At 45.3% G+C, this 144,179-nt stretch overlaps 4 protein-coding genes across 6 annotated transcripts; 1 reads left to right on the top strand and 3 right to left on the bottom strand.

The window, feature by feature from the left end:
- Window positions 1–43,202: 43,202 nt before the first annotated feature.
- Window positions 43,203–57,622, bottom strand: rasef (RAS and EF-hand domain containing). Its single transcript, XM_048994798.1, has 17 exons — window positions 57,014–57,622; window positions 54,588–54,734; window positions 54,261–54,351; window positions 51,303–51,398; window positions 50,794–50,871; window positions 50,596–50,711; window positions 50,016–50,084; window positions 49,548–49,632; window positions 48,558–48,640; window positions 48,181–48,391; window positions 47,432–47,566; window positions 46,375–46,522; window positions 46,013–46,094; window positions 45,653–45,767; window positions 45,322–45,441; window positions 44,505–44,581; window positions 43,203–44,293 (listed from the first exon to the last, which is right to left on the bottom strand). Exons 1-17 carry the CDS (start codon window positions 57,334–57,336, stop codon window positions 44,188–44,190), a joined length of 2,082 nt encoding a protein of 693 aa, XP_048850755.1. The 5' UTR covers window positions 57,337–57,622; the 3' UTR covers window positions 43,203–44,187.
- Window positions 57,623–58,381: 759 nt separating this feature from the next.
- Window positions 58,382–72,343, bottom strand: LOC125728353 (uncharacterized). Its single transcript, XM_049005337.1, has 13 exons — window positions 72,187–72,343; window positions 70,114–70,196; window positions 68,399–68,467; window positions 68,125–68,186; window positions 67,804–67,948; window positions 63,936–64,099; window positions 62,584–62,738; window positions 62,206–62,283; window positions 61,378–61,567; window positions 60,966–61,093; window positions 60,605–60,721; window positions 59,443–59,550; window positions 58,382–58,940 (listed from the first exon to the last, which is right to left on the bottom strand). The coding sequence occupies exons 1-13, from the start codon at window positions 72,327–72,329 to the stop codon at window positions 58,844–58,846; spliced, it is 1,539 nt and encodes a 512-aa protein (XP_048861294.1). The 5' UTR covers window positions 72,330–72,343; the 3' UTR covers window positions 58,382–58,843.
- Window positions 72,344–80,362: 8,019 nt separating this feature from the next.
- frmd3 (FERM domain containing 3) lies at window positions 80,363–137,362 on the bottom strand. Its single transcript, XM_048998905.1, has 14 exons — window positions 136,934–137,362; window positions 107,669–107,773; window positions 105,294–105,336; window positions 102,711–102,789; window positions 94,269–94,366; window positions 93,187–93,310; window positions 91,906–91,993; window positions 90,608–90,696; window positions 89,943–90,006; window positions 87,840–87,928; window positions 86,841–86,915; window positions 86,325–86,393; window positions 85,779–85,903; window positions 80,363–81,510 (listed from the first exon to the last, which is right to left on the bottom strand). The coding sequence occupies exons 1-14, from the start codon at window positions 137,036–137,038 to the stop codon at window positions 80,861–80,863; spliced, it is 1,803 nt and encodes a 600-aa protein (XP_048854862.1). The 5' UTR covers window positions 137,039–137,362; the 3' UTR covers window positions 80,363–80,860.
- Window positions 137,363–137,979: 617 nt separating this feature from the next.
- LOC125722690 (probable gluconokinase) lies at window positions 137,980–142,484 on the top strand. 3 transcript variants are annotated; one of them, XM_048998893.1, is made up of 5 exons: window positions 137,981–138,103; window positions 138,487–138,517; window positions 138,589–138,675; window positions 138,896–138,939; window positions 141,427–142,484. In XM_048998893.1, the coding sequence occupies exons 1-5, from the start codon at window positions 138,045–138,047 to the stop codon at window positions 141,767–141,769; spliced, it is 564 nt and encodes a 187-aa protein (XP_048854850.1). In that variant the 5' UTR covers window positions 137,981–138,044; the 3' UTR covers window positions 141,770–142,484. The 3 variants fall into 3 exon arrangements, 1 of the variants encoding a protein (XP_048854850.1); XR_007386516.1 differs by having other exon boundaries at window positions 137,980–138,103; window positions 138,589–138,939; window positions 141,518–141,656; XR_007386515.1 differs by lacking the exon at window positions 141,427–142,484 and adding an exon at window positions 140,680–141,420 and having other exon boundaries at window positions 137,980–138,103; window positions 138,589–138,939.
- Window positions 142,485–144,179: the final 1,695 nt, after the last annotated feature.

Raw genomic sequence — 144,179 nt, 5'->3', positions numbered from 1 at the left:
TGTATAAATAATAAAGTGGCCTTCCAATAAAAGCCGGTTCAAATGCTTTTGATTCTGGAAAAACGTGCGGAAAAAATAGGCAAGCAGTTAGCGAACGTGTGCAGCCCCGTTATGTCAGGCTGCTGTTGTGTAATTCAGTTAATTACAGATGTGGATTCGGCCGCCCTGACCACACCGCCTCCCCCACTGAGGCTGTCAGTCGGCCCACTGCAGTCTCCACATGCTTTTGACCTTAGTTTCCAGCAGATTCCTGTCTTTCCATTCTGCGCGACTTTCCGCCGCCATCCTCTGTCTGTAATATGATAGCGCTCTCTTTCCTGGGGGTGTCGGTAGCCGTGTGTGGGGTGGCCTAGCTGGACAAAGAAAAGCTCTAGAAAAGATTGCTTCCCCAATTCAAGCCATGCTGTTGGCTACGTTCTATTCTAACCCATAATAACTTAATTATTTTACATAATTAATTTTCATTAAATTAATTATTTTGTTAAGTTAATATAGGTGACTATATCAAAGCATTCAGTTCAAGGTCAGCGTTATTTTACTGTTTAGGGAAGTGAAGTACATCTTGCCTGAGCTCACTGTAACATGAGCAATGTCAGGAAAAAAAAGAGGTATTGAGAGATTTTCAAGGTGCTTCACTTATATGGTGCATTAAAACTTTTACTAAAGCCTGCGTACCTGACATATTCTCTACCTGAACACAGGGGCATTAAAATACACCACAGCTGACCTAATATCAGGCTGTTTACCTGAAACAGTCCGTACCTGAACACAGGGGCATTAAAATACACCACAGCTGACCTAATATCAGGCTGTTTACCTGAAACAGTCTGTACCTGAACACAGGGGCATTAAAATACACCACAGCGGACCTAATATCAGGCTGTTTACCTGAAACAGTCCGTACCTGAACACAGGGGCATTAAAATACACCACATCTGACCTAATATCAGGCTGTTTACCTGAAACAGCCTGTACCTGAACACAGAGGCATTAAAATACACCACAAATTACCTAGTGTTAGGCTGCTTACCTGAAACAGCCTGTACCTGAACACGGGGGCTGTCACTGCCGCGATCATGTTGTCATCGATGCCTGGCCAGAGACCAGACTATGCCCACCGGGGGCCTGGGCGATGTGACTGATGTTCATCGTGTCTATTTCGGGCCCCCATCTGCGATGGCGATAGACAGTATGCAGTACGACCATGTTAAATTTACCAGCCAATCAAAATGCTAGTTTCCCTCATAATATACCGCACTCTGCCCCCGACAGGCTGCCGCAGGCCTGCCTCTATTTTACGGCGACTGTCACGCCAGCCGCATGTTGCAGGTGCGATGGGAGATGCCATGGCTGTCCTTGTGGTGCAGTGCAGGGAGTGAGGCTGCGGCCATGCGCATGTCTGACCTTGTCCCGACATCGCAATGAAGTATCAAGTTTTATTTTGTTCCATAAAGCCATAGAAATGCATCAGTGTATTGGGGTGTGTGAGGTGCCTTGGAAAAGGTGCTCGCTGTGAATGTAAATAAAAACCGGAGGAGCAGGATCACCCAAAGGAGCAGACAGGAGACCAGCTCCACCCGTGCCCACCGCCCTGGGAGTCCTGTTAGGTGGTACAGATCCCCGGAGCTCCATCACTGCAGGCTCAGCCTGGCCTTTCTGCCATCTATCTGGTTCCCTGCATCCACAGAACGCAGGGAGCCACCACCTTCCGAGCTCGGGAATTCCAGTGGTGGTGTGCAGACAAGCAGGGGATGCAACCTTGGGAGTGTCATCCCCGGGGCCCTAGTCGCGCTGTTGGGGGAGACTTACAGCTGCCTCAGCCTAGGGATTACTGAGGTTCTGCAGTCCGGAAGTATTACAACCTGCCAAAGGAAGTCAGACGAGGCCTAATGACTCAGGCCTGGTGTTATAGAGCTTAGGGCTGCACCAAGTGCAGGGTCCCGCAGTGTCCAGACTGATCTCTTCTTCATGCCACTGCTTACCTTGCGTACAGTGCCAGGTATAAAAAGCCCTCTGAGAATGAGGACAAGCGTGTGCTTCATAGATTTCAGAAGGTAGAGAAATGGGATGGCCAAAGCGAGCACAGAGCGGGCATGGTGTGTATAAGGAGACAGACGGGTAAGAGGTCAGGGCAGCGTGCCGGACAGAGGACAGATCTTTCCACGCCCCACCCACCCACGTGCCCCCACAGCCGGCCACTGGCCCCCACGGCTGGTGCGGAGCATTGGAGACATTTGAGGGGGCGCTTCGGCTGATGTCAGATGATACGCCCCGCAGGGACCAGGCCCAGCCACTCTGGATATGATTATTCGGCTCCGGGCTGGATGCGGAGCTGGAGAAGTCAGCAGACTGTCACCGGCTCGCACACATGTCATGGGACACAGCTGCTCCCAAATCGCATTAAGGAGAAAGCAGAATTCCCCGCCTGAAAACATTAAGGATTTTGGATATAGATTTACGGGTCTTTCGAAATTGCATTACACCAAAAGGCCAGGAGAACATTCTGGAACTACTTTCCAGTCAATCATTAAAATAACTTTGGGCTCATATATAACATCAAAAGAAATCTTTCGATAAAAAATGTTTGCAGAAGGTTGGTATTTGTGTATGGAAAGCATTGGGATTGCTGTTATAACGATTTTATCTTTGGCTGGAACCCAAATGAAGTCAAAAACCAACATGAATGATCGTCTACTCAGCAGGAGACTTGCGCATTAGATAGCTGAATTATTTGGAAATTTTTGTGTCTGACTTTAATGTAAACTATCAAACTTCAAATCTTTTAAGCATTTTGTCAGTTTGTTGCTCACCTAAGTATTCTGCCATGTCAATAACTCACTAAACCTGGGTAACTTCTAAGAAGGATATGGTAATTAATACAACACAGGTATACTTTGTAAGAATATTTCTATGCATCATCTGTGTTAGGAGACAGCCAGGATGGGATGCCAGTCCATCACAGTGCAAACACTGGGGGACACTTCAAAAGGCCAAATCACTCGCTAGAAGGAGAAGAAGACCCAGACAGAAGCTGGGAGATCCTATAAGCTAAAGAGCCAGGAGTGGGATGTAAACACTCAGGCCTCAGGATGTGAGGCTGCTGTGTTACCTAGTGAACAACCATGCGACTCAGGCAAATCCTACTTTGTTCCAGAGAAATTAATTTGATTATCACAAGATAGTTATTCACCTCTAGAAAGGATAATCACAAGCCCACCCTGTGTGATCTAAGTGGAAATTCTGCTGTAAGACAGAGAAACAAACACAACTGTGCAGTGGCATAAAAGCTGAATATTCTTATAAGCCGATGTCTTAGGGCCAACAGCAGTTCACCTCCTCTGATTTCATTGCATTTTCGGTGATAAGACCTGCTCTTAAACAACTATACACGCTACTTCCTGACCCATCCTCGAACTACAGCTTATGAATTTTGTAAAATTGAAGGATTTCCAAGATAAAATGCCTCCTCAGCACGGACAGCCAGCAGAAAGACTCCAGGTCGCTATGGGTCTGTCTTGTGGCAAGACAGAAGTGAAGGCTGTCCTGATATCTAACCCACGGCAAGGGTTGAATTCCCATTAATAGAGCCCGCTTGGCAATATGTGCCGTGTGTACTAACAGCATCAAGGCAGATTCCTCCCTTGATAGCATACTGTGCTCTCAGTCTAATGCATGACCTTCATCGCAACATCAAATAACCTGCATCTCTAAGCTGCAGAGGACCAATCAAATGACCCTTTTGGAGGTTGAGCCCACAGACCTTCTGGGCCTTTAGTGAAAAAGCTTTTACAGCCAACATCCCAGTAGCAGCAGAATCCGCTTCCGGATGCTTCCCATCGCCGGCCTGAGGTTATTTTCTCCCTTAACCAAACATATAATTACAGTCCTCATTAGTGATCCTCAAAGAACAAGCTTCTCCTAAGGCACATCTGGCAGGAGGGCCGTTATTTTGGCTGCCGAGCTCCTCTTTGTCCGTCAACCTTTACTCAAGGGGTCAGAGGTCTTTGTCCCAGCACGCACTCCTGGGCCGCGTACGCACCGGAGGCCTGTGTAAACAGCCACCACACACAGCCAGCGCCTCTGGCCCCACCCCCACTGGGGCCATCCAGGAACAAGAACCTCCGAAAGGCAACAATGACTTTGGTCAATATTTGTCTATAAAGAAGCCACTTTAGTAAGACCTGCTGGCCCCTGTGCAAATAGCGTCCTTCTGTGTACTTTTTAATTCCACAGCTTACGACGAATGACTGTGGGTCCAGCTCGAGGTTGCTTTGTATACCTGTCAGCTCACCACAAGAGGCACTTTGTGCTTTTCCTGACGCCCACCATGTCCCTGAGAAAAGGTCACTCATATCTGACAGCAGACAGCCGCAGCAGACTGCTGAGCAGTTACATCCCTTGCGTATGTATTAGCCCAGCTTTAAAAACAGCTTCACCTCGTATTAAAATACACCACAGGTGATGGATTTAAAAGCCCAACTCCTCACCTATGCACTGGAAAAATAACTTTATAGTAGCACTTAAATATGTGTAAATATGAATAAATATATGTACCCAGGGGTACATACAAATATACAGGATGTATCACAAGTCCTGGTACAGTCTTCCTTATGGTACAAGGTGGTATTGGTTTGGGGGGGGGGGGGGGCAAACAGATCTTCGCAGGGGTGCCAGGCATATCCTATCACCTGTATTGGGTGCCAGTGATACTGCACTTTGTTGGTAATGGATGATTGCAGTGGTGACAAAGGAAGTGAAACTGTTACAGACTGTGTGGAAGAAGGCGACTGTAAACCACTTGCAGGGAAGCCAGAAAGAGCCGGAGAGTGAGTGCGGCTTGTGGAATACGCTGAGCTTCTGTAAGACCCGCGCCATGAGTAACGGAATATCTGCTGAGGGGGAAAGGACATGCAGCATTAGCAGCAAAACAGTGAAATGAGAGCGGAAGGCAGGCTGAAGGACATCGCTTATCCTGCATCGGTGCTCGGCGTCGGGCTAAGGGAGGCTAATCAAATGGAATTACACCGACCCTGTCAGGCTTCCCTGGCCAGAATGTCATTTTTCTGCTGTGGCTCTCATAATTTTCCCTGCTGCTTTGCTGTCCAAGCCCCGGATGTTCTTCTGACATCTTCCCCAGCATGCAGTGGCCTGCAGGTCCCCTCCTGAGCTCTGGAGGGCGCTGAAGGTACCCAGCCGCTCCTAGCTATGGCTATGGTTTTAGTAACACACCCCAGGGCTGGAAATGCACTCTGGAGCTGCTCATCTCCAAGGCCATGATTCTAGGTGTAATTAGTCTTATTTAGGACTTAGTAATGCTTTTAATTAACTTGTAGATAAAATTCATGAATGTGGATCTGCACAATAGCTAGGGGTAGTCTCTTTCAATCGCATATTTTGTAATCTTCCTCTCTGACTCCTTAAAGTTATTCAGGGGGGGCATGGCAGGCGAGGACGTGACAGGAGTGACGACTGCAGTCAAGTGTGATGACCGTCAGAGCCAAACTAGCCCAAGTCCTTTGACATCTCTCAGCCCAGACGAGGGCGTAAGCAGGTACCCATTTGGCCATTTCGAAAAAAAACCTCTGACAAAATCCATCAAGTATGTACTCAGCTTTGGTACTCGCGGCCCTTAGAAAACCTCCTCTTGCTTGCTCTTGTCCTGTCTTAAAAGCTCTGAGTGCACTTGAGAAAGCTTGTCACTGAAGTGACTTCAGATTCGATCCATTTGTACTAGACGACTGTTTTTCACACCTGAGTTTTCCTGCTTCAGGGAACAACAGCCGGATCCCTCCTGAGATCTAAACCCACAACCTTTAGTTTTCACATGCACGTCGCTAACACCGTGGATACGACTTTGCGGAGGATATATCCACACAATCGCCAGCAAAACACACAGACATGGGCATAGCTGGAGGGGGAACAAAAGCCCCAACCATGGAGGTGTGAGGATAAAACACCACCCACTAAGTCGCTGTGCCTCCTGACGTGATTACAGGAAAAAGCTGACGTTATACAAAGTTATACTTCATGAACTGCCTGGCAGATGATGATTCAAAGTGAAGAGACTAAATCAGATCATACTGGCGAGGGGCTACATAATGAGCTGAAAAGTAAATTGTGCATTTTACTGGGTTTTTTTTTCATCTTCATCTTCATTCACTCAAGGGAATTGTTTTTATGCTTTGCTGTAATCTAATTACACTGAGCAGCAGTTGCTGTCGAATTGTTTTGTCCCTCTAATTGGAGCCTCGAAAACAAGCAGCAATTTGCAGCTGGAACAGCTGCTCAGACCTGCATTTCATGCACAAATGAGCTGTGGATGTATTGCGCCGTCAAATAATCCTATTGCATTTGACTGATTGTATCCCACACGACGTTGCTGATAATTTTTCAGCATTTAAAAACAGCGTAGAACTTTGTTTACATTACGTAACTGTTGGGAAATGCCTCAACAAAACCCACAAACCTTTAAGATCTCTGTTACACTTCATTATACGCATAATATAATAATATCGGGGTATGTACATCAAAAGATCGCGGCAGTATAAAGTGTGCGGTGAGTTTCATGCTCAGGTACAAATTAAAAGTGCTTGTCTTGATGACAAACTAATAATTATTCGGCTTGTCAGACGGTTCTAGACAGATGCAGTCAATGCATATTTTCCAGCATAATGTGAGGGGTAAGGTTGAAGATATCATTACAACAAGATTAGAGGGTGGAAGAGCAAAGCAGGCCTGCAGTTGGTGTTAAACATGTGTCCATAACATGCCCTTGGGGCCAAAACACTTTGTAGTCTCAAACCCATCCATCTGTTTAACACAGGGCAGGGGAGCCACAAGCAGAGTATATAAAGCAAAGGGCACTATGGTAGAGGTACCAGTCCAGCATATGGCACATGCATATAATGGGCAATTTACTGTAGGAAGAAACCAGCAACAGGGTGCCAGTGAGTATGACTGCATCTCACCCAACCATGTCTTGCAGCAATGAAGTTGCAGAATGAAAGGAGCCCAGAGCAATTATGCATGAAAAAAATTCATAACAACACTTTCCAAATGCGCCACAGAGCATAAAGTATCAGTGTGTGATGCACACAGTAGCCATAATTCCCCCAAAAAATGCAATAATAACATACAGAATAAATCTTCTAAACTATTGACCCTTAGTAAATATACCACAATTCAAGGACCCGCTGGAGTTATCAAAGGCAGCTAGACCTAATATTTACTGCATTAACTTCCTCCAAAACCAAGATGCCCTGATAGACAGCTTGATAGAGCCCTGCGAAATTAAGGTTAACCAAAATTATAACTGTGAACCAGCCGTATTCCCTCCGGCTGTTCCAAAAACAACAGGAAGACCCAAATGCTATTGGGCCCCATCTAGACATAGCAATTTGGGAAATGGCTGCATCGTACCTCATACCGTCTGATATAATACATAATAAGAAACAACAAAGGGACAAAATACAGATATTATGAGCCTGTATTTCATATCTTGGTCATCAAGGACAGACTCGCTTCCAGACCAGATTATGGTTTCTTATATATGGCAAAGAACGGAGTGAAACACAAAAGAAAAATATGAAGGAATATCCTCCCAGAACAATGCTGATTTATTTTGTTTAATTTATTTAGCTCTTCTACAGTCCTGCCAGAGGACCAGAGGTGTGACATACTACTGTGAAAGTAACTATTGATCATATCCAGAATGGAGAAAGTGACAGAGGAAGGAAACATTGTATTTATAATTGAAAGTGGTGCTGCCATGGTGTAGTTAAGGATTCTTGTGGATTTTGTGTCCTGGGATTCCTTGTGGGGAATGCAAGAGCAAAGTCTGACCAAAAGTGCATCAGATATCCACCGCATCTGTGCAAGGGGTTGGGAAGGAGAGAAGAAGCGTCACGTTCCGGCTCTTTCTGACTAGTGCCGGGGAGCTGCACCACCAGGCAGGGCCATGGAGGTAAATGTTAGTACCTGACACATTTAATCCCTTCAGACATTTTGTTTTAGTGTCGGCTGGTTCTGCTTCCATAGCTGCCTTTCTGTCATACAAGCTGCGGCGTGTATTTTTGTCAGACCAATCAAGTCATCCGAACTGAGAAAGAGAGGGAGAAAAAAAGGGAGAGACAGAGAGAGGGGGGAGAGAGAGAGGACACTGAGACACCACCAGCCCCCACCCCCTCCACATTCCCTCTCTCTTAAACTTGTCACTGGTCCATATCAAATGACAGACTAACAAGTTCACCAGCCGTGGACAGACAAAAACCTCGGTGTCAGGTATAAAGCTGAGGGCAGGCGCTTTACCCCGCCAGCCATATAATTGAACTGTCAGCAGGAAGGTGCGTGACACAAACACGTCGAGTGAGTCTTTGGCCTGGGCTGCTGAGAGACGCCGTTCCCTTCAGAGAGCTCTGACTCCTGGCAGCCTTCGTCGAGGGCCCTCATTACTGCCACGTTCCAGCCGCAGCCCCAACCGCAATCAGCTGCTGCCACCTACAGTCACCCTCCAGTCGTTCATCAATCCAGTCTGAAAGGCAGGATCCGAGACCTACTGTCTCCCAGGAAATATGGCCTCTTCTCCGGAACAGGGGGCACCGTTTTGGCATCAGCTCTGGGTTTTTTTCTCCAAGCAGCGGACAGACCTGCTATGGGCCGGATGGAACAGTCCTGCCTTCTGACACTACGGCACAGAATGATATGCGGTGCAGAGGTGTTAAAATATAGCCCTTCCTGGCACAGGGAACAGAATTACGCAAAATGGGCTTTTTTTAAAAATAGAGCTGTTATGTCGATCCAATATGTAAGGTGTGCGTGGTTATTTTAACTGTGCTGTGTTAAAGGGACTGTATCAGGGGTGGAATATGCCTGAAATGTGTGCAGTGATATCTGAGACATCGGCAGGTTGTTTCTTTTTTGTTGAACAGTCCATTGGGTCGTTTCATCATGGCATAATGGTGGGTGTTTGATGTCACACAGGACATCCTGGGGCTAAATGTCCAAAGCCAGGTGTCTGAGATGCACTATGTCGATATGCAGCCTGCATTTGTGCCCCTGTAAGTGAATCTGCTGGTGTACGTTGCTCGCAGAGATATTACGGAGTGTGTGTGTGTGTATGTGTGTGTGCGGTGTGTGTGTGTGTGTGTGTGTGTGTGTGCGAGCGGGTATACCGATCCTTATGGGGACACAATGTCCCCATAACATGAAAAATATCCGTTTTTTTTCCCTTATGGGGTCCGGTTTATAAAACTCTATTTTATAAAAATCAGTGACTGCTATGAAAAAACTAAAAATGCAAAAACTCTTGTATTTTGCATGGTTACTTATGGTTATGGTTAGGGCAGGGTTGGGGTTAAGGTTGTCACAGTTAATGTTAGCATTTTTCCCATAGAAGTGAATGAGCGGGCCCCATAAGGATAGGTATACCCTACATGTGTGTGTGCGTGTGTGTATATGTGTGTGTGTGTGTGTTTATGCGCGTGTGTATGTGTGTGCGACATGTGCGTGCGTGTGTGTGTGTCTGCATGCATTTGTGTGTGTGTGAGCTTGTGTGTATGTATGCATGTGTGTATGTGTGTGTGTGTGTGAGTGTGTGTGTGTGTGTGTGTATGTGAGTGTGTGTGTATGTGTATGTGTGTGTGTGTGTATGTGTGTGAGTGTGTGTGTATGTAATACATAAACAACATTTTCTCATGCACGCCGTCCTGATCCTGTTTGCGATAGCGCCAAAGCTGTCAGACGCATTCAGTGGTGGTGGCCATGGCTGTCGGGGGATGGGTGCGTGACGTCCCCAGCAGCGGTTAGCGGGGCCTGCAATCAGGCACACTGGCTTCCTGTGAATGGGTGACCATGGGAGTCCAGCGTGTTCTGTGGTGCACTGCCAATGAAAGATTCTCAGAAATGCTTTTCATGGAGCGATGTGCCACCACCCAAGACAAACCCCAAGGCTACAGATCAATTCTAAGAGATACACCTATGTGGAACCTTATGAACCTGAATGTGTTATTAAGGGATAATGTCTGAAATATCTATCAATCAAGCCATTATGCTGTAGGTGTACCAACAAGTCGAGATTACCTGCATCAGTTTCACAGCCGTTTTTTTCCCCTTATTCTTTATAGCATCGATAGTTTTGCTGATCCTAAACAAACAGAAGCTTCCTGTTATGCATGCTTTGACTTTAAATTGCATGGGCAAGCACAAAACAAAAGAGTAGGTTTAATTTTCCAAAAAACTGGCTCATAACCTGTTTCTCACCGGGGAGAACTGGGTGACGTTTGCCCTTGTGAGAAACTGCTTCAGACAATGCTGAGATAAAACCCAGAGAGATTGAGCGTAAGACTGAAATGGCACGTTTTACATTATCAAGCTTAATCACCGGCATGGATTATGACCAGAAAGAAGCGTTTTATTGTCATAACTGCAAATGCAATGTGGCCCAGAAGCAAATATACAGTACAGCACGGGTTGACTTAAACATGCAATAAAAATATATAAAAGGCTGGCTGTTTTTTTAATATGTGTGACATGCTGAACTGGCATTCGTAAAAATCCCCTGAAAGTTAGGATGTAGTTCAAGAAAAAGGAAGTAATTTGACAAACACGTGTATGAATTTGAATTTTTAAGTATGCTTGTTTTTTGCCTCTGCACAAGTTTTGAGCTGCACCGTGCACGTGTGTGTGTGTGTGTGTGTGTGTGTGTGTGTTCTCGCGCTTGCCCGATTGTAACCGTACTTAAAGGTCGAAGTGGTAATTTATGTGCGTCGGTAAACACAGGGTAAAAGCAGGCTGGGGGAGAGAGGAGTGGCCCCGGTAAGCGGGGAGGGGGCCGCAGCAGAGTGGTAAATACTGCATCGATCGCGAGGGCGAGAGAGCGAAGCCATTACTCAACATTGGATAAAGAGTAATTGCCGGCGGAGGGGCGTGGAGATTAAAAACAGCTTCCTGAGGTATTTCTTACAGTGATCAATGGGATATCATCCTAGGTCATTGGCTCCCCGATAACAATTCCTACTTTTGGGAGGAGATCAATAGCCGTAATATGATTCATGAGGCAGCTGGTACTGGCTGCCGCAGCCACCGAAAGGCATTTAGGTGTTAAATTGGTGGAAGGTTTTTTTATGAAGTCGGCTGGGGTGCGGGATTGAGCGTTTCCTCATTCCATCTCAATATATCACCGCTAATACGGAGGGGCCCAATAGGGGCGCGTTTCCCAGTGTTGATGTCTCATTAAGGATCAAGGGGGCTCTCTGTGAATCCATAATGGACCTAAAATAGCCTGCCCACGTACCCTGCTCTTAGCAAATGCCGACTGGGGTATCGCAGTTTAATAGATATGCATGTTTTTAATCTCATACTGAACCTCTATCTGACGGGGGTGTCATCAGTGAAAGAAATATGAGAGCTAAAGATTTAGGAAATAATCGTTTTGATGATCCCGTGCGTGATATAGGATAGAAGCGGAAGATTGCATGGGGGAGATCCAGTTGGCTGGCTGTGTTTTAGTGATAGAGACTATGAGCATGTGTGGTGGGATGTAACAGCGGGCATTGACAAGCAAGGAACCTTAAACAGAAGTATATCCAGAAGTGAATTACAGGCAGAAGTTCATAGATGATGGGAGGTACAGGATTCAAGAAGAGGGGCTGTGACAGGCCTAAAGATTTCAGATATACTATATGGGCCCTTTTCACTGCATAGATTACGGTACCTGTCATCACTCATAATGTTCTTCCGTTGCTTTGTAAATAAGTGGATTGTGTTTCGGGGTTATGAGGATTATGGGATTTATTACCTTAAGAAGGGCACTGAGGTGGAGACTAAGGTGGAGATGGCTGCAAGCTGATGTGGGTGCAAGGTGTGGCTGAATGGTGCTGTTCAGAACCTCCCCCACCAGCAGAGGGAGTGCTACAGTTGCAGCAGCCCCCCCCCGTACTGTCACGGATGTACCTGCCCGTGTTCTCCAGGAAGGACACGCTGAACTCTGAAACTAATTTTAATGCATGATAATATAATTATAAAATGTGATTGGCTGCTATTTTGCTGGTGGAAGCATGGAAATGATGTCATGAGCATCATTGATTGAAAGGCCAATGGTGAAGCTCCCACACCTATACAATGGGAAAGCCGATCTTCCCAAAGCTGACCTTCCCTAAAAAACCGTGCCCAAAGCATTCTTTGTTTAACGTTAATGCCCTTCGTTGTGTTCTAGTTTGTCAAATTAAACTGCCGCTGTATTATATCATTACGTCAGTGTTAGTGTTCTTTCAGCTTGAAGGCCGAACATTAACAACATGTGCACCTGAGCCCCATGAACCAGGGTGAATTTCCTTCACGCAGTAAGTTAATTATACAAATCATACAAAGTAACAATTTTTTTTAATTTCATCTGCTTAATGGCTTGTTTTTACATGCTATTTCCTCCTGTGTAACATTTACCTTTGACAGGCCAATGGACGGTGTAGTGTTTAAGGAACTGGAAGCATGACAAAATAAGTTACAGTTTCCTGGTGGCTCATGTGCCCTTGAACAAAGGACAGAACTTGCGTTACCTCCGTAACTGTACACATCGACAATTTTTTAACACGATGCGATTGGCTTTCAGCAAATCTGTCTGCTAACCCAGCTACTGAATGTGATTTTAATAACAGCCCACGACACAAGGCTATCAAGTCCGGGAAAGGTTACCGCTGCTCCCCCAGCTCTGCCAGGTGTGTTTACCTACGCGGAAAGCGACTGAGCGATTAGGTCGCGGCCCAGTGCGCGTCATAATGTGAAATTTCACGCCGCACGGGCAGGATTGGTGCAGGCGTGCGATGCCACGCGTGACACGTGGAGCGCGAAGCTGCACGGCCGCCATCCTCAGTCCCAATGGTGTGTGCGTGTCACACGGCAATTATTCACATCCTGTGGCCACATACGGCTGCCTCTCCACATCACACCTACTCCAGCAGGTCCATGTGCCGTTAATGACTGCGGTCTCATTCCGGCGTGAACAGGAAATGCTCCCCCATGTCACCTGAGGCCTTCCCTGCTCAACTTAAACAAATTGTCACCAAAGATCCCTCTGTATTAATCACCTAACGAATGGCACTTAATATGTGATTCAGCATTCATTGCAAGAAAGCTGTTTTCTTAATAAAAATCGGAATCGGAACCTTTATATTTGAGGTACTGAAAGATGTCTTTGGTTGTCAGTCACAGTTATCGCATCAGAAATTTTCCGTTTCCTTTCAATAACACGGTTTGCAAAAATGCAGGAAGTCAGAGAGTACATGCTAGTCATATAACTTCCCTAATGCAGAAGCACTAAAGATCTGATGGCCTGAGTGAGTCTAACCCCCCCTGCCACCCTCCTCTGACCCCCTCACAAGAGCACAGATGCACGACATGCTACATTAGCATTTGCACTAGCAGTCACAGAGGAGGGGGACCAGGAGGCGGCCTCTCTGGAAGGGCTCGGCAGTGGGCCGGAGAATCACGGGACTGCCAAAAGCACTGCCACCCCTGCCGGGGAGCGTTGTCAGAGCTAATTGCTATGCGCCGAGGAAAGTGAGGCGTTCTCCCAGCCATGGTAATTTGCGGCAGGAGGTGGGCACAGCCGTTGGCCCATCAAGGTCAATACCCACGACGACATCAACATCCTCCTCTCTGAGGCAAGCCAGCGTGTCCTGAGGCCAGGCCACATCGCCGATCGAAGAGATCGATAATTACAATGACTTCTGTGGCTTTAAAAACAGACAAACAAGGACCGATGTTAATCAGCACGGCTCCATCAGTTTAGCTTCCCAAAAAAAAAAAAAAAAGCTTGTATTTCACTGTAAGCTCACTGTAAGTTATAAATTGGCTGCTTAAGTAATCATTACTCATTGTGATCCCAAGATGATTGGGCTGGGCATGTGCTGGTTATTAACAAGATTAGATCTGTCAGGGATGTCAACGGAGGGTTAATTGTGTGTTTAACTGGCCAAACCCTGCAGAGGAGAGCCAGAGACTGGCAGCCAATCACTCGCAGCCGCAGAATCCCACACACTTAACACTCATTAAATGGGGGAGGGTGAAGGCGGGCGAGGAGGGAGGACGAGGAGTAGGAGGGGGTGTTTGAGAGAGGACGTGTCGGAAAAAGTCTTGCACGTCGATACGCTGTGAGCGGTTCGGGGAGCAGAAATGGAGGAAGCAAAGTACTGGGTGTAAGGCTACCTTCCTGACTGAAGTGCTGACATATTGTTCCCCTGTGGTTAGTAAGGCGTCTTGGAAGCCGTCATCTGGGCAGGGTCCTTCGCAGAATGTGCACCGCAGCACAGTCCTCACCAGGAGCCGAGCTGGCTCCTCTCCAGACCATAACACTATAAACCGTGTCTACACCCCCTGCACCCTAATATATAATATACAACAAAAGGGGCCGGAATTCAGAAATTACCGCCTTCAAAGAGGCATGCCCATATTTGGCATGTGGGGGGGGGGGGGCAAAATCAATTAGTCTAATTATGGTGGAAAATCAACGACAAGCAGAAAGAGGTGGACAGGCCGCTGTGCAGTCCCACAGATCACAACCCAGAAGGGGACCGCTACCTCTATGCTGACGACCACGTCTAGCCCCCTTAGAGACAACGGAGGTAACTAGCACAGCATAGACACATTTTAAATAAAGCTTGAATTCTATCCAAGTATATACAGTGCAAAAGGCACATGGTGTACGGTGCAGCTATGACAATGCAGCATTTAGCGTGGCGCTGCGCTCCCAGCATACCGGTCACCAGGCACGGTGTCTGGTTCCGTCGCCCCCGCAGTATTATCCAGGATCATGTCAATAAGGCCGACAAAAGGTCGAGTGATATTTAAGGCAGGTCACCGGGTGGCTTTTCTCCTTTGTTAATTGCCGCTTTTTTCTTCTCAGTGATTCATCCTCCGCTGGAGTGTCTTCAGTAACTTTAATGGCTTGGGTGTGTCACTTAAGAAGAGCTTTATGGGCCTCATCTCCTACTTCTGTTCCAGCTACTATTATTATTATTTTTTTTTGCTTCTTTAATTTACTGTTGGCACTATTTCTGGATGCGAAGATAAGTGCCTATGGATGATGGACGGATAAATGGATTTGCGTTTGGCTTCAGTTTGACGTGAAGGGATTCTACAAGCCCCAGCCTGTGCCAACACGGCCTGCCGGGGAGCCGGCGATGAAGGGCGGGCCAAGGATCCCGCTGCGTGAGGGAAGACGGCTCTGCAGTGTGCGTGTGCAGGATGGAGAGGGTCCTGGGGTCGGCGTGGGTCTCTGAATGTAACACTATATAGGCATGTGAGCACCCAGCCGCACTGTCCCTCTGCCCCTGACTTCCCAGCCCGTCTCCTCGCGGCAAGGGCTTCTGAATGGAGGGTAATCACAGAGTCACAGCCAATCAAGCGTTGCCTTTTATCACCTATACAACATCAGACAGAGCATGGGTGGGGGGGGGGGGGGGGGTTGTTTATGCATCCCAAGACGCGGCAGGCAGACAGTGATTTATCTGTGCCCAGGTTCGCCGCACTCATGGAGGCACCCGGAGGCAGGCAGGAGAATCTGATGATTCTCATCGAGCCGGAAAGATTTCGGATTTAATAAGTCCTTCCATGTGATGTTATTTTTCAAAGCGAAGGTGACACCATTAAAAGGCTGGGAAACACGGAATGGGAAAGCTAGTCTCTTTATGTCAAAGAAATATTGTCTGCTCCGCTTGTACACTCTTTAGAAATATCTCCGCAAGGGGAATAGTGAATAATGCAGAATGCATAAATAAGTCAAAGTGATGTCAGTTCACATCACGCCTGTGCAGCGACCCCCACCCCCCCCCCCCCCCCCCCCTGCGGTACATATTCTGCTTCAACTTCACAGCTTTCTTTGATGGGTGGGGGGGGGGGGCACAGGGGGGGCCATCTAACCCTGGGGGAGGGTCACCTAGAGTAACCACAGATACATGTTGTGATATTCACATGGTACAAACTGACAGGTCAGTAAGGGGTGGGGGGAGAGGGTGGTGGTATGGGGGGGGCTTGCTTCATAACTTGACCCGTAAGCAACGCGGCTCATATATTCTGGACCCAAGGGCCATGGTGCCAACCTGCAAAGCTTCCAGGCAGGGTTATCTGCGGCTGGCCAGCTGGTGGTCATTCATGGCTTTGGCTGAGTTCTGCCTGGGGCGTCCCACCACGCCAGACCCCCGCTTCTCCAACACGTTTGTCCTCAGACACGCAGACTCATCTTCCTTTAACAGCCTAACGAGACGTGGCTCAGCCGAGCCTACCTCAGTCTGTACCCCCAGGACAATTCCCCTTCTGCCAGAGAAATACTTTTTCATTTCAATTTTATTTTTTTGGGCTCTGCAAGGCTGCCCATAACTCAAAAGCATTTTCTTTCATCCAGTGCTCAATTTAGCCCTATTATTGAGAATAGAGACGGAAATAAGAATTTTCTGATGCTCCAAGTTCCCATTATGGGGGGGGGGGGGCTGGTTCCCCACTGAGGAGGGTATGTATCTATTACAGCCTCTTCTTGGTGATGTGATGGAAATCAGCGATGAGGGTTCCATGGATGGTACCGGTGTGTCACATGTGTAGATGATGACTATAAGATGCAAATCAGCCGCCATAGAAACAAAATAGTACTTGTATCCCAGCGTCCTCCTCAGTCCATAAACATGCAATTAGGAGAACTGGCATGTGTGAATTGGGGCTGCGTGTGCGATGAGAGTGTCCCCCGCTCTCTGCCTTCAGCTTCCTGGGACAGGCTCCAAACTCAGCATTAGCTCGCAACTGATGGATGGACACATGGATGGAGATGCATCACAATTTCATTTACCTTTCTCTTGTATTCTTAAAATTTCAGCTCCTTAACGTGGCCTACTAATCCGAACTGTAACCCCAGAATATGGACAGATTTTTTGGAATGATTTCTGTTTAGTGCATAAATGCTAAATCTATACCAGTGCAATACACCTGGAGTCTGGGGAGGGCACCGGGAGAGGGCACCTGGAGAGGGTAACTGGAGAGGGTAACTGGAGAGGGTAACTGGAATCTGGAATGGGTACCAGGAAAGGCTACTTGGAGAGGGGCACGGGAGAGGGTACCTGGAATCTGAAATGGGTACCAGGAAAGGGTACCTGGAATCTGGAATGGGTACCAGGAGAGGGTACTTGGAGAGGGTTCCTGGAGAGGGTACTTGGACAGGGTACTTGGAGAGAGTACCTGGAATCTGGAATGGATACCAGGAAAGGGTACTTGGAGAGAGTTCCTGGAGAGGGTACTTGGAGATGGTACCTGGACTCTGGAATGGATACCAGGAGAGGGTACTTGGAGAGGGTTCCTGGAGAGGGTACTTGGTGATGGTACCTGGAATCTGGAATGGATACCAGGAGAGGGTACTTGGAGAGGGTACTTGGTGATGGTACCTGGAATCTGGAATGGATACCAGGAGAGGGTACTTGGAGAGGGTTCCTGGAGAGGGTACTTGGTGATGGTACCTGGAATCTGGAATGGATGCCAGGAGAGGGGACTTGGAGAGGGTTCCTGGACAGGGTACTTGGAGATGGTACCTGGAATCTGGAATGGGTACCAGGAGAGGGTTCCTGGAGAGGGTACTTGGAGATGGTACCTGGAATCTGGAATGGGTACCAGGAAAGGGTTCCTGGAGAGGGTTACTGGAGAGGGTTCCTGGAGAGGGTACTTGGAGAGCTCACACAGACAGGAATTGCTGACAACCAATGTTCAGCCTGTACAGATGTTCACAACTGACTAACCGTATGATCTGCCGTGTTGATCATTATGTATTTTTACCTAGGATGCATTGAGCAACACTTACAGTCAGAACAAGGCCTTAGATCTGACAGGAATCAAACTTCTTCAGCCAAGAGATGCTCAAATGAGATGTGTGTGCTCTCCAGCTCCATATAAGAGCTGACGTCCACACTCATACACCCAGTATATATGTATGTATATATATCCTAATGATGGATGGTTGCCAAGGACCTGATTAGTTTCTTGTATTTCCTGCACTACAATGACTTATTGCTCAGTCAATTGAGATACAAGTCATTTATTATAAATAGTCATGTTTAATTTAGCTAAATAGCCCTTTAGTTCATTACATCTTTAATACATATGCCTGCAAGTATTACACTTGGAAGCCAGACAATTTAAAGGATGAGATTTGTGGAAAAAAATCCTTTCATTTCACAGCATGAAACCATTCTGCATGGCATGGTGAGGGTGGGGGGGGGTCTGAAATAGACAAAGTGTAGGAGTATGAGGGCCAGGGGAGCAGGCAGAACAACACAAGCAGTTTTCTTTACAGGCGCTGGAGCTGCACCCCCACATCCCCCCCGCATGTTTGTTTTCATCCGTTGGAGGTGGCGAGCGTGTTTGATATGTGATGGCCCCCCCCAGATCATGCTAGTCGGCTCGCGTCGCTTCCAGAAGCTTTGCGTTGTTTAGCGGTGGAGTTACACAGCGAGGCGCCATTTTCGATCGGGCTGCCTCACAACACCAAGGCAGTCTCTCCCGCACGCGCATCGCCATCAAGTTTGCTTGACAGAGTTGAGGAAGCGTGTTTCTGTTATTACAGGCTACATATGGCAGGTACCGAGGAACGGTCGCGTTCTTGCCCCATATTCCAGTTCGTAAGGTTGCCCCCACCCTCTCTCCCAGGGGATGAGAAATTGATGGGTTGGAGAAATTCATTCTCCACGGAGAAGCTGTTAGGCGTAACACTAGTCGCATACTGATAAGCTGATAAAAGCTAACCGAGAACCGAGGCTTGGTCTCTGGATAGAGAGAGTGTGTGTGTGTGTGTGTGTGTGTGTGTGTGTGTGTGTGCGTGTGTGTGTGAGACTGGTACTGACCCCCCAGATGAGGCTCAGAGCAAATCTACATCAAAGGTACAGCCTCGCATCAGCAAAGCCTTAAGTGGGCGTGCATTGCCAGCAGGGGGGCGGGGCTTAGAGCACGCTTTCGTATGGTGAGCGAGCTGTGCGGCAGGAAGTGACATTTGTGACTGGGGAGGGGGGAGGATGAGAGAGCAGAGGTTACCTGAGATAAAGGAAAACCCTTGAAGCAATTTCCTAATAATTGCGGAGCTTGATCCCGACTGTCATTTCCCTCTTCCTCCCTGTACCTCCTGCTTGTTGGATTAATGGTAATGCGGTAAGTTACCTCAGAAGGAGTTTGCATGGACAGTAAGAGCAAATGGACTGTGGATAATAGATAGCACACATTAGATGCACCCGTGATTATCCATGCTCCCGTGCTCCCCGGCACGTATAATTAGAGCAATTTAAATTAGTAGTAGAAGAAGAAGGCGCTATATGAAACATCATACTCATATCTTCACACCAAATCTTGACTATATACTACATTGTATACAGTAGATAGATAGATAGATAGATAGATAGATAGATAGATAGATAGATAGATAGATAGATAGATAGATAGATAGATAGATAGATAGATAGATAGATAGAATATTAGCTGCAGTATGGCTGAGAGCAGTATTAGAGACTTGTGATGTTAGCATGCTAAATGCAAGGTCTTGAGTCCACTTCAGTTATTCAGATGTATTTAAGAAGCTACAGTATGTCCTGTGGTAGCTTAGTGGGTGGTACTGATGCTTCACTCCTCCAGGGTTAGATGCTTGAATCCTACCTCTGCAGGTCACCAGCTCCCCATGAATCTTCAGTTTCCTCCCACAGTCCAAAGACGTACAGCTGTGCGTCTCAAAATTGTGCGTGAAACTCTCCGAATAACTGGTGTCGCATCCAAAGTGTTTCCTCGTGCCCAGTGCTTGGATGAATGGATGACCTGCGGTTTGGAGCATGCAAAGCTAAAAATGAAACTTGGACACACTTTCCTTATTCCATTTCCTGCTACCAAAGGGCAGGGGATGAACCGTCGACGAGATCTTGACAATTCTCAGTTTGTTTAAGCAAAGCCGAGGTTAAATACATAAGACCTGCTCCGTGAAGAGCCATCGTTTAAAAGGAGGACAAGAGGATGTGTCAAAATTTTGGGGGTAATGGAATGGGGAGGAGACAGGCAGACATGGCTGAGGCCCACCCTAAATCAGCAGGATACGTCAGCCTGCCGCAGCGCTGGAGGGCGACGGGGGGGGCTGCTTTTCCATAGAGTGTGCCAAAGGTAGAATGGATCGCCAGGGTGCTTTAAAATAAAACCGAATCCTAATTCGCCACTCTCCCGAGTGCCGTCATCTCCGTTTAAGTTTAACTGGGCCCAAGAGTTTCATATCAGCACAATTTATGGCTGTAATTGAAGCGCGTGTGCTCAGCTTGGCCCAGGAAGCACCTATGTGTACTTTTGTAATTAGAATATAATGGCCTATTTATCTTTCCTCGTTTCTACGTCCCCGCAGTACTGGAAATTATCTCCGAGGGAACACGCAAGGTGTGTTCAGCGGGGCGGGGGCTTGTATTTTTTTTTTCCTCTCATTTTAAAGAACTGAAGCGATATTACCTGGAGTAATGCCCTGTGGCTGGTTGTCATGGTGACCAAACAGGCCACACACAAGAAGGCAGAGTGAGCCCCGGTGTTTTCTCCCAGATCTCTGGAGCGGCATCGAGAGTGACCACCGTAACACACGCGCAAACTGTCATCTTAGCAAGCGAGACCACTGGCCGGAACGCGGTGGGGTGCAGGAACCCAGACAGGAGGCCAGAACTGTATTGATATTTTAAACGGATGGATTCGACATTATCACCGTCAAAAGAAGGTGCAGGGACAGACTCAGAACACCAGTGTGTGGGGGGCAGCTTTAAGAGCAAGTGAGAACCACTCTGGGTAGATCTGCTTTCCCAGAATGCTCTGGGGTACACCAATCTTCCCTGGGATTAGGTGGATTTAGCTGCAGCTAAAGCCATACACTCCTGCCCTTGCACAGATACTTACTTGTTCGGCCGACGCAGGTCTCTACCCTAATCCTCCTTCATCCTGCCTGCCTCCCTCTCCCGGCTTGCTGCCTTCCTCACAGCCGTTCCCTCCCCAGTACTCCGGATCGCCCGCCTCTCCGGAGTCACCATGGGGGTCAAGCACGGCTAAAGCATGGCAATTACCCAGGGCCTTAGAAACGGGGCTCTGCTCCATCTGGAGAAAGGCCTGTCCGGATCTCTCCCAGCACCAGTGCGTGACGATAAAAACCAGAGCACCCTTACTTCACTAACTGGTTATTGCCATGTGATCCAGACTGGTGCTTCAAACACAGCAAGCTGCCAAGGGTTAAAGCTGAAACCTGTGCTTAGCAAAATGTGTACTGTCCCATCGCTAATAGCCAACACTCAACACACCAAACACTCAACACACCAAAACGCACAAACAATGGTGAAAATACTGGTTTGCATTTGTTGAATAATGTATTGAAAGTGACAAGCATTTACCCATCCTGAAGTCGAAATATTGTACACAGATCATCGTAACCCAGGAATTCATTTATTTAGCAGTTATTTTCATCTAAAGCAATGTACAAAGTGAGGCAGATAGTACACTGCATCTTCCAGGTAATGTGTACAGTACCTAAGAAGTACAGCTGAACAGAGGAGGGCACAGTAGCTGTCCCTACCATGGTCTACCAGCTGGAACAAGCTGCTGGCCTAGTTTGCCACAAGCTCCACTCACTCAAAGGAGATCCAGCACCTGATCTCTGACAGAGGTAAAAATCATGCAGAACATCATGACAGGCACAACCAAATGGTCACTCTTCCCACTTTAGCTTCCGACCTCAGGCACTGCAGACAAGTGAGCGAGCAGTTACCCCCTCAGGCACTGCAGACGGGTGAGCGAGGAGTTACCCCTCAGGCACTGCAGGCGGGTGAGCGAGGAGTTACCCCTCAGGCACTGCAGGCGCGTGAGCGAGGAGTTACCCCTCAGGCACTGCAGACGGGTGAGTGAGGAGTTACCCCTCAGGCACTGCAGGCGGGTGAGCGAGGAGTTAAACCTCAGGCACTGCAGGCGGGTGAGTGAGGACTTACCCCTCAGGCACTGCAGGCGGGTGAGCGAGGACTTACCCCTCAGGCACTGCAGACGGGTGAGCGAGGACTTACCCCTCAGGCACTGCAGACGGGTGAGCGAGGAGTTACCCCTCAGGCACTGCAGACAGGTGAGCGAGTAGTTACCTCCTCAGGCACTGCAGACGGGTGAGCGAGGAGTTACCCCTCAGGCACTGCAGACGGGTGAGCGAGGACTTACCGCTCAGGCACTGCAGATGGGTGAGCGAGGAGTTACCCCTCAGGCACTGCAGACGGGTGAGCGAGGAGTTAAACCTCAGGCACTGCAGACGGGTGAGCGAGGAGTTAAACCTCAGGCACTGCAGACGGGTGAGCGAGGAGTTAAACCTCAGGCACTGCAGACGGGTGAGCGAGGAGTTAAACCTCAGGCACTGCCACTGCGTGACACGTCCTTCCCAGTGTGGCTTCCCAGCTCACCCCAGAATAACGGTCATAAATGGATATACTTTATTAATCTGAATCCAGGTGGAATTCAACTTATAAAACTGAATCTGGATTTATGCAAAAAAAAATAATATCTAAGATACATAGTCTGTCTTTATATTTATTTGGCATATTTTTTGGCTTATTTTGCTATAAGGTGTCTTGTATGTTATTGGGGGGGTGAATCCGACTTACGTAAAATTTTACTTACATAAGAGTTAGTGAGTCTAGAACTGCCTGTACTTAGTCAGCTACATTCCCGAGGGCCAAAGAAAACACTACCCTCTGGAGCTAAAACTAGTCCTTTGATCACTTTTTGATCCAGCATATTTCCCTTATGACTATGCCACCTGCTGGCCAAAGTGTATATCTCACTGATGTGCTTTCTGTCTGTTACTTAGTGTTTAGCCCCCTATATTTTCCTGTTATTGAGCCACTGATATGGTCTGTGCCCCCCGCCAAAGATATACCACCCACCCCCCTCTCCCCACTGATGCCGCCGCTGTGCTTCAGGGACCCCTGCTAACCTTCAGAGCTACTGTGTAATTATTAATTTTAATTACGTGTACTCCTGTTTTTCAGAGTACGATAACAGTTTAAATGGATTGAAGAAGGGAAAAAAAACAGCTCACATTTTAAAGTTTAATTAGTTTGCAGGTCATACTAACTGGCTTTGATCTTGGCCCGAATGCGGCGCGCTTAATGAGCTGTTTCACTCCTGAGTTGCAGCGGCGTTTAATTGGGCCCAATTAAGCTGCAGCTCAAGACTGAAATAGACGGTCATTTATTCCACCAGTCCGGCTGATTTAGGGGCTGCTTAAAAAAAGAAGGGAAAAAAACTACAACAAATGCCATGGTCTCTGGGAACAATCTGCGCGCTGTTCCTCCATCGCTTACCTGCTGTCTAATTGCCTGTGATTACTGTATCTAACGAGGCCTGCGGCAGTATGGCGGCAGAGCACGCCCAGCTCGCCCTGCTCCGCCCCCACACAGACAGAAAGGGACAGCGGTGCTTAGCTCCTCAAGAGTCAATGGCATGGGGCTCAAATGGCCCTGAAAATCAGCTCGGAAAGGAGTAATGGTCCGCTTCAAACGTCTTCCACTAAGAGGGCCAGCCCAGGCTCGGCTCGAACGAGCTAAAGCCGGCTGAAGTTGAGGAGGCAGACTGGACTGGACCAAGCAAGATCGGGAGTCAAATTGGGGCGTGGCCTAAGCCCTATGGGTGGGGCCAGATGTCTGTTACCCTGCCTTCAAGTCACGGGATGATGCGAGCACATGAGCTACTACAATGTTGTATTTATCACTGGGAAACACAGGATTTCCTGTAAGTCCCGAGTTCCTGAGACGGGGGTGTGTCATTACAGCAATGATGGTGGGGTGTGTCATTACAGCAATGATGGTGGGGTGTGTCATTACAGCAATGATGGTGAGGTGTGTCATTACAGCAATCATGGTGAGGTGTGTCATTACAGCAATGATGGTGGGGTGTGTCATTACAGCAATGATGGTGAGGTGTGTCATTACAGCAATCATAGTGGAGTGTGTCATTACAGCAATGATGGTGGGGTGTGTCATTACAGCAATCATGGTGGAGTGTGTCATTACAGCAATGATGGTGGGGTGTGTCATTACAGCAATCATGGTGGAGTGTGTCATTACAGCAATGATGGTGGGGTGTGTCATTACAGCAATCATGGTGAGGTGTGTCATTACAGCAATGATGGTGGGGTGTGTCATTACAGCAATGATGGTGGGGTGTGTCATTACAGCAATGATGGTGGGGTGTGTCATTACAGCAATCATGGTGGGGTGTGTCATTACAATAATCATGGTGGGGTGTGTCATTACAATAATCATGGTGGGGTGTATCATTACAGCAATCATGGTGGGGTGTGTCATTACAATAATCATGGTGGGGTGTGTCATTACAATAATCATGGTGGGGTGTATCATTACAGCAATCATGGTGGGGTGTGTCATTACAGCAATCATGGTGGAGTGTGTCATTACAGCAATGATGGTGAGGTGTGTCATTACAGCAATGATGGTGAGGTGTGTCATTACAGCAATGATGGTGGGGTATGTCATTACAGCAATCATGGTGAGGTGTGTCATTACAGCAATGATGGTGGGGTGTGTCATTACAGCAATGATGGTGGGGTGTGTCATTACAGCAATGATGGTGAGGTGTGTCATTGCAGCAATGATGGTGGGGTGTGTCATTACAGCAATCATGCATAGCCCCACTGTAAAAGGAAAATTATTTTGAAAGCAGTAAATTTTATGTGGCGTGTCATTACAAAACTCTGTTACTTTTAATGTTGAGGAGATTGTTAATAAATGGTGTAGTGTGAAAAAAATTGATAGGTTTTGTCTCAGTATTTGATATGTAGCTTGTCAGCTACCTGCTGCTTGAGCAAGGGATTACAAAAAGGTCAGTTAATGCCACAAATGCATTTTGGCGTAGGAGGAACTAAGAATGCAGCAAAACAAAAAGTAGCTTTCTTATCATGCCAGTTTTGACTTAACCAGTTGAGCACATTTCATGTTGTAATTACGATTTCCTAACTCCCTAGTCAGATCATCCGAGTAGGACTTGAAGGCAGCATTAGTTACATCGATCAGGGCTACAGTTGTTACAGCCCATGTCACACCCTGACCCAGAGAAAGACTGAGAAGTACTCGGAATGCCAAGCTGACGCCCACCAGTGAGGCTCCTGTGAATTTTACTTACACAAAAAATGTTCAGAGGACAGAACTAAAAATGATTGGTTCAGAGACATAACCAATCACATTGTAGAGGAGGTGGGTCCAAGCAACTAGAGGAGGTGGGATCAAGACATCTAATTTGTGGGTCCCAAAGGGTTATCTTTCTGAACCAATCATTTTTTGTTCTGAACATTTTTGTAAATCTTCCATGAGCACCAGTAAACAGTGGATGGGTGCTGGTCCCTAGGAGAAATGCTGGGTCCTTACCTGGTGGTGGTGCATTGTCAGGCAGCCTGTCTAGGAAACCGGCAGGATGGAGGCCTGCGGAACGGTGATTAAAGCCACCTACAGACCACCACGACGCTCCACCTCAGCCTGGCACCTCTGTGCAGTGAGTGATAAAAATTGTTTTATTTTCACGGGCTATTAAAGATCCGTTTTGGAGTGCAGGAATCCAATCATCAACTGGCTCTCGCCAAGCGACGGCGATTACACCGAGCACCAGGTGAGGGAGGGAGGGACTTCGTTGGCTAAAGGCAATTTCAAAATGCTCAAAGAAATCAAATTTGATTCCTGACGTGAACAGCGGTGTTTTCCCCCCAGGCAGCCTGATTGAGGACAGCGACACGTCCTGCAGTCATGGCATGGAGAAGTAGAAACTCATTTGGGAAGACTACACCTTCCGCGTCCTCCCCTTAGTGGAGCGTGTCGTTCCCTCTCAGAGAATCGCACTGAAGGCACATTAGGGGCATTGGGGGAGGGGGGGGGGTATGTGGGGGTGTGTGTGCCCTTGCCAGGTATAATTGAAAGGCAAATCTTGCGTAAAATATTAACCAGCAGCAGACAGGAGATACACGACTGCGCTTGTTTGTCTTGGCATTTCATGGAGTGTTTCCCATTTTGAGGGATTTTTGCACCCCCGCTGACTGACGAAACCATCAAATATTAAAAGCAACCTCTGTGTATCATCTCAGGCCCTCGATATGATTTACTACACAGGGTTATGAATGGAGGGGAGGAGAATGGTCACAGTGTTCTGTTAAATAAAGGACCAAATACTGCCTGTTGTTCTTAAATTTACTATACAAAAAATTACAAAAGACTACACATTTTTTGAACTTCAGCTGTTTTAGGAAGTGTTGATTAAATGAAAGACTAGATGGATTTGTTGATGCCCAGTGAGTGTGAGGTCCCCACCCCAAACACCAGTTGACTTGCAGCAAGTTCAGAGCTGATCTGGGGTCTGGGCCCATCAGTCTGCTGGTCTGGGCACGTGCCCATCAGCACTGGCGTGCTCTGGGATGCTTACAGTGGGGACAGTCACACTTCAGTCAAGCTTCCATGCCCTTTGCCATGGCATCTCCTGAGCCCCAGTGCCATGCCTCACCCTCAGACAGCCAGTGATACATCGTGGCCATACAGCGTCCCTCCACCCCCCTTCTCACCTCAGGCCACATCTACCCACCACAACACCCCGCCCCCAAGCAACTCATTGCCCCTGGAATTTCATGCGGCCCCTGCCCGCCTCCCAATGCCGCCTGTCTCTGCGGGGGTGGCACGGCGGGCGGCCAGTTCATCAATCGAGTTTTCCGCATGGCGGTGCGCGCTTACGCTGTCAATAGATTCCCCCGGAAAGCGCGAGCCGTAATGAAGCTGTTGTGCTCTGGCCGTCCGATCGCTCCCTTTCTCTCTCCCCGCTCGGCTGCTCCGGCCGCTCTCGCCGCATGTGATGGGCGTCCAACCGTTACCGCGCCGAAATTGCTTTGTGCAAAAGGGGAACACGTGAAATTGAACTGAACTTTAGATTCGACTTTACCAGGAGCACTCCATATTTCGCTCTTGTTGTTCGAGAGAGTCTCTTGACATGTTTTTTTCTTGGGTCTTCCCGTTATCTCCTCTTCCTTTGCAGTTACCGCGGGGAATGGCCTGGTGGGGGGTGGGGGGGGGGGGTGGGGGTTAGTTAGCAGGTGCTAGGCTAACTTTACTTCTGGTTTAAGAGAAACAGTCATGGTAACAAAGGCAAACCTAAACATACACACATGCAGAGTGAAAACATAGAACAGGACACACACACATGCAAAGTGTAAAGTTAGAGCAGGACACTCACACACATATGCAAGGTGAAAACACAGAGCAGGACACACACACACACACACACACATGCAGAGTGAAAACATAGAGCAGGACACACATACATACAGACAGACACATGCAAGATGAAAAGACAGAGGAGGACAAACACACACACACACACACGCACACACACTGTCCAGAGCCCATCCATCAGAGCAATGCCAGCCTTGGCTACGGCAGCCAATGGGAAAGGGCCCCACGTGTCAGCAGGTGTCATCCGCTTGTTGTGAAATTCATCAAGCCAACGGCGTGTGAAACACCGGCCGACAGCGCCATTTATTAGCGTGCGAGGTGATTTGTGCTCGCCTCATGGGCAGCCTGCCCCCCCCCCCCCCCCCCCCCACGAGTGACAGCGGCATTGCGGACGGTGGGAGCGCCTCGCTGCTGGGAGGGCTCGTTAAGGCAAAGGAGCGGAAATTATCTGTAACTTCACGCAGGTGCTTCAGGGAGCCCCATCCTAAACGGTGAGGACGTCCCTCAAGTTAAAGTCAGCCCACCCATATAAATTAAAAATACAAGGGGGTCCAGCTGCTTCATGTGAAATGAATTGATATTTATGCTGATAGGCATTACGATACATTCTGGATCAGAATTCATCTTGGGACCAAAGGCTTCCGTATTCTTCAGTGAGGTGATCTTGTTGACAGTAAAAATCCATACAAATATGAAGCAAAAAGTCAAAAAATATTATGCCAATCATTAAATTTGACCAGGGGTTTCACAGCTCTGTGGCTACGGGTTCGATTCCCAGAGCACAGATGTTCCTCTGCCGAACAGGTTTCCCCCTCTGGTCAAAAATACACATCCAGGTGAGGCAGCAACTGTAAAACTGCTGAACGTGTGAAATTTCACGTGTGTGTGCATGTGTGAGCATGTGTCGTGCCCAGGGTGTCTCCTGCCTCGTGCCCTGACCTTACTGGCCCACTGAGACCCTGCATTGGGCAACGGCTCACGGAACACAGATAGATAATGTGGGATAATGTGTAATCCATCTAGAGATGACAAAGGATAAATAAGATATAAAAACTAATCTGTATATTCTTAAAATAATAACAAATAGAAATAATGAATTATTGCTTATTTGTGCATTTATAGGCATAACACAGTAAAGTTGAAACAGGACTGTGGAGATATTGGAGAAACCCCGACCTCCTGACCCCGCAACCCGACGACCTCAGTGTCCAGGTGTGCAGAGTTTTCTCGGCTGCTATGCTCAACCACCCCCCCACCCCCCCCAACACACACGCACACGCAATGACTCTCCTGTAATAGAGGAGAGGGGCGTGATCGATGACCTCTGTCTGCTCAGCCCGCATTTGGAGGGAAACGCATCTGCCAACATAAAGTATGACTGCAATCCCGGGGCGGGGGGGTTGGGGGGGGGGGTAATGAGCAGCCGTTAGCGGCCAGCCATCGCTCACGCCGGACCGGCAGATTGCCCTCCGCTCCACTCCGGCCACCTGCCCACCTGCCGACACGGTAAAAGAGCAGCCCCCTCCCCTCCCTGCACACTAAGACTTTGTGCACCACTAACTGCTGAGGGGAGGAGGAGAAACGGCCCAGTCAAGCCAGCAGAGGGCGATCTCACATCCTCCTTGGCGTTCTAAAAACGGCAGGCCAATCTGGCCCAGCCACAGCTCCTCGTGTCCAAGACCGCCTCCTCGCTGACCTCCTGTCAGATCTTCATGACGGGGGAGGTGCGCTCACGCATTCCAGCCTCTTGAGTCAACAAACACTGCCAAGCGCACATCTGCGGGAATCCTTCACCGCAGTGGACAAAGCAGCCGCTCGCATGCCCCCCAAACGCGTCACCGTGTTCAGGAGCACGTGTGCGATATGCACGTCGGACAGCACGCTCATTTCCTGACACAGCCAGTGACCTGTTATCATTCTCACAACTTTATTCATTTTTAAATAATTATGATTCTCTGGTCTTCAGTGGCAGATCTCCTTATGGTCACACATTTGTCCCCCCAGAAGAAGGGGGCACACTCCACTTTACACGGCATACAAAGGCCTCAGTTTCCCCCCACCCCAGACCTCCCTGCAGCCTCCCCACATGACTTTTCATATCTGCAAACTTCTCTTCAGTCCACTTGTATTCCAATCTAAAGGAGCCCCCCCTCCTTATGTAATCGGACGCAAAGCAAACACGAAAGGGGCCCTGGAAACACCCGGGGAAAGTGGAGACGCGATTTCGATCATGGGGCGTCGACCGCGTCTTGCTCAGGCTGCTCCAGCGGCGTTTATCGCTCCGACCCCGACGTGCCGCACCTTCAAAATTGTCGCCTGTTCGCTTGCGATCTTCAGTCCGCTGTGTCAACATTTCATTAACATTTCATTGCGTGTTCCTGAGCCCCAATATTTGCTCTTCGCACTCTCTTCCAAATGCTATAGGAAGAGGTTAGATAAATATTTAAAAGGAGGAATCTTCCCTTGTGTGGCCATCATCATGTTTGCTCTGAGGCCAGCAAACTGAGGCAACATCCTAAGCAGCACATGAGAGCCAAACACCTAGACAGGTTCGCAATGACAACGGCGATAGACGAGCACCTGAGCCCGACTCAGACGGGCCCCACCCCTAACCGGGAGACAGACATGTGTCTTCATTTACTCATAATCGTTTTGCCACTTCTTGTGTTCATCATCATTATGATTAATTATCCATTTATTCGTCTTCTATCTGATTAGCTAAGCAGGATCACCAGAAACATGACATACACACACTATGAGCGACTGAGAGATGCCAGTCCATCTAATTGAATGTTTTTATACTGCAACATACATTTATATACTGCCTTACAGTCCATAAAATGCAGTTTGATGAGCTAAAATCTCTAAAATGCCAAATTGTGTGTGTGTTGAGAGAGTCTGTGATAGACAAACGTGTCCACTTGTGCTGCTTGGAATGGCCTCCAGGCTTTATACTAATAAGTGCAGCTGGAAGATGGATTATTATTACTATTGTTGATGTCAAATCCAGTTAACCCATTTTACCCATTTGTATAGCTTACACCTTGGTGCAGGGTCCCCTGAGGTGAAGCAGCTGGCAGGTTTTGAATCTCTAAGCACTGAAGAATAAGGACTGCATGTGTCATGCCACCAGCTCTTTCCAGTCTTCAGCGAAGGCCTGCAAGCATCACATCACCAGCACTGTCTGGTCTTCAGCGAAGGCCTGCAAGCATCACAGCACCAGCACTGTCTGGTCTTCAGCGAAGGCCTGCAAGCATCACAGCACCAGCACTGTCTGGTCTTCAGAGAAGGCCTGCAAGCATCACAGCACCAGCACTGTCTGGTCTTCAGAGAAGGCCTGCAAGCATCACGCCACCAGCACTGTCTGGTCTTCAGAGAAGGCCTGCAAGCATCACAGCACCAGCACTGTCCCTGCTCCGAAAAGGCAATTTCCAGCCACATGGCTGACGAACGGCTTCATTAGTAACGAGCCAGACGGCTTTTGCTGTCTTCGGAGGCCCATATTTTATCAGCCCCACCCTAGTAACTTCTTTTGTTTACAAGCCACCCCCCCCCTTGATGGGGGGCAAGCTAACGCCTCCCAGGGGAGCTGTTCAGCAGCTCACAGAACTCTGTGGCAGATGGTGCCTTCTCGGGCAGGGGTAGGGGGCGGGGGACGCAGTTACACCTGGGCGCACGCGGTAAAGTCAGCCCAAGGTCTTAAAGGGTTACAGTCATACCTGCAATGGTGAGGGGAGTGCTGGGGACTCTCTGGGTGGCCATCTGCCAGAAGATTTACTTCCTGGTTGGGGTGACAGACAGGGTCCTGATCTCTCATGTCTGTGGATTCCGTCCTCGTCACCATTCTTTGAAAAGTATGGGAGGCAGGTCAAAGAATAAAGGTCCCAGCCCATCAGCAGGTCCTATCATAAAATGTAAGCCTAACTTCTTTAATAGTGCCTGGTGTTTGTCTACCAGCATGTGCCAAGTGCCATCCTCTGGTCTCCTCTCCATGGTCTCGCTTGGCCACCTCCAAACCACCCAATACTTGACCCATGGGACAAACAGTGGCATTGAATCTTTGCTCCTGCTATCAATTGAGTGGGATCCTGCCATGTCTCTGGATCAGCACCAAGCACTTCACTTTGCCACTAGCCCACTCATATGCAAAATTCTAAATGCATCACACAAATCAAATTCTTTCTCCCCTCCTCCCTTCTTCCTCTCTCCTTCACTCTCTTTTCTCCCTTCATTTCTCTCTTTCTCCTTCACTCTTTCTCCCCTCCTCTCTTTTCCCTCTCTTTCTCCTTCACCCTCTGTTCTCCCCTCCTCCCTTCTCCATCTTTCTCCTTCACTCTTTCTCCCCTCCTCTCTTTTCCCTCTCTTTCTCCTTCACCCTCTTTTCTCCCGTCCTCCCTTCTCCATCTTTCTCCTTCACTCTCTGTTCTCCCCTCCTCCCTTCTCAATTTCTCCTTCAGTGTTTCTTCCCCCTCCCTTTTCCATCTCTTTTTTTCCCTCCTCATTTTGTCCTTCACTCTCTTTTCTAACCCGTCCCTAATCCCTCTTTCTCCTTCACTCTCTCATCCCTCCTCCTTTACTCGCTCCCTCTTCTCTCCTCTTCCCCTCCCTCATTCTTCACCCCCTCCCCTTCACTGATCCTTTTCTCTCCCTCTGTTGCCTCCCCAGCCAAAGAGGACAAATTCCACACGCAGATGTCAAACCAGGCCCCTGTCAGCCTCTGCTGGGGTGGGGTGGGGGTCCCCTTTGTCTGTTGAAGGGACCCAGAGGATGGTCCCCCACAGAGGGGGGTCTGCCTCAGTGGAGCAGGATCTTGTCGGGATTAAAGAGGGCCGAGATACACTTGTCATGGTGGTGAATCGTTTCCTGCCATGCTTTCTCTCTCTCTCTCTCTCTCTCTCTCTCTCTCTCTCTTTCTCTCTCTCTTTCTCTCCCCCCCCCAACCCTCCTCAGTTGTTCCCTCTGGAGGGAGTCTAACGGCAGGGCTGACTCAGGGATTGATTTCCCGTACGTATGCACCTCATCTGGGTGGCCCAGTTACCGCTGAGGCCTATTAGTGGCTCGCTGCACACCACAAAGAGAGAGAGAGAGAGAGAGAGAGAGAGAGAGAGCGGGATGGAACGACAGAGCAGGCAGTGCAAGGAGGGGGGCAGCAGTAGTTTAAAAATGTAAATCAATTGTTCCCTGTGCCGCTGCACTCTATGGCGAGTTTGTCAGAATAGCCTGTTTAATTTGATATGGTGCTTATTCTCAGGGGAGACAAAACAGCAAGGTGAGAGGAAGCAGCATTAGCAGAGCCCCTCGTCGGCTGGCTGTGCTGACGCCGCGTGGATATTTACCCACCCTGGCTGCGTGCAGTAAAGACAGCAGGTCCAATCGCTCCTAGCAGGGCCCCTACGTGAGCAGGCCCACGTGCGTTCCAGAACCTTCCGTCTCACGGCGTACAGGCGCGGGCCCCCACACGGCGCCTTGGGTCCCGGCACGTGGCTCTGCTCAGCTTTGCTGCAGCGCCTCCTCTCAGCCGGTGCGGCGCTATCGCCCTTTCATCATGCCGCAGGTCCCTGTGCCTTCGCGCTACGTGGAGGATCTCCTGCTGAATAACCCCAGCAAACCGGGCCAGATAAAAGGTCCTGTGTCACAGCCGCTACAGTATGGGCTGCTCAAGATAACATCCCCCGTTAATGCGATGTATCTTTTTATTTTTCCGGCGACGATGACATATGTTCCTGTGCTAAATCCACCACAACATCTACCTCTGCCTCACCGGCATTAGCAGGGGCAAGACACCCCTTTATTTTTATAAGGGAACAAAAAGCCATCTGGCAGACATATGCGGTCGGTCACATTAGGGGCCCCAATTATGGTGTAAAATAATAGATGGACAGAGCAATATCTCCGCAGGTTTCATTGAAATTCCATTGTCATAGAAGCCATTAAGGGTGGAGCATTTTAAGAGCGGCGGGTTCCTCCGATGTCATTTCAATGTCAGCGCACGGAGGCCCGGCTCCCATTCCGGAACACTCCACTATATTTTCTCTCACACGAGCTCAGGATGTTCTGCCTTCTCATGATTCTCCTTGATTTCCCCTTCTCAGGAGGGGAGCGGAGAGATATTTTGTTCCCGGGGCAGAAACTAATGATTTGAGGATCTTTGATCAGTGCCTGGGCACAGAACACCCAGGGTAAGGGCGTCAAGCTGCCAGACTGATTACCGCCATATTGAAATTTTCTTGTCAGTTTCGCTCTCTCATGCGCAGAGATGAGTTCGCCGCGGAACCGGCTCTGACACAGCGGGAGAGACGACGTGCGCTGCTCCAGCCGTCCTTCACAGCGGAGGATGAGAGCAGCTCGCTTCCACTCGGCAACATCACCCAGACAAGTCTGTCAGACTGAGTGGCAGTCAAAGGCCCGCCTCCTGCGTGCCCAGCATGGAACACCAGGCAGATAGCTCATTTTGATTGGACCTTCACCTGTCTGTCACTGGGCTCTCAGTTATTTATATGGCTGAATGCTTGGGCTCAGGCAAAGACACGAAACAAAGATCTTTCTTCACTCTCTTTGAATTACCTTTCGAAATGATTTATTATAAATTGACTGCATGTCTTTTAATTTGAAATCAGTTCATTATCAAAGCATTATGGTCTATTGCAATTTGGGAAGTAACAAAAAATTTGCCTGTTCATCAGCTCTTCCTAGATCAGTCTCTCAGACACCTCAGATTACGATCCCAATCCACTCGAATAGTAAAAATTGGAACCCTAACCCATCTCACTGATAGCATATTACTCCCACGTCTTTTAAAATATGGGGAGTAGTTGTCAGTGATTGTAATGAAGATTAAAGTATATCACTATTCATAGCTGTATAAATAGCCTCAGAGTTATACGTCGCTCTACCTGACTCAATAGGCAGTATGAGAGAGGGAGTGCGGACCTGACTGTGCGACAGCACTTCAGGTGCCTGATGATGATGCTTAGCCATTCTTACGAGGTATGACAGTCACATTCACATTATATCATATACCTCCTTTATGGTTTTTCTAATGCTACATGCTTCTAATGCTTCTGTGGCGGGGAACAGAAACGGCACTGTGTGACAATGGCGCCCTCTAGTGTTTCTTTTCTTTCGAAACAATGCATTGCTCCGTCTCTGAATCAGTCACCTACCCAGGGACGGATTACGGACCGGGCCAGCGGGGCCGCTGCCCAGGGGCCCTTGGGATGCAGGGGGCCCGTGGGGCCCCTAGCCCAAAACAATTTGCAACGCTTATCAACAATGTATTTTCGTTTGTCTATTTTAGAGGGCCTACATTCTTTGATCCTTTGCCTACAAGGGCCCCTGACCCTATAGGGAGGGCGTTTGGCTGGCCAAGGGCCCTTGAATTGTGGTGGTGGTGGTGGTGGTGGTGGCTGTGGTGGTGGCGGGCCCTCGCAAACGTTTTGCCCAGGGGTCCACACAACCCATAATCCGTCCCTGCACCTACCTATGAGTAATGTCCAGAACTCTGTTATGCTGATTTATATATTGCTACATATGCGGCTTATTTTATACTCAAATAAGATGGAATAAAATTCTAGAGTTTCTGCAAGGCAGTATTTACTATAATTAGTATAAAACACATAAGTTCTCAAACCAGATCCTGACCTTCTTTAATGATAAAATGGAATGAAGTATTAAAATTACATATACCTCTTCATGATGATAATTAAAATGTTCCTGTACCAGAGAAACCTGATTTACTGTTTTAAAGTGTTATGCTACAGTTTATAAGCTGCATTAATTATTCAAAGCTATTGTAGCTTTCCGGGGCAGAAAACACTTGCCTAACTGACCAACACGACAATCTCCAAAAAGATGTTTTCCCTCCTTTCCGATCCCCCAATTACAAAAATGTCTAACGTCCTCTCCAGCCGAATGATAGGCAGCTCACCGGATTATCCCTGTGGATAATCATGACACCATCTACACATCTGTCAGTTGTACATGAATGATCCATATAACAGTACAAAACAATACAAAATAATGCGGATAATCTAGGGTATAATTATAAGTGACAGTCACAGAGTGCTTTGCAGTGCGCGTTTTAAAGCCGCCACAGTTCTGCTCCTGTTTGACTTGCCCACGTGCTTCAATCAGTCCGTTTCCGTGGGGCGCAAAAAATAATGCTTTTATCTCCTTGACAACACCGCTGACCTCCGGCTCACTTGCCTATTAAAAGGTGATATTTATTCATTACACCCCCTGGTCCCCCTCCCATTTCAAGCCATCGCCTTGGTCTGGTGCGTGGAGCAGTCGTGTCTGGGAGATTTAAAGGATGTTCTGCCTTCCTTACCATCTCCGCTGCTCTGGGAACCTTTTTGGTTCTACAAGTACGGCACCAATGCACTGAGTGAGTCTGTTATCTAAGACCGGAAGAAACACGGAGAAAAGGTGACTGAAAGCCGCATGTCACACGGCGCATTTGTTAATGTGTGTGTGTGTGCGTGTGTGTGCGTGTGTGTGCAGGTGCACCCCAGAAGCAAATAGCAAGCCAAGTAATTGCTCTTCTGGAGTTCATCGACCACTCTTGAAAAGCACTCGAGCCTAACTGCGGCTCTCCTGTTCTGAAGGGCAGCTGTCGGATTAATAAGAACGGTTCTTCGCCATGAAACCTTTAAAAAAAATGACCATTTCGGCTCCACACCTTCCTTGATTCATCAATTATATCGGATTGCACTCGAGTTCCAGCACACAAGAATCCAATTTATTGGTGCGATGCCTTGTGATGAAAGTCCGGAGACTCTGGGATCCTGAACCCACGTGATCCTCTGCTTGGAGGGTGGGGGCGGGGTGTTGCTGTATGAATGATGTACCTACAGACTTAGGGCCCCAACCAGTGTGTTTCCCACCGCGTGGTACGCAGTACCGTAAGGCAAAGGAGTTCCTCAACAACTTTGGGAGAAAAGTCCAAGATGGACTGAATGCAGAACACTATGCATTTCAACTTTCCAATTGCTGTTATATGCTTCTATTTTCCACTTTCCATCTGGACGATCTCTGCCTCAAGGCATAACCCAGCCACTAGATTATCACAACAATATATGACTCAATTCAAGGCAAAACACTCGCAAATCATCATCATAGTAACTATACTAATTTCTGGACAAAGGACTATTGAACCAGGTCAAACCAGAACGCAGACGATCTTTATACCATCATGCATGTTAATAGTGTCATGAGCTTGCAAAACCATCTCTGACGCAGCTCCTTATAAACATAAGTATATGAACGATAACTAAACTTTTACTGAGTCCCGCCAGCACCGTGGCACTCAGACGTAAGAAGCAGATCCGCTTATTCCTCCGCAAAAGGAAATTTCCTGCAGCAGAATCCCCCTCCATAAAACAGTTACGAGAGCGTTGCTGTGCTCCGGGCGGAGCAGCTGGTGCAACGTTCAAAGTGATTGTTTAATTTGTCCTTCTGCATTAGTAAATTTATTACCAACATTAACCTTGCCTGACACAGATTTGGCTTGTATAATTAAAATATCCCACTCCCCCTTGCTTTGCACTGTGACAAATGACTCAATACGGCTCATTAGACACGTGACAATGTAAACAGATGGAGACGTTCGCCAGTGGGAGACTTTCAGCGGCGCATCCTTGAGAGATTAAACGGCATTTACAAGTTCATTTTAATTGCCGCGCAGCGGAAAAAAAAGAAGCTACGCAGCAGTTGGCACAAATACACAAAACTTCTCATCTGGCATTCGTTAACCAAAAAAGGAAGAGTACATTTTTAATTAGAAGCTACCATAACAGCTTAACACTGGGGCTTTATCAGTAATAATAATTCATACAATTTATGATCTATTTAAATCATATATGGAAGAAAGTAATCGTACTGCGTATCTGCACATCACTTATAATGGGTAAAACTTTGTAAATTACGTGTTTCAAGAATTGATATTATAAATAAATGTAATACATTAATGCTTGATTATAATAATGAGTACTGAAATGTATTGTGAAATATTATATATATATTATACATATGAGTGCCTGTACCCAAGACACCCCAGATTATTATTATGAAGTAGCATAACTTCAGTAAGACACATTCTTTTGCACTGGCAAATCTACTGGGCTTTGATGGAACTAGGTCTAGTGAATGGAAGAAAAATCCTACTCAAGTAAATGTACTATTATGTACAAAAAATGTAATCCAGGTAAAATAACAATAGATACATTATGCAAAGAGATCTGCTATTAACCACATATATACAATCCATCCTTGAAAGAGCACAAAAAGTTTAGATGAGTGTAAATTCACACATATATGTTTGTACTCATATCTTCATTCATTTCTATGTGAAAATCCCAAATCCCAAAAATGACGACCTAAACCTCTACCCAGCCCTAATCTAAACCATGTCAGCAAACAAAATAAAACATTTTTGACATTTTTAGTTTACTGATTGCAGTCAGATTTACCGTAATCCTAACCCTAATCCTAACCCTAACCCTCAACCTAATCTTAACCCTAATCCTAACCCTCAACCTAACCCTAATCCTAACCCTAACCATAACCCTAATCCTAACCCTAATCCTAACCCTTTTTTCCCCTGCTAGAGACCAAGAAAAAAAATGTCCCCCACAACATCAAAATACCACACACACACGTGCAAAGCAGCATAAGAGCGGCCTTGTAATTAGCTTACAATTAATGAATCTCTCCAAGCTAGCTAAACTTCTACTGCAAATACAATTAATAGCTAGTCTAAGGGCATGAGATAAAAAGAAGACATACCTCTACATGGTCTTATTTTTTGTAACTGGAGACCGAGTTCCTTAATGCAGGTATCTGAACAGGCTTAGGAAGGCAAGGCTGATTTAACATGATGATGTTTTCACCCTTCAGGGCTTTGACTTTGAAAAGCTCTCAAAGGAACGGCCATGGATGCCCTCTCTCTGAAGCTGAGACAACTCCCACCATGAGCGCTGTGATTATTAGAGGCTGTTAAATGATTCGTGAATCAACCTGCAGTGCTAATGCACCGATTTTAGGTGGAGCATTGATACTGTATGTTTGGCTACAGAGAAGGAACAGCCCAATCCCTGTTGATGGAGTCAAAAGAAACATCAAACAGAGCCAGTAAAATCAGTAGAGGCTAAGAGGGAAGTACAGTAACAGACACACTTGTTGGGTAAATAGTGGGGCAGAAGTACTGTTAACTCACTTTATATGTTCCCACATAGAACTGCACCTATTTCAAACTATTTACATACAAACTCTCAAACGGTTGCAGTAGCGAGAGCATCTGTAGTCCGTTACTTACACCCCTGGGTAACCATAAGCCAATGATTTTTTGATGAGGAGACTCAGCAATCCTCTAGTAACTGTTAGCATGAGGTGGGAACCCACGTGAACATGGGAAGAACATGCAGACTCCGCGTGTAAGCGCTGCGCAACTCTTTGAAGTGTGTTACTGCGCTACCCCACCTTTAACAGAGGAAATGAAATATCTTATAAGATTTCTCAAAAGAAAAACTCATCTCTCTCAGCTCAGACTTCATTCCACAGCTCGGGAAGAGAAACCACTTCCCACCAGGGGAAACTGAAAGCTGAAGTAGCACAGGAGGGTGTAGGCCAGCCTAGGATGGGGACGGTCACATCCTACCACAGAAAGGAGCTTGAGGGTGGTAGACGTTTTGTATGAAATCACTCCCCATATGTCACCCTCATTGTCCCCTTCCTGCAGAGGTCAGTCTACCAATGGTCTTCTGTCTCAGGCATAATCTTAGTATCTGCATCGCAGAAAATTGCCCTGCTAGCGCTACACTAATCATACCCCCCATCTCCTTTAATTGTACATGTCCCACAATATTAAATAGAAGTTACATTATTTTTTAATCACCTTCTGGAACAGAAATGGTCATAGTCCATCGTTTGACAGTTACACATAATGCTATCCGACCTCAAGGTTCTCCTCAGACTGCTTTGTGTCTCTCACATCAGAGAGGATATTTCCTGAGACTTCACACCTCAGAGAGGCTCCTCTACCATGATGGATGCTTGATGTGCTTCAGCCATGACATGACATCGGAGAAGTGCTGTGTGCCGCAGAGAATCCCTCTGTGGGATTCTGTGGGTCACACGGAGGCTGTGGGGACACAGTCGCCAGCTAATGATACTGGGGTACAAGGATAGATTACCACTTCATCTGGGCTGTACATTCCCAAGGTATAGGAGAGCCACAGGACCTGGAGGAGAATATGAAACCACTGCTATACAAAGAGCCGCGTATTGGATTTAAATCTATAACAATACAGACAAACACGCTGAATGGTAAGTCATTTCACGGTCATTTCAGGAGACTTTTCCAACCTATACAAGTAAAGAAATAACAGAAATTATACATACTTTGTTCAAAACTTATAATTATCAACCAAAATAATTTAGTTGTAGCAAAAAAAGGAATACAAAAATTCAAACAAGATGCATTGCGTACTGATACATTTCAGGGATATTAAGAATTCCTCATATGTAACTTTGATGAAAGTGTTTTTGTTCAAAATGTTTCATCCTCTCGATGGCTCTCATCCATTCTTAATTAGTATCCAGCTCCTTTTGTCAAAAACAGAAGAGGTAGGAACAATTTCAGCAATTAAATTAAATGAATGAACAAAGTCATTTTTCTGTAATCGACTGCTGTTTAATTATGTGATTAAAGTATTAATTAAGATGAATCAGTTTGAAATAGCGTGCATTGTGCATACAATAGCTCAAATTCTGTGTTAGGATCAAGTTCTTCTTATCTTTGAGATAATTTCACTCACAACAGGCAACAACATGGTCAGTCAAATGATAGATTTATTAATTGATTTTGATCATGCAAGTCTAGTCTACTGAAAAGTAAGGCCCTTAGATACTAGTGGAATTCAGAGGTAAGTATCAGGCTCAAGTTAATTACTAAGCACATGAATTTTGTCAGCGCATTTAATATAGTGCCGGTCATTAGACCCATTAGATGACACAGGAGGCCACCTAGATCTCCATCTTAACTTAGCAGCCAGCAGCCCCACCCCCATGTGACAGTAATCAGTCATACACAGTATTCTGTGTGTATTAAATAGACAGGTGCAACAATGCAGGTATGAAATGCAATACGAGTAAAGTAATGTGAGTAAAGAGGACACAATGACTCAACAGGTACCAGGAGGACAGCGCTGGGAAGCAAACTGATTTATAAGTGGGGTTCTCTGGTTGGGAGGACTCAGCATCATCAATCTTGCCAACGCACTTCCTTATTCTTGAGTTGCACACAAGTGAATTTGCAGTTGAGGTCATTCTCTGAAGATGTGAATTCTGCAATTTGGAGGGAACAGACAGTAGCCTCAGGGCTGAGTTAAGAGTATGTCAATGTATTTAGTGATTGATTAATTAATAATTTCAGCCAGAGCAGATGCAATGCAATTCTGCAAAGATTATGTGTGTAGGCTCTCCAAATATCCTGTTACAAGGACAGATGCATAAATGATATTCCATGGCAATCATTTGGGTATGGACGATGGGGACGTGTCCTTACCAATATTGTGGGAGGTGAGGGGTTAATTTGGTCCGAACCAGTATTGAAATCAAACCTACACTCTTCATAATATGGTCCAAAAGGACCATATCATTAAGACATGTCATTGAAAAACTCACTAATCTGAACACTCATTTGGCATGCCAAGTAAAGGTCGCCTGATTGCAGCAGCTGGCGAGATAAATGGCACCACTTGTCCAAATAAAACAGCATGACTGAGCCAGCTGATCTCACAGCTCGCGGTGCCTTATGCTCCAGGACGGCTGCAGAAGCTTCTTCCCCGACTGAGCTGCTCATGAAATTGCTTATTGCATTTCCCCACATTACCCTCCTGGTACAGTGTGTCCTAAATGACTATCAGATAAGGAATCTGGTCGTTAAGTCACCCCCGGGAGAGTCATTCCTGCAGAATTTGAGAAAAACTGCCCAAGAACATGTTTAGAGTATGTGATCATACAGAACAGGGATACTGTCTTCATCTGATCATTCTACCTTGAAGAAAGGACTTATTCCAGGAGTCAACAATTCACTCAGTCAATTTTCAGTCAGCGAAGCATTTATACCTGCAAAACACAGGTCATGTAATTTTCTGCCTAAGTGATCATTTTAATGAATCTCTAGACTTGTGAGACAAAGTGTAAACCGACAAAAACTGACACCCCCCAGTCCCCCAGGAATGAGCTCTGTGTTGTGACGGATGACGGCATGTGTTCTTGAAGCTATTAAACATATTATTCTTTATTCATTAAATATTAGCACTTTCAATGAGGTTACAACAAAGAATGAGCTGTTACATGCTTTTAACACCGTAAAGGCCCATTTCACAAGTCAGACTGTAATAGCTATAAATATGCTGAGAAAATAAACAGCAGTCAAACATAGTGTTAAGGTTTAAAGAATTTCTGAACAAAGGTCATTCTAATTCAAATTATAATCTGAATTGGTTGTAAATGCTACATTTTTCCATAAGGAAGGTTAGATAAGCTACACTATTGTACTACACTAATCTAGATCATGGTGGTAACTACTTAATTGCAGGAAACATTTTTAATACAAAGTACCACTTTTTGAGTTTATGCAAACAGGAATTATACAGACAGATAATATGGGAGGAAGGAGGCTCATTCTTAACCCTGCAGGAACAGTTTATGCTGAAATGTGGTAACTCCAAAAAACAGGTAAAACTGACATATAAATCGCAGATATCAGTACAGCTACAACAAATACTGAGCACTTTAGCAGTGAAGGATGACAATCCAGTTTGTATTTGTTTCTGATCTCACTCACTGGTCATAATAACACTTTAAAACACACAATTAATATAAGGTACGATGGTGCATTTTCTAATATCTACAATGACGAACCAGAACACATTTCCTGTTTATAAATGCCAAGTAGGTACTGGGAATGGGCAATATGACAGTATCCATGGGGGGGGGGGGGTCAAAATCCGACACAAAATAAATCATATCTAATGAAAACATGAAAAATGAAACATTTAGAGTCAACAATGGGCTATTTCTTGTATTTGGACAATAAATTTCAGCCTCTGAGTAGCTCTCAGATTAAAAGCCCAGTGCAGGTTACATTCCCACCCATCATGCCTGATTTACAGAGCCCACATAAATGCGCTCTCCTCTCCTCATAGCAATAACGTCCCTGAAATGAGAATTATGAACAATGTCAAAAAGGCCCAAAGATTTCAGCGATTTATTTTGGAGTTCGCAATCTCAATTAAGGGAACGGAGTGCGTATTTTCTGAGTACACTGTGCTAGGAAAGCCTGACCAGGGAGGGCTGTCAATGGGGGGGTGGTTAGGCTGATTCCAAGGGCCCCTGAGTGGCAGCGGCCCTAAACATTTTGAACATAATTGGATTGGTCTGGGTTGGGGGCCCGATACGATATACTTTCATGGGGCCCAAAATGTCTAGCGGCATCCCTGCATGTACCTATTACTGCAGGCTTGAGTATCAAACACATAGTTGCCGTTTCTATTGGACAAAGAAACCCACATCAGTGTCACCTCCACCAGCAGCGTCAGATGGTAGTTTTATTAAATATGCTTAACGTTTTAATAATAGTATTATTGACAATAATAACAATTTAGCATAAAATTCACATATAATTTGACAATGTAAATACACTATTAACAGAACAGAACCACAGTTTACAGTCGAGACGTAACACAATCTACCTTTTTATAGGTTTGTGTAAAAAGCTAGTTGCTGATTTTAATTTTCCCACCACTAGAGGGAGGAAATTTCAACGTTGGTGACTCCAACCACCTCATTTGGGTAGAGAAATATGGAAATGCTCCAGGTGATCCTGAAGCCCCCCACCCCCCATTTTGTCACAGCCCCCTCCAAAGTCAGCTAAACAGGGAAAAAACAGCCCCCATCCCAGTGCCTCATGGTCCCACGGGAGTCAGCGGCAGGTTGGGTGAGCTGAGCTGCTCTTGCGGATTCTCCCTAGGCAATGTGGCTGCGACATTTTTTTCCGCTCGTTTTCCGTACGAGGCCCAGAGGCGCATCTTAAATCTGTCACATCTGCACAACCGAACCCTCGCGGCACACGACAACAAGGACGTTCGCTTTCTGCAGAGCTTACAAACGCAGCATCTCCAAGGTGTTCCTCTGAGCTGACATGTTTATTTTGGAATCCTGTTCCAAGACCTACTCCAGACACGGCCCGCTCTAATCCGCAGACGGCACTGGAGGAACACTGAGTACCCGGGGGGGTGTCCGATGTGGCTGGCAGCCGATTCTTATGTGTGGAAACATGCCAGAGATCCACACCGTGTGTGGACACCAGTGTTTCTCTGAGTTTACAACATGCCAGAGATCTGTGCCATGTGTGGACACTAGTGTTTCTCTGAGTTTACAACAGAACAGAACTGTCCTGTAATATCCAGTTATCCAAATGAGTACTCAGTAATCAGTACTCTTTCAGACAACAGTACTGGGTGCCTCACCTAAGTATCCCTGATGTGACTAAAGGCACAATTGCCATTCTCCAGTACAAACTGCACCCAAACATTCTGACATCATAAGTGACCCCCAGCATATGTAAGACATCATAGTAGAAGTGCATATATGGTAAAATACAGCTGCCGTGGCAAGCTAAGATAAGGAGGAGGTGTCTGGTTGTTTTCATGCTAGTTGGCGAAAACAGTTTTTCTGACTTTGGTTACTTGCCAGTCCCAGGAAATACCTTGTACGCTTTTGTTTGAAAGCATAACAACGCAAACCTTCTTCTCACTCTGCCTGCTTGGAAAGTAAGGAGGTGCAGCGTGGAAATGTGGACGTCTTCAGCTGGAACGGTGATTCGGTTGCAGCCATCTTAGTTGTCGCTCTATGCCGTGCAGCAGTTGATGTTAGACAACTTTTTGTTGTGACTTCCTGTCAGGCTTGTGACAGAAACAAGATCCTTGTCTTTGTGTACTTGCCTTTTCACCTCCCTAAGGGGAAAAAAATAACAGAATATGTCGAGCCAATATTCTGCTTAGCCAAGGAGAGCCACTACTGATTCGCACCTAATATCTGCTCTTATTTTCTTCTTGGGTCAATCACCTAGGACAATGTTTCTCAGCGTGGACCATCTAGTTGCCACCGTGGAGCGGGTTGAGAAACACTGACCTAGGAAATAAATCCCCGTTTGCCGCTCCTTACCGAGCGAGATGCAGCACCGCTTCGATTACATTGGAGCCATCTTTGGCGCTCGTTTCACAGAACAGCGCGCTGTATGTCTGTGGAGAAAACGATGGGTGTCACCTGGCGGCAGCTTGAGGTTTTATCAGGACCATAGCCACGGTTTTTTAAATACCGAGGTCAAAAGTGTTAGCCTTTCCGAGGTGTCTCCCATAATGCATCATGGTTATTGGAGCTGCAGAAAAGATACTGAGGACTTGACCTCGGTGTCCTAAACTGTAGGTACAGGCTTGAGTTTTATGAAAGATCCAGACACACTGCATCCTCTGCCTTTCATCTCTGAATCAGCCAGAGGCCTAAATAAATTTCAAAACTATCAAAGACTCTTCCAATTAGCATTATAACAATATTTCAATCATTTACATACATCCCTCTTCCATAACTCTAGCATAGGACTGTGAGGTGGGTCTGGAGTCTATCCCCGAAAGTATAAGGAGCAGGGCTGCAGAACATCAAGGACGGGATGCCAAGCCAACATGGGGCACCAGCTCACGTAGATGCCTGAATGCATGACTTTGGGATGTGGGGTGAAACGGCAGTACACCTCACCAGGGAGAAGATGCTATCCCCACATTCAAAGACATGGAGACAGGAACCTAACCCCCAACCCAGGGGATATGAGACCCTAAGTCCTTCCCAACAATCCAGCAAACCACCTGAATCATTCAAAAATGACATTGGATGTAGGACAGGACTCAGTGTTCTACAAATGGAACAAGTTTTCAGCAGAGTGTTTCCCAGTTTCTCCTTTACAGGAGCTGCTGCCATAAAGCCTCACCATGGCCAGCTTCTCCCCATAGTTGACTGGAACACAATTGATCCCATCCTCCAGAGTCTGCTTCCGCAGGTCTGCCTTGTTTCCCACAAGCATGATGGGAATGTCCTCCTGAGACACATCCTGGGCCAAAACATGACAGAAGTTTGAATGAGGACAATTACCATGCCACAAAACGACAGAAAGAAAGCTATCAGGTTTCCTTGTGTTAGTGAAGTACAGCTAGGTACTGTGGCGATGACCGGTGATGTCATTCTGGAACCAGCCAATTACGAAGGCTTAAGATCTTTCATAAAACACAAGGTCTTCACAGAGGCCAGAGAGGACACACTACCTCAATCATGTCCACCCACTCTCGCACATTCAGGAAGCTCTTCTCACAAGTGACATCATACAACAGAAGCACACCATCTGCTCTTCTGAAGTAGGACTTGGCAATGCTCCGAAACCTGAAATATACCGTAACAGAAAGATACTTACCACTGAAATGCCTGACTACGATTCGAAGAGTGTTATATATAAAAAACAAGCATCACATTTACTTCTGTTCTCATGTTGACCAAATCTGCTTAATGTGCTCCAAAAATGACATCCTGGAATCAGTTCACTGTGTTTCACCAACAAATCCACACCGAACAAAAGGAATTCACAGCCCCACACAAATTATGCATGTGAGGTTCCTGTAGGTTCAGACCTTTCTTGTCCAGCAGTGTCCCAGAGCTGCAGGACTGTCGGTTCTCCATCCACCACCAAGGTCTTCACCTGGAAGTCCACACCTGAGCAGCCCCAAGCACAGAGGATAGGCTTAAGGATGTGGATGTGGTCATAAAAGTCAGAGCACAAAGTACGTATGTGCTGTGAAGTCATGAAAACATACAGGAGGACTGGAACACGAGAAGGGCCGCATCACATAAAACACAACTCCAGAAGCTGCCATTCGGTTAGATGACCACTTTACAACATGTACAGAAGGAAAATGGGCCCTTTCTACAGGAAGAAATTAGCATGGCCCTCGTTAAAGCTAATGAGTGTGGCGTTGTGCTGACGAGCCTGTACCTAGGGTAGCGCTGGTGTTTCCTCTGAACTCATTCTTGCAGAGTCGGTGGAGGAAGCTGGACTTTCCCACGGCCGCGTCTCCCGCCAGGACGATCTTGTATGTTGTATCTGACACCGTGTACTTTGAGTTGTCCTCCTCCTTGTCACCCTGTAAGAAGAAGAAAGGTCACAGTCGGGAACTCACATACCCCAAGACGCTCCAATGAATGATGCTAAAATGATGACACATTCTCTTCTGGTTACCAAAACAGCAGGGACTGTTTGTAAAAAATTTAATCTAGTGCAGAGGGACACCTTTCACAAAATATGGACTAAGTGGACGGAATTTGTTAAGCCTGTTAGGTCTGATTTTCTATAAATCATGCTGCTCTGTATGTTGGTGCCCGGATTCGAACCCTCATCTCAATGATGTGACTGTAATCTGGCTGCCCCACCACCCACACCCAAGTTCCAACGTTATTATTTTTTCTCTCCAGCAGAAAGGTTAAAATGTGAAAGCAAAAGCAATGTCAACAGTCATGTTACTGTAATATATCATATGATTTCTCAATAAAAGAGTTAATATAAAAAAAATAAATCAAGACCCCAGGCCACTCTGCAACCATGACCAAGGTAAGTGGTTAAAATATCGATGGATAGAGGGATGGACGGACGGACAGACGGCTGACAGATGATGCTTTATCTCATGGCATGTTGGGTTCAGCTCATTTCATCGTGGTTTTAATTTAGTTTGCCTGAGATATATTGTGTTTGCAGCCCTGGAATTCATTTGGAGTAACTGTTGGCTGGTTAATGGTTAGACAGAGTATAAACAGGAGTTCCTCTTTGCACGTCACCTCGCATGTTTAATCTTCAATGTCTATTTCTGAGGGCAAACCATCCTGCCATCTTCTACTCACTTTTCCTGAATATGGACATGAGGAAAACTTGCAAACTCCATTCACACAGAGTAGGGGAAGGAATTCTAACTCCAGCCCTGATTTTATCAGGCAAAGGGGGTACCCACTGCTCTCATTCTGCATTCTCTCCTCCCTCCATCTGCTTCTGCCCCCCGTACCTGGGCGGAAATGGCGGACAGGCACTTCCGCGCTGAGGCTCCGGAGCTGCTCCTGCTGATGGGCTTTGATGGCTTCCAGTCCAGAACCGACGCCTCCCTGGGCCCAAACGCTGAGTCCTCCTGGATGTCCGGCACCTGGAAACATCCGTCAGTGTGACCACCTGTCAGAAACACTGTCAGCCTGACACCTGCATCACCTGGGCGGCAAGGATACCAATTCATGCCAAAAACAGCTGGATACATGCAGGAGGCCGGCAGGGAACAACTGAAAAGGTCCAGATAGTAGCACAGCACAGAGCTGGGGCAGTAAACAGGGTAAATAACCCTGTTGTTTTTGGGGCTGTTTCCTTTAGACCTGCCCTGATTTAGGAGCATACAGAAGAACTTTAAAGGTCATGGGGGGGTGATATATGTGGAGATTTGTGTGCGTGTGTATTAAGGGTGGGGGGAGGCTGAAAGGTCAGAGTGGGGGGGGGGCTCATGGTAATACCTCTGAAAGAAACTAAGCAGCCAAGAGAAGGTCAGACTTCAGACGGACTGGTCTGAACGTGAGCTCAGGGCTGCGGGGGTCTGCCTGGCTCCCGCATCTGTTTGCGTAAAGCACTTGCGTGTGTGCTCGCATTTTTTGGCATGCAGGCACACTGTGCTTATGCAGCGGCCGCATCCTCGCGCTCATGTCCGATCTGCCCAGTTGCATGGAGTCTTTGCATGATTTTGCAGTGCACGTGTGCAGTGGCTGCATTCCTCACATCCATGTCCGATGCGTCCCCCGCCAGGCTATCAGCCATCCCCACCGGCCTGTGTGCGCCTTTCCGGACGTCCGCCTCTGAGTCATAGCCATTGGAGTCACGCAGGGTGGACAGGCCGCTGTCGAAGCAGCTCTCGCAGCTGGGCCGGCGCATGGGGTCACACAGAGCCAGGGAGTCACAGTCCTCGTCCTGGTAGGAGGAGCGAGACAACCTGAGGGGGCAACAGCCAGCACCCAATCAGCCTTTACAGCTGATTCTCAACCTGTGGGTCACAACCCAAATGTTGGGTCGTAACAAGTTCTGAAAGTGTCTGTGTGTGTGTGTGTGTGTGTGTGTGTGTGTGTGTACCCGCTGCCCTCCCAGTTCTTTGCCCCTACCTGTCGAAACAGGGGGAGTGGCAGCCGGCGACGCTGGGACTGGCCCTGGAGATGGTGCCCCCTGGGGAGGTGTTTTGCATCCGCTGTGACAGAAGTTATTTTAAGGATTCTTTGTGAATTTCTGGGTTAAGAATAACTGGTACCCTGCTGGATTGCTGTAGTAAGAGCGGTTAACAAACACTGCTAATTCCTAGTTCCTTCATTCATGCACCTGTCACACACTGCAGTTTTGCATTATAAATTCTTAAACTAACACACGTTATCAATTGATTTTGTGAACTAGTGGAATGCGGTAACACAATGAACACAATGCTGTAACACAGTAAAACCCCGAATACCATGTTTTTAACAGCTTAACTGGAGACACACACACACACACACACCCGTCGACTGTAAATTCCTTGTTTAAGGGTAACATGAAAATGCTCAACAATTTTTCTGAGCAAATTAATGGATTTTTTCTCTGTGGCATGATGCATAGAATGTAAATCACGCCTACAAACAAAAAAATTGTTTCCAGGATAATAGATCATTTAAAAAGTGCATTGTTTCCATTTTACAGGAATCCTTGAATATAAGTCTTTGATTTAATTAAGTACGAAACGGGGAAAGCAAAGCAAAGTTAAAGCAGGCAATTCCATAGTTTGCTCATGGAGTAACATGAACCTGAGATTATTTATTTGCAGTCTTTTGCCATGCCTATTACTGTTAAATTAAACTTATTCACCAGCACACCTTTACCGTGCTGGGGGGGTGGGCAGATGGGCCAGCAACAGGAAGTTATTAAATGAGTTTGACTGATACAATAGTATCACTTCCATTTTCACCAGCCTAAATGAACACGACTGAAAAGCCGAGAGCTGCAGCTACTCATGGTTCTGTAATTGGACTTGGCCTCTAGAGGGCACTGCATCCTCTCAGCCCCCCCCCCCCCCCCCCCGGCAGCAGAAGCACACCGATGCCCTTCGGCACTTTCCATGGCCGCCTTACCAGACTGCGGTTGTACTTGCTGAGGCTGTTCTCCAGGGCGGTCCTCAGCCCGTCGTTGCTATCATGAAGCTTCCTGTTTGACGACCTGAGAAGAGCAGACAGAATACCAACTGAGGATGAAATAAGTAAAAAATCTTTCATCCCATTTTATCAGCAACTCACAAAAAAAACCTAAAAATGTGTCTCCAAATATTGTACGGTAGTAGAGTTGCAACCTTTTTTACAGCGTCAGCTATTTTTACGAAGAAAATATTCTGGAGTGGGGCGAGGGGATCCCTTTTGGTTCATCGGTACCAAAGGCAGGAGGGGGATACCTTAGTTAAGATCTCTCAATCAACTAGGAATGTCTTGGCAATCCAACAAAAATCAATGTCATATTCTACAATTGCAGAGAGAGGTCCTAGACGGGCATTGCAAGTGTGTTTCAGACATAGTTGCGCTTCCTGTTGAACATCCGACCTAACTTACTGGAGTATTTCAATCTGTCGCTCGAGGCTATCCTTCTCCTCAGTGTAGCCTCTCATGAAGGCTTCGTCTCTGAAGAGTGAGAGAAGATCCATCACTTATGGCTCTTTGTCACGCAGGCACCCACCTGTGCAGTGGAATGCAGTCACTGCAAAGACGGCCTCGGCCATCCACATGTAATCAAATCTAGTGACACACTTTAAATCTTGTGTCCCAGGCTGGGTTGCCAGGCAACAACAGGCCAAACTGCCCCCTTCTCGTCAGTTTCTTTGTGCAGCTGAGATCGGTCCAGGATATCCTGTTACCGCCGAGGCGAGCGTGTCAGAAGGACGTCACAGGGGCTGGGCATAATCTGACGGGTCTGCCCCAGAACATGCTGTGACGCGTGCTAAGCCCAGCTGGGTGGACGGGTCACGAGGTGATTCGCTTGTTTGCAATTGGTGTGGTGCAAATTATGTAAACCAGAAGTCGTGACCTTTGACCAGTCCAGCACTGAAACATGAGAGAAATCTCAACACTGTCCTAACACCAGACACAAGAGAAGCTCTCTTATGAGTCATTGGGTAATCAATCATTTAGTAACCTTTGAAAGTTTAGGCTTTGATCGGTGTAGTCGCTCTTCAAACTGTCGAGTTCGCTCTGCAGAAAGGCGATGTTCGTGTGAGATTCCAGCAGGTCCTTCTTCAGCTGCTGATTCTCCTAAAATATCGCAAAAGAAAATCAACGTTCTGCCGTCTCAGGGCTGCGGCTGTGGCAGTGTGGGTGTGCAGGAAGAGCTTACCAGGGTTAATTTACTAATCTTCCTCTTCAGTCCAGGGGCCTCATCTTTCAGACTGATATTCTTATATTGCTCCTCGATCTGAGAAGAAGTGGATATTCTGACACCGTGAACTCATGCCATAGCAACAGTGATTCACAGACACAGAAAAGGCGGTGGCATGCAGTGCCGATGGCTTGCACACTGGGGGATTTGGGCAGGGATAATGTAAAGCACATTGAGACAATGTAACATTTCAAATTTTATTAATATAAAATTTAATTGAATTGAATTGAATTGAATTGAATTGAATTGAATTGAATTGAATTGAATTGAACTGAACTGAATTAGGGATGTTTGCTCGTGTCTGGAAGGTGGTGGGTTAGAATCTCAAGGCCAATAGAGGATGTGTATCATACAGGCATTGGATGCAGGATGACCCTGCACTCTGACTCCGCACTTTCTTCACTTGTACGTCACCCAGGAGACAAAGCATCTGCTAAAAACCCAGCCTGACGCACGCCCGCCAATACCTTCTGCATCTTCTGGATCTTGTGCTGCAGCTCACACACTTCGGACTCGTACTGCCGCTTCAGCTCGCTGAGGGCCGATTCCGTATTCCTTGCCTCCTGTGGGAACCCTTCATCAGTGACAAACCCCGAGAGCCTCCTCCCCTTCATGACCTGACCAGTGAGTTGCACGGTCAAATCTTAGAAATGTCTCTAGGTCTTCCTTTAATAAACACCATCCAAATGTTTCTATAAGCAAAACTACAAAAAATGAATAGCAAAGCTTATTATCCTCTCATGTTACCATAATGTGAATATTACCATAGTCCAACCCCTTAGACGTCCATGAAACCCCACACATAAGCCAAATGCACAAGCTCAGATCCACTGGAATCTAAAAATAAATACAATGAAAGCCACCAAAGGCACCTACAAAGCCTGAAAGGGCTAGAAATGAATTCCTCTCGCAACAGTCTGCTTACAACAATTCTGCAGCCTGTCATTTATTTATACAGCTGACATAGTCCCAGCCGGTCACAGAGCCGGGACACAGGAAAGTCCTCAGGGCCTGCTAGAGCAACGCAGTGTCACGGTAGCTCTCCTGCTAAGCAAACAGCGTTTGCTGATAAGGGGCAGGAATAAAACGCTAAACAAACTGCTGCAAACGTTCCAGGACTCAACACGTGACAAAGGAACGTGGGCGTTTCTATGGAGATGTACTGGAAACAATACACAGGTGTACATTCTATGCTATATCCTGATTTCAACTTATTAACATTCCGTCACATTACATAACATCATTGGGATTTTATTTTCAGCATCTGATCGCTGTGCTTCTAAAATTACCATCATGTATTGCCACGTTTCATTAAAGCATGAATACTTTTTAATACAGATTTGTTGTAATAAAAATTTCGCTTTAATGAACAATTTCACGGTTAACAATGTGACAATTAGACTGACATTTTTATTAATAAAATCTAATTTTTATATTCTTTATAAGATCTACCCAGCGTACGGCACTCAACGTTTATACTGGGTGCTGTCAGCTAAATTCTTAATTAACTAATTAGGCTTGATTAAGCGGTTGATTGAAAGAATCAATTAAAACCAAAAGATTTTAATTAAAGTCATGTTTTACCAAATTCTTAAGCGCCACATTCATACATACATTCATACATTCCCAGCTGGGGAATAATTGAAACAGAAAAAAATGACCAGAGGTTTCTAAATCCTTGATTCTTGCATTCACAATTAATAAGTGTTCATTATTTGCAGTTTTCATTTCATCAATAGTTAGACATTTGTGACCAATTAATTAAAGAATTTAATCATCTACATAATTAATTATTAAAGATATTATCATTAGAAGCTCCAAAATTAAAGGAACATATTCTCAAAGAATTACAACAGATGTTAAAAATGTTAAAATGTTTTACTAATACAAATGACAATAAAGGTTTTTCTTGTTTGAATTCTTGAATAAAAGCAAACTTGTATTAATCAATATTGAGATCACAATTACTTAACATGATTGCTCATGGGCTTATAGAAATATTATGCATTTATTGAACTTAAAAAAAATGAGTCACTTAAACAGTCGAATTCTTTGAACTCATATAATTCAACTGAGAAAAAAGTAAAAAGGCTGGAATGGGGCAGAGCGGATTTATAACAGAAGTGTGTGTGTGTCTGTGTGTGTGGATTATGTTTATATTACATTGTGGTAATATACAATGTAGTAAAAACCTGTTATTTTGACATGGTGGGGACCATTTTTCAGATCCCCACAAATATCTGTGAACGCCAAAAGCCTCATATTTGCTTTGGTTGCTTATGGTTAAGGTTAGGGCTGGGTAGGGGTTATGGTCTTCATGTTGGGATTATAGTTTTTCTCATAAAAATGAATGGACAGTCCCCACAAAGGTATACTTTGTGTGTGTGTGTGTGTGTGTGTGTGTGTGCACCTCTTTGCACCAAGGTTTGCAAGTGTTGGCATATTCGTAGCTAAAACAAACAGCTACTCCAATGTAAATATTCCATGTTACCACCAAGCAGACAGTTACATAACACTAAAAGTGACTTCAGGACTGGTTAGCCAGTGAGAACCTCTTATTAATACTACAGAGGAAGGTCCTTTAATCTATCCATCCATTCATCCATCCATCCATCCATCCATCTTCTAACTGCAACACTGTGCACAAGTCATGATTCAGAAATGTAAACGCTGATACCAAGCTAAAATAATCAAAATAATTAAATAGTAATGGAAAATAAACATAACAACAAACCATTATTCATAAGAAATACAACTAACGTTCTCCGACTTTGTCAGCATTCTGTCAGAAGCACCGTCCTTTGAGACCTGGCAAAACAAAGCGCTAACCCCCACGCCCGGCTTCAAACAGTGCAAATGCAAATGCCCTAGAAACGTAGCTTCATGGTGACAGGATGTAAGGGAGGCATATTCCGTGTTAATAACACATAAGCCTCAGTCAACACATCCCATACGGCGTTCTGCCGTTAGAGGCGAAGGCCGCAAAGCCCCTCTGATGCAGTCAGCTGTTACCGCGAACGGAGATCAGCGGTCACTGCGTCTTTCGGGGGAAAGACTCGTCCCCTTGCCAGAAACATTTTAGTGCGGATCACGGCAGCTCAGTCCCACAAACCGCGAGCATCTTTTAGAATAACTTAGTCAAACACACAGTCAGCTTAGTTAACATCCGGCACCATTATTCCTGCTACAGCATTATCATGCAGTTCTTTTATAGTGATTGATTCATTCCAGCATTATATACTGGGCTGCAAATACTGGCTTGAACACAACACTCCCTTATGACTCAATAAATATGACTCAGCAGAAAGGCTGCACCAATGAGTGTGGTGGATGCAAGCATACATGCAGTAGATAAGGGAGGGATATATACCCCACTAAGCAGAATCACATTGGCCTGAGAGATCAGAGTTTGCTAAGGGTTTCACCTCTTGCCGCACAGCGCTCTCCGCGGCTTGAATGCGCTGCTCCATCTCCTCCTCCATCTCACTGAGCCGCATGATGGCTTTGTCTTGACCCCTGGTGAGAACGCAAACGCGTTTTTTGCTCCTTATATGTTTTCAGCGCTTTTTAAATTGTGTATTTCAAATTATCGCAGTCGTGTACACAGCTGTGACATGAGAAGTGTCCGGCTCTTCTGTGTACACAAATGTGCCATGACAAACTGGGTTTACTGGGTTTACTGGGTTCTCCCGTCCTGGGATTACAGTGCCCTGCAGCCTACACTCCCAGGATAAGGTGATGTGCATGCCCACCTTTTGAGCGCCAAGGCCAGATTGTCCGTCTCCGAGTTCTGCCGTTTGATCTCCCTTATGAAGTTCATGATGACCCGTTCATACTGAGGCAGCATCCTGGGCTCGATCAGGTGAATGTTCTGGTACAGAACGGCAGCCTGTTCATCCCTGTAACACAACAACACGAATCACATTAAATTCAGCCTTAAAAGGAGACTTGCAGTTCATCACCCGCCTTACTCTGTCACTGAACTTGCTAATGTAGCTGAATTATTCCCAGGGAGAACCACTGGTCAATGACGCGCCCATCAACAGCTGCATCTTTTACATGCAGCACGTCATTCACTACTGCAAATATTGTGAGGAATTTGTCCAGAAATTACAGCACTGGGGCAACTAGGTCAAGCTACGGTAAACAGGCAAAGCAAACATACCAATAACCAACTCAACTGTCAAACATTTTTGAGAATTCCCTGAAACACCCTTTACAATAATATTTATATAATAATCACAAAACAGAAAAAAGGGACAAGTACGTGGATTTTGACTTCATGATTCATTTAACAGGCTGAAGTTCTCTGTATCCTTTCTTGTGTTAATATCATGTTATCAAGTATTATCTATTTGTTTAGTGGCCGTTATCGTTTTTTATAAAGCTGCCTCACCACTTAAAAGTACTGAAATGTTGAGTTTTAAAATTATACAAACAGCTCAAACCAGTATTAGCTACTGAGTCAACCGTGGCGAAGCTGGTGTATTCAGCTTTATCACCATGACAACCGTCTGAATAGTAAAGCCTAATAAGAGGAATTTAAGTTATTTTACCAGGCGGGACGTGACTCTAACCATAGGTCTATCTGTAGGTGGAGATGACAGCTTTGCGAAATGACTGAAGGGTATAACTGACTGTTATACTCATCTTATCACAAAGACAGACACGTCCATACTGGAGGAGTATCAGAGTACAGAACAACAGTAACACAAACTGTAATAAGTGATACGAGCAGCAAACTGACTCGGTAGGTCCAGTCATTTTTAAATGACCCCAGACCATTACCCTCTCCAGTCATTAGACTGTTTTGTCAATCTGCAGCCTCCACCCCGCTACACCACAGTCATGACCTACATAAGCGGTTAAAAGTACAATATTTTCAGAGAAAGTTTCCACTAAAATGCAGACGGCCTCCAAGATCATTGTTTTTCATGTCATTTTTCACTTAGCAGGCGCGTTCACCCAACAATACAGCTCACCATTTATAGGGCATTTATAGTAATTAATATTTAGCCTGAAGAAAGGGATGTAGACCTGGAGAAGCAAATTGATTTTATTCCAGAGATCCAAATTCCATTAGCGACACAAAGTTAATTTTGCCAACTGAGGGCATCAAACTCACAATTCAGATTTAAATGTGTTTTGGTTGAGATGCGGAACAGAGTCCGGCATTTGAGTACCTTCACAAACATTCAAGGCATCCTTTCTATAAAGGACATTAAGTACTGCTCTGTTTCATGGGATGAATATGTTAAGTAGTGCATTCAAAGTTAAAGGACAGTCTAGAATTTGACTATGCCATCACCACACAGCCAGTTAACAGGATGTCAGACATGCACTGTTGCTATAAAGGAAACTTGTTTTATTTTACTTATATTTTCATTTATAGCCGTTCGTTCAACTTCCCAATGCTTAACAAGAATAAAAATCTCCAGTTTATGAATAAAAGGAAAAGTGGTAAAAACCTGTGGCGTGTAAAAACTTTTGACCGGTAGTGTATATGGATAATAAATCATTCTGAAATAGGACACACTCGTCCATCATGTTCAGAGGCTCAGAGAGCGTTTATTCTGTTTTATGTGTTCGGTAGCCCTTCTGAGTGTGTGTTTGGTAGCCCTGGACATGTAACCATAATTGGTTCGAATAGTAAGAAATGTATTGGTTTCTAGTACAATATTTGTCCGTATGAAATCGAAAAGTTGGGGTTGTGAAAGTATGATTTGGAACAAACAAGTGTGCAAAAGGATGTCCGTAGGTTTAAAGGTCTTGTGGATGTTTTTTCCTTTATCTTATTTCCCAGAAGAAACATTCATAAAATGTTGCAAGCATCACGTCTGATTTGGTTAATTTTTATAACAAACGTTTTTTCAAAAGTTCCCCTAAAAACTACCTGTGAAAAAAAAAATTAGACTGTAAATCATCATCTCTTTGATTCGAGGTGGAAACAAAATATTTAATATGTAATTAAACCTTTATACGACAATTAAATATAAGCTAAATTGTTTAGCTTTTTCTATTGGCTTAATTTTATATTATTCAAAGAGCCCAAATCTGTGGCAAGTTAAAACATTAAAAAGCATTAAAAAATTTTACCAATTAACAAAAGCATAACGAGCAGCGTTATACTGTATGGATGAGAAGTGCGCTAATAGTCATGTCTGGGGGGGCATTTCACCTGGGAATGAGCTCGGCTTGCTTTCCTAGCCGGCGCCGGAACGCCTCCCACGCCAGGGCGTAGCTGTCCCCGCTGCCGCTCTCCATGCCCCCGAAGCAGACCAACTCCGATACCCCCCGGAAGCCGCTGCTAAACTCCTCGAAGTTTATGCTTCCGTCTCGGTCGGCGTCCAGTTTGGAGAATATCGCATCCACCTCGATGGGCTGGACGGGGAGCTCCGAACAGACCTTGAGGAAGTCCTCTTTCTCAATGCGCCCCGAATTATTCACATCGCAGGCGTGGAAAAGCATCCGCAGCTTCTCCCTGTCTTCCTCTATCTCCATGAGGAAAGTGATGCAAGCAGGAAAAAAAACACGATGCCGAATTTTCGCCTTAGAAGTTCACCAGGGTTTCAACAAAATTCAAAACTGCCAATATTGCAGTTCCCCCAAAAAACAGCTCCACGGTCTAAAATCCAGGTTTGAAAATACATCAGGAATTTACAACTGAGTTAATCGTTCTAGCAAAAATTAAAAAGAGAGATTTTACATCTTACGAAACACTCAAGTTGATCGCAGGTTAGGCGGCGATGGCTTTGCTGTCCCTGCGGGACCGTAGGGGACCGGACGCCCTGTGACCGCCGGCTGGCTTGTAGCGGCGCTTTACTGTGAAGATGGATAAGGCGTGTGTGCCTTTTACCGAGGCTATACTTCCCGCTCTGCCTTGTTTAACTTTTAAAATAGCACGAACTAAGTAAACATTACACTGGCATCCAGCCGGAATTAACACGCAACTACTTTCTGACAGTATTATGTTGTGTGTGATACCATATTACAATCATTTTCTAACTAATACATGGAGAATTAATAATGTGACGTTTTCTGTCAATAATATTTCTTTTTAATGTGGACGTAGCTAAAGGAATTACTTTGGAATAATATTCTTGCGTGTCCAATTTAGGATGAGACTAGCATCTCGATCCTGCTCGACTACATGTTTTGCAACTGGTAAACGTATAAGCTATTTATCAATTAACATCCCAGTGCTGTTTAAAAATAAGAATACAGTGTTTGAGGTATGTATGTATGTATGTATGAGATACAAGGGACAGATTCATCTTCATTAGATTTAAGTGTTTATTTACATTTCGCAGGCAGGACAGCTTGGGGAGGGAGGGGCAGCTGGGTTAAGGGTTTTTCTCACGAGCTCAGCAATGACATGATTACTCTGGTAAAAGGAACCCTGGATCGTAGCTGATGAGCTACACAGTACACCCAAATGAGACAGCATGGGCCCCATAAATTGGTGAAAAATCAGTATGAAGCACAGTTCAATGAGCAAATTTTTTAACTTTTAAAAGTTAAAATCAGCAGGGTTCATTTTCACACACACACACACGTGTTGGCCTACCTATCTAAATGGGGATCTTCCATTCATTTCTATGGGAAAAACTCTATTCACAACAATGACAACCTTAACCCCTACCCAGCCCTAACCTTGACCATAAGTAACCTAACAAAATATGACATTTGGCTAATTTAGTTTTTTTTTGTTCGCAGTCACAGATTTGCATAAAACTGAGGACAGAAAAAATGTTTCTTTCTTTAGATGCAAAAAAAAGTGTCCCCACAAGGTCAAAATATCAGGTTTTTATGACATCGTAGGAACATTTGGTCTCCACAATGTAATAATTAAAAACATAAATACACACACACACACACACACACACACACAATCATCCTGCATGCAGCTATACTGCAGTATTTCAGTGGAAACCGTGAAGCACCATTTTCAGCCGGGGAATGAAATTTAAATTGTCTTCTGTTGATGCACCCTGCTGTCCGGGTGGTCTCAGCGATCACACTGCACTTCAGTGTTCCTGTTAATCTCCTTTAACTCTTTAATATTGCGGACGTCATGGCAGCCAAAGAGATGCAGCAGCCTCAGTCTGGGGAAATTATGAGAACATGGTGAATTATATCTGTCCAATTACACCTTAAGTTCTTGGTCATTCTCTGTATATTTCACACCTTAAAGATTCTGTTAATGATTCAACAAATCATGTACTTTTGTTAAATCCATCTGTAAAGCCAGTTCTCGCAGTGCAGGTTGTGGCTCAAATGTTACAGTTTAAATCAATGTTTCCCATACCAGTCCTCAGAGGACACTGGACAGATTCACATTTTTGTTTTGTCCCAGTTCTCAGCACAACTGTAAGGTATTCAGAGCTCCGGATCAGGTGTTCTGGGAACTGGGATAAAACAAAAATGTGTGTGTGTCCAGTGTGCCCCGAAGACTGGTTTGGGAAACGCAGGCTTAGACAATTGAAGTTGCTGATAATTCTATACATAACTTCATAAATTCTGATTAAGGTCAGCATCTAGAACCCTGTTTCCTTTACTTTTTGTGTCACATGTGTTCTAGTCCCAGCCTGTCTGTCGTTTGCTCACCCTTTGCAGTGTCTGCAGAGTTTCCTGACTGCATCCTGAGATACGCAGCAAAAGCTCAGTTTCACTGTCTTCAGGTACCTGTAGCAGTAATTTGCCAGGAGATGGACACTGCAGTGAAAAGAAACAGTTTCATATTCACTGGGAATGTTACTGCTGCCTTGAGAAGGTAAAATTACGAGGCACTGCCTTTGTGATGTAAATCCTCGTTTTCTATATGATAAATATAGTTTCCATCTCAATTTTTGAAGGCGACATTCACTAAACCATAGAACATAATCTGACACAGCTGTATTTTATAATATTTGTTGGTCACTTTTAGGAATGTATAAAAAGCAGTCATGAAATGATGACATCATTTGAATTTAAAAGCATGATTGTTATCCTGCACTGTTACTAATAGTAACAAATCACCGCTGATCTCCGCAGAAGGACAGACACTGAACTGGGGGTCTCCATGGTTGCTCTCACTCAGTTGGGTCTTCTAATATGCATATGCCCAGAGTATTTAGTGAAGATGAACCACTTATTTTCCAGCCACTGCTTCAAGCTCTCATCCCCCTTTACATCCTTTTTGAAATTACACCTTTAGTCTAAAGCCGCATTGTGTTTCTATAGTTGTGATAACAGGGTTGGGAATAGTAAAGTTTTCCAGGTAAATGACAAGTGAGGATTAGCGGCTATGAAAACTGTGACAATAATTAGGTACATGTGCAGCTGTGGCATTACTTCAGGTTTTATTAATGAGCGTCTGGGTATAAACTGGGGAATCTGAAGCCTCTGGGCTTTATGAATGCCAGACCGGTGGTGGTCTGATGGTCAGGGAAGCGCACATGTGATTAAAAGGTTGCTGGTTTAAAATCCTCACCAGTAAGCTGTTAAATAATAGCTGCCTACTCTGATGTAACATACGGGTTAAATGCAGAGGATATGTTGTGTTGTTGTGCATTGTGTGCTGTGGTGTGTCAACAATGACAGTTAATCACTTTTCACTTCAAGTGACAGATGTTAATCCAAAGATAGACACTTCCCCATGTCATTGAATCACATATGGTATTTAGAATTAGTTGCTTTCATTAGTTATCCGGATATATCAGCTTAGTGAATCCCTGTGCCCTTTATACATAACCATTTAGAATTTACATCTGTTTATACAAATCCATACCCTCTGCTTCCTGTTGATGTCAGGCTCAGGTCCAGGTCCTGCAGCTGGAGGCTGGACATGGCTATTGCCTCGATCCCTCTGTCTGTTATCGCCTTACATCCACTCATATCCAAGTGCCTGCAAAGACACAGGACTGGCACCCAATTAACTACACTGCTGCTCATTTAATAAAAGATCACATTCCTTCGATATTTAACTAAGCAAGTCTGTCACACACTCAGGGAAAGGAGGAATTGCTGTTTAACTGGTTAGGATTGCCTTTCAGATGATGAAGAAGGAGCTGGTATTTTATATGGGCTGCCTTTCTGTTAGGGGGTATTAGTGATTGGAGGTTTAGTACTTTTACAGCTAAATACCCAACCTGATGGAGCAGGAGTAGGTGCTGATCTCAGTCATACTGGCATCCGTGACATGGGGGCACGAGCTCAGCGTCAGGCTCCACAGCCCAAGGCACTGACGGACAATGTGGTGGATGGTCTGGTCGTACACCTGCACCACAATGCGACCAATTTTCAGAACTCATGTGCATCTCGTGGAAGAAACAAATAGATTAGCTGGCTACGAAGAATATTCGCACGTCCTGTGAGTAAAGGAACCGTCAATGCAGCTTTTATGCTTGCCCTGTTAAAACACTGTTACCCACGCACCTTGGTGAGGTTCCTTTAAACATCCACACTAATCACAAATAAATCATGAGTAATCACACACATCAGAGACGTGATGGGTGCCATACCTGTGTGGGATATGTGAGGTGAATGGACTTCGAAACTTACTGAATGGTGTCCAGTCAGGTCCAGTGAGCCCAGATACTTCAGACCGGACATCATGTTGGTTAAGCAGGAATTTGATATCTTTGGAATCTTTCCGATGTTCAGACCTTTCAGGTTGGGACAGTTCTGTGCCACAGTGTTCAGACATTCCGTGCCGAGTGAGCAGCAGCCAAACAGCTCCAATCTATGGAGACTGGAATTACAGAGACCCCCTACTGAATTTAGTAAACAGTCTGTCACAAGGCAGTGCAGGGAGTGACAATATAACACATATATGGTACTCTGGTGTCCTTACATAGACTGTAAGTGTTCTCGTGTGTCTCACGATGGATTGGTGTCCACTGCCAAATTCCCTCTGTGTCCTGGGATAGGCTCCAGAGCCTCCTCAGCAAGGACACAGATTTGGGTATGGATGGTGGGGACATGTCCCTACCAATATTGTGGGAGTACAGTGTGTCTTTAGGGAGGCAGAGGGCTCATGGGAGTTTTACTTACACAAAAATGTTCTGAGGGCAGAAAGAAAAATTACTGGTTCAGAGAGATAACCAATCAGATTGTAGAGGAGGTGGGCCCAAGGAACTAGAGGCGGGACCAAGACATCTGATTTTCCGTCTGCCCTCAGAACATTTTTGTCGAAGTAAATGAGCAGGCTGGGGGTTCAGGGCTGATCTGGTCCCTACCCATTTTGAAACCAAACCCACACTCTTGCTCCTCACTCCTGTAGCATTATGGAAGATGGATGGCTAGTGTTATGGTGAAGTGCACAGGTATTCACATTAGTGTCAGCGAGACAGCAGGTCTCCACATCGGCCCCGGCATAGTTCTTGCTACCTTTTCCCACATCTTGCGATCAGCAGTGTGATGGCCTCGTCCGTCATTCGACACCCATTCACTGCCACTTTCTCCAGGCTACACACATGGACGACGATTAAAGCCACCAAAAATAACATTTGAGATGAGTTATTCCTAACCCTCTCTCACAAGTTGCTATGGGAATTAATACGAAATTTAACTGAAAAAATATTCACTCAGTTTAAGACTTCCTTTAAGATATAGCCATTCTTACATGACAGAATCCATTACATTGCAGTACAGTATAATCTTTGATGTTACCAGTGATCAATGTATTCAGCAATTACATCATAATTTAATAAATACGTCCTCAGTTTGACACGATTATGGGATGTATGGCATGACGGAAGATCCTACTTGGCACAAGCAGTGACCAGAGCAGTGATGCCAGCATCTGTGACTCCTGTCCAGCTCATGTCCACAGCGGTCAGGTGGGCACAGTGACGGCTGCAGGAAAGCAGCACGTCGTCTCCGTGGAAACCAGGCCCACTGCAGCTGGTCATCTTTAGTTCCTGAAAAGGCGCCATCAGAAGACTCACTCAGTTGTATCCGGCTGCTGATGTCCACTGGTGCATTACAAATCAAGCTCTCCACAATAGCAGGTCATTACAAAAGGGCTTCTATGATCTTGTCTGCTGGATTTTTCTGGCTCTGGATCTATCCGCACAGGCCCAAAGGTGCAGGTCTCATGCGGTCTCACTATGACAATGGATGTCTTTGTTGTGAACAACAGTTTCTCCTCGTTTTCTCTGCTCCAGGGTTACATAAAAGGCATCTCATAACAGACCATTTGTGGGAATATATATGGGGGTAACTCTATCCATTTTAAAGCTGTTGGAGTTTAAATCAGAGGTGAGGCTCCAAAAGATTCGAATTCTCGTCTTCCTGATGCTAAGCACCCTATTCACACCATATGAAGACTCCATAAGCATCCTATAATCACGCTTTAAGCAACCCATAAACACCCCATAAAGTCTCTATATTCACCACATAAGTATTTATTTAGCACTCCATAAACAACCAATAAACATCCGATAATGATTCTCTAAGCAACATGTAAGCACCCTACAAAGACTCTATATGCACCCTACTGTATAAGAACTCTATAAGCACCCTATAAAGACTCTATATGCACCCTATAAGAACTCTATAAGCATCCTATAAAGACTCTATATGCACCCTATAAGAACTCTATAAGCACCCTATAAAAACTCTATGTTCAGCCTATAAAGACTCTATATGCACCCTATAAGAACTCCATAAGCACCCTATAAAAACTCTATGTTCAGCCTATAAAGACTCTATATGCACCCTATAAGAACTCTATAAGCACCCTATAAAGACTCTATATTCACCCTATAAGAACTCTATAAGCACCCCATAAAGATTCTATAGGCGCCCTATAAAGACTCTATATTCACCCTATAAGAACTCTATAAACACCCTATGAAGACTTTCTTATAAACATGTTTTTCACTCTGTAAAAATTCAAGGTACTGTATCTATAGTGCATTATAGATGAGAGCTTCACAGAGCATTCATAATGCACAATAAACAAGGCTATAATAAGTTATGCCTTTTTATAAATGTTTATAGCCATATTTATAATGCTTTATGAATGCATTATGAATGTGTTTATAAATTACTGAAAACATGGCCTTAAGTAAAATTTTACTTCTTCAGCACTGAGGTTATTTGCATTACTGTACCTGAAGGGTATGTTTGCACTGTGCGAACAAGTCATCCAGCCCCCTGGAAGTAACTTGCAAACGTCTGCACCTGTTCAAGGTCAGCCTACGAGGACCATGCCTACCGACACTGCTCAGCAACTGGTCAGTCAGACAGGGCTGATCCTCAAGTAGAACCTCCTCCCCTGCACAGTAAGAGAGTGACAGGCAAAAATAAATCACTTTCACTATGCAGGCATCTCTGCCAAGGAGTTTGGGGTGTTTCTCAATACCATGAATGGAAAAATCATACTTGTGGTCTTGGCCAGACCGGACTCGCTACCTTGCCTTCCAAGAACAACCATAGGGCACAATGCCAGTCCATCACAGGACATAAGGCAGGGGACAACCTGGATAGGATGCCAGTCCATCACAGGACATAAGGCAGGGGACAAACTGGATAGGATGCCAGTCCATCACAGGACATAAGGCAGGGGACAAACTGGATAGGATGCCAGTCCATCACAGGGCATAAGGCAGGGGACAAACTGGATAGGATGCCAGTCCATCACAGGACATAAGGCAGGGGACAACCTGGGTAGGATGCCAGTCCATCACAGGACATAAGGCAGGGGACAAACTGGATAGGATGCCAGTCCATCACAGGGCACATACACACTCACAATCACACACTGTGGGCAATTCAGAGACACCCGTTCCTGACACCTGTCCATCTGGAAGCTATAATTTGGTAAGGGCCACTTGGACACCAAGGGGCATGTTTCATGGACTAAATCAGTCATCATGAGATTCCTTATTTATCTTCTTCATTAGTCATTTACGACGGAGGTAGAGGAGGATCGAATTATTCCATTAGTCCGAATATAACAAGGCCATCTCTACTAGGTGAGTCAGTGGAACGTCACCGTTTCAGGTCGTCGCTGTGTACTGGAGCGTTTCAATTTTGTTTTGACTTATGCCGCCTAAAACCAGGTCAATACACACAGGAAGTAAAACAGCACTGAAGCCTGCCAGAAGCCAGGTGGAGGATGGCTGAAAGCGTAGAGTTAATAGAGCGCGACCGCTTTTTCAGATGCTTTGTGGCTGTAGGACCATCCCCCTGACCTTTGCTTCCTAAGCAGGTGTCAGTGTTCATGATTTGTTTGTGTTTGTCTTTACCTTCCCTGGGCGGAAACAGGGCAGGGGAATGCGTCCTGGCCATAGGCCCCATGGTTATCTCTTCAGTTTGCCCAAGGTGTTGACCCCCGAGGACGAACGTCATGAGAGCAAAGCATGTGCTCAGGGCCGGCAGCTGGCCAACGGAGGCGTGGGCCCAGGAGGCCTCAGATCGCACAGCCAACCATAGCTGCAAGGCAACCCCTACTGGACTCTTATCAAGGGGAATGGCACGGTTTTAACACAGATGTAAGGCCTTGTGGGTATGACTCCTAAGATCAATGCCGTGGTAGATTAAATAAAAACAGCTAGATAAGGCTTCAAATGGAAAAGAAAATAAAACATAGCATAGCGCTTGCTACAGCTGCTAAGACGTGTCCGGTGTGGGAGGACGTAGCAGAGCTGCCAGGTGGCAATATGGATGTGGACACACTTTCTCCTTCACCTGAGCTATAGTTCACTTTTTAAAACTTCTAGCACTAGCAGCAACTGCCTAGAAACTGCTTTCACACATCTAGTCCTCCCCACCGTGCTAATCCGTTTTCTCAAACACTAGCAGGCCTGGTCCTGAGGGACCCTAGTCAAGGTCGGTTTTATACATTCTGCTAAAGCTCCACTTCATGAAGTAGTAGAAAAACTTGCTGAATGTACACTGAACTAATTTGGGATTTAGTGTAGGAGAGGCAATCAGTGTTTCAGTGTGACAACACATAGCTCAACAAGCCAATAGCTTCTCAAAGGCGGCTAATGTTGTTGAATTGAAGGAGTCTCAGATCCTGCTGATAACACTGCCCACTGTCCTGCCATTAAAACTACATCCTGCTATACTGACCTCTGCTCATTATGACAGCAATACACACCTGCCACTTAGATCTACTTTCACAAAGCTTACCAGCAACATAAAGCAACCAGAGTAAAACAATGTGCATAAAAATGGCATATTTACCTAGCTTTATAACTAATAATCTCTCTAAATGTTTCTAACTGTCATGTTGTTGATGACTGTCAAGCTATAAAAGGATTTAATTAGCCTAAGTTCACACTCTCCCTGTATGGTAGTAGCATTTCCTGTTCCTATAGCATTTCCTGTTCCTGTAGCATTTCCTGTTCCAGAGAATGCCCAGCAGGTCCATACCCTAATTAGTCGCATTCAAATCCTTCTCTAGCTTTTACAGCTTACACACACCAGGAACAGGAGACAACATGTATTTAAATCCTAACCACCTTCCCTAAACCCTGTGACAGGGGTCTCCAACTCCGGTCCTGGAGAGTTACTATCCAGGAGGTTTTCCATCCTACCTGGTTCCTGGTGAGCCACACCTGTTCCTGGTATCTACCCCTGGAAACCCCTGCTCTAGGGAGAGAATCTGAAGAGTCACAAACCCACACACTCAGTACCTTTACATGCACACTAAGAAAATCGAATTATTCCATTAGTCCGAATATAACCAGACTTTTAAAGTACATGTAAATTTGTTAGTCTGACTGAAATCGTACTAAGTGGAATTTCTCAAAGTCTGAGTAAGACACCCAGATAATGCGATTTGGAAGTAACAGGAGAAGCCGGTACACAGAAGAAGCACGGAGCACAGCAGAGGATATACAGCATGTATGAAGTGTACAGCGCTGTGAAACTGTCCAACTCACCACTCAACTAAAGGGCCTTTTTCCACCACATAAGGTTCCGTACTTTAGGTACTTCAAGAAGGTACCAAAGGTTAGTACTTCAAAGTTTTGGTTTACCACTGGTGCAAAAACTGGTACCAGCAACAAATGACATCACTACTGAATTCGAAAAATGCTTTAGTAGGACTAGACGATGTGCGATATTTATATGTTAAGCACATCCAATTCTTACATCGGTAGTCAGCTAGATTAAGATCAGGCTTTTTCTTATCTTAAATTTGATATGGATATTACAGCGGTGTTTAAGTCTCGCTAAAACATTTTTACTCTCACAGGAAAAAAAAACCTATAAAGTTTTGCAAATTTAATTATTATTCCTTTTCATGATTATCTAGTTTATGTTGAAAAATCAGTTTAAAGTTGCATGCGCTCTCCGAGGCAATCATAATCAGTTTCATCCTTGCTGTTCAAATCACTCCTAGACGGGTCCGTGAGAAATTTATGTTGAACTCCCTTTTTTGTTCAATAAAAACCCCAATATTTATCAAAACAAAATTACACTGCAATATTTGAAAATTTTCCAGTACCGTGCTGTCATAGTATATCATACAAAATACTTCATTTCCTGTTATGCTACCCTGATCTTCTTGTATCTGTTCTTCCGACCAGATTGCAATTAAAGCTTGTGTTATTTCATTTGTCCACACATCCCTTATTATTATCCATTACTTTTATAATTTTTTTACGTCTGTTACATAATATGTCTACTTGAAAAAGCCCAATACTAACAAGCTGACAGGAGCCATATCGCCACATATTGTAGTGGAATCGGACATACTAAGGTTCATAAATCAATTCCCCTCTCATGCATGTACTGTATGTATACTGGGACATGAACAGTAGTCCAATTGAATGGCGTAGTCGAACTATTACCATAGCTCGACTTAGCTGTACGGTAAACGTACTGACTGTCTTCATGATTTCAGCCATCCGTCATTATTGTTGTTGTGTCATGACACAGAAAACGCATTGACTTCTCAGCTATGCATGTTCCCATTTTAACATTAATTTGCTGTAGATGTGTTGCCATTAGACAACTCAGCCTCACAGAGCTTCTTCTCATGGGCCAGGTGGCGAAGTCGATGGCAGGCCGTCGCAACGTGGACCAGGTCTCTGTGCCGTACCAGCGACAGGATGCACATCCACAGCTCATCAGGGAGGGACAGCCATGGCACAGAGTCACTGCCCCCAATCTGCCAGAGGTAATCACTGATGACAAGCAGCTCTGCACCAGAGCTACTTTGCTTTGCAGCATTTGATATAAATTCCGAGAAATGTCTAATATCCGGCTAATCAAAACATCTGGCGAAATCTTTTTGCTTTTTAATTAATAAAATGATTTGTGAATAAGAGAGAAATTCGGCCTTACAATGGGCGTGCATTTTCCAGCCTCTGAAAGGTTATTAGCTTGCGGAGGTAGTACTTCTGCTTCTGTAAAAATTGTCAGAATGTTTGGTTAATGATGCCGACAGGAACACTGAATAGTGGATTTTCATTATCTCACTTAAGCCATAAAAAAAAGAGAGAAAAGTTCAGGAACGTGATCAACTGATGTTTTTTGGTAGTATGTAAGTCTACAACCATAGTCATTAGAGTTGCACTGCACAGAAAGTGATGCCGTAAACATAAGATCCATCACTTACTGGTGTGGCTTTGCTGAGGAGAGCAGGATAATGTAGATGCCGCCCTTCCAGCCCTCAAAAGCTTGTCCTCTGAAAACCCAGGTGAAAGAGAAGTCTCACCATTGTCATGTCCCACAGTCACACACACACACACATACACCTTGCCTAGAAGGAACAGTATTAGTAAATACTAATGCCCTGTCCTTAGTAGATGCTGTGCACTGTCGTGTTTAATCCTAAGGGTTATTCTTCATTGCACTAAGGAAATAAATACAATAGCAGCAAGAGATGCAGAGGTTCAAACATGGTCCTTTCTCTGCTATCTTCATTTCCTCTGATCCGAACGATAATCACTCAGAGGAGGGGTGGGTGCACTGTGTGGAGCGTGCGCTAATGCAGCGTGCTAATGAGCATGTCCACATCTAATGCGGCCACTTCGCTCACGGAGACTTCAAAAGGCCGCTTGCCCGCAATGGCGGTTTTATCATGCAGATCTCCACAGCTGCCACCCAGTTACACCACAGCGATTGGGCACAGTGCCAATGCACGGAGGGCGTATAGGTCTGCACTGTGTTCTACCGGGGCTGCGAATGTCAGTGCAAGAGCAACACCGAGGCAGGAGGGAGACTGCCAGGTTTCCATCTCCTTCACGGGGATACCAGAGGATTAGAGCCCCCTGTCGTAATACGGCAGCAGGGAACATGTGCTTAAGTGCTGGGGAATTGCACATGTGCACTTTGTGTGTCCTCACACACCTGATGCTGCCAATTAAAACATCAGTGATCCCTGAGCCTCTACACACGCAGCCAGAGCCACAAACGCAGAGGCGGGCGCTGTGCAAGCCTCTGGGACGAGGTGGAGAACCGTGGGCGTGTGCCAGAAAACGCCAAGGCCCAGCGTCGTGGCTGATGATAGGTCTGAAATTATCTCTGAAAGAGAACTGACATTTGTAACATAAAAATGATGGAGGGGGGCATGCAGGAGAGGGGGCATGCTAGAAAAGGAGTGTTTGGGAGAGGAGGCATGTGGGAGAGGAAGGGGTGTTTGGGAGAGGCAAGGGTGTGTGGGAGAGGAGGTGTGTGGGAGAGGCAAGGGTGTGTGGGAGAGGAGGCGTGTGGGAGAGGAGGTGTTGGGAGAGGCAGGGGTGTTTGGGAGAGGAGGTGTGTGGGAGAGGACGGGGTGTTTGGGAGAGGAGGCATGTGGGAGAGGCAGGGGTGTTTGGGAGAGGCAAGGGTGTGTGGGAGAGGAGGTGTGTGGGAGAGGCAAGGGTGTGTGGGAGAGGAGGCGTGTGGGAGAGGAGGTGTTGGGAGAGGCAGGGGTGTTTGGGAGAGGAGGTGTGTGGGAGAGGACGGTGTGTTTGGGAGAGGAGGTGTTGGGAGAGGCAAGGGTTTGTGGAAGAGGAGGCGTGTGGGAGAGGAGGTGTGTGGGAGAGGCAGGGGTGTGTGGGAGAGGAGGCGTGTGGGAGAGGAGGCATGTGGGAGAGGCAGGGGTGTGGGAGAGAAGGATTGTGGGAGAGGGGGTGTACGGGGGAGAAGGTGTGTAGGAGAGGAAGTGCATGGGAGAGGGACGGTGCATGCAGGAGATGGGGTGAGGGTGTGCGGGAGAGGAGGCAGGATATCAGTAGCGCTTCTTCTCTGAAACCCATGACTTTGATGTCTATGGGTTCAAGCGACTAGCCAAGCCAACTGAGTTTATTTTTAACTTAGCATTTGCACTCCTGAACAGTGGCTACTCACCACGCGGAGGTCCAGGCCTTAGGGTACCTGCTGAGGAGGACTTTCTCCCCGCTGGAGATGAAGGTCTGTTCCGAGGCTGAGACCTGTAGTCAAACAGCAGGTATGCAGGTTGGCGAGGCTGTTGGAGGGACCTGGATACCCTGGCAGATTCAGCAGTCACAGCGTTTGACAGGTGCCCTTGAATACTTAGAATTCTATGTAAAATTAGGCAGGGGGGCTCAAGGTGACGTTTTGTCAGGGGGCCCAGAACTTCTAGTTACACTCCAGTATGTTGGAATAGTTATGTGCTGAATAAAGTAACTGTCTAAGTCCTGCAATTCAGATAAGTGCCATGAGATGGCAGTGTGACACCAGTCATAATTATAGCAGGTTGTTGCGTGGCTTCACAGAATGTGAAATTCGTTGATTTAAACAAGCAGCACGTGGAAATAATCAAGGTATGGATGGCAATGTCTTGTTTTATGAAATATTTCGAAATATCAATCTAATATCCGGTATTTTTAATTGTCTCTTTTTTTCCAAACTTACTACTGTCTGCGTAGCACTTCCCAAGTTCACATGATTTTTCTGTCAGTTGTGACACGGTGGGATTGGATTTTGATCTCAAGGGTTTAAATCAACCATACAGGTAATGTGTGATTTATATTACTAGATACACCAATCTTTACTGTGAAATTTAAACGACAAGGTCTTACAATCATCCTACCACTAGAGGGCAGGCAACTTAATCCAGTTGTCCCAAGTTCTGACTACATCTCTCATTTCTTCCACTGAGATTAGTAACTTGTGTTCGCACCTGGTATCAGTGACTTGTTCCATACTCTGTGTGTTCTGCCATTACATTAGTGATGCGATGTGGGACTTCAGAGCTTTGACAGTGAATCAGTTAGCAGAGACAAGAAATGGATATGTGACTGAAAGCAATTTCTGTTCCAGTTCTGTAAATGAGACTTATCTCTAATGTGACTCCCTCTCTCGGAATGACATTTAGTATTATGTGCTTTCAGCTGTGTGGGAGGTTTTGCATAAACACAGATATTTGACACATGGAGGGTGTCATCGTGTGTCACTGGTTATAATGTGCAGAGGGAAACAAAGTAGTGAGTTTATGGCAGGAAGCAGTCTGGAGTGACATCAGCAGAGGTCCGGGTCCAAATCACTTACAGTGGTGACTAGTGTCCAAGTTTTATATGTTTGGATGATGAGTTAACCTATAGTAAATAATTACAGATATCTACAGAGCTACATAACCGTCATTGTAAGGTGTAATTTACAGTATAACTTAAGGTCAGCTGACAAGCAAACCCTAATTGCAACAACAACCTGTCCCATCATGCAACTGTGGATTGATGCCTGAGTGCAGAGGTACTGGGGTGACCAGCGATGGTTTGGGCTTCAAACCCACAACCCGATTTGCGGAGCTTACGCCACTTTTTTGTGGTGCTACATTGTTTGTTTGCGTCTCTGTTTTGTAACGTGTGAACAAAAGTGCTGCTCTCAGCTCTTGACAGGTACAGAGAAAAACATATTTGTGTGAGCTAGTCATTGTGTCTCCAAGGTAACTCGCCAGCTTAAGGGAAATGAAAGGATCCCTACCCAGTATGCAGACATGCAGTGTTTGATACAACTGAAATAGCACTGGTTAACAAAAGACATGACTGCCTTTGGTCCGTATTACAAAAGTATGTCATCTGAACTAATTGACTGATTCAACATTTGGTAATTTGTTTATAACTGATCAAAATTGAAAATAATACACTGATCTGGAAATATGTAGCTGCTACATTATTTTGTAGTTTCAGTAAGCTGTTCTTTACCCACAGAATGAACAGAATAACACACTTTCATACAGAAATGTGGGATGGAAATGTGTATTATTAATTAAAAATGTTGATATCAATTATTATCCAGTTCATGTGATTTTAAAGGGCTAATTAAAAATTCAGGTAAAAGAAACACAAGCCACCGTCAGTGATTTAGTGAGTTATCTGAGAGGTCACCGTTAACCAGGAATACAGGTCACTGGTGGCTGACTGAGCAAAGTGTCTTCAGGAGTCTTGGACGGTGCCTCACCTTGGCAACAGCTGCCCATGGGTGAATGATGACCAGGATAAGCTTGATCGTCCCCAGTGTCTCCTCTCTCCATACCGTCTAGACTGTAGCCCTGGCGACACACCTGGAACAACATGAAAGATACACAGACATATGCAGAACATGAAAGATACACAGACATATGCAGAACATGAAAATCACACAGACATATGCAAAAACAATATGAAAGACGTATACAAGAAACACCACAGAATATATGCAGACACAAAGCAACAATAAAGACTAAAAGACATAGAGAAAACCCAGAAGACACAAAGACAACACAAAAATCACAAAGACTTACACTTACACACACGGTGCACTATGACCAGTTCAGAGATGTTAGCCTATCTGCATGTATTTGGATGGTGGAGAGAAGCCCATGGAGCAAATGGGAACCTCCACATATAAAGACCCAGGACTCAAACCCCCAACCCTGAAAGTGTGAAGCAAAAAGCTCTACACACTGAGCCACGATGAAGTTCTAACAAAATTCATCTTCTCTTTAACTGCATGTAGGAATTTTGCCCCTTTAACTTCTTATTCTAACTTGCAACTTTGGAAGATCTCTATTAAGACAAAGTGCCAGGGATGCGAAAAGTAACACAAAAAATTTGCTACAGTAATAAACAGATTGGAAACTCTAATATTGGTCAAGTCGTATTTAGTATAGTCGATACAGACTATTTCAGTAGCTATATAGAAAGGTGCTTAATTGTGTGACTATCAATTGTATTTACTGTATATTATTAAGACCTTGTGATTTGTTTCTTCCAGATGTGCTGCACTTTGCAGTTGTTCCCTTATCTCCTCGCTCACCACAGGCCCGTTCTGCCAGGCCCTCCACAGGGTCACACACAATTGACATCGGTATTACAGTAGTTTCACCACCCGTCTGCTTGCAAGTCAAAGCATCACGGATGGAAGTTGGGTTTAGCAATCCAGCCCCTCTCTCTGCATTCCGGTATTGGTTCCCCAAAGAGCCAATAAACCCGTGATTAAATATTCCTGTCCAATTCCTGTTTGCCGCACATGGCAGTCCGGCAAGCTGATGTTCTCCTCCCACTTTCAGTCTTCCGTCAGATTTCACTGCGTCTCCTTCATCCTGTAGGATGTCATCACCCTCAGCCTTGTGCCATTCATCCTGTTGTCTGTCTCCTATATCCCTGTTTTCTTCATGCTGCTGGGGGCAGCCAGAGATGTCCTTGAATTGTTCTGGGAGTAATTGTACTGCGTCAGCCCCAGCTCTCCCACAGAACACCTGAGGGTGTTGTGGAGCCTGCCGTCTTTCATAGTCATCAATACAAGCATTGTAGAGTAGGTATTCCTCATAAATACTCAGGCCGTGTGGAACATGCAAGCGTGGATGAGTGTTTTGACCAGATGTGTGAAAGCAGGTCATGCCACTGATATCACTAATGTGGTGGGACTCTCCCTCAAAAAGTCCAAGAAGGGCTTTTTGGGGTCTAAACACTTCATGTAAGTATTTAGAGGTAGTACTTCCCACACAATCAGGACCATCCTTGTCTCTGCATCCGGAGGACTCCGAAGCTGATGGAAAGTCATCCGGGCTGCCTCGTATTCGGCACTCCTCTCTGTCTTTCTTGCCGCTGCCAGGTCTTGTTTCGGGATTCTCCAGTAGGACGTGACAGGGCGTCATCCAAGGTTGATTCTGCTTGCAGCGATTGCCTTTATACAGCAGGCTGGAGGCCTCCCACGCAGGAACCTCTGCTCCATTGTCTCCTAAAAAACCCTTAAGCTTGGAAACAGAGTTCTGTCTCTCCAACCCAGGCTGCGTTGGCCTAAGGGAGTGGTATGGGGCGACCACATTGTTTTTCTCTGTCGCCTGGTCTTCCTCATCCTCCAGCTCTTCACATCTAACCATGCTCTCCAGCCTACCTGATGCTCCAAAGATCCTTCCTTCAGAAAGTGTGCTTTTGGACAAACTATTCGAAAGATGGGCTACGGAATCATCTGTGATGACAGAATCGCGAGTTTGAGCGACAGCTTGATATTTAGGGCTCCTCGGTACATGGTACTCAGCGCTACCATGGGCAGCAGAAGCAGAGATGTCCGCTGGCTCATGTAGGGAGAAACATACCTGTCGTGACTTGTCTTTGTTATAAAACGGAAAACACACTTGGCCCTCACTGTGTAAGAACGTCACTTCACCAATAGGATCCCTGTGCTGTTTACATGCAAGACTAGTGCTGTGCCATGGAGCTCTAGCGTCACGGTTCTGGCGGGTCGCAGCTACTTGGCGTTGGGTCAGTGGCCTGCTGGGGGGGATGGAATATGAACTGTTATTCCTTTTGCTTATGGATAGATCCGCAGGGTCATCTTGACACTGGTCTATCATTGTGTCTCTAACTGTGTAGGTTCTGCTAGAGTTCTGCTCCTGCTCTTCTCCAAAACCTTTGTCCATTTGCTGGGTATTGATAGTTCTCTGTTCATCTTCAGTTTTTGCACGGGCCCCCTGCACTCTAGTAAAGTTCTGAGCCCAGGTTAACACATGCCTCAGTTTCTGGTGTTCTGGAACACATGGGTCACTCAGAAGTTGCCTGTCCAGATCATTCTTTCCTCTTTCGCCAGCTAAACCCAAGATCCCACCATCGGCTTCTCTACAGAGGTCCTGAGGAGAGTTTAAGGGGTTGATGCAATTCAAGGGGTTTTCATCACTTGAAAGCAGTATAGTTTCCTGTGTTTTCCTTGCATCTGTGGTCTCATGTGTGCCAATGAAATACTTTATTCGTTTTGTCCTCAAGAACTTAAGATTCTGAGTCCTTGGGCTGTCAGTGGGAGAGGCCGTTTCTGCCTGTAGACGCTTCAGCTGCCTTGCTTTCAGGATGGTGAGCTCCTAAAGGCAACAGAGAAGTTGTTCATGTTTGTTCATGTTAGGGAAGTCACACTCCAATATGTTTTTTATAAAGATAAAGATGCTTTATTGTCATTGTACAAGTACAATGAGATTTGGTTTGAAGCACCAGCAGATACACAAAATTTACAATAAAATCCAAAGAATAAAATATGTTCACACACACACATTCACAGTGAATAAGGTGCTGGTAGCTTAGTGCAATATAATCATACTCATGAATGATTATGATATTGCATAAAGTGCAGTGCATTATCACAGAGGTAGAATTAGAGTTATACAGCAGGTACACAAATATTCAGAATGTCAGAGATGAGTTAATTCAGAAGTGTGACAGGTGTAGGGTAAAATCTGTTCCTCAGCCGGGTTGTGCATGTGAAAATTTTGTATTATGTGTCCTTTAAGGAAAACGTACTTAAAATCAAAACCAGTATGTGACTTTTTAAGTAGCATCTCACAGATTTTAAAAGATTTTTTTCCCTCATTTGCGGATTCATAAGACACATGATAATTACTGAAATGGTCATAAATCATGCCAACTGACATGAATAGGTGTAGAATTTTTACTTAACATCTGCTTTAAAAATATACGTATTTTCACCCAGTTTTAACAAAACTGTATGCGGTGAACTTCACAGCTCATGCACATTCTGTAGGATTGCAAGTGAAAGAAAATCTTCCAACCATTTATCCTGGTCATGGGGTGAACTAAGAACATGATCTGGCAAATCATCTCTCAAGGGCAAGGAAAGCTTTCAACCAGCGCCGGCTGTCCCCAGCTGTTATACACAGTGGCTATTGACCTGTTATGGAATAGCCACCTGCTACGTGTCAGTAGGTCTGGCTATTGCTAAGCATCGTGACTATTGTTGAACTGCAAGCTACCTGGTACACACTACGGTAAAAACAGTGATTCTTCAAATGGCTGTCAATATCCAAAATAAAATCCATCCATTTTCCAAACTGCTTATCCTACTGGGTTGCGGGGAGTCCGGAGCCTATCCCGGAAGCAATGGGCACGAGGCAGGGAACAACCCAGGATGGGGGGCCAGCCCATCGCAGGGCACACTCACACACCATTCACGCACACATGCACACCTACGGGCAATTTAGCAACTCCAATTAGCCTCAGCATGTTTTTGGACTGTGGGGGGAAACCGGAGTACCCGGAGGAAACCCCACAACGACGATGGGGAGAACATGCAAACTCCACACACATGTAACCCAGGCGGAGACTCGAACCCAGGTCCCAGAGGTGTGAGGCAACAGTGCTAACCATTGCACCACCATGCAGCCCCCAAAATAAAATCCTAGATTTTAATTTCCCCATACACGCTGCTAAATGGATTCCAGTGCGATTCCTTGTTAATGAATGAAGATGAACCACCATTTCATGCTGGGCGTTTGCCTGTTTTGTGCCCTGTTCTGCCTCAGATAGGCTCCAGGCCAAACACTACAAAAGCATGTATTTCAAGATGTGAAAGTAAACTATGGATGAACTCTTTATTATTTAATCAATATGAATCTTTGTGTGTGTGTGTGTGTGTGTGTGTGTGTGTGTGTGTGTGTGTGTGTGCATGCGTGAATTATATTTGTCCTCCACAGTATAATACAGTATAAATTTCCCCCACAGAATAATAAAAAAATCTGTTATTTTGACGTTGTTGGGACCATTTTTTAGGTCATCACAAAGATCTGTGAATTAAAAAACTAAAAATACCAGGGGTCTTGCATTTTGTTTGGTTACGGTTAGGGCTGAGTGGGGCTAACGTCGTCATGTTGGGATTTGGGAGTTTTCCCCATAGAAATGAATGGAGAGTCTCCAGAAAGATATATTTACAAACGTGCGTGGGTGTGTGTGTGTTTGCATATAATTGCGGATAAACTGAAGTGCAGCCATAGTAATATGATTTAAGTTAATATCATGGGTGGAATATCAAACATTGAGTCACGCACGCAAAAATACCATGGGCTGGTTCACTGATCAAAACTGAGCAATAAGTAGACACCCCGTCAAACAATTAATGTCGTATACTTAAAACGGTTAGCACGAACTAGAAACCTGTGCAACCTTGTAAGAAGCAAATACATTTTTTAAATGACGTGAGATTTATTTAAACGTTAAATATGCATAACATACCGATGAATCTCTGTTAACGAGCGCCATGGTCTCACTGTCAATTGCATCCTTCCAATCTCCATGGAAACGACGCTGAGCATGCGCCCTTACTCATGCGCATGCGGGAGAGATACGGGTACAACGTGTAATCTATTTCCTAGAGTAGTTTAGAGTTATTTCCGACATGATTACCTTTAGCTTTAGCTTCTCGCGGATAGATTAATGAAAATTACTTTTATATCTAGACTTTGGTATTTATTATTGTATTTAAGTATGATACGCAGCCTTTGTTCAAAGGTTTTATAATAGATTTATAAATAATACTTTAAAAGATGTTAAGTCTTTACAAATAATACAAATAATGATTGCATAGTTTTTTGGAATATGGAATTGAAAATAAATTACAACAAAAAGCACATTTAATAAAAAAAAAGTTTCCTTGGAAAACAAATGACAATGAAACAACACAGTTTTCATTATATATTAATTAGGGGTTTTATTGTGGCAGTACTAACATATAAAACGATCCATATTTTTGTTTTAACAAACAAACATTCAAAATACACTTTACAAAGTTCATAAGGCTTAACGTTTCTGCACTGGTTTTACCACTGGAAACTTTTAAAAATTCCTCCCAGAGTTGTTTAGAACAGATCAAATGACAAAATAACTAACACAAATTTATAACACAAAATTACAGAAAGAAATTCTGTTATGCTTGCCTGCATAATCGTCACACTCGGTAAATGCCCATTCAAGTAAAATACCCAAAGAAGCATTATATACATTTTTTCCACTTCCAGTCCCAGTTTCGCATAGTGAGATTTTGCATTATTTTTTGTTCATCGAATAATGTCAATACGGATCATATGCGAAAAACTTTAGTAGGAACTAATGACTATTTTTGTTTTTAGAATTATTTTTTTTCTGAGCAGTAAGTTTCAGCATTAGAGGTTGCATTTATGTAGCGTGTTCTGTGTGACTCGTTATTTTTGCTTAAGTTGATGTGGTGTTGAAAAAAATATATAAACTCAGTATCACTGCTGTTTGCTAATTTCCCCATGCAACGTAAAAGGACAACAGATGTTTTATAAAATGAATGGTAACATTGTGTTAGATTCAGCTACATGCAATGAGGCGCCTTTGAAAACAAATTCCATTATGTGTTTGTTTACTTAATATTTAATGTTTATTAAAGTTATGGCTTTAACGTTACCCAGATTGAATCAAACAAATGCAGCTGTTATTTGTAACTTTCCAATATGACTTACGTTTCATTAGAAAAACTCTTCAGTACTTTGTCAATACCTGGGTCTTTGTCCGGATATAAATTCTATGATAAGAGAATTCATTCTACGACCTACAGCTGTGATAGTACCGCAGGGGGGCTATGGCGCCCCCTTACTGTCATTTTACTTACAGCATAGTAGAGTCAGGTCTATGGCATATTTCCATTTTGTAAACATATTTAGGTCAGTAAGAGAAGGGGCATTAATCACGTCGCCATTTTTCCCAGTTAATCTTATGCCTTGCGGAGTTTCAGGTTTACATTACTATTAATTTACAGGGGCGACCTAAGGTCTCATCAAAGCTGGGCATACATTTTTAGCTATGTCTAAAAGATGGCTGAGTTTAACGGATTAATACAATTTTGCGCATTTACATATTTTATGTAGAAGTCATGCATATATATGAAATGAAGGACGTACACATCATTATACTCTGAGGGGTGACACAAAAGACTCATTCTTTTCCTTTTTTTACAAGATGGTCTGCTTTCCTCTATAAGCCATGACTCCTATTCCTACAGTATTTACATACATATACAGACAAAAGCTTGGTAACATTTTAGCGAAATGAAAGAAAAATCACCATGCAGTGGTATTCGATTATTTGTATGTTCCAAAAAACAAACGAGCAAGTGCAAAAATAAAAACGTGGTTACAGTGTCTGTTGGCTTTTTTGTTTGTATTATTATTGGAGAATCTGAAATAATTCAAAGGAAAGGCTGTAAACACACTAGAGGGGCAATAAGGAGACATCGGTGACCAAAACAGGGTTCAAAGCATAAACAACGCCATTAGGTAGACACGTTTTCTAATCTAATATGCATATTTACATACGCAATCCTTATTTGAAAGAATACTTTGGTTTTATGCTACGTAGACACGCTGATTGCTGCATTATGGTAGCCACCTTTAATAGATGTTTGACGTTTTTTTTGTTAGTTTTTTTTTAACGACATGGTTATGATATTACAGAACATACCCATATTGGCTGCAATTGGGGCTGTTCTACAGCGTGAGGCTGACTGGTTGAGGTACACAAATATGTTAATTCAATCAAGTGCCCTGCAGTCACTGAAATGAACTGTCTTGCACTCAAGTGAAGGATGATACACCTTTGACCGCAATAAAAGAGCCCGGCTGAAAGGACAAAGGAGACGATAAGTAATGTGTAAATTAGGAAACGGTTTCCAATGCATATGTTTCGAGAGAGCATATTCTGTGCGCGTTGACACAAAGATGACATCAATCGACTGCCCTTGATCCTTTCCTGAGAGTAATGTCTGACTGATATGATTTACAGGATTCAGGATGCTCGTGATTAATGCTGCATGTAATCCAAAACTCCCGATTGTGCCGCGACCTTGCCCAGCGCAAAGTGCAATTCAAATAACGAGGCTGGTTTCTTGGTCGGACCGTGAGTCTATCCTCAGCCGTGAGACACGTGCCTCATAAGGCAGAGCTCACGCGACCAGGCTGGACCCTTACCCCTTTATATTTATGTTTCCATGTAAAATGGAAATAGGGTACGGTTAGGTAACTTTAAGCCCTGCTGTTTTTCTGGATTTTATATGTTTACAGGTAGGGACATTTCTAAAGGCAGCTAGGCAAACAGCGAACAGCCACACGGTCCATGCGAACGTCCAAACAGCCGGGGTCACGTATGAACGGAGTGCTCATTTTCCCAACACATCCAAGCACGTCTCCCACAAGGGCTTCCGTAACAATGCGCATCCGTACCACGACAGATTGCGCTAACAGTGCCACCTCCCTCTCGGACCACAGTGCCCGTACCCTCAATAGAGCTGTACCTTTATTTTCTGACTGAAAAAAATCCTGAAATACTCGTATCACGTAAAAATGTACAAAACATTAAAAACAGTGTAAAGTTTTATTTTAAAATATACAGATACGCTGTGGATCTCTTTTTTACAGGACAAAACTGAGTTGCTTTCAAACTGGAAGTGTTTCTATATGAGTAACCAAAACAACTCTGTGGCCTTTCACTAATTTTCCTGATATCATTGCTACCATCATTAATATCACTTCGTTAACATAATTAGATGTATGTTTGCTATATACACAATGGTTATTAACGAAACTCTCCCAATCAGTGCTTCTCCCCTCTGCTCCTTTGTACCACCAGTCCTCAGGACTGCCTCGAACTGTTTTCTGCACCATGCTGGTGCAAGGCTATCTGACTCAAGAACAGTGATGGCTGAACATCAGCCTGGGTGTGGCTCTAGAAATGTGTGTGTGCTTGTGTGAAAGCAAAAAAAAAAATCCCCACAGAAACGACCCGGAAATGAAAGCAACCCGTTTATTTCCGCCCGATGCAGACGGCCCCCACTAGCTGCCGGGAAGCCCTCTCCTTCACTAGCCCCCCAGCTTGTCCAGGACGATGTTTATCTTGCACACGACCCAACGCCGCAGAGGACAGTAGTACTCGTAGTGGAACTGCTCAAACTCGGGCGTCTGGCGAATCTCGCGCAGAAAGGAGACGTCGATGTCGGACTCGAGCAGCAGTAGTAGCAGGGGCAGCAGAATCAGCAGCAGGCCCAGTGCCAAGGCCAGCAGGCGGGCCAGACTGCGCAGACAGGCACCCAGTGGCGCGCTGCCCCCCGCCCGTGGGCTTAGCCCCCGGGGGGCATCCCTCACCCGCTCCTCCTGGGCCCCCTCACACTCCTGCTCGCCCTCCGGCTCGTCCCGCAGGCCGCTGTCAGCATGCAGCTCCTTCAGTAGCTTGACGGGGCTCTCGAACAGCAGGTCGACTCCGCCTACGTCCTCCACTGGGGTGGGCAGCAGGCTGGCACATGGGCTGTACACCAGCTCCGAGATCGTCAGGGCCTCACCACCCTCCTCCTCATCTTCCTCGTGCCGTCGCTCCTCTTTACACAGTGTGCGCTCCTCTGATAGGAGGGCGTCTCCTGCCCCCCGTTCAGCCCCATTCTTCCCTGCCTCGGGTTGTGAGACAATAGCCAACTTCAGGGGAGACAAGTGGACGGACTCCTTTAGGGCGAGCAGACCTACAGCAGGGCAGAAGCAGGGAGGTATGGGCCTGTAAGTATCATAACCTAAATGGGCTGTGAGGGCACTGCAAAGACATTTAAGGGACAGCCAATGACCTTGGCTTCTCTTCTTTGCGTTGCCCCTGTTCCTGCCTGTTGGCATGGTTACAGCAGCATTTAATCTTACTCCCCAAGGCTACTTCACAGTTGCATCGAGCCTGAGGTGTCTTTTAGCAGTTTTTCCAGCAATTACTTTGAATAAATCCACTTTACAACATAAAATTCAGCCATATACCTCTTTCCAGTTAGAGGGAGACATAAAATTAGGATGATGCAATGAAATGACGGGCTAAATCCAAGCAGCTTGCTGGAGCAATGTGGCTCCTGCCGTTGTCAGAGCAAAGATGAAAACAACACTGTAACCGTGGCAACAGGTCAAGGGTTACTACAATCCCTAGAAACAGATGCTTCGGAACTGAGGAAACAATTGCTATTGGAAACAACCAAAATCCACAATGGTTTTGGAGGTCTTCATGGACTAAAGTCTGAAGGGTTTAGAGACTGGACTCATGGAAAACAACATAAAAATTATAGAATAAAAATTTACAGCTGTGTTGTACATTGGTTGTAGCATTTTGCACAAGGTAAGATTAGTTAAATTGTAAACTGGGAGGCAGATGACACAGGTGACATCCCAGGCACAGAGCCGAAAAGGTGACTTTCCATTACAGTGGCAGATTTTGAAAGCAGAAACATAAGCGCCTGGAAGTCTTTGGCAGTTAGGGACAACTTGCTGGCATGAAGGAGGCTGTCCTGGTTTGGAGTCAAAGGCAGCTCTGGCCATCAGGGTGGGGGCCGCGACAGCAGATAATACAAGTGCTAGTGGCAGACGAACTGGGTGCCTGTGCAGAGAGCAGGACAGGCTGCCACATTCCTTCAGTGCTCCCTCTTCGGGCGCCCCCGGACCTGCACTGCACTCTCCCCTGCGTGGCACAGTGATTCACCGTACTGCACTGCAACCGTGCAGAAAGAAACACAGCTTGACAGTCACCTGCAGCTTTAGTTTTCACTGCATTCAGTGCTTTGATCCATCACTCATCACTCAAACACATTGTACACATTTTCATAACACTAAACATGCATTCAACACAAGCAAGTATTTTGATATCAGTAAATACCGTGCTGAGCACTACCCTAACTGCGGTGCGCTTTAAGGCACGCAGTCCGGTGGGTGTGGCCTTGGGCGCCGTACCGGGTCCGGACACGCGGTCCCCATGTCCCAGCAGCCGCACATACACATCCCGTGCCGTGCGGTTGGCCAGGTACAGCCGGAGGCTCCTCTGCGTGGTGATCTTCACCTGACACTTCAGCCTGTCCCCTACGATGCCTTGCCGTTCTCCCCAGCGCCAGGCTCGCTCCTCCTGGCCCCCCGCCATGCCCAGCCTCTTTTGCGGGCCCTCGCTCATAGCTACCTGCTCTGCTTCGCGACTGGGGCTTTTATGCCGGCACTGGTTGCCCCGGCGCCTCCAAACGAATGAAATGTCAGCAGTGGCCCCTCGAAGCGCGACCAAAGACAGGGCTTTGGGGACTGATTCAGTGTTATTTATACCCCTGGCTACAGAGGCCACATAATCATTCATCTGATTACTGAGAGACAGGCCCCCAAGAGCAGGGAGCAGTGAGCGCAGCTGTGAGATCAGCCCATCCTTCAAAGGAGCGGCTGGATCCAGTGGAGAAGTACAGCCAACATCTGGTCCCAGAAGGTCACAACAAATATCATCCATCCATCTCCTTCCTCGTTGTCTTCATCCATTATTCTTCCTTGACGCGGAGTTGATGTGTATTAGTACAAACCATTTGGAAAATTAAATTAGATTTTACACTGAAATGGGTCGATAAACCGGAAAAGCAGACCACTGTAAACAGAAAAAAACATTGTCAGGGTACCAGGAGCTGGCCTGAAATGCAGGAAGGAAGTGTCACAGCTTCCATTATCTGCTGTTCATATCAAGAACGACAGGAAGCTGACATGTCTCAGACGGGACTGTGATTAAAGCCAATCAAAGGCACAAGTGGCATTTGGGTCTACGGGGGAACAGACTTCCAGCAATGAAATGATGTTTTGGATAGAGTGAAAAACACCCCCATTATGATAACAATACTACAAAAAACGATGCCAAAATAATGCACCTGCAAGAAAACTTAATTCCCTTAAAAACACATGCAAGCGAAAAAAAAATGTATTTGTTATCAGTTTTCTGTTTTGGAGATCTGCTGTTAGGGACTGTGGATTACAGGCTTGTAATTCACAGTCAACCGGGAGTCAGCAGAAACGTAAACATGATCATGTTCCATGTTTTTGTACGTGCGTGAGGTGTGGTGGGCGCCACAGAACAGGCTGGAAAGGCCGGAATGGAGAGGCCTGACCCTCTGACGGATGTAAGATAAAGTCCAGGAAACCCAGGGGTCAGATTTCTCCATCCTCCACACAATCCCTCTCCCAGCACCGGAGGAAAGTCGATCCTAATGGATCAAGCTGGGTCTTAGCAGCCTGGGGGAGGAAAGGTGAGAAAAGCTTGTGGAACTCCACTCTCTATCCAGCACAGGCAAGCAGGGATGGCAGCTGAATTCCCTCTTTCCAAGGGGGGGGGGAGGGAATTTCAGCAAGGCCCAGGGTGGAGTGTTCAAAAGCGCTGTAGCATCGACCAATCGATCGCTACAAAGCAAAGCGTTTCTACCATAGATCTAGTACCTTTGGCTTTGCCAAACTGCATTCGAGTCCTCGGCCTCTGTTTCACCGCTGCACGAGAGCATGAAGAGGAGCGGGTGACATGGCAGGGAGAGAGACTCACATCAGATCACTCCTGGATCACACGGCGGCAGCATCTCACGCCTAACGTCCTTCTAGTGGAGGCCTTCCAGCCAAATAAAGGCCGCTAATTGAGTTTTCATTAACGTTATTCCCAAGCCTCCTGAGAAAGGAGTTTCCATGATGTCACAGTGTCACCCGACAGGTCATTAGCATGTTGTCAGCACAGCATTCATCAATGCGATATATTTACCCCTGACTGAGGCTGCCTGCTAAGAGCCTTTGGGGTGAGAATCCACAGAGAAGCACCAGCTGCTTAGTTTTCACAGGAACCCCAAGAAGGCTCCAAACAGCTGCCATGTGTGTGGTGCAGCTACACTATACGCAGTATGTAACACAGCTACACTATACGCAGTATGTAACACAGCTACACTACACGCAGTATGTAACACATCTACACTAAGCGCAGAAAGTAACACAGCTACACTATACGCAGTATGTAACACAGCTACACTATATGATGTATGTAACACAGCTACACTATACGCAGTATGTAACACATCTACACTAAGCGCAGTATGTAACACAGCTACACTATACGCAGTATGTAACACAGCTACACTATATGATGTATGTAACACAGCTACACTATATGCAGTATGTAACACAGCTACACTATATGATGTATGTAACACAGCTACACTATACGCAGTATGTAACACATCTACACTAAGCGCAGTATGTAACACAGCTACACTAAGCGCAGTATGTAACACATCTACACTATAAGCAGAATGTAACACAGCTACACTAAGCACAGTATGTAACATAGCTACACTAAGCGCAGTATGTAACACAGCTACACTAAGCGCAGTATGTAACACATCTACACTATAAGCAGAATGTAACACAGCTACACTAAGCACAGTATGTAACACAGCTACACTAAGCGCAGTATGTAACACAGCTACACTATACGCAGTATGTAACACAGCTACACTATACGCTGTATGTAACACAGCTACACTATACACTGTATGTAACACAGCTACACTATATGATGTATGTAACACAGCTACACTGAACCCAGTATATAACAGCCACACTGCACTTAATGTGTAACACAGCTACAATGTACACAGTATGTAACACAGCTACACTATACGCTAGTATGTAACACAGTTACACTGAACCAAGTATATAACAGCCACATTGCAATTAAAGTGCAACAGAGCTACAATGTACACAGTATGGTACACATCTACAGAGTAGGTAGAATGTAACACTGTTACACTGCTACACTGTACCTAGTGAGTAATATAGCTCTAGGGTGGAGTCTAGACCATATCTAGTGTGTAGCACAACTCCAGGCTCGGGTCACCACAGAATGACTGGCTCAATAACTACATTCTGCACACAATACCATTTATAAAAGCACAAGACCAGCTTGCATGTCTCATGGGGCAGCAGCTCTTACCAGTCTCCATGCAGGCCTCCTCACTCTCGCTGGGGGAGGGCAGTGCTGGCTGCAGGGGCTCCATGTTCATGATAAGCTGCCTGTTGCTCAGTGAGTTGAAGCTCCTGCTCTGGCTGAAGCTGGACCTGAAACATGGGGCTGAGTTTAACGCAACTGAACAGCTTCTCCCTTGAGGTGGGATGGCAGTGAGGCCCACTGTGCCTCAGTAGCCCCCTGCCTCAGTAGCCCCCTGCCTCAGTCACTCCATGCCTCAGTTGCCCTGTGTCTCAGTCACATGCCAAGATAAATTCCTTGTAACTTACATGGCCAGTAAACGTCATTTGGCTTCCGGAAGCTATGCCCTTTTTATTTTTAAATGCTTAGTCTTACTCTAAATGGTTCAGAGAGACAGGCAAATAGATAGATAGACAGGCAGACCCTCCACAGAGCTCTCCAGCTGTTCCAGACTGTGATTAAGTTAATCGGTGGGTAGCACATGGCTAACTGCCTGGTCCTGCAGTGCTGGTGCTGGGTTAGCTTAATGATGGTTTGGGATCGGGTTCCTACCTGTGCACTTCAGGGGGGTCTCTTTGTATCTTAGAACTTGCCTCTATAACCTCTTTCGCCACCTTTCCACTGAAAAAAAATTCAAATAAATTTGCCCAATTAAGCATAATGGGTCGGCATGCAACAATTCTCAGGTCAGCTGCTAAAAACCACCACACCCCATCTAAAATAAGATTTCGTATTTTTTTGCCCAATGTAAAGCTGCTAGAAACATGAGAGAAACTTACAGGGCCTTCAAGCCAAAATACAGTGAGTGCAAATGGCCCTACAAAGGAGCTTCAGCATTCAGTGTGCTTTGACATAAAATCACATGATGATCACATGATGATAAAATACCCTGTATCCCTGAGCAGGACAAACGCTTAAAAGATGGATGGGTAACGATCCAATCATTTGGAGCTCTGTTAAGTACTGTGCATGATTAATTCACACACTATCATAGACTTGCATAACCAACGGCATCTTAATGCTTCTGTACCTCACAGCAGGTGACAGTGAGCACAAGCGGCAGCTTACCTGTACCGAAATCGGCTCCCTTTGAAAAATATATTACTGCTGGATACTGTCTTTATTTGGCTGGATTTTGCACACCTATCAAAGAAAAAGCAACAAACGGAGAAACAAAACAAAATTAAAGCACAATCATTCATTGGTATATTACCATAGAAATTATATATGCTATACGAGTGTGGCTAGTACAGGAGTAAAAGTTTAATGTTTCATTAACCAATACGTTTTCCATACTGACCAATATAGCATAAATATAAGCAAGAGCAATTCACGTTATAAAAGCGATCACAATATTTGGCATTTAGCTGTGCAGTAAGGCAGTTTCCCCCGACGCCCCGCAGCGTCCTTCTCAGAGGCGTAAATCAGGTGTCATATGGTCGCTGACACCGTCCCACTGCCTGTTTGTGCAGCTGCCTGAGCTGTGATGCACCAGCCTCCAATTAAGTGGAAGGCTTTGACGGGAACAACCAGACAGACACTCAATGTCAGGCTGAGGACAGGCGCAATTTAATAGCCACCCTGGCGGTTAAAGCCTCTGGTTACTGTTCTTGAATCAGGGGTCCCAGATTACGCCCCACAGCAGGGACACTATGACAAAGGCAATTTCATTATCCCTGGGATACAGAGACGAAACTCATCCGTGATCCAAAGGACAGGAGGAATGGATAACAAATAAAAGCAAATGGATTATACTTTAATGAAAGACGTCTTCTCTCTGCAATTTTGATATTAATTGAATAAGAACTTTTTCAAAACATATTAACTGCTAATGAGTACTCTCATCTCTCTCTGTCTCTATCTCGCTCTCTCTCTCTCTCTCTCTGTCTCTCTCTCTCCACATAAAAACAGGACCAGATCTTCTCTTTCTATGAATTTAGACATATGGTCTCTTGCAGCAAGTAGGAAGTCTAATTCAAAGTCACATGATTTTCCTACAATTTTACATTGGTCTTTAAAGTGGGGTTGCCGTGCCTACGGCGGGTGGGCGGCGCAACAGGGACCCACTTGTAGAAGGCCTGGTTCTCCACCCCACACTTCCACAGATGCTTGCAGGCTGCTGGCGTGGACGTGTGAAAGGTCAGCACCAATTTCTTCTGGAAACACAGAGGCAGAAGGAGAGACCGGTTGGAGGTGGATAGACTGGGACACAGGAGAGGCACAGCAACATGCTGGGAAAGGGGAAAGGGACATTCATCTCGGGGTGGGGGCATGGCCGGGGGGAGCAAGCTGTAAAGGACCTCTTCTCCATTTGTAACTGAGAAGCTTGGTCATACTTACAGGCAGATAAGTGGAAACTGGTAAAGGAATCACATTTATCCACTCAGTGAGGCTGAGGTAAAGTCATCGATACCGCGGGGAAACATGATCCCATAGATTAATTCTCCCAGCTCGATGGCAGACTAAGCAGGAGTCTATGAGCTGGTTGAAATCAATCAGAGAAAAGCACCTGAGCCCACATTGGCTGCAGAAAGCAAATATAGATGATTTAACAGCTCTCCTAGCAGCCTGAATTAGCTGCTGCTCAGTGTGGGTGGGGCTTGAGGGCGGACCCCAGCGAGGGTTTAACCTCCTGGTGCGAGGTTATGTGTCTCGGGGCACACTTAGCCTTGGTTATGGGTCCAACACATCCAACAGCGTGCCGGGGGAGAGGGGTCATGGTCATTCATGCACGGGTCAAAGGAGGCAGGGAGGGTGCAGAACCAGGGAGTGTGCAAATCTTGTGCTAGGTGGCGTCCCCTGCAGTTCCTGTGAGGAACAGCAGCACCAAGCCCTGACCGTGCTGTGCAGGGCTCTCGCTGACGGGGTCTTTTTGAAAAGGCCGGGTGATTCTTGGCCAGCTTGGGGGGTTTTCAAAAAGAACATTATACCCCCAGCAGCCCCAGGTCTTGGGCCGGAGCCGGAAGCAGCGGCTCACTCTGGTGGGGGGGATAGTGGGACCGGCAGACAGAGCGCCTGGCGTGGCCCCTTGAGCGCCATCTACAGGAAGAACGTGGCGACAGGAACACGCCGCCTTGCGTGCCTCTTACTCACCGGCAATGTGCATGAACCAAGACACCGAGAAGAGAAACAGAAACATCAGCTGCACCACGTGGGACAGCGAGATACAGGTGGAGGCAGAGACAGACCGCGTGATGGAGAACGGGGCCACCTTAAGGGTGCTGCTCCGAGTGGGCACACAGAGGTGGAGAACAGCGTAGGGATGGGGTGGGGACTGTAAGCTGTACGCAGACGGGGCATCGGTGAGGGAAACCAAGCCAGGAACAGAGCAGGAACTACAGGAGCATGGGGCCAAACAGCAGGGGAACGTCATCCTTTCCTTTGTGGGCCTTATGTGTCCCCTTTGGTCTTTTGTTAGGCTGCACATGTAATGCATTTAGGAATTATTCTTAAGCGCTGGAAAGAACAGGATTCACTGAGAGGGTTACAGTAATAATGGTGTTTCTGATCAGTTTTCAAAGTGGAAGAGGCCAACAGCTCTGAGCCGCTACAGTTCCGCTCGTTTCAGTCATATTATCGTTAAATTAAATGGGGTTGGGGCTGTGGTGGGGGGGGTGCAGAGATGGGGAGCACAGACCCACCAGCGGGTTGCACCGCATCCTGCCCGCCAAAGAGATCTGCAACACAGATAAGCGGGGTCCTGAGTCCGGCAGCGGAGAGACACGCATGTGCCCAGCCGAGGTGAGATGGGAACACGGCAGGGGCACGGGAGCGCCCCCTGCACAGCGCGTCCTGCACAGCGCCCCCTGCACAGCGCGTCCTGCACAGCGCCCCCTGCACAGCGCCCCCTGCACAGCGCGTCCTGCACAGCGCGTCCTGCACAGCGCGCCCTGCACAGAGCGTCCTGCACAGCGCGTCCTGCACAGCGCGTCCTGCACAGCGCGTCCTGCACAACACCCCCTGCATAGCACGCCCTGCACAGCCGCAGAAATGCAGGGATGGAACAAGAACCGCCCGCATTAATCTCAGCATCACAGTGCAAACAAGATGGGAATGCACTGCAATTTCATTTGTTTATGTAAACAAGGAGGTATATCAAGTACAGGCCAGAAAGCATCCGTGTTAGAAAGCTTGTTCAGCGAGGACTCCTGCAGTTACGGCTTGACTTACCTCTTTCTGCATACCAATTACATAGAAAGTCTTCCCTTCGAATTTCAGTTTGCTTACATCAGCCCTGGAAAAAAGAAAAAAACAGCCGAGTAGCTTTTCATTAGAATTATTTCTAAACTCCGTCCAAGCACCTTCCACAGACCAACATAAGCAAAAGTACTTGCAGCATACCAAGTGTATAAGAGTACAGCCCTGGAAAAAACTGAGACCACACCAGCACCTTTAGTTGCATTTTCTTAGTTAATGTGTAAAATATACATTTGTTTGCAAACTCCAATCTGGCTCTTCTCTGCTTCTCATTGATGAAGGGCTTCTTCCTTGCTTTAGGGGTCTTTAAGGGCTTCTAGAAGTCCTAGCAGTGCACTTCACACCACTTAATGTTTCCCATTCTTCACTTGAGGTCATCCTCTGATTTATGAGGCACTACCAGATAAGTTGACGGTCATCTCTGGCATTAGAGAGTTGCTTCTGCCCTGTACCTGGCTGGTTTTTGGTTACTGCCAGTGCCTCCTACTTCATCTTGTTCTTGTGAACTGCTGTTTTATGAGTCCGGAAGCCTACAGCCACCAGAACCAGGATTAAACCAAGATTAATTTTTTTTTTAAATATTGATCTATTGGTCTCTTGATTTTTTCCACAGCTGTAGGTCAGAAGTCAGAGGTTACCATTTCAGCAGGTGGATCCGCTTGTTCCCCTGGAACACCACAAAGCCAGTAGCAGTGAACCCCAAAAATGCAGTGGATCCAGTGAAGTCCTAAACAAACAAACAGACAAAAAGTAAGAAAAAAATACATTCTATATCAAAATATGTATTTTTCTCGCATGTGCAAATGGCTTCTTCTCACATAACAGAGAAACACATGGCTGTGCCTGCGCATAAACAAACAAACAACAACAACAACAACAGCTTGCATATCAGGCACTGTAGCCACACAGCACTGCAGCCCCTCACCATCTGAGAATATCTTCTTGCTCTTGAGCAATCAAGCGAAAGTTGACCTACCCGGGCATCCGTTTATCCAAGTGCTGATGTCGAAACTGCATATATCACCCATCTACCACCTCTAGCGCCAAGCTACCACACCTGAAGATCCTGATGCATCCTGATTCCCAACATCCCTGATTCCGGGGTGCAATACAAAACCTCCAAACTTTAAACGACCCCTCTTGCATCCTAAAATAAGTGTCGCTTAAAAGGGCATTTTTTTTCCCCAAATTTGATTACAGCAGTGTTTTTTCCCAATCTGGTGCGCGGGGAAACCACAGTCGGTCCACATTTTTGCACCCTCTCAGGTCTGAGGAAGCAAAAACATGGACTGCCTGTGTTTTCCCTGAGGACCAGATAGGGAAACACTTAATTAGAGGGTGTATGCAGGAGGAGCTGCCGTGTCAGCGGAAGCCGCACCCCTGGATGCACGATGGGGGTCCCTTTCGTGGTTCAGTGGAAGACTTCTCACTTTTGGATAAAAGCATTTCCCAAATGAATAAATGTAATGGAAATACAGTAGAACCTTGGAACTCAAGTGTTTGGATGTCGAAGGGGCCTGTCGACTGAAATCTTGGCACTCGACCATCCTGCTAAAACTTGTATGGGTCAAAATGCGTCCAGCTCCACCAGTACGGATCTCGAAGGGGTCGGTTGAGAAACATCGGACTGAGACGCGTCTCCCCTCCAAGCCTTCCATGTCTTATGAGGAAATGCAACTTGGACCTCGAACGAATCGCAAATTACCACTGTAATACTGATACCCAGCATGATGCGTTTAGTGCTTTCGTTCAATGATTTCATTCATATCAAGCAATCCCACTGATTTATTATGCACCAGGCAAGAGCAAACTGAGCTTCGTCCTGCAGCATCAGCAGCAGCGGAAATGAAAACACGGCCGTCGTGGCCCTCAGATTCTGACGTCCACCTTCAAGTGTTTAAACACTTGGCCATCACAGGCCTAAATGCAGGGGCACCTTGCAGGGGTGGGGGTCGACGCCGTACGTCTCCAGCGCGTGCGCTCTCTGAAGGAGGTTCATCTCAGCCACTGCCGGGCACTGGCTCCTGGAAGAAAAAGCAGCAAATGTCACTGTCAGACGCTCCTGCTGCTTGACAGACTGCAAACTGACTAAGGCCAGTTTTTCTGTTTAGGGGACCAAATGCATTTGACCATAATGTCCGCCCAGTGTTACTTACACTAGACTGCCAGTACTAAGAAGAAAAAGACAACTTATTTATGCACTGCTTTGCAGTCACATTTTACAGTTTTTACAAATATCTAATATTCGTAATGTGATTTCTCGTTTGGACTGTCTTGCTTTTTTCTGCCGTTAACTTCACTTTTCACCAACTGAAGGAACTCGACCACCCGGCGCCCCCCATTACAAGCCTGTCAAGAAGACGTGCCTACATTTGCGTTCCACCTCTTCCCAGCGCACAAAATTTTATTCCATATATATAAATGTAAATAATATTAATAGTAGTAGCAATAATAATACATTTATTTCAAACCCAAGTAGAATATTTAGGGAGCCACATGGGGGGCCATACATGTTGTCATGGGGGCACTGGCCCCCTGACCCCCTCTAGAACCACCTCTGAGTGTTTGGCACCACAGAGGAAGCGGAGAGTTCAGGAGCTCAAAGGAAATGCAGTGCGTCTGTGAACAGAAAGTCTTCAGCCATCGCCAGTGATATATTTTGAGGGGGGTACCTTTACTATCTGGTTATGTGCCTCATTCAAAACAAATTAATTTCAGGGCAAGGGGGACGGCTCTCGCTGGAGCAGACTGGGGCTGCTTTTCCTGCTGTCTGCTCATCTGTGTTACTTTTCACAATCTTTGCATTATCGTTGGCCTAACAACCAATTCATTAATGTTTGTTAGCACTTCCTGTAGCCAAACAGGCATGTTTCCACCTGGATTTATGGGTCCAGAACTCCATCTGACAGAATTCACTAATGCGACATGCTAAACAGGATGATTCTTTGTTTTTATACATCCTCTGCATGCAGTTCCCAGGATCCATTTGTAATTGAGTAGGCGTTCCATAGCCCCCTCTGGACATGCAGTTATTTACAATGCTTTTGGCTTCTTTACTTTGCCCTCATTTTTGTCTTCATGCCCATTTGAAACCGGGCATGTACAGTAGCATGGAAGGGTTCCAGAACCATTCTGGAGCCATTGTGGTGAAAATGGGGTAAACTGGGAGGGACAGTCCTGATTTTAACATGTCAACGTCAGTAGCAGAGCGGCCTGCCTCATCTCGTTCCTGTGGATCTCCATGATCTTCCTCTCCAGCTTCTGGCTCTGCTTAGGGAACAGTTGGAAGTCGCTGATGTAGTCTGCTGGGTGCTCATCCAGGTCGTAATCCCCAAGTTCAGCTGCAAGAGACAGGCAATGTGATTACATTCCGGGGACAGTGATATGAAGCTTCATTCCTGGCCACTATGGACATGGCTGCCCACACTCAAAACCCGTGTAATGGAGGTCTGAGAGATAAAGGCTCATTCTTATTGCTAATCGGAGCAGTGGACAGGGGGATGTTCCTGGTGCCCAGTCGGAGTTCCCTGGCAGAACCTCTCAGACAAGCCCTTCTCCTCTTGGGCTGAGACCCCATATCCAACTCAAGCGTTATACCTCCGTCATACTTATAGACCACAATCTGTCTGCATGCTTCTGCTAAACTGCATTTTCTCTGCCCTTTCCCAAAGTAGTTTTTAGTATTTTTAGTAAGGATTAGACAAAGGAAAAGAACAAATTATATATGCTTTGCATTACTATCTATAACAATTCAACAGATTACTTCCAGCCAGTGTAGTTAGCCAAAATTAAAATTGCAGGTTCTTCAATCTGAGGCTAATTTGCTAGTCGTCCCTTGGACAACATGAAATAGTCATGGAATACATGGAATAGTGAAATAGAAATCAGTCCTTTCAGTCTGCGATACCAAGGCTCTGGAATAATCTCCCACTACAATTACGTTAGGCAGACTCTGAGGATTTTTTAAAAAACAGTTTAAAACTTTCTTGCTTAATCAGGCTTTTGTATAGATTTTTTATGATATTAACTGTATAATCATCATCTGTGTTATCATTTATTTTAATGTTTGTCTTAATGTTTCTCATTGACTCCTTTTTTATTTTCATTTCCATCTTATTCTGGTGTAACTTTTACAAAAGTTACATTAGGGAGCCAAGGCTCAATCTACATACATCCTCTGTAAGTGCGGGCTGGTCCACCTGGACTGTGCCCCCAGAAGCAGCACTGTAAATGATTTGGCGTGTTCCTGTTCCTTAGAGCTCTTGGATAAAACAGCGGGGACGTTACTGGGCTGCTCACCTTGCACGATACAAGCCCCGAGATAAGCTGCATCGGCAAAAGGACACAGTAGGCGGCCATGGTAAATATCTCTTTTTAGCTGCAGGTAGAGGAGGTACCTGGAAAGACAGGAGAAAAAGAACCTGTAAAACATCTCATTTACCAAGACCCTTCAGTACAGGTCATACCTAATCTGGCCACTAGAGGGAATAGCACAGTTGTTTTAAATTCACATCAAAGAGACTGAGCACACATACACCAAAGATCTTTATCATAGCATATGAGCCACACTGGCTATGTGGTGCATGTAATTTCACATTAATAAGCAACTCCATTCGATACTGAAAGTCTCCTTCTTGGCACTTCATCATAATGACCATGGTACGGACACGAGCATCATGCGTGTCAGATGAGGAGGAAAGTCACAATCGCCAAAAGCCAGCCTGTCATCGCTGGAGACTATTTGCAGACACACTGCCTAATACCCCTGACTCAGTCTGCCGACAAATCTCCATAGTAACAGGACAACCAATCTAAGCCCCACTTGAGGAGCGGAGACGCATGCGAGGTGGGGCCCATCACTGGCCCCATTTTCCTCCAATTATAAAGAGCCACTCACGAGTGCTTTGGATGACATCACAAAATGCTTTGTTCAATATTCATATTTTTTTCATTCATCTAATGCTTTAATCCAAGTGACTTGCTGCGTTACATTTTTCATGGGTTATGAGCACACAACCTCTGCAAGAGAAATACGATGCACTACTTGTTGAGCTACAGGAGCCATATGACAGATGGGGTCCCTTTGGTGGCCATAACCATGTTCACAAAACAATAGTGATCAGCGTGATTAAAGTCCTCTTAACCAGGGTCAATATCTGATTGAAGAAGAGCTTTAAAAACGGAAACACTCTGTGCCCTGGACTCTGTAAAGTGCATTTTAATGTACTCAGGCAGCGAAAGTCTTTAGAAGTCTTTTTTAATTGATCAATGTGCAAACTTGTATTCAGAACGTGTTAATACTGTCAATCAAATTGCCCATCTTACAAATCTTTCCCACAGTAATTTTATGACTGCAGTCACAGACTTTTACAAAACCGAATTTCCGCTTGTGGGGACCGAAATAATGTCCCCACAAGGTAAAAAGCATCAGGGTCCCCACAATGTAATACATACAAAACCATACAACACACACAGAGCAGGGGTGGAATTTTAACCCCCATTTTAGCCCCTGGAGGTTTAAGGCAACAGTACTGCCAATTGAACCAGCATATACTTTATACAGCAGCATAAAAAACTGCATACACAATAAAAGCATGTTTTGGTTATGGTCTGTATCACGAGAGTATATTTGTTAAGGGAAGACCACAGAAGGCTGCTTTCGGAGCTCTGGCACCAGCAAAATGCTTGAATAAAACTGAGCAGCTGGCTCAGGCTGTATCAGCACTGTCAGGGCTCTGTGAAGGTGATGTCACCCTCAACAGGTGTGCTTCCCGGTTACATCACTGGTTGTTTGGAGCAGCTGCCACAAGGGGCAGTGTGAGCAATGCGCAGAGGTCTGGCACCTCGTCTTCAGATTCAGATTCAGATTCAGATTACTTTATCGACCCCTGAGGAAATTATGTGGTTACAGCAATACTTCAATAGCAAACACCCTTACATTATACAGATCAAGTACCATCAGTGATGAGTTTCTCACCATTCAATGTATTTGCATAGGAGCCCTAAGGATTAGGGAGGTGGGGGGGCTGGTGGCCACAAACAATCATGACACTAAGTGGGACCCCAGATAGAATAGACCCACCACTGAGTAACAGTGGATTTTCTAACTCAGCCAAACATTATATTGATGTTTAATAAGTGCCTAAATTTAGATATATACTGCATTCTCCTTATAAAAATGCAGGGAAAGTTCAGAACGGTGAACAGCTGTGGACTGACGCGGCAGCCTGAGATAATGATTAGTCTATTTAATTACCACTCACCCACAACAGATAGTAGTTCCCAATTATAAATGCATCAACCATCTTAATAGTTGATTCCCCTAAGGAAGTGAGGTCATCAGAAGTGAGGTCATAGAAAGTGAGGTCATAGAAAGTGAGGTCATAGAAAGTGAGGTCATAGGATTCCACAGTCCCTTCCGTAAAATTAAGTCAGCCTTAAATCTGCATTGATATAGCTCAAATGATGTTAATGTTGAAGTAACATAGTTTTGTTTTTGCTTGTAATACTAAATTAAATAATGAAAAAAAAAATAATTGAAAAAAAACGGCAGTGAGGGGAAACAGATCAATTGAAAAACAAATAGCCAGGCCTGAAAAATTCCCCCCGGAACTGGAGCAATGTAGACGGAGGCTCAGATATGTCAGCACAGTGAGTGAGTCTCCCTGGTTTTCAGTCAAAGGGAGTAGGGGTTACCATGGGGATGGGTACACTGGACGTAAGCACCACGAAGAGCAGTGCTACTGTACAGCGGCAAGTGCTTCCTGAAAGAATGCTGCACTGGAAACCAAGACGATGGAAAAACGATGGAAAACAAAAGTGCCTAGGCTAGCTGTGTCCCTGAGTAAAAAGGTTGTGTTTGGATCCACCAGGAAGTTCCAAACTCACAGATATGGTGGGGTTAAGTGACTCTGCAAGACCAACAACTCAGAGCCCACATAAGTGTTCATGGCGACCCAGGAATCTGAGGAGCCAGAAGCACGGAAATAAACAAAAGTGGAGCAATAAGCAATTGGCCAAGAGTCACTTTGATTTCAAGGAAGGGTGCCGATGCACAGCTCAGGGTCTGTTACTTTGTGTGGGAACATGCATGAGCAAAATATCTTTATTAACATGTCACTAATACCAGCGGATTTCACAGCCGATAAACATGATCAATTATGAACAATGAGGTAGGAACAGCATCCTTTCATTTCATTATCATTCATTACATTATCATTTTATTTATATTACCATACCATATATACTCTGTTGTGCTGTAATCGCTACTTTTTTCTCTACTTTTCTGGTTTTGCTCACCATAAAATCATGTCTAACATACTATACACACCCAAGAAAAAATACAATTCATTTTAAAAAATGTTCCCATATTGTCATATTTACTATAAAAGACAAGGGCTTGCTACCTCTTTCCAGTCACTAAAATTGCTTTTGGTGAAATTCTTTATTCTTATCTAAAAGGGTAAAATACCTCTAAGCAAAGTGTTCACCTCAAATGATACAACACTGCTGTCCACGGGCCAAGACTCAAAACACAAACAAGCCTATTTTTAGCACTAACAAAAAATCCCGCAAGCACTATGCAGAGGAAATTCCAGACGCTGTAAACACAGGGAGCGATGTGTAGAATCATCGAGCCCTGATGCAGTTCCCCTTTAAGGGAGAGAAATGTTTAAGGTCCTGCTTTCTAGGGAGCATTCACCCACTAACAGGGTGTGCTGACAGCTACTGAGTCAGGCTTTTAGAGCATTAAAATTTCAATTGAACTAAAAACATCAGGTCTTTGAATGGCTTATTCATAGAGTTTCAAAGCAGCAGATCTACGTCAAGGCACTTGTAAGAATGAGAATGAATTGAGAAAACAACAAAGGATTCTGCCTGACTCACCAATGTAACTAAATATTAAATATGGTTGTGCCTTAATCTGTCTTTGTTATCCTAAACCTGCGTGGGTTCACACATGTTTAACACGGTAAGAACGTATTTTATTCCAAATTGCAAAAAGGACAGGAACCTTTGTGAGGTACCATCACTCATGGTTATGATGGTTCTAGATGTAAGGAGGACCGACGAGGGACTTGCTGCATTAATCCAGAAAGGGCCGCTGTGCATGCGGGTTTTCGCTGCAACTTCCTAATTAGATTACTAATTAGAGGACTGATTGGTTGAAGAGTCTTCACACCTGGGTTTGAACAGCTGACCTAAAGGTTACCCCAAAAACCCGCACACACACCGGCCCCTTATGGATGAAACTGCCCACCCCAGACTGAGACCATGGAACTTGAGGAACCTGTACAGCCTGCGGTTTTGTCTGCCCTGGCAAGACCCCCACCCACCAAGAGTCTGCATGGACGGACTGCGATCTGACTGCGGGATAAAATGAGATTTACAGTTAAGGGTCATTCCGATCGCCCACAAGCTGGTTTCAGCCAAAGACTGCCTAGTGGCCACCCTCCCTTCTTATTTTGCAGGACATATTAATTTGCTGTAGGCTTTACGGCAGATCCCGATGAATCGCTCCTGTCAGCCAGCACTGCTTCTTACCCGCGGGGAGAACGCGTCTTCCCCGGCCCACTGCTCTGAGGAACGGTAAATTACACAGGGTCACCGGGCACAGCGGAGGTGGGACTGGGCTGGCGGGGGGGTTGGGGGATATTTTTCAGGAGCAAACTGATGGTGAGCTCTGGCCAATGAAGCGTGATAGCTCACGGTGCCCTTGATAACGTTCTGTTAATATCCCCCCTCCCCACACAGACTGCAGCCCCCATGCAGCCATGATGGTGCAGTAATGGATCTTGGTATATATGTGAGTGGCACTCAGTGTATGTGTCTTGCCAGAAAGAACCACAGCACACGCATGATCCTTATGGCGTCCTGGTGACGGTAAATTCTGGGGCAATGAACTGAACTAAACTCATCAGTTGGGTTTCTATGGTGACTGATCACCAGAAACACTTCAGACAACGAACCCAAAGTCATCCTGGTGTGACCGATCTAATGGGATCAGTTGCATGGATCTAAAGATGTTAACAGAGGCTGTGGCTGACCTCCTGGACATAGCTGATGTTCATATGCAGGCTTCAGACTGTTTTGTTCGCTCTCTTTCTTTGAGCTTCAGTGTTAATGGCCCTTTAAGATGCTGCTCAGATAAAGAGGCCCCACCCACTTTCAACCCTGCAGGTCTGCACCTTTGTCCTGTCATGGGGCAAATCTTTGCTCCCCACCCTTATATGTATGTCCTTCACGGTGCATGGACGTCGTCGGCACACGCAACCCCCCCCCCCCCCCCCCCCCACGCATGTTGCATGACTCACGTGGTATTTCAGTAGCCTACCGCAGAGCTGTCCGATCTCCAGCCTGCCTGCTCCGCCTTCCCCTACACGGCATGAAAAATTCAGGGGTGAAAGTGTCTACAGCTTCAGAGGGCGACGGTATGGCCGATGTTCCTGGGGATGGCGCACACTTCAAATCCCACCAAGAAACAGGCACAGCAGGGATCACAGTAAAGTTTGGCAGAAGACTGGAACTCAGAACTGGCTAGATTTTGCCGAATAACGCACCACCTTATTATCTGCAATATCAGTTACAATATTTATGTTTATGTGATTTAGACCAGAGAAATAGACCTAGACCAGGCTTTGCTTGCACAACAAAATGATGATGCCCCCTGAAATAAATAATCCTCCATTCGCAGAGGCTTTTGTCCCTGCCCTCCCCGTGATCACTCCCCCTCACGTCAGCATCCACTGGGTCCATCGATCTCTTCAACAGCTCGTTGCTCGCCTCGCTTAGGCCAACGATCAGCAGAAAGCTGCAGCCAATGCTTAAGGAGGTGAGGGGATACCTCTTATGTCATGAACGCTCCCATATGCTCCGCTTTACTGCAGCCTGATCCATAGCTCTGTTACCTGGTAATTACAGGTCTTTGATTTAGGTCTGTTGATTTGATCATTGATTTTATACGACTTTGATCTGTTGAAGTCCAACAAATTTAAATCTCTCCGGTCTGAACTGTATTGAAAATAGGCTAAAATGAATTTTCCACATATTCTACTATTTTAAAAAATTAATCTTCATTTTATAATAAATGTGTAGGCTTATCTATATGTGGAACAACACAACCATTATTTGTTTCACTCCCTCTGATAAAGCGCGTAGCATCACTTATGTGCATTACAAGTTGTGAAGAAACACTCTGAGTCAGCATCTGCATGCTTCACTGCTGCAAAAAAGCATAAAAAGCAAAATGATACGAGCAATAGGTTACGCTTATTTTCTGGTGGGTTCTAAAAGTTTTAATTTGATTTTAAAGGCCACCACAATTGAAATGATATGGTAGATGCATTTTTGGTTTGTTTGCAAATATTTTTTATTCTGCTTTATTTTGTCTGAGAATATGTAGGCCCAAATCTATAAATACTGTAAAACATAGGCTTCCATAATATTTATTTTTGATCATAAACGTGAGTCTATTGACTGGACTTATTTTATTGGAAATCATCTACTTTTCAGTAAATAATATGATAAATCTACATGCAGTGATGATGTCATTCCTGATTCAGCCCATCTACCAATTGATTTTAAGCTCAATAACAAGCACAGACAACATTTAACCGGAATTTCTCCCGTTTGTCTGGGACAGTGAAAGCTTCCCCGACACACTGATCGGCACCGATTTTTTTCCATCACAAACAATGAAATATTCTAGCGCTGAGTGATGAAACGTTAGCAGTTGAGAGGCAGCTGGGCAGCCAGAAGAGGAAGAAGCTCATACCCGCCTTTATTTCGCTTTCACTCTGTGAGCGCGGGGGCCTGAGAGGGAGCACATGCTGCAGTAATTATACTCACAATTATAATCACATTCGTAAGGAGTCCCCGCTACTATATTCACACTCTGGTGCTGCAGACTGAGCACTAATGGAAATTACATCACGTAATCCAGTTTGGTGTTACGCCTCTTTCATTTTTTATTGTACTAAATGTATAATTAATACGTGTGCATTGTGCATACAGTATATTGCCTTACTTAGCTGAAACTTCGGAATACAGGACACACCAGCCGGCCCAAGCAGTGAACAGGTGGCAATTCTTCACAGGAAGAATCTCGGACACCGGCCACCTGTCAAATCTCCAGGACCCGCGTCTCGGACAACCGGCTGGGAGGCGAACCGTGGGGCCACGCCCACAGTTACACACCGCCGGAGACGACCGATCCCGCCGGCTGCCGCCGCTCTCCCGGGGCTGATCTGCTCATTTCTGAATCGCTGGCCATAACCTTCAGCCGCCAAAGCCCAAGCAAGCCTTTCAAATTCCTTTGCTTTTTCTCTCTTGTGGAGACGTCCCCACGATCCTCCCTCACCCAACACTTTCACTGGTAAGATTTGAGGAATATGTTACAGAACTCTTCAGGTACAGGGACTCGGTAAGCCTATTCCACAAAGCACATGACATGAGCGAGGTGCATTCATTAAAACGTCAACAGACTGTTAACTGATCAATGTGCCAAGTTGTATTCCGAATGTGTTAATACAGTCAATCAAGCTGGCCATCTTATAATCTTTCACACAGTACAGGACTGTATGGAGCCTGAGGTGCACACACACACACACACACACACACACACACAAACCCACATATATTCATATCTTTGTGGGGACCATCCATTCATTTCTGTGAGCATAACCCTAATCCCAACTATGACGACCTTAACCCCTACCCAGCCGTAACCTTAACAATCAGTAACCAAACAAAATGAAAAACTTTTGGTATTTTTATTTTTTTGATTGCATTCAAAAATATTTATAAAATTGAGTTTCCCCTTCTGGGTAAATGTCCCCACAACATCAAAATAACAGGTTTTTATCACATTGTGGGGGACATTTGGTCCCCACAATGTAATATATACATGCCAACACACACATACACACATACAAAGGGCAATTTAAAGAGACTGGTTAGCATAACTGCCTGTTTTTGGACAGTGGGAGGAAATCCACATAAAGCAGGTGGGGCCTGTATGCTCCACAACACACAGAGCTGGGAAGCGGGGGGGTTATATATATTAACTCTCAGTATGACATCAGGCAGGGAGACGCGTTCCACACGTTCCACAGGTTACGGGGGGAGCCTTCGTACGTGCATTTTAATTCTCTCGTAATTCTTCCTCCATATGCTTTTTCTCCGCAAATATGAAATGTAAAAACACAAACTGACATCTGTGAAGTGTTACCCTCTAAGCAAGCATGCACAGCGGCCATCTGGACACCGGAGGCCGTCCACAATAAGTGCATGTTGCAGAAATTTCAGGCATATGCATATACTGTATATATATATAGAGCTCAATACAAATATCCACTTGCTTCCATAAGCACTTATACAGAACAGGGTCGTGGTGGGCCTGGAGCCATGAGGCAAGGGACACCCTGCACAGGATGGCAGTCTTCTGAAGGGCAAACAATTGCGCACAAAGTCATGCACACACAATGGGGCAAGTTAAAGAGGACGATTCAGCTCACCTTGCATTTTGGGGCAGTATGGGGAGGAGAACGTTGCAGGAGCACCCTGGGAAATGCTCACAAGCACAGAGGCATCGCATGAACTCCACTCACACAGGGAAACTCGAACCCACAACTCAGTTCTACAGGTAAGGCTGGCTGCTTTCTATGGTGACTTCCAGAATGTAATACCTTGCGCCACCCAGGAGGGCGGTGCCATTTCAGTGCCAAGCGAAAACAGACGTACCTGGTCAGCTCCTCCTTGATTTTCATTGGTTCATAGGGGTAAAACTTGACCCTGAAGCACATGGTGTATGGAGGCTGAGCTGTAGCACAAAAAAATGGGGGCCGGGGTGAGAAGGAGAGGCAGCAAGGCATCGATTCGCTGCTGCATTCACTGCAGCAATTAACAAACTGGAGGCAATCAAATGGAACCAAAAGTAGGTCTGTAACACCTCCCCAATAAAACAGGGAGATTTTGCTTAAAATATCTGATTTAATACTCCATTGGATCTTAAAGAACAAATTCTCAAGTTGATTTTTAATAGCATTTCCTTTTAGCTGTTGTTCTCAGAGTAGAAATAAAAATTTATTACATGACTGATTTATAAATTTGTTACTGTTCATTGGCATCACTTAAGGATGGTTTTATAAATGGTGATAATGACGGATATTTCGTTTTTGGTTCAGGGACTGTTTAAATGATTGAACTTCTTAGCTGCCTCAGCCAGTGGGCAGTTGATCCTCTCTATACAGTTAGAAAACCATAGCATGTTTTTCACTGCAAATATCAGCAGGAAAATACAGTGGACTGGAAACAGTCAAAAGGAGGCCATTTACAAAAAACTAACAACAGGAGCTAATGGAGATCGAAAAGCTCACAATCCAGTCAGTGAATGTTCAACAATCACAGTAGGGATGGAGCAGGTTCCCAGGGAAACCGTCAGCCCGGCTTGCTCACTTACTCCTGTGTGCCTGTGTGCTCATGTAAATGGGCGTGCTCCTTTACTGACACTAATGTCATTCTCATGTACAGTAGTACCCATCCCACCAATGCATCTTACATAAATCCATGTATCTAGCACAGGGTTATGGTGAACCTGAAGGCTGTCCTGGGATGCATAGGGCATGAGATACGATGACACCCATTCATCATGAAACAAGTCTTTCTACAGGACTTCTGTTGATCAGCTTTAAGTGTCTCCTCACAGGCACCTGCGGAGCCCTTGGCACCAGAAGACCTTCAGTAGTGCTGGTTCCACAAAAATTACCATAAATGAACAAATGCAAACAAAAAAAAAACTGAGAGGCACTAATAAAGACAGATGTTTGTGAGTCTTGAAGAAAAGTATGAACCTAATAGGTCCTCATATAAAAACCCTACTGCTGTAGGTGAGAGGTTCTGTTCTCCGTTCTTTATAAGAACAGACAGCACGTTGTTTCCTGCACTATTAGGACTGGTTATGATATACACACTCTCTTAATTCCTACTGTCACCTATGCCCACTCACTCATAAAACTCCCCCTTTCTCTCTACCTCTCATTCTCATTTCCCTCCTGCTCCCTAAACCCACTCATTTGTATTAATTTACGCAAAAACAACATAAATTTCATAACTTCATTACACAGGCATAATGTAATACATCCATGCCATTTGTCTAGTATACGTTCTTTTGTACAACAGAAGTGTAACACAACCTATAAAGGCTTGGTAGAGCTTAATCTCTCTTTCCACAACTGGGTTTCTACGAAGAAGGTTAAAAACACGCTGCATGAAAACAGGTTTGCAAAGCTTGATGGTTCTCCAAACTGGTTAAAGAAGGAGTCCATGACTTGTGATAGTCCCACTGTGTTGCGCGAGTGAGCTAGCTACCGCCTGCACTGATATTCTCTGAAGTTAGAGAACAAGTGTTGATTGATAATGCCGAAGTCTTTCCTATATCATTAAATCTCTGTAATGTCACACACAAAGAAACAGATGTCAGTCACCCATCCGACTGCAACACAATGTTGACATCAGCCTACCTAGTCAACATGAGGCTCATTACCGTTAATGTCACCAACCTCTCTGTGTGGGCGGCCTTGCCCTTGTGGTTGTGTTTTGACCTCAGGGTGCATCATACTTTAAATATCTTCTAATAACTTATGTATTGTACATCCCACATTCTCACTGGGGGGTAACCTCCCCCATGAGTTTAATCTTTTTTTTTTTATTCTACAAGTAAATCTATTAAATCCTAATAAATCCAGAAGAAGCCTCTGATCCATTTACACCAAACTCTCTAAATCATTCCAATAAAAAGGTGCTCTTTCTATGGCAGGTGAAACATACTGATTAATGCAGCTAAATTTTTTAGTGGTGCTTATTTCAAGCATAAATATGACTGTTGGCTGGTTTGGTAATAAGCTGCAGGTTGCTCAGTGTGGAGCCTGGTCATGAAACTTCGTTTTTTCTCCCTCTGCCTGTTACCATCTCGTCAGCTTCCCATGCGGTGACTACTGGCCAGACTAAGCTTGCTACCGTTTAATTGTGTGTCTGATGCTCCCTTATTCACACTGTCCACTCACAGAGGGCAGGTTTCTCCGTGTAATGTCGATACATACGGATGAAGCATCACCATGGGGTGACCGGTAATGAGGTCAGACACAAGCATGAAGTAGAGGGAATTCTAACTGCCCTGCATGCACTGAGCATGGCAGCATACAGTATGGGTCAGCCACCTGTATCCCTGTCACTGCCTCTGCCCTCGAGCAGACAGAGATAGGGACCACAACAGCTCAGCTTTCACAGCCGCTCCGGACCAATCAGACGCAGCCAGAAGGCCCTTACCTTTCATCTGCTTGGTGATGGTCTTGTTGGGCTCTAGCCAGTGCTGTAAAGAGAGAAGGACAGGGCAATTCATGAACATATCAGCACATGGGCCGAGCTGAGGACTGGGGAAAGCCCTACAGACACAGAAACTGCAGGCTTTCCCTGATTCTTTTTTGGATTCTTAGGTAGAATTGTAATTCCTTCCCTTGCTCGGCCCAGCAGCTCCTGCATCAGGTGCTCGTCAACACAGCAGTTTGAATGCAGACACTTTCTGGTCTCTTACTACCAGCCTCACACTCCACAGCTTCAGACAAACATCCTCACAGAATCTCGCGGAAGCAAACACAGCTCCACCAGACCTATATCTGCTCGAACATTCCTCCCGCCCATGCCCTCACAGATGTATAACGCAGTTATAAAAGCAATAGCTTCCTGGTAGTTGTTGGTTTGGTTCTCCAACCAAAGAACTGCTTTCTGTCTGTACTCTGGAATCTCTTCCTCATCCTCCACGGTATAGTGCCACAAAGACTGAATGGTAAAGTCAAAAGAAGCTCAAGCACTAAGAAAGAGATCACGAGCAAATGAAAAGATATAATAAAAAAAAATTAATTCCCATGAAAGCTAATTAAGATGCAAATAAACCACTGCATTACAAAAAAAATTCATATTGAAGTTTACATGCATAATGATAAATTGCAGTGAAAAAGAACGTTTCGAATTACATTTTGAGGTCGTTTTAACCCTTTCATCCCCTGTGTCACTGCCATGGATAATTTAAATACCAGCCCAAGTGAGACAAGCCTACGTTGTTCCTAGATTGTGCCTTTGTCCTTAGCACCTACTACTCTTTGAAGGTAGCTGCTTGAATAAAAAACAGCTTCTCCTCAGGTTATGGTAGGGTTACATTCCAATAAACCTATCATAAGGCGAAAATATCGTAAGGGGAAAATGCATTTTAATAGAATACACCTAACCCAACAAACATCATAGCCTAGCCTAGCCTACCTTAAACATGCTCAGAACACTTACATTAGCCTACATTTGGGCAGAGCAAAAGCCTATTTTATAATTAAATGTTGAATATCTCAAGTATTTTATAGAATAATCTACTGAAAGTGAAAAACATTCTAAAACAAGTCGAAATATTGTAATCTGGGGAGTGTCCGTACTACACTGCTAAACTGTGAGAAGAATGCACACAGTGCTTTGAGGCAGACCCCAGTGTTCAGTAATAAAGTACCATTACAAACATTGTGTTACAAACATTAGAGTAGGCAGTCATGTGACATTTTCTGCATTGTGTACTGCTACCTTCAGGATCCTCGTATCAAAGCACTGTTATCTGCATAACAAGAGACTAGTCATCAAACACTCAAGCTTGGAAAACATTCATCCACAGTGTTAGGTATTGCTATTGCTATGGAAACCGGGCAAAAAACTAAACTGCTACCATGAAGTTTCCATGGTAGATCAAGAGGTAGGATCACAGAAGAATGACATCTGGATGCATATGTGCAAGAGCAGTGCATCTGGATATTGTCACAACTGGCACAACTGGACATAGTCTTGCGACCAGTACGTGCGTAAGTATGATTAAGTAGAAGGGTGTGACCATACAAGAGCCAGACAGACGGGTGGGATCACTCATGAACCGAAGAGGATACCTTAACTCTCTCTAATCCTCACAACGAGAGGGAATTCAGACAACGAAACTGACTGCGGTTGTTCATCATGATCGATGGGACGGAAAAAGTGAGTGGGTCGTGACTCAGGAGGTACATGGGATGGGGTGGGTCATCAGCAGAATCTCAGCGTAGGAGTAAAGCGATTCGCCACTGTCTGCCGTGTTTTGATGAAGATGTTTGTGTTTATGTGTATACACCTAGTCTGCGATACGACTAGCTTGTCCATGTGAATCTGAGTGTGGGTGGGAAATAACGGCATAAATAAATTTGGGGGAGACTATGTGTGCGTGAGCGTCTGTCTGAACGGAGAGAAGAATCGATGTCTAGGGCACATTGCATTAAACAGCTCTGTTCAGTAAAGGGAATCCTCTGCTGGCGGAAATAAAGAATATTTTTCTGTGGCAGAGACGGACCGGGATATCAGCTCAGCACAAGCCCTGGAAGGTGGGACCCATACAGACGCACACGGACACCCCAGCACCGCACGGCCCAGCAGATACAGGCCGCTCAGCGTACGCCAGCTCCACCAGCACTTGGCATCATCCTGTTACTGGTACGTGTCAGTCCATTGCTGATGGGAACGCACCTCGTACTGGGTGACGACACACATGTTGCACAGGATGGGGGCGTAAGGCAATGACATGGTGGGTGTGATGGGTGTTTCCATGCCAACAGCTCAGATTCAATTTTTGCAAACTTTCTACTCACCCTCTGTTTTTGTAGGTCCACATAGCGGATGCCAAAATAATCCTTTTCCAGTAGGCTGTAGTGGTTGCAGACGTGATCCAAAAGGAACTGGCCCTTGGTGTCTCTCTGTTGGTACACAAACACAAGCCCCGTGAACCATTAGAGGTTGGCACTCCCTGCAATCCTGGCTGGTGCAGTCATACCCAGTCTTTCCCAAGTGGACAGACATACCCTCAAATACGCTCCTTTTCCTGTCCCCAAACACATTTCACTCTCATGCAAACCCAACCTCAACACTCTCACGGTGAATGAGAATCACCCATACAGTCTACTGGAGTAGCTGGGGAGGGGGGGGGTGGCCTTGATTAGAAGGTCATTGGTTCAAATCCCAGGGTCAGACTGATGCCGTTGATGGGCCCTTGAGCAGGACCCATTACCACCCAAGTCGGTCCGGCGTGCTGCGTGAGGGCTCATCCTGCCCTCAGACTCCAAGCTGGGCTCACACCTGTACGTGTTTCAAGGAAAGCATGATGGGATGTTCAAAAACAAACCGTATAATGTACCTCTACTGATGCAGTGAAGGGCTAATGAGGCTTCACAATATGTATTACAATATACAAAAATAAATAAAAAAAATGCTTATTTTTATTTTTAAGGATTCAGCAAAATAGTTTGAGCACATTGCAAAACTGGTTTCACTATTAATATTGAAGTTAACTGCATGTTACATTTCTATAATTTACATAGTTGTTACTATTAACAACTTACACTTGGTATATGCTGTACAGATGAACACGCATTTGGGGATTCAAATAAATTTATCATAGCATTTTGAAAGCTTTTCCCTTAATGTAAAACATTTATTTATAATTAATTACGCATTTAGAGGGAGAAAGGAGTAGATGTGAGGAAGGGCAGATGTGCACCATTCGGATGCTGCCTGAGCAGTAAAGGGGCACGAGCGAGTGGAGCGCGTCACATTGCAGCATCTCTGAGGACTCACCGCCTCACCGCCTGAGCAGAAGCTCAGACGTCAACGCTGACCATCAGTACGGCGACTCACTCAGACAGGCAGGAGTCACTGACTCAGAAAGCCGAGCCTCATTAAAACTGCATTGAGGAACATCATAGCAATCTGTATGCTTAAATACCAAATAAAGACGGACCCTAATTTTACCTCATTAGAATAATAATGATAATAATAATAATAATAAGTTAGATTTATATGCCGCCTTTCGCAATCCCAAGGTCCCTTTATAGTTGAAGAGAAATGTCTTTAGTTCAGATTTTAAAAAAGAAAAGGATGAGCAGTCACAGAGAGATTGTGGAAAAGAGTTCCATAGTTTGGGGGCCATGGCACTGAAGGACCTGCCACCCACGGTGGAGAGTCTGGTCTGTGGAACGGCAAGGAGATCAATAATAGTGCATGCAAAGTTCAAGAATACCCATCCATCTCCTTATGGTTCATCCTAGCGCCCATCCCAAACAGTATAAGGCTGGCCTACACCCTGGACCGGATGTCAGGCCATAATGGTGGACAGAAAGAACCAACCACACTTTATGGGCAATATAGAGATACCACCTAACCTAAGTGCATTTCTTTGGACTGCAGGAGCAAACCCACGCAACACAGTGTCACGACCTGTCCGGTCCATATCCCCCGCATGCCCAGCAGGCTCACTGCTGGTCCTCCGGAGCCCTGCTTTTGCCTCCCAGCTTCCCAGTTTGGTGTTCCCCAGTTCAGCCATTGTCCTGTGTTTCTGTATTTAGTCCACGTCTAAGTCCGTCTGAGTCAGATCCGTCATTGATGTTCGTCGCTGTCTGCTCTGTCTTCCCCAATAAACCCTCGCATTCCTGCATTCCGCTTACCTGCCTCATCCTTCCCCGCTTCCTGCTTGATCGTCACACATGATGCTGTGCCCCGTACTGACCACGGCTTTCACATTTAAGTTAACCTGCAGAACTCCACAACGGTATGAGTGAGTCACAATATCTCGGACTGCACAATCGCATAGAAGCAGTTAAGCAAGAAACGTATTCATGACAGGCAGGAAAAATCACAAATTACAGGCACAGCAACACTCAAGTGATTCGGCATCCCAGAATGCTTTGTTCCTCCTCACTGGACGTCCATCTTTGCTACTGTGATTTAAAGTGTTCCTGAGTGTCCTGAAGACTCTTTGTCTTACCGTTGTCTCGAAACAAGTGTTGCCCTCCTTGCTGACGCGACAATAAACTGGCACTAATGGAAGGACGTTATCACACAGCCTGAACACAGAGTGTCACCATTAATCTCGTTTTATCGATCAGCACATTCCAGCGGGCAATAAATGGACTTATCCTAAAGGCCGGGGCTCTCCTCAATTTCCTGGACTGCAGCGCTCAGCAGCCAAAGTCAGCAGACGGCATCCTCAGCGTTTGCCCTCAGTGTGGGCAGCGCCATGGCAACAAGAGCAAGACAGATGATGTGGGTCAGCGTGTTGATTTGCTATTCAGACTTTTCACTTATAATTCAGATCAATGCAATTTATTTTTGCGTAGCACCTGTCTCAAAATGGTCTCCCCAAATCACACAATCAGACAGTGGATATTGTGTAGTCCTTAGTGTATGCGTGAGACAATGTGTACAAAAATATACTCAGGACGGGTGGCACCTCTGTACGAGATCATCCTGAAGGCAACATGACCACGCGGCACCTCAGTACGAGGTCATCCTGAAGGTAACATGACCGCGCGGCATCTCTGCACGAGGTCATCCTGAAGGTAACATGACCGCGCGGCATCTCTGCACGAGGTCATCCTGAAGGCAACATGACCGCGCGGCATCTCTGCACGAGGTCATCCTGAAGGCAACATGACCGCGCGGCATCTCTGCACGAGGTCATCCTGAAGGTAACATGACCGCGCGGCATCTCTGCACGAGGTCATCCTGAAGGTAACATGACCGCGCGGCATCTCTGTACGAGGTCATCCTGAAGGTAACATGACCGCGCGGCATCTCTGTACGAGGTCATCCTGAAGGTAACATGACCGCGCGGCATCTCTGCACGAGGTCATCTTGAAGGAAACATGACCGCGCGGCATCTCTGCACGAGGTCATCCTGAAGGAAACATGACCGCGCGGCACCTCAGTACGAGGTCATCCTGAAGGTAACATGACCGCGCGACATCTCTGCACGAGGTCATCTTGAAGGTAACATGACCGCGCGGCATCTCTGCACGAGGTCATCCTGAAGGTAACATGACCGCGCGGCATCTCTGTACGAGGTCATCCTGAAGGAAACATGACCGCGCGGCACCTCAGTACGAGGTCATCCTGAAGGTAACATGACCGCGCGGCATCTCTGCACGAGGTCATCCTGAAGGTAACATGACCGCGCGGCATCTCTGCACGAGGTCATCCTGAAGGTAACATGACCGCGTGGCATCTCTGCACGAGGTCATCCTGAAGGTAACATGACCGCGCGGCATCTCTGCACGAGGTCATCCTGAAGGAAACATGACCGCGCGGCACCTCAGTACGAGGTCATCCTGAAGGTAACATGACCGCGCGGCACCTCAGTACGAGGTCATCCTGAAGGTAACATGACCGCGCGGCATCTCTGCACGAGGTCATCCTGAAGGTAACATGACCGCGCGGCATCTCTGCACGAGGTCATCCTGAAGGAAACATGACCGCGCGGCATCTCTGCACGAGGTCATCCTGAAGGAAACATGACCGCGCGGCATCTCTGTACGAGGTCATCCTGAAGGTAACATGACCGCGCGGCATCTCTGCACGAGGTCATCCTGAAGGTAACATGACCGCGCGGCATCTCTGCACGAGGTCATCCTGAAGGAAACATGACCGCGCGGCATCTCTGCACGAGGTCATCCTGAAGGTAACATGACCGCGCGGCATCTCTGTATGAGGTCATCCTGAAGGAAACATGACCGCGCGGCATCTCTGTACGAGGTCATCCTGAAGGTAACATGACCGTGCTCCATCCAGTCACACAGCAGACCTCCTCTCTCTGCTTGAACTCGTAGCCTGATGCCAGTCAGAACCCAAAGCTGGGCCCTCCACAGCAATGCCCCCCTTTCCTGTTTCTAAGAGTCACCAATCAGCATCCCCCCTCTTCCGTGTGCCCATTCTGTGTCCTGACCATAGTTATCAATGCTGCCATCCAGCAAGTTCCCATGGAATCCTTACGTAAGCTGAATATCACATATATTACTCTGTAATAGTTAAATTCATACCTCTCAAACGGTCCTCAAACGACGCTTTCTATACAGCTCACATCTATACACAGTCTACAGTATATCGGTTGACTTTGCTATGCCCCCTGCTAGTACCATTGTTATTGGTAGATGTGCAGATTGGATTATTGTGCAGATGAAATGCAACTCTCCATCTCTTTAATTGCCAATATCTCCTACTGGATGACATTACACTCAACAGATCCGCAAATAAGAATTCAGACAAAAAGCAAGTTGTTGTCATCATCCCTTGTCAAAAATTCACACTCAGCCTCCCACATCAGCGAATTCCTCTTAGGAAAGTATCCATTATGAATTTAAATCCTTGGCATCAGCACACAAATGGAATCGTACCCTTTCACATTGAGAATGTTCAGCACCCCATCCAAGTCACACTTTGTGCCAACCTCGACCCCGAAGAACCTGCCCTGTCATTTCATGTGACACTTCAACCCCAAAAACATTGTGAGCTCAGTCTTTCCAAGTCACGTCAGCATTTTTTTCTTTTATGCTTTAGTTTATCTTCTGATGTCTTTCAAACACGTCATACGGCATAATATGCACCAGAGCTACTGTCTGTCTGTCTGTCGTTGATATTTACTGTCTGTCTGTCGTTGATATTTACAGTCTGTCTCTCGTTGATATTTACTGTCTGTTTGTCGTTGATATTCAAGTTTATTGTTTCCTCACTTCATACAATGACTTTGCCACAACAGTGTCATTACCAATTAAATGAAAATGTGCCTGTCAGTTATGTATTTATCTTTTTTCTTTAAAAATCAAAAAAGAAAATAAAAATAATAATAATAATGCTGCCCTCCCTGTAGAGTTTATACATTGTCCCTAGCTTTCCTCAAATGTTCCCAAGAATGTCATAATAACCTGTTATTTAGACGTTGTGTGGATCATTTTCTGGTCCCCACAAAGATCTGTGAATTCAATAAAAAAAATGAACAATGTTTGGTTATTCATGGTTAAGGTTAGGGCTGGGTAGGGGTTAAGGTCGTCATGTTGGGATGAGAATTTTCCCTGTAGAAATGAATGGAGATACCCTACAAAGATATAATTACCAACCTGTGTGTCCATGTGTGTGTGTGTGTGTCTGTGTGTGTGTCCATGCGTGTGTGTGTGCCTGTGTGTGTGTGTCCGTGTGTGTGTGTGTCTGTGTGTGTGTCCGTGTGTGTGTGTGTGCCCGTGTGTGTGTGTGTGTGTGTCTGTGTCCATGTGTGTGTGTGTGTCTGTGTGTCTGTTTGTGTGTGAGTGTGTGTGTGTGTGTGTGTGTGTGTGTATGTGTGTGTGTGTGTGTGTGTGTGTGTGCACTGTGTGATCGACTCATATACACGATATTCCCAGCCTTGTATCCTTTGCTTCCCAGGATCACCCTCCCATCTCCCTGTATTGGATAAGTGGTTGGATGATGGACGGATGAAAATGAAATAATCGTGTTGAAAGAGGAAACCAAATCATGAGATTAAAGACCAACTGATTTAAGCATTTCAGACAGCTGACAGGCATCCCCCCCCCACCAAAGTGGACCACACGCCTCCACCCACCACTGACTGCACAATCTCCTGCTGCTGCTGATTCCAGTCTAACTGTTACAGCATTTGGACTAGCAAAGCAGGCTTGGCTACACTCAGATCTGATGCTATTCAGTACCAACCTGAGAGCCTGCGTGGATGGCTGCCCCCAGTACCAACCTGAGAGCCTACGTGAATGGCTGCCCCCAGTACCAACCTGAGAGCCTACGTGGATGGCTGCCCCCAGTACCAACCTGAGAGCCTGCGTGGATGGCTGCCCCCAGTACCAACCTGAGAGCCTACGTGAATGGCTGCCCCCAGTACCAACCTGAGAGCCTACGTGGATGGCTGCCCCCAGTACCAACCTGAGAGCCTGCGTGGATGGCTGCCCCCAGTACCAACCTGAGAGCTTACGTGGATGGCTGCCCCCAGTACCAACCTGAGAGCCTGCGTGGATGGCTGCCCCCAGTACCAACCTGAGAGCCTACGTGAATGGCTGCCCCCAGTACCAACCTGAGAGCCTACGTGGATGGCTGCCCCCAGTACCAACCTGAGAGCCTACGTGGATGGCTGCCCCCAGTACCAACCTGAGAGCCTGCGTGGATGGCTGCCCCCAGTACCAACCTGAGAGCCTGCGTGGATGGCTGCCCCCAGTACCAACCTGAGAGCCTGCGTGGATGGCTGCCCCCAGTACCAACCTGAGAGCCTGCGTGGATGGCTGCCCCCAGTACCAACCTGAGAGCCTACGTGGATGGCTGCCCCCAGTACCAACCTGAGAGCCTGCGTGGATGGCAGCCCCCAGTACCAACCTGAGAGCCTGCGTGGATGGCAGCCCCCAGTACCAACCTGAGAGCCTGCGTGGATGGCTGCCCCCAGTACCAACCTGAGAGCCTGCGTGGATGGCTGCCCCCAGTACCAACCTGAGAGCCTGCGTGGATGGCTGCCCCCAGTACCAACCTGAGAGCCTACGTGGATGGCTGCCCCCAGTACCAACCTGAGAGCCTACGTGGATGGCTGCCCCCAGTACCAACCTGAGAGCCTACATAGATGGCTGCCCCCAGTACCAACCTGAGAGCCTGCGTGGATGGCTGCCCCCAGTACCAACCTGAGAGCCTGCGTGGATGGCTGCCCCCAGTACCAACCTGAGAGCCTGCGTGGATGGCTGCCCCCAGTACCAACCTGAGAGCCTGCGTGGATGGCAGCCCCCAGTACCAACCTGAGAGCCTGCGTGGATGGCTGCCCCCAGTACCAACCTGAGAGCCTACGTGGATGGCTGCCCCCAGTACCAACCTGAGAGCCTGCGTGGATGGCAGCCCGCACTTTTGTTTGCAACCTATAATTTTGGGTCCCTCTTGTCAACCACTATGTCAGCTAGGGGTGTAGAAGGAACGGTAATAAATGATGCTGTGACAGAGAACAAAGAGCAGAAAATTACAGTCTGCTATCACAGCTGCATTATCCGTGTAGTACTGAATTAGCAACATATCTCTATTACTTCTCTTCTTGAAATGAATTTGATATTTCAGCCTTAAGAAGATGGAGAAAGTCTTGATTCATGGTCAAGCTGTCATCTGTGTAGCTGGATCCAGCATCTGCTGGATGGCCTGTGTTGCACCTCATCAGCTTGTCAGTTTCCTGTTCGTCAATCACACTGCCTTTATCTACAGGTATTTTATTAGCAATACAAGTGAAAATGTAGCAGTGTCATCATCAGATCACTGATGGTACAAAATAGCTGAAGCAGGAGTTCATTGTTAGGGAATCGCAAAGCCAGCTTGTGTCCTCCCGCTAATCAGCGATTCCTGCAAACCATCCCAGGGAAAAGAGTTACAAAATCCTCAAATGCCAAACAACCAGCAGCTATCCCGGCCGATCTCTGAGTCTCTGAGAATGGACAAACACTGCGTTTAATGAAATGTTTACCAGTTTAACTGAGGTTTATTCATGCAGTGCCCTCTGGCTTTATCTATCGAGACTCAAACTCCATCCTAAGAGTCCTAGACGCACTGCGGAGGTTAACGATGAAAATGCTTTGTACCGGGCAAAGTGTCATTGTTACAAAAAGTTGCAGCGCTACAAGGCTGACTTAATCACATGAGAATGAGAGAGCAGTGGCCCGTTCAGAATTACAGGAAGGTGCCGTTCACCCCCATCCCTGCCATGCTCCACTACGGCCCCCATAATACCTCACACTGTAAAACGCAGCACAAAGCAGCCCCTCCCCGGCCATCCACCCACCGCCAATTTGCTGATGTCGACGGAGGTTACTGGTCCCTGACCGTCCCGTCATTAACTTTTCTCTGGAAAAGCATTTATGGCCCAGCCCAGTCATGCCTACCGAAGGGTACTCCCTTCCTTGCTTTATTTCAACCAGGTTGTCAACAAATCCAGGGGTGTGCCCCATCACCCTGACACACTGCACACATTAAAATTAGAGACATTTGGTATGTTATAGTAATGAATTCATGAGAATGATATATACCCATATATACTCCCCTTTGTGTTAATTTGACATTCATTCAATACGTAAATATCCATCCATCCATCCATTTTTCAAACCGCTTATCCTACTGGGTCACGGGGGGTCCGGAGCCCATCCCGGAAGCAATGGGCACGAGGCAGGGAACAACCCAGGATGGGGGGCCAGCCCAATATGTAAATATTCATGACTAAAAGTTGCAGTGTTAGGTGTGATTAATTGTGATTACTTGTGATTAATTGCAGAAACCTATTAATTTTTTTAATCGGATCAAAGCCGTACTGAAAAGTTTGTAGAGATCTTCTACATGGGTTTGCAGTTTTATAAGGCACATAGTCTGGGCTGCCTCACTTACTGTAGCCTTTATCTGTCTCTGTGAATCTACAGTAGTGTGCTTTCAATATGACGGTGCAGAGGACAAGGGGAGGCATCACCTCTGCCTCCACAGGTTACCCCTACCTCTTCACTTCACCTCTTCACTACTCCACCTCTCCAACACCCTGCCTCTGGCCTTGAACAGTTGATTTCTGGGGAAATGGATGACGTGTGTACATAGAGGAGATGCCTCTTTGCATCCCGTGACTAATGTCATAAACAAACCAGACATGGAAGGCAGAATTTTCATTCAGCATAAAGTGCATAGAATGTACTGTAGATAAAAACATCCGCTGGACACAAATTCCATCTTTTCCCTCATCTCCGCTATGCATCACATACACTACTTTCTTACCATAGTAACAAGGTATGCTTTCAGTGTTAGACTGTTTTAAAGGACCTACACATGGTGCCATTAACTTTTTCAGAACAACTGTTGTTGATTAAATTATGCAAAAGCATTGAGATCAACAAGAAACAAACTTCCATCTGTCTTTTCTCTGGAGTCCATGAAAACCATCCACACTTACAGGTGTCACAATGTAGGTTGTCTGTTTGATAGCAGCTAATTGCCTGTAAAGACAAACTCACAATTTGTAAGAAGTTCCACCAACGGTGGGCTTTGAACTACGCCTGGAGACAGTTGCAGCTTTGATCTGTTCCACAGCTCCCAGTTTAGAGCCTAATAAACGCAGATGGAGCTCAAAACAGTCTTCAGTTGTAAGAAATCAGCTTTTCCTCTAGAATCCGTGACATTTCCATATATTTACATGTCATTATAGGAGTACAAGTAGTGGGTTTGAATAAAGAGACTTTCTTTTAGGTCCTATACTGTCCAGGAAGTCAAAATCTGGTAAACCACAAATGCACTACTATTATCAGCCAATAGCATTTAAGAGTCAAACTACCAGACCAATGGGAATACCGGAAGTTAGCAGACGTTTCCAAGTGATCAACCCCCAAATGTAGCAAGGAACATTATTTATTACTAACAGTTAATATTAAAATCAATTAATCAATGAATCAATAATGTATTGCAAGAATAAAGTTAATAATTCCTGAAACATAGCCATTTGTATCCTGGGTATTAATATATTTTTAGATATGGTTGGTTGAAAAAAGGCGATATCTCATTTCACGGTACTGCTGACTCTGTTACCAAAGCAGTATAGAACTGTGCCCATTTTAAAACGGCACTTTACTGCAGCAAAAGCAGGTTAAATACCTGGGAAGCCAGCAAGCCCCCCCCCTCCCCCCCCCCCTCCCCCGGGATATGACCCAATAACCTTGCCACATCTTTGGCCATCGTTCTACTTTCCACACTACAGTACAAATGCCAGGAACACTGAACGGGCATTTCCTGCACGTTCTTTTGCTCCTAACCCAAAACAATGTACTGGGTTACTGTCTTCCAAAAATAACAGCCACATAGCATTTCCTGATATCTCACTGATCCTCATGTTACTGTGTCCTCAGGTGACTCTGATTATTTGGGGGAAGATGACCCCAACCTCACCCTAAGGCATGGCAGCATGACTGGAAGGCAGAAGAAGAAACAGAGACCTACCTGGAACTTGGAAATATAGGACTGTAACGTAGACACATTGCCAGCAACAAGCGTTTGTTTTGCTCCATAGGAAGACTGAAGATTTTGGTGCCACAAATACAAAATAAAGCTTCACCCTAAAGTGTGAATCAAAGTACAGCAAATCACCTCCAGGGCTAAGGATTTCAATCCCACCCCCGTAGTGTTTGTGGAGTCTGCGTGTTCTTCCCACATTATGCAAATTTCCTCCTGCAGTTGAAAAACCCACTAAGAAAACCGGCTGCTCTCCTTGTGTGCGTATGCTGTGTGATTTACTGGCATCCGTTCTTGGTTGATCCCAAGCTGGCTTGCTGTGACCTTGTACTACAGTGTTTCCCAGTCCTGTCCTTGGGGACCCACAGCCGGTCCATGTTTTTGCTACCTCCAAGCTCCCTGCAGCAGTAGGTAGGGAGCAAAAATGTCAACTGTCTGTGGGTCCCCAAGGCACGGATTGGGAAACACTAAAGTAGTATTTTAGATATTCTTTAGATTGGTAATAGCAGCAATCACAGCGGTAATATAGTTATAATCACAATGTCACGGCCTGTGGGATTGGGACTCCTGCTCAGTTTCGGCACCCCCACCTGGCCCCGTATGCGCTACAGCACCAGGGACAGTGGCCACCTGTCAAAGTTCAGCAGCTGGGTTGTGGACAGCTGGTCTCACGCTCTGCCTGCTTAACCAGCCACAGCTACCGACTGCCCAACAAAATGTCAGCAGCCAAGCGAGGTTGCCGAACCAACCTGTAAGCATCTACCAGCCACTAATGAAAAGCACCCCCGCAGACACCCCTTCCCACACCAGGACATCCCCACTAACAGGGGCATGACAAGGAATTCTGCGACCCCTTAGAAATGTCACCTTCGATCCCTTTTGTTGATTGGTAGACTGTAATTCCAGGCTCCATCTGCAACTCACGATACCCGTGTTTGTACTGTATACCTCACCACACCTAATACTACAGCAGTCCAAACATTTCCATAACAGTACAATTCCTGCTTCGCTGCACCCAGAAAAAACAGGTATGCTGTTTCACTTGTGCTAAGCTAGCCAGTGTAAGTATATATCTAATATAATGTATTGGGTTACACCTTCCAAATATAAATGTCTCACATCCAGGAACCATTTCCCGGTGTCTCACGGATTTCTTAGGTATGTCCTCAGGTGACTCCGGTTGTTTGGGGAAGGTTTGGGGAACAGCGACAGCGGAGAACAACCTCCCTCACACAAAGGCACGGACACATGACAGCTGAGGAAGCCAAGATCTGCTTGGAACATCAGGTCACTTAGAAAGACAGAAGGTTTAATGCACACGACGGGTGGATACAGGGGCACAATTACTCACTTTTTGGGGGGTATGCAACAACAATTTTGGTGCCCCCCCCCCACCACAAAAAAAGGTATCAAAATCATGCCCATTTTACAGTTCACTTATTGACGTTTATCACCATAAAAAAGGAAAAAAGTATGAAAGTGTAATAAAAAGTAAATGTGTTAGCTACGCATGAACGCTGATTACATGATCAGGTGCCAGTCCGACCGACGTTAACGATACGTTTCATTCACGATGCACGCACCACATTTCAATCAATTTGACACACGGCTTCTAAATCCTTGCCTATAGCCTGTGTGCATCAGCAAGAAACCGCTATGGAATTTCAGCTTGCCTAACCCAAGTGCGCCAGCCAGCAGCAGCACTATCTAAGCAGCCTATAGATTTCTGTGAAGTTCATAGCCTAACCCCTGACGCTGGGCACAAGCTTGTGTCACATAAGTGACATTTGTTTCCATCACAGTTCATGCCTGTTGCTCTTTCACCCACATCAGCATTTTTTTCCGCATCCCCTCACACGCCTTCTCCTTCTCTTTTTTTCCCTTCCTGCCTTGAGCACCTGATAACATTTTTGCTCCCCCCATCCTGCCGCAAACAGACGCCCCACCACGTCAATGAGCGACAGGCTGCTACCACCCTGGCTCCTACTAAATAGACGCTCAGCAGCGCCCCCCCCATTTGGGGTGAAGAAGCACTGAGGATTTCGTTTTTTTTGTCCCCTGGCAGTGCACCCATATGCACTGCATACACTGCATACCCTGTTTTTGCGCCACTGGGTGGATATACATGGAGATAGTGGATGTCTGAGGTTACTGTAGCTGGCTGAGCATCTGCACCACTTGCTTTAACGGACCACATCAGGTCAATGATATTTTTTGTTCAAATCCTATTATGAAATGAAACATTTTCATCCCATTGGTGGTCATATTTAATTGATGGGAATAGCACATGGTCACATTTCATATAACGGCACTGGCACTGATGCTCCCAGAATGTAGAATTTGGTGATCAGTGATCTTTGTTGACACACCAGTGCACAACAATGAAATGTGTCCTCTGCATATAACCCATATGTGACATTGTGACATAGCAGGGGGCAGCTAATTCAGCCCCCGGGGAGCAGTGCTGGGGGGCGGTACATTGCTCAGGGGTGCCTTGCTTTCAATTACAAGTGTGCTTCCCTAACCATTAGGCCTCCAGAAGTGAACTTTACACTTGAGAATGCTAGGAATGTCCCGGTGCAATGTGGAAATCCTGATCAAAGCATATTTTAAATGACCTGCATCGGTCCAATCAGTCTGTTTTAATGTCGTTTGTTTTAGGTTCATTTTCCCGGTTTCCCTCTGATTTGATAGCAGACATCACAGCTGGCAACTGTGAGAAATAAAACTATGCAGAGAGGCCTTTGTGAAAAAGTTAGCACTAAAATTCAAACCATACTCAACTCCTACAGTTTGGAAATATAAGGTGGAAAATGAAAGCAGCCCAGCAGTGTTTCATGAGATGATAGCGACAGAGTTGCTTTCAACACCAGTAATTTGCAGGAAAGAAAAGCAACAGGATATAGGATATAGTGAGTACAGAAATATCAGTCAGAGAAAGACACAGAGACAGGAGACAGTGGGTGAAAGCCTCCTTCACACAGCGAAATGGCAAAATAATAACTGAATTCTGCAATGCATGAACAGCCCATGTTAGTAAGAGAGAATGTAGGCTTCCCCTGATTTTCAGTACCTATCTTTACTGGTTTTTGTGCATGTTAATGTCGCTGCTTGTAATACTTCTAAGTAGAACTATGTTTTAACTTTGGAGAGTTTTAACTCGATATTCATTTTTTAAACTTGTTTGATTACTTTGGCATCTTGTTATAATAAGTGATTAAAGGAAATTGGCAGTGCAGGGCTTTTCTTATGCAGTTTTACTGAGGTTAATGTACTTGAAGTCTGTATTGGTGGCTGTTTTATAAAAATAAAAATATTGGACTGGGACTCGGTACTGGAAAACTCTTTAAAGATTCCAATGGAGGGTGATGGGACATGACTAGAGAACACAGTAACTATCTCTTCGATAGAAACAGAAAGCTGGTTTTGGTGTTTACTAGTGATAATTTCTGTTCATGAATAGGATTTGTAGCATATTTTTAAACCATAGGTAAGTCAGTGAAAATGTTACTAGTTTACCCCGAGGGTGTACAGCGAGCAGTCCAAGAAGAAGAATCCAGAAAACAGCAACAGCAACAGGACCAGTACAGCCCACGCGTAGCCGGAAGCCCGGACTGAAGCTAAACAGGCCTTCCTCCAGGGACTGTATGAGTGCATAGGGCCCCAGGTGAGCAGGCGGTGAGGGGCTCCCACAGGGATTCTGGGTAAGCGCAGTCAGCCATGAGGAAGGACGGCAGAGTTTGGACTCTGCTAGCATTACAGCTGCGTTTTCTATCTGTTTGTATTTGTGTTTTTCATTTCATTTAATTTCTTCTGGAGGACACTGGGTTCCCCAGATGTTTCCTGGCAGGTGTTTCACCGGTGCATGCTCCCTCCAGTGGTCACATGTCTGCTGTCACCCCTCCCTCAGGATTGGCCCGTTTCAGCTCAGTTTGCTCAGATCGACGACTTTCTGCATTTGGACTAGGATTGTGTGCAGGTAGTGGGAATGGGCCTGAAAATCATTCACCCAAAAACAAAATGTAATTGAAGTCCTTGAAACATTTTCCAGAGCACGGAAATATCATCTCTCCAAAGTGATTTTTTCCCCCTGACAAAACAGAGCTTAGCCCATGTAAAGTTGTCATTTGATTAGTGTACAGCCAGCTTCCTTGCTGTAATCACCACGTTTAACCTTTCTGTTATAATAATGGTCTCGACACTCTTCATTGACGCCGTGCGATTTGGCGGCGAACCAGTCAGGAGGTCATCACTGAAGCAGAGCGAACAAAGACCCTGCTAGCTAACTGACTCAAGACTCAGGGTTCAAAGAAACTCCAAGTCATGTGTTTCCTGAAGCTCACTGGGCCAAATAAATAAAAGAATATAAGTACAGCGGCTAACGACTAGCAACAATAAATAATGAAGGACAGAACACAACGCCACCATGATTGCAAGGCTCACTTTAAAGGTACAAGTCATTCAGGACCCGGTTCTGGAGAGCCAGTGTTGTTAAACCTTTAATTTTTTTATTTAATTTTTATTTTCATGTTTCATTTTCATTTGAATTGCAGTTTATTTTGTTACTTTTGAGAGTGGCGTTGTTAGTTTTTATAAGTAAAAATTTTGAATATATATATTTCTATTTAGTATTTATGTATTTTACTTTCAGGTGAAGTTTTAGTAGCTATATTTCTAGGGACAGACTGAAAATTCTAGAGCTATTTTATCAGCCTAATCTTTAGATTATCCTACAGGAATCACAGTGCACATTATGTAGTAATTTAATCAAACTGGGCAAAGCATGTTCTGGGTAGCTCTGTTGCTACTGTCTCATGAAATAGTGTTTGGCTGCTTTCATTTACTACTTTGAAATATTTCCACACTGCAGAAATTTGTGCGACGAATTTTAGTGCCGACTTCTCACAAATGCTTCCCTGCGTAGCGTTATGCCTCACAGTCCTCAGCACAATCATCGTTTTAACTGAATACTATTTCAAAAAGTATCAGTCGGCTAGTTTCTGAAGCAATATTTATAGTTTTTGTTTAGTTGTATTATATTAGATTTTTGTATGTCATTTTATTGTTCTCTTATAGTTTGTTTTTGTTTTCATTAATAATAATAACTCTGTGGAGAGTCGAGCGGCACAGAGCTATGTGGCTATTCTTATAAGGCCGACACTCTCTGCGTGACAGAGGAAGTGCGTTGACATTAACTTTGCTACATAATTAAACAGGTCTTACATAGTTGGAAAGCTATTTATGTCTGCATGAAGAGCCTGTGTCCAGGGCGACAGATGAAGCCATTACAGATCTGCTAATTTGGTCTCACAGCCACATCTCCTCATCCTGTACGCGTCCCCCTGTTGACTTCTGCATGGTCTTCCTCCTGACGTGTCTTAATCCAGTCACCATACAACAACAGAACTCTACATTCTGTTACAGTGTCTGAAGTCATTCTCTCCTCATCTATTTCTTAAATGACAGTAAGTGACAATTTCTGAGTTCATCTGCCTCCCTGCTGAACATCTCGTACCGTCGTGGTCCTGCATACTCATATCGAGCCAGCTCTGTCTCTCAGTGGGAGTCGCACAATGACCTTGTTTAATATGGGCAATAAAAAAAACAACAAAAAAAAAAAACAATTAAAAGCCATTCAGTGATGAGAACCAATGAAGCACCAGGGATATAAATTAGTGGTCTATGATCCAGAGCTAATCTGAGGAACTCAGTAATCCATCGCATGCAGGTCATCTACAAGGTGAAAGTCTCACTCCCCGTGCGAGAGATCAGCCTTCTTAGGGAAGGAGAGACAAAGAAGGAACAGAGAACAGAGCTGGGACCGTTTATCTGAGCTGCACAGAAGCAAAGTGAAAGGGGCTTATGGAGGGACAGGAAAATACCTCAGAACGTGGTGGGAGACGGGTAATGCCTTGTCTTTCACACAGCAAATGCTTTTAAACCTATTACCATTTATACAGCAGACAAATCAAAGCCCTTTTCTTTGAACTAAAACCATTAAAATACGTTGTCCTAAAAACGTCATCGGGGGGCCATTATGAGAGCTTGCCATTTCACCTGGCTGTTAAAAAAAAATTTCAAAAAATTATCACCCACTAGCTTTTGCTTTGTCTTAATTTCAAATAGCAACGGAAGCAAAATGACGGAGCCATGCCACATGACAGCATAGCCAACACAGGGCTTATCCGCCTCTCTCAGGGGAACCCAGACCCTTTGCTGTTTGCTCACCACGTCCAAGATGGTGGACCCTGGCTGGGTACAGGATGCCCTGTGAAAAATGAGATGCTACTGGTGACGAAAAGGAAGTAACCTTCACCACTATGCCTACCGGCCAGAGACACGTAACCCATCCCACCCAGCTTCAGCATCTCCTCTCTCTCCTCTCCTGTCTCTCCCTAGTCTGTGACTCAAATGTTTATTTACAAAACGTAAGGTCCAAATAAATAAATCCAGAGAAGGACAAGGGCCTGGCCTTTGCATAGCAGCAACGCATAAGCGCAGAACATCATCTGAGCAGAAATCAATCTGAGAACGCAGCAGTAAAAAGTTACAAACCAGGACCATCGTCCATCTTCCAGAACGCTGGGCCGTTTAAACAGCAGGTACTTAATGAAAAACAAGATGCAGAAATGGTCTTTTATGTCAAAGCTGTTCCTGGCTTTAATGCACAAAAGGACACATGATGTCAAACCCATTAAGAAGTCCCGTTCTCTAGGAAAGCTGACTGACAGCCTTCAATGTGCATGAATAGGTACTAAATAAATATTTCAGCACATAATAATTTACTGTCGCACCAAAATAACTGCACTTTTTTGGCATTCTGACCTCAGCGGGGACGAGTCAGCCACATTTTAAATCATCGATCTTATTCAGAAGCCTTTATTTTATTCAACAAGCTATCACCCGGTATAAGAGTGTGGACAGGCATTCTCCCAGCATGCATCTGTGTAAGCATCTCTGTGTCGCTCCCTTCAGACACGGGGAGCCGAGCAGCATCTCCCCCGGTGGCAAGTTGGCAAGGATCAGGGAAGAAATAACGGTAGATGAAAAGTCTTTTTTTTTTTTTGAAATGATGCCTGCCCAAAGAATAAGTCAGACATTTCGAAGAAGTAACGTCACTCTTTGTGCTGGGAAATGTGTTGGGAAATGTACTGGAGAAGGAGGGCAAGGGACAAGAGGAAGGTGAACATCACTGTGAAAACATCACATCATATTTTGACAATCTGCACGCACAGATTTTTGAGGCCTTCCCATGCACTTCCATGCTTTTCTTAAGAAGCCGCGATCGAGGTGACATGCGACCAGCTAATCCCCAAAACCTCCTCCATTGCGTGGACGATGCCTGAGGTTGGATCAGCTGCTGAAATACAAACACAGCCCACCGCCCGCGTCCCTGGGATGCCAGCGTGACTAAACGACAAGCGCCGCTGATTTGGAGTGACATCAAAGGCCGGGATAATTCAAAGATCTACTGCGTCCTCTCGTCTGCCAGCCAAATAGCTGCATCCGCATGCACGCGCTTGTGCGCACAGCTTGGCACGCGGCTGCGATAAATAAAGCATGCATGAATATTGACGACCGCGGCCCATTCCTCTGAGATTTATTTTGCTATAATCAGATTTATTTATGTCCATGACACTGAAGAGGGTCACCCTTAACAAAGCATAATGATGATGATAATAATCACTCAGAATGCCTCTTGACTGATGAATGCTAGATGCGGCCTTTCTCTGCGTGGCCATCATCTCTTCTACCTCACACCAGACACTCGTTTTCAGTGCATGTGACGACTGAGCTCTCACTTGGGAGCTACACTGGCCTGGGCATCACCTGATGCCATGACTCTTCAGATATCAGGCCGAATGAACGAATGGAAAGCAAGAAGACCCCCCTGCTTTTCTTAAAGGCTCCATGAGGCTTCATAAACGGCACCTCCTCCCCCCTCCTCCTGAGACTGGCCTCTGGAAGTCCCATCCTCCGGGAAAGCTGACTTCCTGCCTCCGCCCAGGGCTGCCGGTTGAATCACTGTCCATTAAGCAGCAGACGGGAATATAACCGGCTTAAAAGCCCTGTGTGAAGCATCCAAAAAGCATCTCCGTGGAAACCAGCAGGACACATTAGAAACCGACGTCGGCCATCAGCTTATGCTTGCTGCTTGACTCTAGACTCTATAGAAGCAAACCAAGATCCACTCAATGCAACAAGAGAGCAGGTTCACTTCACCTAATTACATTTTACAGTCAAATAATTACAGGGCCACTTGCACTGAAGCATATGAAATCAAAGAAGCATATATCATCCATCGTTTACTGCTGATTCAGCTGTACGTCTGATTACCTCCATTTGGCTTCATGGTTAACAAAGTTGCCCGTAAGTTAATGAATATGAATGCCAAAGACATGCGGTTAGGTGAACTGACATCACCAATGTGCCCATAGTGTGTGTGTGTGTGCGTGTGTGGGCGCTGCAATGGACCAGCATCCGGTGTAGCGAGTTGCCCTCCCCCATGCCCTACGCTGCCTGGGACAGGCTCCAGCCCCCCGGTGAAATCCCAGATGGGATAAGTGGCTGGAAGATGGACGGATGAATGGATGGATAGAAGCAGGGATGGTGGATTTCATGAACATACTTCCTCAGGGATTATAACCTGTCACTCGCTGTTCTTGCTCTTACGCTTCTGCGTCTGTTTCTCCTCTTTAAGAAGCATGTTGTTTCTCATGCCCCACAGTGCATGAGTCACACACTGTCTGTGAGAAAGAGCACATAGAGCATATCTAGGAAGGGCCCTTGTTCAGCTGTGTCATCAGGCAGGTATCAGGGCAGCCTGCTGTAAGCTGGGACCCAGTGACACCTACAGTAAATGGGAAACCTAAATGTCAGCAACTCAAATGTGATCCACTGGACACATACTTTTTGGTCCTGCACTCCCAGGAGCTCACAGTACTTACATCTACATCTGAGGGCAGAAAATGACCCCTAATTCTGGGTTACAATACTGGGCAGAGATAGCAGTTGTACTACCTTTCTAATAAATTAATTATATATAACCATAAATAAATCAAAAGGTTTTTTTGATAATCATTTGCATTTGCATATCAGTAGCATTTGAGTGGATACATACGCAAAAATACATAGCACAGGCTAAACTGCACAAAGAGACATTTTACACAGGTATACAATTTACGGTATATATTGAAACAGATGCAACGTTAATCGGTCACTTTGAGAGATCCTACCACTATACATGATTAAAGAAAATGCTCCACTGATGAGGTTTCTATCTATAGCAGCGTGCGTGTAGTAAGGAGTGTGAACATTCATTGAGGAGGATGGGGCAGAGTGAGGAAGTGTGAATGTGTGTCCTCGTTTACAGGGAGGTGTGTACAGGCTGTGTGTGGAGACAGCGCAGCTTTAACAACAAGCAGCGGGCCAAGATTCCACTTCGGCCTGCGAGGGGAAGCTGATTCTGTGGAGAAATGCGTAGGTCAGCAGTTCCCTTCACCCCCACCGGTGACGATTACTTTGTCTTTTAGCTGCCTACTTGGTGCACGATCACCATCAAGGTCACATGACCTCTTCACACCCACTTTTCTCCACACACACACATGCCCAAAGCTGTCTGTCCAGTCACAGCTTGATACTTTACGTGTCTGTGTCACAAGAAAAAACCCTCAATAGCCCTAGTCCTTAAATGCAGGGTCAGTTCCTTTATCCTTCACCCTAACTGCACTTTGAAGTCCAAAAAAACTGCCCTGCAAAGTCATCTTAAAAAAAAAAAAAATCAAAGGACATCAGAATTAGGGTTATAAATAGTAATATGGCTATTTATAGGCTTAAACAGGAGAGTGCAAAGCCTCACGAAACATGAGTGTGGCATCTGGACCATATAAATAGAAAAAATTAGAACGATACCAGTAACGTAACACTGCAGAGTAACAAAAATACCACAAGTACAGAGGTAATTTGAGGGTCAGGTTGTCATTCTACAGAGTGAATGTCTGTAGAATCATTTCTTACGGCAGAAAAGGACAGGACTGCAGCAGAATAGGTCAGCCTAGATGTCTGTCTATCTTCCAGTCTGTCTGTCTCTCAGTCTTTCTGTCTTACAGTCTGCTTGTCGGTCTCCCAGTCAAGAACGTCACTCCGTCACCCATACTTTGCTTCTCAGTGCATTAACTTCATCATCCTCTCCACATTGTCCCAGCATTTACATGACAGTGCTGTCGTCATCTGTGATCGCTTCTGCTTTTAATAAAATATATGTTGTATAATTCTAAAAAGCTGTTCAATTTGTATTTGAATGTGAACGTCACTTTGAATTTGAAACCTCCGTGCTGTGAAACACAAGAACCGGTATAAAGACAAAAACAATTAATGGGAAGTCAAAGTCGCAAACAGTGAGACGGTAAGAATAGACACCCAAGAATATGCAGGGAAAATCTAATGACGAACAGGGTATAATATCAATCATACAAGGAGTCCCAGAGTGCAATGCAGGACAATCAGTGTCCGCCGGAGCTGTGCTCCGAGCTTTTCAAAGCGATAAATGATAGCAACTGTTCCCCATAAATTCCCTTGTAAAAGTGATGTGTTCATCCTCCATAAGTCTACAATGAAATCAGCCCCTCTGGGGCTCCATGTTCCCGCACAGACTGCACCCGTATTAATCTTAGTGTTACCTGTGTCCTGTGATGACCTGCAAGACAGGGAGTCTGAGCCGCCGTAAGCAGAGATACTCTGGGGTCGCTCTTCCAGATATCACGGGGCTAAACGACATGGGGCTAAACGAAATGGCCCTAAACGACACGGGGCTAAATGACACAGAGTTTTACGAAACGGGGCTAAACGAAATGGCGCTAAACAACATGGCGCTAAACGATGCGGAGCTTTACGAAATGGGGCTAAATGACACAGGGCTAAACGAAATGGCGCTAAACAACATGGGGCTAAACGAAATTGTCCTAAACGACACGGGGCTAAATGACACAGAGTTTTACGAAACGGGGCTAAACGAAATGGCGCTAAACAACATGGCGCTAAACGATGCGGAGCTTTACGAAATGGGGCTAAATGACACAGGGCTAAACGAAATGGCGCTAAACAACATGGGGCTAAACGAAATTGTCCTAAACGACACGGGGCTAAACAACACCGAGCTACAGTAAATGAAACGGGGCTAAACGACACTGAGCTAAACGACACAGGGCTAAATGACATGGAGCTACAGTAAATGAAACGGGGCTAAACAACATTGAGCTGAACGACACTGAGCTAAACGACACGGGGCTAAACGACAAGGCGCTAAATGACACAGGGTTAAATGAAAAAGGGCTAAACAACATGGGGCTATACGACACGGAGCTATACGACACGGTGCTAAATGACTGTCGGGCAAAGACGGCTGGCCAGAACGGTGCGCTCGCAAGCAGAGCAATGTACGAGGGCCAGGGGAGGGTGCTTAAGCGATGAGAGGCTGGGGGTGAGCATGTCTATGTAGAGGACTCAGTGGAGGCCGGATGTTGGGGATGTGTCCATGCTGCTGTACTGACATGGAAGGGCAGGACCTATCGGTCAGGGCCATGGACTTCATCCAGCTTCTCTCGCTCTCACTTACGTCTCTGCCGGTCTCCTCCATGCACACCAACCCTACCAACAAGGTTTGGCAGCCAGAATTGAGCTCCCTTTCATCTCGGTGTGGACACATTAACATCGCGCAGGTGTGCAGCAAACAAAAACTACACAGACGAACAAAAAGAGCCAGAACAAGAGGATGGAAGCTGGCAACGTGCCCAGACTCTCATCTCGTACATGGGAGGCCCCAAGGCAACGGACCCTCCAGTCCCTCTCAAACTACCCTCCCGGGGCTGAAATAGTGATAAATTTTGATTAAGGCCAATGGAGTTAGAAGCACATTGACCTGACGATGCAGAGGCTGGGTTCAGGTTAGGCCAGCAGCAGACAGCACTAATTATGTTTTTATTTACTGCAAGTTATGAAGCAATAACTCACAGCATTTTTTTTTGGAGTAGAACAACAGTGTCGGTACATTGGTGGGGACAGCAGCAACTTCAGCTCCGCCTGCCAGTTAAATTACTTTATATTAATAAGCTTCTTATGATTTTGCCTTTTGTCTTCAGCCTACAAAACACAGGCATAAAAACAATGCAAAGCACTCACTGACGGCAGCATGGTTCCGCCCTCTATTTTTAATTACCGCCGTTAAATATTTTAACCTGCAATTACAATGACGCCAGATTGTCTGGATAATGGCAGCTAGTAACCTTTTTAGTAACAATCGTGCTACATTGTATACAAACACAGCTTGGCTTTCACCTATCACTGAAACTAAACAATAAAAATAAATACGACGCGATCCCATGATCTACCCATGACCTTTGCCCATAGTCAGCTTGGCAGGGTCATTGTGAGTAGAGCTGAGGCTTGGAATGCCCTTTTGAGCCGTGTTTTTACACGCCATCAGTCACGGGCCGGTGTGACGTAATCCCTGCTCCTCACTCTGCTGCTTCCCCTCAGGTTAAAGCGGGCGGTGATTGACATAGTGCTGAACAGCCACCCCCTCCAGGCCTTCGGAGGTCCATATCCGCCATGGCTACCTCTGGGCGGCGTGCTGCAGGCGTACGGCAGGGATAGGTGCGTTTTCTCTACCCTACTCAGGGGTCAGTCTACAAGGCCGCCCGTGAAGATGAAGGAACAAGAACTAGTGTATTAAAGGGCAGAGAAGGCCATTATTGATTAAACCTCCGACTCACAGACGTATTCTCTCCAGGCTTCCCTGTTCCGGTGCTTTCTCCCTATGAATCACAGCGCTACACTAAACCAAACAAACAAGGCAGCCGGTAAATTCCCACTTGTTTGTTTGGTGTTATCGGTTAGCCAGCAGATGACAAGTCGATGCCGAATGAATCTATTCCCGTCCAGAAAGCTGAGCCAGAATTTCAACACGCCTGATTCATTTTTGATTTAAAAAGCTCATCGTCTGTTTCAACAGCACCTGTGGTTTAACATTTCATGGGTCGGTCAAAGCGGGAAGCATATCCTTTCTGCTTTCGGACATATTTATATTCAGTGGATGACGGTAGCATAAATAAATGTTCTTTCCCAATCCAAAGCAAACAAAGGGCAAAATGACAGAAAACTAAACATCCCCCCACTTTTAATAAAAATTTCAAAGAAATATTCTGAGTGCTGACAGTAAAAAAAAACCCTGAATAAATAAAACTACACATTCAGTGTCAGATTGGCAGAAGTCAGAATTAGGGACATGAATCAAGAAGCCATGTAGGGTAATGAGTCTGAGTCAAATTAAAAAGCTGAACTCAATAAAAAGTGTTATTAAGGGCATGAGTGCACTGGGAAGCAGATGTGTACGGAGTATCAGACAGCAGGATGCAGAAACGTGTCTGCAGCCCCCGGGATTCGGACAAGCTAGGTGCACTTTGGCATGCGGTACACAAACTGGCTTTAGCGTCGGCATCCACACCACAGTGAGCTGGAAAAAGGGCCCACAGCCTTAAAAAGTGTGTAAAGCTGCTCAGGGTGAGACCCCCGGTCCTTTGGCGTTCAGGGGATGCATGACAGACTAATGGCGTAACTACAGGAAGCCAATCACTATCGAATCCCCGTGACGGGAGCAGCGAGGCTGTGAGGTAAACTATCTGCCGTTAGCATATTGTTACTGATCCTGAAGTACTTGCCATGATGAAGGACATCAGCTCTTTCCAAAGGGATTTCCTGTTTTGGAATATTGAAAATGAATGATGGGGAGACACATAAAAGGGACAATTTGAACATTTGTAATGTATACATTTGAGACACCCAAGAGGGTTTGAGAATGCATGCGTGAAATCATTTTGAGTCTGCGCATTAGAGATGTGCTTTATGAGCAAATGAACGCAACACAGATGTCTGGTATGTCCAATGTATGCATGTGCCTATACATGTGCACTCAGTTTACAAAGGCAAGTGATGTAAACACCCGTTGAAAGGGGCAGTCTTCTTGTCTGTCACGAAGACCATTACACATTCCTCTGCTTGTTTTATTCCTGGTGTCACTACTAGCAGGTTGGCATCTGTAGGTGGAGTAAGTTCTCTCCTGGAGGACTGCCACGCGGACGCACAAGGCTCTACGAGCCCAGGCAGAAAGGGAAGAGGAATGTCCCTATGAGCCAGACCAGGTTCACAGTCCCAACACGGCATGTGAGAGCAGTCGAGGTCCGCCGATGATCTGCGTGTCCATGTGCATGGGGGGTGAGTCTGCCAGCAGTGCAAAGCATGTGTGCACGAGGATGAAGGTGCTCACTGGTGCATTCATTCATTTTCATCTTTCTCAGTAGGCCTGTTGCTGGCAGAAGTGTGTGTGTGTGTGTGTGTATGTGTGTGTGTGGTAATGTATATATATTACATTGTGGAAAACAAATGTGCTCACATTGTCATATAAACCTGCTATTCTGATCTTTGACCTTATTTTGACCATTTTTTCAGGTTTTATAAAAATTTGTGAATCCATCCATTTGCTGTAAACACTTGTCCTATTCAGGGTCTGTCCAGAATCTATTCTGGAAGCTACAGACAGGAACAACCCAGGAAGGGGCACCAACCGATCACAGAGTACACTCACACACACACTCTCACACACACACTCACTCACACACACACACACAGGCACACCTTCGGGCAATTTGGCAACTCCAATTAACCTCAGTATGTTTTTGGACTGTGGGAGTGGGGGGGTTGAGTACCGGGAGTAAATCCCACAATGACAGGGGGAGAACAGGCAGACTCCACACACGAACCCTGGTCCCAGAGGTATGAGGCAACATCACTGGGGTGCACCAGTGTGCCACCCCAAAATCTGTGAATTCCATCAAAAAACTAAAAGTCCCGTATTTAGTTTGGTTACCTATGGTTATGGTTAGGGCTGGGTAGGGGTTAAGGGTGTCATGTTGGGATTAGGGTTTCCCCCATAGAAATGAATTGATGGTCCCAACAAAGGTATGAATACAGATATGTGTATGTTTGTATGTGTGTGTGTGTGTGTCTGTGTTTCTGTGTGTGTTGCAGTGTGTTTCAGTGTGGTAGATTGTTAAAAATAAACTATCCACTCCACGAATTCGCTGTACCAGAATACTGTGGAAGATAATGCGGGAGAATCTGAGCGACAGGAAGGTGTGCGATCTTCTGATCTTCTGCGAGCATCTTTACCTTTTCAGGGCATCAAGGAGTCGTGTGCAGAGCTCGCAAAAAAGATCGTGCAAGTGATTTTTGAAAAATCAGAAAACTGACGACACTGATGAGAAAACGCAGCAGGTGTTTACTGTCAGATCATAATACCAAAATAGCCACTTTTCTTCACATGTAAATTTTATAAACCACAGGCTTGTAACACCTGTCTGAAAACAATATGTACTTATTAAAACAAAGAAGGGTCAGTTATTGGAGTAAAATGAATGCAATACAATATACTTTATCAGAAACCACAACCGATCCTACAGGCTTCATTAATTACTTAAATATACGATTATTAGTAATTTTAATAATTTGTTCTTAAGAAACATTTTACATGAAATTTATTTATCTGAGTCTTTTATCCAAAGAGACATACAGTGGCGGGGAGGGTTACAATTTCTGTGAGTCCCCTGTGAACCAGTGGCCTTCTATTGGCACAAAGCTTTGGTTGCTGAGCTACAGGAACTAAGCGAGAAAACAGTGGTAAACTCATAGCTGCAATGGTGTGCTAATCGTCAGTGTTGTTAATTAATTACTGGCCTAAATAGCTGTGATGCATTTTCAATCTGGAGGGGGGGGGGGGACAACCTTGATGTTTTGGCAGAGCACTCTGCAACCGCTCAGCATCATTCGGTCCATGTCACCTAAGCCTGTGACCCAAAGTGCACATGACAGTGCTGCAGATATGTGGGTCGGCTTCAGCTGCAGCCTGGGGGCCTTTCCTAAGGGAAGCACGTGTGACAGCAGCGGAGCTCCAGGGTCCCCTTTGACACCCCCCAGGTGTGGACTGTGTGGCCAGGGCCTGACTGTACTTGCTGTGCTATCTCACACTCGCGGGTGTGTGTCATCAGCAGGGCACAGCCTAGGGACAGTGACCTACCACACACACACGCATATCCTTATGGGGCCTGCTCATTCACTTCTATGGGAAAAATGCTAACATTAACTGTGACAACCTCAACCCTCATCCTGCCCTAACCATAACCATAAGTAATCGAGCAAAATACAAGAGGTTTTGCATTTTTAGTTTTTTTTCATAGCAATTACTGATTTTTATAAAATAGAGTTTTCCCTTATGGGGACCAGTTTCCGGTATTTATCACGTTAAATGGGTATTTATCACGTTATGGGGACATTGTGCCCCCATAAGGATAGGTATACCCACTCAAGCACACACACACACACACACACACACACACACAGGACGGGAAGCTCATAGTGAGCCGTCCCTCTGTTGACCTGACCCTAACCTAAAGAAGCATCTCAACAGCAAAATTTCCCTAAAATGCCCAGCATTGCGCCTCTCCATCACTAAGCAGGACACAGCAGCCTTTAAATCTTTAATCTTTCAGAAAAGCCACAGCAACATCAAATAAAAAGCCTATACTACTCCGTAAGAGTTTGTCATCTTTGAAGATTACCTCAAAATATAAATTGGAGCCCGTTTGTGTATAAATATAGCATTAAGGCCAGAAAAGGTGGATGAATAAACAGAGCATTCTCCATTACATTTTTTCTCGATCGCTTTGGCAAATTTCATGAAACATACTTAACATTCTCAAGACTATAAAAGCATTTCTCAACACAGTTGCTGCATACAGCCAAACCTCCAAAAGGCAGTAACTTACCCAAATTAATTAGCTCATGCCTCATAGCAAATAATTCCACCAATGAATTAGTCAGTGCCACAAAATGAAAAATGAAAAGTACAATCTGCATCTTTTTAACCATGAGCGTCAAAATGCTTAGATATATTGCCAGCATGAGAGTATAAGTAAGCTGCTGAATCATAGTTGGTTCCCACTTTTCCATCAGTCATTGACTGGTTATTCTTCATTAGCAAACTGCATGTCATGACAAAGACACCGTTTCCAACACTGCAAGGCTCTACATTATAGTATGTAAAGTTCACTGGCAAGAGGAAGCACAGGCATGTACACGTAACGTCTCAAAACAGGACAACAGGACAAAAGAGGACATTTGCATATATGGACTAAAACATTTGGAAATCTGCGTAAAACAATGGGAAATGATTTTCTGCTGTGCGGAAGTGCCATTGTGATGTGCAGATTACACTTGTTGTTTTGCAAATGTTACTTGTCATTTGCGAAATGCTCCAAAGCAATGGAGAAAACCTGTAAATAAGCAAGAGTGAGTGTGCGGTCCGTTAAAGGTTGATGGCCGGGGTGCATCTTGGTGGTGCCGGGCCAGACCGATTCCATCGGGCCCATGTGGAGTCCACTGATGAACAGAAGCAATGTCAAGTAAGAGCACCAGGGCACTGGAGGGGGGAGGGGATCAGTCATCAGCCCACCATCCTTGAATGTGTTCGTTAAACGATCCCCTCTGGAGGCCATAATCCTGCCTGACATGTGCAGACAGCTGCTCTCGCCGGAGGGGGGCGGGAGTGTTTTGCTGTGAGCTTTTGTATGGAGTCAGCCTGGTCTGTACGCGTCACATGCCGATCGTGGAGCACCCCCTCTTCACAAGCCCCCCAAGTTCATGCTGCTATTTTTAGAAAGATCACAGTCTACAGCAGAATCTCACAGATATCTCACCAGTGAGCAAAATTTCAATGGTTGGCAACACTGCTAATGAGCGCATCTAATTCCACCTTATGTCCATTACACTCGGGCCCCAGAGGTCATACATCTTGTTAAATCCAGAATTATATACTCTAAATCTGCTTGGAGCATGACATCTCTATCCCCCGATTCAACAGTGACTAGTTATCATATGGGAATATCTGATCTCTGTCCTGGAATAATGAAATCATCACCCCGATAAAAACAGCTGTGACAATTAATTCAATATTTCATGACTTTGCTTATAAGATGCCTTTTGGGAGAATAATGACAGTTAAAATATTTATTCCACATGCATTCTGTCTTACTCTCTTACTCTTTCTTCTGTCATACTCAGTCTTTCATTTGGTTGTTTTGTTCTCAAACACATAACAATCAATATAAAGGTTTCAATTATATCAAAACGTTCTGCCCAATTTACTGCACCCAGTCTACGGCTTAGTAACTTAAACTGACTTCTTAATCCCACTACAACATCACTGCACAACTTATTAACCTCACTGCTTTTAAACCGATCCCTGCCACCAGTATAAGCACTTGGTTCTTGGTCAAAACACTGGTTTGTATGCCATTAGCAAACGCTCTATTTTTCAATCTTGTTGACATGTTTTAATTCATTTCAGAAGCTCCAATCCAAAAAACCACACCCATTATATTTTCAGTTTAATAGTTTTTCCAACTTAAGGTTTCAGTGAAATTAGATTGATTGATTGATTGATTGATTGATTGATTGATTGATTGATTGGTTGATTGGTTGATTTCATATCATCTCTTTCAAAAGTAAGATATTTTAAAATGACTAAGTTTGGTCTAAAAATACTGGGTGCAATTACGGCCACGGGAACATAACGAAGAAATAAATTTATAGCAATTATTGGCATCATTATTAATGTTTCTGTTAATTAAATTATTTAATTGTGGCCGGACACACATCAGTCTAAGTTTCTTAGCGCATTTTATTTATTTATTTATTTATTTATTTATTTGCAGATCCGATAATTTTATGACAACATATCGATGAATTTGATTACACTTATAAGCTACGATTACTAAAAAAAAAAACAAATGCGATGTCTATGAAATATCAAGTTCCCTCATCGGCTACACTGCTCACTGTCAACGATTAACGGTTACAAACAGTCAGCAAGCATGATGTCCACAGTAATGTTTTTAATGAAACTCCCACCTGGTGTTTCAAAGGCCAGGCTAACAATACTTAAAAGGGATGTTTTTGGGAAAATCACATAAAACACATGCTAGTACCTGGATGCTGCATGAGATCTCCGAATCGTCCAGCAGCCTCACTGTACACTGGATCTCCTGATTTAAGGATCGGACGCTTGAAGTGCGGAATCGGAGCATTTTCATTCTTCTCTCCTTCTTTTCTTATTCTACATGACAAAGCAACGCCATCAGTGACAGGCAAGGGTAGAGGTAGCGCTCTGTGAAATAGCGAGGCAGAGAAAGCAGCCTTGCCTTCTTTCTGGACTAGGAAAGCTCACCCCCTCTCTCGCTCACTCATGCCCTCCCTCTGTCCGCTTGCCTATGTATATACTGTACCTATCTATCTGTCTTATCTTTCCTCAACGAGAGAGGGAAAGTGCGCGTTTGCTTCCCGTTCACTTATTCCTGAAACACATGGTTCTCTGATACCAGCCCTTTCTAAACACATAAGATACTGAAGGTACGGGATCTACGGACTAATGGCCCGGGAATTATGCCAAAGCAGAAATGCAATTAAATAATTCTGCGGCTGATTGCATTTGCGAATGTGGGGTGGAGGACCATAAGTCAATTATTTCAAATAGCTTTATTAATTCAATTAACATATAAAATATAACATATGACTCTGCTACATACAGCTACAAACTGTACATTATTTTTATTTTCTTTCCGCAGCCAAATAATTCCGCTTCTTCTAGGTAAGGTGCCTTCCATCGACACGTACAGACCCTTGTGGTGGTACGAAGCGGACTGGGAGGGGGTCGTTGTTTGATATGGTAAAACCCTATACCGTACTATATACGGGGGCTCGAATGAAATCATGCGAATACGATTGTTCACGGGAAAATGATCGGCGACCCTCCGCATTACTAATTTCACAAACAGCTTGAGTGCGAAATACAAATGCCTTCATCTTCCCACAAAATAGCCCCCGCGAATATGAATCCAAATCCTGATCGGATTCAAATTATTTCAGCTTACGAAACATAACTGAAAACGATTGCTTTAGGTTATAAATCACAAATATTGAAAATCCACGCACATGTGTGTCCCTAGAGGCGTGTGCTGCAGCTTTAAATAGAAAGGGGCCGCTTTCGCATTTTGCGTCATTAAGTGTCGCACCAGAACGAGCTGCCATATTTGCTGCTGCATGTCCGCTTCGTTTAGGAAAATGATACTGGTTATAATGGGAGTTTCCGGGACTGGGAAGTAGGTTGGCGATTTATCTAAGTAACAGAAACGACATGGTTGCAATAAGGTCGCCCTCCGAAATTTTAATACATCAGTTTTAAGAAGGAGGGGATCTACCTGTAATGTATTAGTTACCGTGTCCATTAACGATGGTGACATTTATCGTTTATGTGTCAACGTTACTGTGCGTTATAGTACGTGTTGTTTGAAGGCAGTTGTTTTGATCAAAGTGTTAAAGCTGATATTTACTATTTGCAAAAATTACAGTTTGCAAACATAGCTACAGCAAACTGCAGTCTGTCTATAAACGAGCGCCTGTAGGCATCCAGCGAGTGAACAAGTAACAAAAGGTTGCATTTACCTCCATCTGTGTAACTTTAATGTTGCGTTCTTTGATGCAGGTCTTCAGTGGGGAAATACATCTCAGATAAGGTACTTCAACTGTCGGAAAATTAATTCGGTGGTTACTCGTAATTCCTCCACTCATATCTGTGTCTCTGCAGCTTGGATGGACTTTATATGAAGGAGATGAATATCACCCCAAAGAAAACATAGAAAAAATGTCCCGCGGTGAACCTCTTACCGACCAGGTGTAGAGTAATTTCATCTTTACTAATTACTTCATATCAAGTATTTATTGTTATGGCCTTTGAAATTTTGTAGTAGGAATCGTATAGAAGGTAGTATTTAATCAAGCAGTGATTTAATTAGTCCGGCCACCTGATACATAGTTACAAAATCTCTAATTAAACTGGGTGGACAGTGACCTATAAAAGCATTTTATCTCACGCTGCTGATTTGTGTCCGTAGGACAGGACTCCGTGGTTGCTACATCTGCATGACATAATCCAAAGGTAACTTATATTTGTGCTATATGTAAATATCATTTCAAGCAGAAAGTCCTTACCGCAAAAACTAAAAGTACAATGGACATCAAAATTAGAGAACAACCTATGATTTACTAGTTTTCAAAGGCACTGCTCATACCTATTTGGAGTTATCCTAACTGGAATAGAAGGACAGTGTTTAAAGCATATTTCTAATTTTAAAGATATTCTGAAGCACAATATAAAAACACTTAAATGAGAAATTTGAAGGACTTTGATCAAAATTTGAAAACCATCTGAGATACCTCCCAGTGTTAGTCTAGTACCTGGTGATAATTTCCTTGATTATCTGACAAGTCCTATTTACCTGGCAGCAGTTTTAATTACTTTGCCGCTCTAAGGTGACTGAAACCCAAAGACAGCAGGTTGTCCAGATGAAGGCCATAGCGATAACCCTGTCAGCCACTGGTAGAGAAGGTCGTTCCAAGTCTGTGATTTTTAGAGTATTGCAGTCTATCAATGGCGCTAATTCAAGTCCCCCAAAATGGATCATGTTGAGTCTTGCTGTGGGGAATCAGTTCAACACTGTTGCTGGAATTTCCCATCAGTTCAGTGCTGGACTCAACATACAGTGTCTCGCCATTGAAGACAGTCTGGACTGAAATTCCACTCTGCAGTCCCCAAGCCTCTCTTCAGCAGAAAGAATCAAAAAGCTAGACCAACCTTTGCTGAAGAGCATGTTATGTGGACAAAGGAGAACTAGTCCAGGGTTTACACTTCCAGGGTTTAGTGATGAGAGCAAGATCAATTTATTTGGGTCCAACGGGAGACATTATGTTCAGCATCAAACTGTGGAAAGACTGAACCAAAGTGCATAAATTCGTCAGGTACATTTGGAGGAGAAAGCGTCAAGGTTTGGGGGATGTTTTCTTAAGCAGGAGTTGGGCCTGAAGTACAGCCACATGGTGCTTCCTTCCCAGTGAACGTCTCCCAGTCAGCCCACAATTTTCATGCAAGACACTATCAGTGAAGATTAACAATATTTCAAGGAAAATCACGTGCTTATTTATTGTTCTCTAATTTTGATTTCCAATGTACAGACGCTCCTCTACTTACGAACTTTCACATTACGAACTTTCAGACATACAAATGAAGAGGACTGTAAGTCCAAATTGTGGTCATTGGGCTCCCGTTTCCTGTCCGCAACATAATTATTTTTTCTGCACGCCAATTCCGCCTAGTGTGACTTCTGGCCGCTAGTCCCGCCGCACAGCAGTGTAGCATGCGAACTCCCAGCATACTAGTTCTCTGTACTTGCGTACACCCTTAAAATTATGTTGAATTACGACTTACGAACATTTCAAGTTACGAACGGCCGTTTGGAATGTGTCTCGTTCGTAAGCAGAACGTCTGTATATTGTGAGGAATGTGTAAATCTTTCACTTCTAAGAAGCTGTTATAGCTTCTTAAACACCTCTTGCCAAGTAGCTTTGGGATTATTAGGAGTTGGAAGGAAGATTTCTAAGACTGATTGGTTGCATAGTAGGGGGCATCCTTCTCTATAAATCTAAAACTGCTAACATCACTATGCCGTCAAGAGCAGTGCCTGAATCAAGACACTGGTGTGCGGTACACTTCCTGGTGCTAAGTCGTAGCATTCAGGAGCTATGCTTTGACAGTGGTTGGGGTGGCCATGCAAATGACCTTCAAATATGAGAAAAGTAGCACATGAGGAAAACATGATTTTGTGTTTAATAATGTCTCTAGGAGCTAAGGAACTTCCTGTCCTAGCGATGACACGGGGGAGGTGGCTGTTCTTCAGTTCATGCTGGATGTGCGTGGTGCACACGGTCACTGACCTATCAACGTCCTCACAAGCACCTCGATGCACAGCTACATTATTGTTTACCCGTTAAGCAGACCATTGTATCCAATGTGACTTACAAAGTTGTTTCAAGGGACAAATGTTGAAGGACATCGCATTAGGGAGAAAAAATATACTGCCAGGACATTGTACTTAGCCTGCGGTTTTTAAAACTGCTCTGAGTCCCTCACCCTGGCCCTCCCTGTGTACCTCCGGGAACCATGAGTCACATTGAAAACCTTCTTTTGCACAGAGCTTTCCCCTTGTTGGCGTCCACATTACTGCCTGATTATAATTACTGTAGCTGAAGCTATCATGTGGGATTCAACGTGTCTCCTGTGTTAGTAATAAAGCTTAATGTGAAGTGCTTACACAGTGCAGTCATATACCGTAACAATGTCAACTTTGTTTGACAAATGCTTAATCCTCTGATTGGTTGTGAATACCTTTGAATTTTCAGGACTTTTGGTGTTGTGATGATACTTTAATTATGATTTGGGAGTCTGTGGTACAGTGTTTCACTGAAAGATTTACTTAAAGTTGTTTGAAAATAATTTAGGTGCACTGTTAAAACACTAGTTGTACTATTATAGCAAGTAATAGTAGAATAAGAGATTTGTAATCAGATGTAATTTCGATTTGCTGCACAGAGAACTTTCATCTGGAGCAAATAGCATTGTAATTTGCTCCGCTCTGAAGAAAAGCTACAGACAGATGCTCTTATTTGGATCCGCTCCCCAGCCTCAAGCGTGTCAGCATGAGACGGTGGACAGTGTCTGCTTCGCCTTCCTCCACGGTGACTTTCAGCTCATACACCGGCGGCTGTTGGCACGGAGGGACCATTTCATGTCCGCTGATCTGCTGAGGTCTCAGTTTGATGCACTGGAGCCCCCCACCGACCCAGAGAATGCTTTTGCTGTGGACATTAAAAAAAGTATTCCCGAAGTCTCCTCTCAGATTGAGAGGATCGTTTCAGCTCGTCTGCAAACATAGAGAGGTTCAAGAAGCACGGCCTGCCTGGAATTAAGGGATGTTTTTTGGCTGGTGATTGCAAAGAAAAGCAATGTTTTTGAATGTGTCAATAATGTGCTCCTGTTTCAATGAGAATGGTGCTACCAACCCCAATCAGAAACAAGCTACAGTGATGTCATACTTAACAGGGTTCCTATAATTATTTTTTTTAAATCTGACAGCGATAAGGAATGTATCATGAAGGTATAACAGCAGTACATGCCATACATTTTTAATTGCCCTTTCATTGAAATCACCGTTTGGTTAACTGTAAGGCAGCAGTGCTGACTCTGCGCTAAAGTTGTCTTATCTTACCATGTATCCTGACTGACCGTGTGGAATCACCTGTGACACAGATGATCGTACTCATGCATTAACTACTGATGAGTCCCCGTCAACCTTGGAATAACCACTTAGTTTTCCATTAGCGGTACAAAGAGGACAAATATGCAGAACTAGAGTTTACATTTTGAAAAGTGGGTTGAAGGTTTGGGTTCATGTAAAACAAGGTCGTGGGTCTGTTTCCAAAATTCTGAGAGTCAGACGGAGAAATGTGTTGAAACACAAAACCAGTTAGTCTTCTTGTAATGCCTAAAAATGAATTTATTTTGTATCGATTCCTAGAGTTATCTTATACCAACACAATGATACTACATATTTGATCTAATGATTAAATAAATCGATATATAATATGCAATTATGTTAAAAATGCATGTTTATTTACACGATCTAGGAGCTGCTGCTTTTATCCAGAGCAGTACAGAATTTAGAAAGCGGAGTCGGCCAGCCCCTGGAGCAGTGGGGATTAGGCCCCAATGGTGACATCACTCCAGATTCAAACTAGCCGCCTTCCAACCACTGACACAGACTCCCAGCCCACAGGAGCCACACACCAGCCTGTATGTTTCGGTACAATTTAAACAAATCTTCACAGAGATATCTGTAATGTTTCTAATTTATCAAATTTACCAATAGGCTGGGACAGGTGCTCCAGTGGATGAAATTATACAATGAGGAAGTACAGCCCTGTTTCAGCTGTGATTTGTTTTGCAAAGTAATGTTTATATCTGTGTTGTACAGTAAAGCCTGGCTGGACTGGCCATCTGGCGTAACCTGCAGTTCCCAGGTGGGTCACTGGTTATACGGGCTGGCAAAACTCATCCTAGGGACGCCCTGGTTGGTAAAATCCATCATGGCTCATAAGTGATGTATTTCTCTTTTTTATTATTATTTTTGCAACATGCATAGAGGGAGTAGACCAGGGGTCACCAACAAGGTGCCTGTGGGCACCAGGATGCTCTCAAGGACCACATGAGTAGCCCGCGGACCTGTTCTAAAAATACCACAACTCACCAGTGAGCAGTGCCTAAAATTTCATTTTATCCTGTTACTATTCTTCTTTAATGACATTTGCATTTATATAGATTTGAAAATTACAATATCTTTTAAAAAAGCATTTAAAACATGTTTATTATACATGAAGTTTCAAACTGGTAGCCCTCTGTATGGCTCAGTACCCGTGAAATAGCTCTCAGTTTCAAAAAGGTTGGTGGCCCCTGGAATAGATGATATCATTGCTCAAAATAAATTTTTCACCGGTAATGCAGTCAAATGCAGCATATATAGTGACACCTCCAGGTCTGCATTTGATTCCCATCTCTAGCTCGGTGTTTGCAGTCTACAAACATGCAGTGAATCGGTGTCTGAATCATCTGCGGTGTGTGATCATGTTCCTGCGGCCCTGTCTCGATCCCTGAGCTTCCCATGATAGAAAGCAGTCTCATTATTGCCATTCATTTTATTAATGATTATGGGAAATGGTCACAGAGTACTCAACTGGTTGGTTGGAACAAAATCTTGGTCTAGACTTGTACTTTCTGAACCTGAACTTTCCACCTCTGGCTGGAACTTTAGGAGCTTAGGGCACAGGGCTGGGGTACAATCTGAATGTGATGCCAGTCAACCAGAGGGTACATGCACACTCAGTCATACACTATGGGCAAATTAGAGACACCAGATATCCTAACTGTTTGTCTTGGAATTGTGGCAGGAAACCCAATGACAGACTGAGAACATGCAAGTTCCACACACACAGAGTGGAGGTGGGATTCAAACACTGCAGGTGTCCAGTCACAGTGCCGTAAAAGTCAGTATTAAAGGATTCCAAGTTCAAACGGTAATTTACCAGCAGCCTACCAGAAGTCTAACTGCATTGCTTTCCATCTCAGTAAATTGCATGTGCTCAAGATCAATCAACGTTTGACAGCAAGATTTTAAAATGTAAACCAATCAGGGCTGAGCATGTGGTAATATCTCAGAGCACAGGCTCCCATCCTTTCATTGCTCCTTTAGCCTGTCATAAATATGTAAAAAGTGTGTATGTCAGCTGGGC

This window comes from Brienomyrus brachyistius, chromosome 2 (genome assembly GCF_023856365.1).
Source record: "Brienomyrus brachyistius isolate T26 chromosome 2, BBRACH_0.4, whole genome shotgun sequence".
Classification (NCBI taxonomy): Eukaryota; Metazoa; Chordata; class Actinopteri; order Osteoglossiformes; family Mormyridae; genus Brienomyrus; species Brienomyrus brachyistius.
Note: the sequence above shows the minus strand (reverse complement) of the source record. Positions and strands in the feature narration are given on the sequence as shown.

What these genes read in the sequence shown, in the direction of transcription:
- rasef (XM_048994798.1), bottom strand. Translation starts at nt 57,336, where the DNA reads ATGGAGATAGAGGAAGACAGGGAGAAGCTGCGGATGCTTTTCCACGCC. An exon ending in TGTCCGCCATTTCCGCCCAG is followed by an intron (nt 46,523 to 47,431) that starts GTACGGGGGGCA and finishes TTCTTCTTACAG; the next exon opens with GGTGACAAGGAGGAGGACAA. An exon ending in GCGGTGCTGCATCTCGCTCG is followed by an intron (nt 44,294 to 44,504) that starts GTAAGGAGCGGC and finishes TTTTCCCCTTAG; the next exon opens with GGAGGTGAAAAGGCAAGTAC.
- LOC125728353 (XM_049005337.1), bottom strand. Translation starts at nt 72,329, where the DNA reads ATGTTCTGCATATGTCTGTGTATCTTTCATGTTGTTCCAGGTGTGTCG. An exon ending in AAGGCCTGGACCTCCGCGTG is followed by an intron (nt 68,468 to 70,113) that starts GTGAGTAGCCAC and finishes CTGGGTTTTCAG; the next exon opens with AGGACAAGCTTTTGAGGGCT. An exon ending in ACATCAACAGGAAGCAGAGG is followed by an intron (nt 59,551 to 60,604) that starts GTATGGATTTGT and finishes TTTTCACTGCAG; the next exon opens with TGTCCATCTCCTGGCAAATT.
- frmd3 (XM_048998905.1), bottom strand. Translation starts at nt 137,038, where the DNA reads ATGAAAATGCTCCGATTCCGCACTTCAAGCGTCCGATCCTTAAATCAG. An exon ending in ATCAAGGAGGAGCTGACCAG is followed by an intron (nt 94,367 to 102,710) that starts GTACGTCTGTTT and finishes CTGTCTTTCCAG; the next exon opens with GTACCTCCTCTACCTGCAGC. An exon ending in GAGAACCAGGCCTTCTACAA is followed by an intron (nt 86,916 to 87,839) that starts GTGGGTCCCTGT and finishes TTTCTTTGATAG; the next exon opens with GTGTGCAAAATCCAGCCAAA.
- LOC125722690 (XM_048998893.1), top strand. Translation starts at nt 138,045, where the DNA reads ATGTCCGCTTCGTTTAGGAAAATGATACTGGTTATAATGGGAGTTTCC. An exon ending in GTGAACCTCTTACCGACCAG is followed by an intron (nt 138,676 to 138,895) that starts GTGTAGAGTAAT and finishes TTGTGTCCGTAG; the next exon opens with GACAGGACTCCGTGGTTGCT. An exon ending in CTGCATGACATAATCCAAAG is followed by an intron (nt 138,940 to 141,426) that starts GTAACTTATATT and finishes TTTGCTGCACAG; the next exon opens with AGAACTTTCATCTGGAGCAA.